At 33.0% G+C, this 144,179-nt stretch overlaps 1 protein-coding gene across 2 annotated transcripts; it reads right to left on the bottom strand.

The window, feature by feature from the left end:
- Window positions 1-36,432: 36,432 nt before the first annotated feature.
- Window positions 36,433-143,595, bottom strand: LOC125050854 (neural cell adhesion molecule 2). Of its 2 annotated transcripts, none has more exons than XM_047650916.1 (18): window positions 143,564-143,595; window positions 124,629-124,799; window positions 52,320-52,452; window positions 51,829-52,037; window positions 51,101-51,211; window positions 48,400-48,603; window positions 47,377-47,528; window positions 46,182-46,323; window positions 44,951-45,081; window positions 44,080-44,239; window positions 43,086-43,242; window positions 42,645-42,784; window positions 42,145-42,281; window positions 41,804-41,969; window positions 40,775-40,925; window positions 39,744-39,910; window positions 38,851-38,999; window positions 36,433-38,119 (listed from the first exon to the last, which is right to left on the bottom strand). In XM_047650916.1, exons 2-18 carry the CDS (start codon window positions 124,732-124,734, stop codon window positions 37,973-37,975), a joined length of 2,562 nt encoding a protein of 853 aa, XP_047506872.1. In that variant the 5' UTR covers window positions 124,735-124,799; window positions 143,564-143,595; the 3' UTR covers window positions 36,433-37,972. The 2 variants fall into 2 exon arrangements, with proteins under 2 accessions (XP_047506872.1, XP_047506881.1); XM_047650925.1 differs by having other exon boundaries at window positions 36,433-38,116.
- Window positions 143,596-144,179: the final 584 nt, after the last annotated feature.

Raw genomic sequence — 144,179 nt, 5'->3', positions numbered from 1 at the left:
ACGCCTACTTCTTAACAAATATTTAATACTCACTCAAATACCACGACGGAAAGCAGTAAGATGTAAGATAATCTCCTATATCACACGTAAATCTACAAAAAACTAATTCCAACTCGTTTATGCCTGTCTTTTCGCAGAATAATGTATGCAGGTTTAATGGTTGCAGCTCCTTACAAACGTTGTGTAAAAAAAAAACATGGCGATTAAAAAGAGTGGCGGAGAGTTTATTGCCAGTTCTTCTCTTCCGTTCTACGCCCTTGATTTGAGAACTGGCAGTAAATGTAAAATTAGAAGCATTTATATATATTTCTTTACAGACAAGTCATAAGTGTACAAAGTATTACCAATATGATTAAATGATTTTTGAATTGAATTGAATTGAATGCACGTATTTATTTAAAAAAAAATTTACAAATAGCAAGCAGAAGTACAGATTTCTTTTATTATATAGAATAATATGAATTTCAAAATCACAAAAAAGGTGCATTGTGAGACGTTTTAAAAAGTTGTGCATACATACATCGATATTTTTACCGGACACTATTTTTCATATATTATAGAGAACTCCGTACCTGTACATAAATGTATCAACCCCAAGGATCTTCTAATCTACATAACTTTTAGATTATAATATAACTTTGGGTGTAAGTGATCCGGTTCACGTACACTGATCGATCAGAGCTTAGCAACTTGTAAGCAGTCTTAGGGAGTGGGACAGATGGCGCCACAGGGACAATTAGGGACATCTCCAAATTAGATTAATTACCCTAATACGTCTTTGTTGTGTATTCACTAATATCGACATTCCGTTTTGTTGGCAAAATTTCTTAATCAAATTTATGAATAAGTTGTTCAGACGTGATGATTACACATTTATTTAAAAAGTGTGCAACGAAAGGTGAAACGGTGTTAGCTTAGTAATCGAAAACTAAAATAAGAAATTTTGCTTCATTGATATTTTTTTGTAATATTGGGCAATTCACACCAATTGACCTAGTCCCATGCTAAGCTGGTGAAGCTTGTGTTATGGGTACTAGGCAACGGATATACATACATATTATAGATAGATAGACATATAAATACATATTTAAACACCCAAGACCTAAGCACAACACCAAATGCTCATCACTTCGATGTTCGTCTCAGCCGGGGATCGAACCCGGGACCCATGGATTCGCAGTCAGGGGTACTAACCACTAGACCAATAAGTAACCACTGGACTTTATTAGTAGAATTATGTCAGTAAATCATTTTTTCATCACAAAGATAAGAATAATTTAGTCTTATAATTGCCAATCGAATTTTAATTTTGTAAATTAAAAGGAAATTACGGATCGTTTGTAAAATTCCGGCATTTGACTGTAATGGGGAATGGGAACAAGAATGGAACCCTTCGGTTTCCCAATTAACGAATAATAACGAATGTTCTTGCCTGATTCGAAAAGAAACGATTAGGCCCAAAGTTATAAGATTGTGATAGGAGACATTCTTATCAATCAAACAAAGTTAATACAATGTTAATTTTTTAGATACCGAATTGATTATAATAAATTATATAATTTATAAATAAAAGGAGATAAAAAAAAAAATTTAAATAATGCGTAGGGATTTTAATAGTAACTTTACGGGCACTAAACCGCATATAAAAGATATAATATGTAAGTATGAATCGCTGCTGAATCTAATGTGTTGCTAAGCGCAAATCTCGAGTGAAGCTGAACCGATTTCGTTAATTCTTTTTTAATATATTCCTTGACAATTTTTAAAAACTGCCTGAAAACGTTCAAAACTATCATAATAACAACACTATCATAATACGTAGGTATCATAATAAGAAATCAGAAATTGTAATTTTCATTCATTTTCATTACCATTGATTTTTTTGTGACTATTAAAATAATTTTAAGTGTTTTATAATTTTTATTTTCTGATAATGTAATTGTTGACTTAGCAGAATAAGTATTAAAAAAATTTATAAAAACTTCAAAATCGACTGTTAGGCGGTATGAAGATCGCCGAGTCAGCTTGTTTTTTTATATAAAATGAATCTTAATATGTTTAACCACTTGAATTTATATGTAGTTTTTAATTTACATGCAAATTTATTGACCAAAGTATGAATAGAAAGTAAAATCTATTAAAGATTACTATTTTCGGTATGCTGGCTTTGAGCGTTCTGCATCCATCATACTACAGTATCACTGTATATTTCGATGGCTAGTCTATAGAAATAAGAATATATCTTAAAGAAAAAACTTTTTGACCGGATTGAAGTTATGTATTATTATAAATTTACAACTATTTAACAATCACCGTGACCACGCACGCTGTAAAGCACGCGAAACGTCGGAAAAATTTAAAATTATGTTAAATAGTTGTAAATTTATAATAATACGTAACTTCAATCCGGTCAAAAAGTTTTTTCTTTAAATGTGTAAAGGTTATGTCAATCAAAGAAAATATATCTAAAATATATATCAATATTTTTAATAAACGATGTAATATTTTAAATACACTTGGACCACAACCAATCGGCTACTAAAATAAAATTAACAAATTAGCTGATTAGGCCTTACGAATAGCCAATTAGAGGATTGAAATTATAAAATTTCGCTTATCTTTGTCCCTGTCCCTTGCCATCTGGCGTTTTGTTCTCCTATCATAATTAATTTATAATTTCGTTTATTACTTTTGTACTCATAAAATGGTTTTTTAATGGGATATTAAAATACATAGGTATACATGTATTTTTTATGTTAAAATAAAAATAATAAATAGATTTAGAAAATTAATTAATTCAATTATTTACAAGTACGTATTAAAAATGAAAATGCAGATTATTTCATTATTATCAGAATTTAGAAATACAATATATATATTTTCGGTATTCAATACAATAATATCTACAAATTATTGACAACTATTTAATTTAAACTATTTAAAATTACGAATAGAAGGTTTTTATCGAGTAAAAGGTATTCGTTTTAATTTATAATTGCTAACATTTTTACCTAATAGTAGTACGTTCCGCATCGTCTTGTGAAAACAATACTCCACACAAACAATAAATCAGTCAGCATTAGAAATAGCAGTGTCTCGTGATGGCATAAACCCCGCATCACACGGCTTACCTAATTACCAAGCATACTAAGCACTCGATTTATGGTACCGACTCCTTGCGGTGTAAGACGAATGATTCCACTTCAAATATTATTACTAATTACACTAAAATTTTGTCAATTGTCAATTATTAATTCTGTCGTATTGAACTATAAATATATTAGCCAATGGTCTCGGTAGATTGGTCAATCTCACTGTGCGATGGACTACAGATACCGGCAAACATCTTGAACAAATGTTCTTGTCTGCGCAGAAGCGATTTTTAGGTATCACTGGGCGGCGAGCGGTGGTGCGCGGCTACGGGAGAGTGACGTGTCGATCGCGTGATTGGTAAATCATACATGTTGTTGGTTCCATGTAGATGGGAAGGGGCCAGTGTGTCTGAACAGGTTGCATCCCATACCAGCACCAAGCCCATTTTCCATGGAATCAAACTTATACCGTCCGGTCTCTTGCTATCGTCTCTTGCAATTCTAAGTCGGCTCAAGTAGACTTGGCACGTTGGTGGTTGCAAGGGTACGGCGTATGATATCGTTGAGTGCGTCATGTCTCGAGAAGCGGCCAGCACTTTTTTGGCATGAAAGTCCGTGATGTCCTAGCTTGTCGACATCATTGCCACAGGGACATTTCTGAGGAGCGCAGACGGGAACCCCAAGCCGCAGACAGGTTGCGATTCGGAGCGTGTCAGGCTCAAGAAATGTTCCTGTATTTGACGAAGGGTAAGCGTGAATGAAGCCAGTAGCCGGCCTCATGCGAACCCACGACCAAACGCCAAGCACGGGCCGAACCTGTACTACAGCTCAAAAGATTGTCATAAGTCAATTTGAATTCTATGTCGTCCCAGCTCCTCTGTGAATTTAGAGAAAATGGAAAATAAGTAAAATGGAACAAGACCTGGTCCATTCTGAAAATATTAGGCTATGTAATCAGGTAGAAGTAATTCGAAACACCGTTACAAATAAAATCGTAAGCAAAAAGCGAAATAACGTTATATTAGAGGGAATATGGTCCCCAGGTGATCGTTGAACGAATGACCGAAAGAATGAAGGGAATGAATGGGCCGGCCCGCTTAATGGCGCACGTCAAGACTTCTTTGTGAAGTAAAACAAATACGAATGTTTCGCTCGTGCGTATTAATCACTGAACGCATTTACCTTCTATTTTGGTGAATGAAAGTGACTTGCTTATTTTTTTTTATATAATCCTGAAATGCTATTTGACCGCCTTCTTAACGAGATGGACTCACGGTAAAACTGGTATTGTGTTGGGTTGGTAAGCACGGAAAGCCTTTATTTAGAATATATTAGAAATTGTCCATCTTACTTAGAAATCTATTTGCTTGCCCCGTTAGTGCCTACGAGATTTTAAAAGGACGCGCTATTATAATTAAAAAAATATCATAGTTAGCATTTTATGCCTGTGTCCCATATAATTTTAAATCTCAATATTGTAAAACCAAATGCATATAACGCGATCGTATATTTTTTTAATACTTTGAGAAGTATTCATTATAATACATTAGAATTATACCTATATATCATGTTGTATTTTATATTTTTTGTCGATTTTCAATATTTATCATTGTATAGTATACATAATATACTTATTTAAAGTATATTATGAAATAATCGGAAGTTATAGCAAGGACAACGCACCGGAAGCCACCCGGACAAACATCCGGCTTGCGCCTCCGGAAACCGGACGCAGTTACCCGCCCGGAAAAACTACAACCATAGTCTATACAAATTATTTTCATTACACTTTATTGTTAAATCTTATGATAATTTATAAGATAATAATGTATAAAATAATCTCCGATACCGCAAAAAAATTATTTGTTGCTGGATTGTTTTTTGTACCCTAATGCGTGAGTAGATTACAAATTTTTGCACTACTTCAAAATATATATGAAATATACAAAAAGTAAAACAATGTGTCTTTATCTCTATTTGACTTATTTTCCAATGTAAAAATGGTAAAATGACACCACTTATGTTTTGTACTTAAGTTATTCGAGTAAAAACTGAGTCCGTATTACTTACAAAAAGATGAAATATTTTGCAATCTTTTCTTACACGCTTTATATTAGCTTCACCTGTAATGTATGTAGGTATGTATGTATGTAACCGACTCCTTCGGACTCGATTTTGACCCACATTAATTCAAACTTTGCGCACCTGTCAAACATCGATGACGATGCTATAATCCGAAAAAAAAATGAAAAAAATTTAACTAAAAAATAAAAAATTAATAATAGTTTAAAAAAATATTGGTTGTTTGTAAAGTAGGTTTACGATCGAGATGTTTACGTGATAACGTCTTATTGGTGATATAAGTTTTTGGGAAGTAAGGAATTAATGAAGATAACAAATCTCCATTCGTTTGTATGCCGCTAGAGTGAGAGAGACGGAAGATCGGTCCACTCACTCGAACGCTATGCCAGCCTCCGCTCGTGAGGATTCCGCGTGACAAGTTTCACGGAATGACTGGCAGCGCTCGAGATGAGACGGGAGATCGGTCCGCCTCTCTCTCGTTATACCTGCGATCGCGCTCGTGAGGTTTTGGTGTGACACAAGTTTCTGAACATGTCACCCGACTAAAACGATTTTAAAGACGTTATCACGTCAAAAACTAAAAAACACGCTTTTAAAGCACATCAAACTAAAAAGTGAAAAATAATTACTAATTTAGGCTGAAAATGGTGATGAACAAAAAATACTGGTATTATTGTAAAAAAGCGTGGGTTGCTCGATAGACGAAAAATATGGCACGGAGCGCCCCACGCATGGGGCATGCATCATTCAGTAAACTGAATTTTGTATAACATGCTAGAATATGTCCCAGACCTTATAAATTAACAACATTAAAAAGTAAAATAAGTTTAAAACCGTTAATCCTTGCGGCTTCCTCTAATCTTTTTTCTCATATAAGTGAATTTTTTTTCTGGTTAAAAAAGTTAAAAAATCCTTGAGAGTTTTTAAATAGAAGTCGGTTTTGTATAAGAAATCTAATGATGACACTTCACTTCTATTTAAAGTGAATAGGAATAACGTATTATTGGACGATGTAAACAATTCTATCTAATGTAAATAACTTATTGCTTAATGAGAATAAAACAAAATGTATTAGATTTACAACTACTAGCGTAAAGCGAGATATTGGTAACCTGAAAATTAAGGACAGTGAACTAAACTTTGTTGACAAAACTGTTTTTCTAGGCATAACAATAGATAGTAAACTCCAATGGGGCCCACACATAGAGACTCTTTCGAATAGGCTGAGCTCTGCAGCATATGCAGTAAAGAAAATCCGACAGTTTACTGATGAGGACACGGCTAAAATTGTGTATCATAGCTACTTTCATAGCGTTATGTCGTACGGCATTTTATTGTGGGGTGCTGCTGCTGAGGTTCAATCCATATTTGTGCTGCAGAAGCGGGCTGTTCGGAGTATTTGTTGTGTTTCTCCGAGGGAGTCGGTACGGAATAAGTTTAAGGAATTAAATATTATGACACTATCTGGTCAATATATTCTTGAAGCCTTGTTGTATGTCCAAAAAAATATAAACGATTTTAAAACAAATGGTGACTTTCACCAGTATAATACGCGAAATAGAACTAATTTGAGTGTACGACCAACCAGGCTCCAAAAGATAAACCACTCCTTATATGGAAATTGTATTCGTTTTTACAACAAACTCCCAAGCGCAATTCGAGAATTATCACTAAATAAATTCAAAGTCCTCGTTAAACGAAAATTAATCAACAAAGCTTTTTATAAATTTGAGGACTACTTAAATGATCCTAATCCTTGGGATTGAATTGCTCCAGTTCAAACAATTTGTATGACAATACTTGGCGATTAAAAAGAGTGGCGGAAAGTTTCTTGCCAGTTCTTCTTACCCGCTCTACGCCCTTGACTTGCGAACTGGTAGTAAATGTAAATTTACGATTAATTTAACTTGACTATTCAAAACTGTACTTGGTTACCTACTTGAATAAAGATATTTTGAGTTTGAGTTTGAGTTAATATAACTATAAGCAAAAAATCATTATCACAATATATCTGGATTTGCTATTCACAGGTACTCGTAGTGAGTGGTTGTCCCTTCAGTACTCACTACCAGAAGAAAGAGAGTCCTTCAAGTCGGGTTTCAATTAAGTACTATTTTTTTAATTTTTAATGAGGTTTTCAACGAATTTTATCGCTTTAAAGATTTTAAATTTTATATTTTTAATACTAATTCAGATTTAGTTTGTTTTTCTTAACAACTATATGTAATACATGTATTTTTGCACTTCTTGCCTACCTTATGTAATTTAATACATTTTTTTTTCTTTTCTCACCGTGGTTGCCTGGAAGAGATCGCTCGAAAGCGATAAGGCCGCCAGTTGCTCTCCTTTTTGTATGATTATGTCAATTGTACTATATTTATGTATATGCAACGAAGTGTTAATAAATAAGTAAATAAATAATAAATTTCATGTATATCAAATAAGGTTATACAGAGCGTTGAGAATATTTCAGTAGAACTGTAGAACAGTCTAACTCTGGCAAGGCGAAGCAATTAAGGCATCTTAGTCAATAAACAACCCAGCAACTGATCGAACTTAGCACAAAGTTCTATGTTAGTGACTTATTGTGCCTCTAACAACCGGATATCCGGTTTAATAATGAGTCAATGAAGATTCACTTCTATGTATGAAATTGTGATTCAAATAGAGTAGTGTTGAACATCGTGAACAAACCGGCTTGCCTTAAACTATAAAACTGGACGACGTGTCTCAGGCTGTTCATCTACTTGCCTATTAGAAAAATATATGATCTCGAAACAGATACAAAAAGCTCAGGCCTTTAAAAGATATAGCGCCACTGTTTTTTTTTTATTAAAATAATATGTAGAGCTGTTACCAAAATTAGAATAGTAAATTACATCTCTTGCACCTGTATTTATAATGTGTCAGAAATATTAATTTAAACATTAATATAATCAGCAGTGAATACTGAATATATTTAGAATGACAATATACTTAAATATATTTTTGGTAAAATTAAAAAAAAAATTGCTAGCTCTAATCTGCTCTGGTCTGTAATTTAAAATATAAAATGTCAAATTTTGATAAGTTTCAAATCCATTATTCGAAAAACAAGTTTTTATATTTAGTGCTAATTTCAATTTAAAAGTATATTAAAGATTGAAATCTACATAATATACACACTAAAGTTGGTAAGATAAACCGATGTATCCAACCTAATCAACGCTGGAAATGGCAATCAAAAGCGAATTAGCTGGAGGGAGTTCTTACAATTTGAAATGGAAAAACTTGTGGAACCCGAGAGACCCACTAGGATTAATTAAAACGGACTCATCCTTGTAATTCTTGCTACGTTACTGCTATGTTACATAGCTTACTTTCTGTTAAAGATTTGCCACTGATATTTTATATGGATGTGGGGTACGAAAAAACTACAACTGTGATAGTCATAGTTACGTAAAGATTTTTGATAGTATTTATAATTAAATGAGTATAGTTATTTTGCAATAAAGATAATACATGTTTACAAAAGGGAGCGTTCAAGTATTACGTCACCCAATTTTTGGAGATTCTTGACCCCCCTCCTTCATGTACGTTACGGCACATCGTATCGTTTTTCTGTACCCAATAGTAAAACGTTTCTTGACCACCCAGTGACTCTTTAAATTCCTAAAAGTTACCACTATGTGGTGTAAAGTACTGGAAAGTCGAAAATAATATTAACAATAACGCGTAATTCAATCCCCGCATCGTAACGTTTTACAAAAGGACCCCCCCCCCCAAATTCGTTACGTAATACTTGAACGCTCCCTAATGTACATATCTGCACATTTAAAAAAATCATATATAAAGGCAGTGATGCCGTATCGAGAAAACAGTAAACCACATTGGAGGCACCAAATGAGTGCAACCGCTGTGTGGTTGCCACAAAACCACGATTAATTAGCAACGTTTGAGTTTAAAAACCGCACGCTTCAGCGAATAGAATATATTTTCACAAATATATAAATAGTTATTCAGCTTATCAAATGAATTGATGTATTTACTAATTGAAAATATGCAATCCATGAATAAGTAACTAATTTTAACTATATTTCAAACAAAATTAAAACACACAGATACAACATTTGCAAAAAAAAAATATATTTATATCTATTCAAGTTATATTAAAATAAACATAACTTAAAGAATGTGTTAAAGATTATTTGTATATTACTGTAACGTATAAATTCGTATCTTAAAATTAAGACGGATCGGTTTTCGTTTGAGCAAATGTTAAATGCGCACATGGAAAGAAAGTCCATTGGTGCACAGCCGGGGATCGAACCTACGACCTCAAGTATGAGGTATAAAATATATTATAAGCCCTCTCTGTAGCGTTAAAAAATTACAATTTAATATAAACCCGACTAGCAGGTAACAGCTATTAACTTAGCAAGGCGTCGTTTTGCAATTTCGCACTTTTTTAAGTGGTAATTGCGTTAACTTGCGAAGCCGGAGGCTGTAATTGTGATCAACCCTTGATCTGACAGATATTACGTGTAATTCTGCATGTTTGCGCTTTATTACTTATAGACCCGGTGTTGAATAAATAATTAATAAAATTTAACTGTTTCCAAATATATATAACTTTTGTATTATATACGATTTACAAACCCACGTAGTCCTGGAATGCGAGGCTGTGGCTAAACAACGTGCAGAAATCCTCGGAACAGTGAGGTCCATGAAGCCTGCGAAGTGCCCTGGAGACTTCTGTGCTTTTGGAAGGAGTTAGGCGGGTTTAGTTAGCGAGGACTTTACGCACAATGGACCTAGTGATAGTCTTGGTCCGGAAACTTAGTCCACAAACCGTACCATACATACGATTTACAATATTTTTTCATGATTTAAAAAAAAAATTCCATCTAATTTTTTTGTCAATGTTCAAAACTTAGTTTATACTTCTTTAAAATATGCTTGGCTCAATATTTTTATTAAGAATGTCGTTGAAATAAGTAAGTCATTAGAATCGTTTGATGATACTCTACCGATGATACTGAAGCAGTCAGGTGTAAATAAAAAATAATAAAATATAATTAAAAAAAAGAAAAAATAATAATAAAAACTAAGTATACTAATAATTTATCTATTTGTTTATTTATTTTAGATTTTTTCTACTTCGAATCAATATTCGCAAGAAAAAATCAGAACGTTTTCGTTCCACTGTGTAGTCCTATGAAATGCGTTTAAGTCAGAGAGCACCAGATTATCAGATTGATAAAATGGGGTAAAATTCTAATACAGTTTATGATATCAAATTCGCACCAGAGGTTGACTCCTAGGCTATCATGAGATTACAGCTCAAGGAATATTTATGAGGTGTAATAAACAGCTATCAATATTCAAGTAAATTATTAGGAATTACCATAATAGTACTCTGTTTTAGTCTTTTGGCCTACGATCTATTTTTTTATTTGATAACGAGTTCAAAATGCGATAGTTGGATAAAATATAGTATTTATTAGAATGGCTACGACATACGATAAATTTAACTCGATAAAATTGTAACCATGGTAACAAACACGATACTATCTTTAGCCCACGTTTCATATTGTTGCCGAAACTGTTCACTCTCTATTACACAATACATAGGACGTCCTTGTAACTTTCTCGCTCAACAAAAGAAGTGCTCGTTCGTACAATAAAAAGAAAATGCTTAATGTTAAACAGGCAAGTTGGGGTGCATAAAATAAACGTAGTTGAAACAAACTTCTGAAATAAATCGAAACGAGTGTTTTATATCCGCTTTCTGGATGTACGATAATTTTATGTACTTGTAAATTTAGTTTACATTTTCGCTCATTACTTAGGAAAACAAGTACCGCTCAAGCACCTGACTGCTTCAGTCTCATTGATATAGAAATCAAAAATGTTATAAATATAGATAACATAGGTAATGTAGATCACACTTATATCAAACGATTCTGATAACTTACTTACTTCAACGTCATTACTATTACCAATAGTTGTATTAGCAAGCATATTATTTCTCGGATCGTCATAATTGCTTAAATTGTATAGAACACTTTTGCACAATATCTATTTGATATATTATTTATTTCTTAATTATGATTCTATAACGCAATGGCGAATGGAACATTTTATTAATTATTGTTCCCTAACCTGTATTTATCAAATAAACAAGGCATCAATATTTGTAAGATCCAGTCAAAATTCGTGTTTAACGTTTACAGCTCTATCGGCTCTGGTTACCAATACGTTGATAAAAGTGGAATATACGGACATAGAATATGAAATTAATAGAACTAGGTGTTAAGGGGCATGAAAATGTTTCGTGTATTGAAACTATGATTTTATTATTATGGTAACGTAACCATGAAATACCTGTCTAAAATATTTTATAATAATATCAGGCATTGCCAGTAGTAGTTATTAATTCGACGAAAAGTTAATTAAATAAACTTTAGATGATAGCGTTTTTATTAGCAGTTACAAGATCGCTCAAAATATTTACCCGTATGTAATAAAATATCACTTTTCCTCTTGATTAGTCGAGATTAAATTACTTGATGGTTCTGAACCCCTGATATCCCCGGGGGCTATACCTCTGGCTATTATACAGTGTAAATTCTTTATAACGTCGTTATAACGAAAAACTCTCTATACCGTAAACATGAGGTACATTTGTTTGGTTTAACAGAAAACCCATACATTATACGTATTTCATTCTTTATACGACTCTCTATTACGAAGAAATATTTTCATATTTAGACATGAACAACATACTTAAGTGTAATTGTGTTGCAGAAATTTAGAAAATTTTGGTCTCAGTTTCTAAACGCACCATTGTCACCTATCTATTATATATATATTTATAAATTATCGGGTAGGAGAGGTAGGAAGTATTAGCCGGGGAGGATTTGAGTCTCGGTAAGAAAGAGCAAGGCCGGCTTCACATATTTCTTTTTACTTCTACATATTTATTAAAGTATCAGCAAAAAATTTGAACTGTGAGCGTACACTTTATCATGTTGCTTAATGTAGTGTTCTTCAATCGTGATTTTTTTTTCATCGGTAAACAGGATATTGCCGCCCGTTGCCTTATAACTTTTGTAACATGTTTTTTTTTGTATTTTTGTTATGTGTATGTTTGTGAATAAGGTAATAAAGCATAAATAAATAAATAAATAAATATTTCTGTGCTTTTCACCTGCGTATCGCGACAGAAGGCGTTATGCTCGATCCACTCTCTTTAATTGCAAAGATTGATTTAGGGCATGTCCTGTATATCAACGATAAGCACCGAGCTTCAGGTCTTGTTTTATAATACGCGACAGAGTCCTAGCGGGAATCTTCATTTCTCGCGATAAGATTTTTTGCTTCCTAATATGGTTTAGCCCACCCCATTCCATATTGTAAATTTAATAATGAACACCATAAAATATGTGAAAAGGCGCAAAATCGAAAGAAGTTTTTAAAATTGTACACGTGTTCCAAGTAATTTAAAAATTAAAAAAAAAACAAGTTTTTATGTACAAAAGTATTTATGGCCAGACTAGTTATGTAAGTCACTATTTTATTCTCGGGATTTTATTTTAAGTCCATTGAAATGTTACAATTTGAGGGCCAAACTGAACATTTGTTAGAGGACGCAATTTTATTCATGGGACAAAGTTGCATAGACATAATTGTAGGCACAGCGATTTGCTACAAAATGTGTCCTTACAAATTTTAGGTACGATGGATAGTTTAGGAGATATAGCCAAAAACGTGTTTTTGCACCCCTTTTTCCAAGATGGCGGCCGGGGGACAAGTACGCCAACCCCACAACTTGAGGTTTAGGTTGTATTGACACCCCGCCCTCAACATGTTCCATAAATAAAATTGCGTCCTCTAACAAATGTTCAGCAAATGTAACATTTCAATGGACTATTTGTACATTCGCCGATTCTGAAGTTTATCAGCTATTATACCTACGATAAAGGGTAAGTAGAGACTGACACATCCCTACGTAATTGCAAATAATAATATAATTTATCTATTTTCAAAAGAAAAGTTTCGTTTGAAACGACAAGACCGTCAAGCACACTGCCCATGAAACACTCGATTTATTACAACAGTCGGAAACGGAGCTTCAAGCCAATTATCTTCTAACAAAACTAATTCACCGTGACTAATAATTTAATATAAGATAATAAAGAATTATCGTCACTAAGTACTGATAATATTTTTATAAGCTATTGAAGAAATCTGGTATTTTCCATTAAACTGTATTAATGAGAACTAACAAATCAACAAAGAGATTTATTAAGCACAATCCGGACAAAACAATGATGCGTGTAAAATAAATGGTTGGTCTAAATATTTTAGTGCCAAATTCGGGCGTGCCTCCGAGAAGCAATCGTTCGGAAACTCACTGACAGTTATTGGCTACGACCTCTTTTCAAATCATGCAAATATATTACGATTTAAGTCTTGGGAATAATGATAATTCAGTAGCATCACAGCCCCACAGCAACCTTGGTGTTACTGCATACATTTTATAGTTTGTTTTAAAAACGTCATTACAGTTTTTATTCTAAAGTATGCTAGCTTTCACGTTTTCATATTTCGAACAAGTTTTATCGTGTTTCTTTGGTCAAAAAACTAAAAAGAAAACCACTATATTTTACAAATTAAAATTGCTCCATATTAGATAATTCGTAAATGTTGTATCCGATATATGTTTAACTGCTAACATTTTGTGTATGTTCTTAGTGTGTAAAAATAAATAATATTATACGAGTATAAGATAACACAAAACGTCAGTATGAAGTCGGGCGCAAGCTATGAGTCTCTTTACGAGCGATTTACTTTCTTGCTCCAATATGTCGGAAGAAAAATGTTCTTAAATAATAGTTTTGTAAATGTTTTCTTACTTGGAAGACTAACGTACAATACAAAGAAGTGATGTTGTTACTTCTATATCAGATTTCTGTGCATAATTTGCTATCCCTGACGGCAAAGAACATTTTAAACGAATTTCACTGTAATAAACATAAGAGCCTTCAAGTCTTCTTTGACGCATTAATATTTAGGAACTACTAAACGACCTGAAGGATAAGTGCATTGTCAATAAGTTTATGTATTTAAAGAAAAAACTTTTTAACCGGATTAAAGTTATGTATTATTATAAATTTACAATTATTTAACATAATTTTAAATTTATCCGACGTTTCGCGTGCTTTACAGCGTGCGTGGTCACGGTGACTGAAGACAAAAGGTGTTGGATGTCAAAAAGTATCACAGCTGTAGAGAAAGTTGCATTATCTGTATTTATTTCCCCGGAGTTGTAATCGACTAAAAGGGTTTTGGCAAAAATGGCTCACGGTGTCCTCTATTTTCGCGGATTGTTTTTTTGAGATTTTAATTTAGTTTATTTATTGTTAAATTATTTAAATTACTGAACAAACTTACTGACGACCTCAACTGTTCTTGGTCTTTGCTGCATTTCACCCCAAAACAAATTTTCAAGTTTCGCTGGGAATTCAATTCTTGACCACATTGGGCCTTGTGCGTTGCCTTATATCACTTTTTTACGTGCACAAGCTGCTTATTTATTTTTTGTGTGAATTGTACCTGTTTCGTAATCTTTAGTTGAGTAATAGGCAAGCAGCTTCTGTGCCTGAAGCCACGTCGTCGATTTTTTGAGCCATGGCATGTCGGTTTTCTCACGATGTTTTCCTTCACTGTAAAAATGAGTTAAATTCTCACTGAGCAAAAGTCAAATGGCGGACGCCCTTAGGGTAGAAGAACGTTCAAGCTACAAGGCCAACATTTCTCTAGCCATCATAATGTTGGTTTTTACTAAATAGCTGTCCTGATCACGAAGTGATCAATACAAAAGGTCGACCACAAATAGGTCTCAATCGCTTAATTTAAAAAAAATTATGTGTATGCTCACAACTAAAGCAATTATAGAATCCAGACTGATTAATAGAGAGTCCAGCGGTCACGCAATTCAATTGCGCGGTATAAAACTAATTGGATTAACCTAACGTTAAATCAACGAAATACTTTTTACTACATTATACAAAACAGAGACTTTTTGTACACTTTATCTATTCCTAAAAATAATTTTCAAATTGCGGGAAAATCAAATGTTTAATTCTATTTGGATTTGAGAAAGCTTCATCAAACAATCTATTCTTATCTTCTAATCGCTAAAATGGTTTTAGGGTGTATTTAAAAATCTAGATCACTGCGCATATATTTGTTATGCAGATTTTTTGTTGTGATATGTCAATCTTTCTCTAAAGTTCGTGATTTAGTTTATTTTTACATCGTAGATCAATAACGTGGCTCATTATAACTTGCTGCTGTAAGTTTCACTAGCAGTTACGGAAACTTTACGATACTTCGTCAGTTATATTTATTTATTATTAACGTGGACTACTAACTTTACGGTTAACTGTCTTTTCATTTTTAAATTACTATAACTAGTGTGTGTATAGAAGCTAATAGCAAAACATATTAAAATAAAACCTGCTTTATTACATCACAGACTTGTGTCATATAATTTAAATCCTATAAAAATATTATAAATTTAAATTTGTTATTTTTTTTTTAAACTTAAAATGTTGTCAATACATCAACGTCGAGGAATTTAAAAAAAAATGTCATATTCGATTAAAAACTCCATAATCACATAGATTTTACAATAAAGTTATTCTAATAACAGAGGTGGTATCGCGTGATCGACATTATAACACAGCGCCGAATTAATACTAACAATTACTTCGGTTGCACGCACAAAAAAGCGGACAAATTGCTACTGTGCGTGCTTTTATCGAGTGGGCCCAAGACACGGGTTACTTATAGACATACGCGTATTACATATAATAACACGAAGAATAATAATTTGTGTCTGTTACCAAAATGGTCGGGACTTACGGTTACTAAATCACATTTATGTTTGGTATATTTTTTTTAATTTTCAGCTATAAAATTATCAATAAGAAAATACAACGTCCATTATAGAAGAAATTTAAATAAAACACGACCAGGGCGGGGTCGTTTTAATCGATTTTTGCCTAATGATTACATAACATGTTTAATGTTCGTCAACAGCACATTTCTATGTGTAAACTCGAATAACCAGTCAAATATTACAGGTAACTAATCGTTTATAACGTAGACCATATCGGCTCCAGTGTTCTTGAATTCGATTACATCAATTATACAAGAGCCCTACAAACGCCACATGTTTGATTAGTACTATAAAATTAATGACCTATCTATCGTCAACAATTAACGTATATACAGTTCGTATTAACGTATACTGATCTTAGGTATTTCTAATTCGGGGAGAATAAATTATTTAGGAAGACGACGTTCTACCATATAAACCCTTTTGCAAAAACAGGCAGGACGTAGTCGTAGTTTTTATACATTTTTGGTGAATTCTTTAAAGCCGATGTACAGGGTCAAACAATATGAAGTGATCGGCAAAAAAGGTCTTTCTCCTTTTTTTAATTTTCATAGACAAATTTCATTTATTAGCGGCTAATAGCTACCCACTTTTATACTATTATCAATAGTCTTTATGTTTTTGTTAAGTAGGTATATACATACGTACCAACTATTAATTAACGTACGAACGCTTAAGTTTTCACATACTTTTGGTGTACACAATAGATTGGGATGTTTATTTTTCAAAATAAAAATAAAAAACCTCTTTGTAATTTTACGTCGTAATTAAAAAAATGTAAAACCTCTATATTAATATCGTAATAGTATCTCGAGAAAATATATTTTTGATTACATTTGATTTCAATTAGTTTCTTGTGACCCTTGTCACGAGACAGTTACCTTGAGTCTTGGCAAATACTAAGGAACTCATAATTCCAGCTTTGTACCCGCGAAACGTAAATTGAAATTTAATCTTTCGTTTTTAAATCAAAAAGACCTCTCTTTCATCATACATTTATTTATCACAATAAATGTATATTAAAACGGAAAATTCTTACAAACCAGGTTGTTTAAAGAATTAATGATGCGCACTTGCGGTTGATACAATAAATTGAATATTAATTATAACCAAAAATATTTAATATAATCTTAAATTGTTTTTGTATTTTAAGACTCAGTGTTATTCTATAAGTATATCAATAATAGACCAGTGCCGATAATTTTTGAAACCAAAAAAAATTTCTTTAAATTATAATTAGATGCCTATTTATTACTATTTTAAGATAACTTATATATACCTGAGTGACCTAAAAAAAATTTTTAGCCTTTAGATGGGCTAAAATTTTCGTATTTCATAGAGAAGTAGGGAAGGGGATGACGGGTCTGGGCGTTACTGCATACGATTTTTTGCATTTTCTGAGAAGATTTACTATGGTAATATATATATATATTTTTACCATAGGAAAGTAGAGATTTCAACGCACTGAAAGCACATCAACTTTTTAAAAAAAGCTGAAATTTTGTTGTCAGAATTTTCGATTGAAAATTAGGGTGTTTTTTCGATATTAATTCAAAATAAGGTGAAAAAATAAATATTTTTAATCAAATAAATTACAGTATATTTGGGACATAATAAGGTAAGTTTTAACCAAATTTCGTTTAAAAAAATAAATTTTTGTAAAAGATAGAAATAAAAAACCAAAAAGTTGGTTTTTTGAATTTTTCACCTAAATTTTGAGGTTATGTGAAAAATCTGCAAATACAAAAGTTGTAGATCTTTTTAATGCCTACAACTTTGCCATTTAACTTTCTTCGATAGGACTTTTAGTTTTGCCGGAAATCGAGATAAACCGTTTTTTACCCTTAAAACTCCCCCCCCTACCCCTTCCCGACCTCAGATCGACCGTAATTTATTTTTCCTTTCATTTTGATCATATTCCCCTCCTTTTCTAATGGGTTTCATCCTACTGTAATTTTTTTCACTTTTTATTTATTTTAAAGGCTATCTGCACTGGTCTATAAGATATAGGGGTATATATGGACTCGGCATGAGGCAATTGAAGATGATTAACTAAATAATATATAAAAATAGTCAAATTCAAAACTTCCGTTTATGCAAATTATGTTATTATTTTTTATAGTCTATCAATACTGTAATCCGGTAATTAATATCAATTATCATATTAATTCAAGTAAGCCCACAACGAAAGTCATAATAAATCAGATTTATTTTCACGTGTAACAAGAGTTTTAGATTTGCAGCACAATGACAAATGAATGCAAAATGCATTAGGTTAACAAAGAGTTCTAAAATTGAAATAAAAAAAAGTTTTTATTAGCAATGTTTCTAACTGGCCAGTTCTAAACATTTTCAGTGTTACCCACGTAAGTGCTTAGCGTAAACATATTTTCTTTTATAAACGGAAACCATTCAACAGTTAAACCGGTATCATACCGGGGACGTATGTGATATGATACTTGAAACCGTCTGCTGACCACGGAATTCTACTAAATATTGGCACTGATAATATTACTAAATTACTATACACAGTTTACTGTAGAAGCAAAGATACACCAGAAGTATTAGGTAATAATCGCAAGTGTTTAGAAATATTTTAACAGCTTTATTCGACAGAGGTTATCTATATATATAAAAATGAAACCCGTTTTCCGTTGTCACGACATAACATGAAAACGGCTTGACCGATTTGTCTGATTTTTTTTTGTTGTGTTTGTAATTGCCAGGAGAAGGTTCTTATAAAAGAAAAAAAGAAAAAAGTTGCGCGGAAAATTAGAAAATTTAAGAATACTTAACCACCATACAATTCAAACTTTTTGATGTAACCTTATGGCGTTTGACATAACATTGACAGAATGCGTCCTGCAAATATGGTCAAAGAGGATGTAAGAAAAATGAATATCGTTTAAAATAAATAATATAATAATATGCGAGCCAAAAAAACAAACAAAGAATGTTGTATAACATAAAGCATTAGAATAATAAACACTTCTGCAATATTTTTTAATTAATTATACCAATTTGAAATCAATATTCATAGTTAGGACAGGACAACGTCTGTCGGGTCCGCTAGTTATTTATAAAACTCAATCTGCAATGTACTGCATTTTTAGATTTATAGTTGTTAATTCCTCAACGTAATGACTCTAAAATGAAGCTATAAACGTTGGCAAAGGGTCGCCGAATTAAAACTAAGCACAAAGTCCGGATTAAAATTTTAATTACGTGGGGTTTGTGTCTTTGTCCACGTCGGCGTAGTTATAATCTCACATCCCCTGTAATGTTTTAATATTAGTGATATCTTATTTAAGTTGTTTCAATATAATCTGTTCCAATGTAAGCGAACGAGTATTTTTCAACACTTTTTAATTATACTTATATAATTAAAAAACACATACTGGTTATAGCATTTAAACTTTGGTTAATGAATATAGTAAATATTCAAGGAAAAAGCTTTGTATAATAATTTGGTTTCTATTTCTTTGTTGCAACGATACGAACTTTTTTTGATTTCAGTTCATCTCCTATTAATGCTGATATGTTAAGCAACTTTAATTATATTTTACCTATTTGTATGTAACTATTTATATTCCATATCATAAATATTGTAGAGCATTGTGACAAAATTATGCCATCGTGTGACGGAAGCCGTTTTATTATATTTTTCGGTCTCGTATTTTTATTACCCTGTACGGACAACAAACAAACTGATTTTAATTTAATACTTTCAATTATCACGAAACAGACACAGAAATCTGAGACCCGAACCTTAAAGGTTGTAGTGTCACTGGTTTTTTTATATGTTCGATTAATTTGGAATGTTTTATAAAAGATATTTAAATTTGAATGTTAAATACTATAAATCTTTGCACAATCTGCGTCTTGGTCTCAGATTAAAATTTTTCGTTGATAATGTTATTAAAAGACATGTACGTGATGTGCATTCTTTGCGTGACACGTTGGATTCAAACACAGCCAACGAGGGTTGCAACACAATACACAACAAACCTTTATATCAATATCATATCTTATTAATATACTTTTCTATAATATTTAATTATCTAACGGTATTTATGTTGCTGGCCGTATAGTCATGTTTTGACATTTAAATGTGTTACACTGTGTCCCCACAACAATTGAATTGTATCTTACGTGCATGTTGCCGTGTCCGTAGCGATAGCAAACATAATTTTATTATCTATATTGTATTTGTTATTATTTTATTCTTCGTTGTTGGCACTGGTTATATATAAGCAAGCTGTGCATTAAGTTTTAGTGAGTTAAGTATAAAGTTGAATTAACATGAATCGTTCTCAATATATTTATTACTTTATCATAGCGTAGACGAAATTTGACAGAGAGAGAACTACAGTAGTACAATTAATTTTAGTAAATTCTTTTTTTTCATTATCAATAAGTTGGTAAGAATATAATTTATAAAACAATTTCTATTAAACCTGGCTTACAAAAAAAGTATGTCCATTTAGTAGGTGATTTTATACATTTATCGAGATATTAAGAAAAAAAACATCAAATACATTACTTATTACAATTTACTCAACGTATGCCATTAAGATAAAACTTCTATTATAATATAAACATAGTAATCATAAAATTACAGCAGTATTAGCCTAGTGGCTTGAGCGTGCGACTGTCATGAGGTCGTAGGTTCGAACCCGGCGGTGCTCCTAAGGTTGACGCCTGTGTATTTATGTGCGTATTTAATGTGTATTAATTGAGAACATTTGACCAATTCGTTTCTATACTGGTTTTTGATTAAGTAAAATATTGTGTATGTATAAAGCTATATTAAAAGTCCTTTTCGGTTCGGTTTTTAAACACCTGCCTCGTGCTTTAATAATTTTTATAACGCATAAGAGCCTTATTGAAATAACTAACGAAACTTATTTTAAAGTTTCTAGTCAGTTAATGCCTGCAGTAAAAAAGCTAATCTAGATAATTACTCTTAAAAACAAGTTCCTATTCAAATCCTAAACCAATATTGTAAAAATGAATAAACTTCAGAAATATATCTAAGATAATTACCGAAATAACTCAATAAATATAAAGGAAAGGTTAAAAGTGCGCCCATTAAGTTAACTGCTGGACACGAACATTATTCATGGAACAAAGCTAGGGTACAATACAAGCGATCCAGTTACTCGACTGGTTTATAATAACCATATAGCAACCTTATTCTGAATGTTCAAGAAAGATAATTTTTTTTCATCTGGATATTGGTGGGTAAAAACTTGGTATTCAATTACATTTTTAGAGAATTATTTATCGACAATATTTATATTTTTTAACCTTATTTTGATAAATTTTGAAGTTATACTTCTTAAGCGCGTTATGAAAAATTGATGAGACTGAAATTTTTTCGATGCGCGCGCACCGTGATACAAAATTATCAGTATGAAGTTGCCCACTAACGAATTATTTTTTAACCAGCCGTGCGTCGAGCGTGCGCGAGCGTGATGGGAATAAGACAATCTACAAGTAAAAATAATATGCGTGAAGTTAGCAGCTATGCCAAGAATTTTGAATGACCATAATGACCTTTGTAGTACCTTTTAAACAAATAAAGGAGTTTCCATTATTTTTTCTAAGAAATTTAGCAATGCTTTTTCACAAAGACCTATTGTTACCTAGTTAAAAGGTTATGAAACATACCTAGTTATTAAATTGAATGAATAATATAATAAAATTATTTTATATTTATTTAAATATTATTTTTTAATTTATTTATTCAATTATTATTAATATTAATTAATAATTGAATAATATACTAAATATGAAATATTATTAACGTTAATATTTATTATTAATTTTTTAATATTTAAAAAAAATAAAGAAAGCCAAAGAAGTATAACTTCTTACGCGCGTACATAAGTACACGCACCCTTTATTTCTCTAATATTTAGTTTATTTTCATAGAAACTCCACAAATATAAATAATAAAATATATTCATCTTTAAAAGTGGAAATTGCTCTCAATATATATTTGCATTGGAAAGAAATCTGCCCCAATTAATACACCTTTGGTTAGATTGCACGGGAATGCATTTTATTAACAGTTAATGAGTGCCGGCAGCTCTTTAATACTGCATGAGGGAGACTGTTTAAGGAAAAAAATATCTATTCTCTAATAAACCCAAGTAATTGGGGTTCAGAAAAAATTCAACGTAATGAAAATTCAAGCCTTACTTACTTATTAATAGGAGCAAATCTAATAAGGCGATTAACATAATTATAACGTAGTTTACTATTTTATTCAGTAACTTATGATGACTCATTTTTTAATTTAATTGTGAATAAATAAAAATGTGAATAATTATAATGTTTGAAAAATTAAGATGTAAGTGCCACTAATATAAATATGGTTTTATTAAAAAAATATACTTATTGCTTAAATCGGAATAAGGACTCCCAATGTCCATGTAAGTTATTACTTTAAGAAATCGTTTAAACATTAATAATATAATATAGTGATATAAGTAGTAATATATAGTAGTAAAAATTAATATTAAAGTTAGAAAGTGTATCCAAAGTGTAAAAGTGTTATACAAATATACAGTTTATTGGGTCTCGATGTCTTGGTATCAGCCTAGTCTTGCGGTTTCTTCTCTATCTCTCTATCAACATAGTCTCATCTACTAATAGGTAAATAATTAAAACTGTTTTTTTACAAAATACAGTATACTATTTTCTTATCGGTACTATCACGTATCGCATGAAATATAATTTCATGTATCGATTAGCTTATTCTAATATTGATGCATCACCTGTCCCTTTTTTGAATGTAATAATCTATTAGGCTCAAAGTCTGTCGTTGGGCGAGTGCAACATTGCTTACCCAGTTTTGCGGTTAGACAGAAAGGTGCAACGACCTCGGTGAGAGAGATTTGCTCTAATGCTCGTAGCTCGTTCGTACGTTCAATGGGTATCTAAAATCTTTTTAAAAGCTTATAAAAAAGATTTATAGTTTAAATTCAATTTTATAATTATAACATGAACACTATGCGTCTTGGAACAAAGATAAAAATGATCCTAAGCAATTTAAAGGTATAGTGAAATACTTAGACGTACAAAGACAGTCGGGCGAGTCTGTCAATAGTCGCTAATGCTGCTCAAACAACAGTATACGGGCTCTAACGATGTGTCCAAAAGGTTAACTAGATTAAATTTATACTAGCCAAATTACTAAGAACACTTTCATGGTAAAACTGTGGCTTTGTAATTAGAAAAATAAAGATTTAATAAATCATATTTTTATTTGTTTTGTTGTAGTATCTATTATAATTTATTATAAAACATGTATTAAATACACACACACCTATTTCGAAGTAGCGCATTTTTAGACTCGTAAGCATGTACCAACCCGATTTTGAAGTCAGTCATAAAAAGTATTCATTCATCGAATATCTTAAGAATAATTCTTTATACATTGTCGATTGGGTACATGTCAATGACACACGGAACAATTATCTCAATGGACTTGTGGATAAATTCTTTTGGCTTTTGCTTTAGCTTTGGATCATCAGTCATCTGAGATAGGAGGATTGAAGGAGTGGGCCGAAAATCGAAGGATATATTTTGAAGAGAACCTACTGCAAAACGAGACAAACAGAACATGAACCGATTGAAGAAACTAAAAAAAAATACGACAGATTTCTATAAATAATACGAAGTCAGAATAGATATTATGTAGTAAATGTTGACAGGCCATTTTATATAACCCTGTTTGCTACACAAATAATAAACTACTATTTTTAGTAACATGATACCGCAATTTAAACCAGAATCGTTCTGACCACAAAGACACAGTGAAAGAATTTCAGAGCCATCATTTCTTTTTATTACCTGGACGAGTTTTATTTGGCTCTTAATCCTCTGATTCAACTAATCACGCCAGATATACATATTAATATTAGGGCCATAGAAATAGCGATTGGAAGAAAAATGACTTTAGTCGTGAGTTTGAGTTTAGTTGAACTTCAGTTAAGATTTTCTAAACCGGCAATTAAATTTAAATCTAGTTTCATCAGATGTCAAACCATTTTTTTATATGAAGTAACTAATCTAAGCGTACGAATAACCAAGCTCCAGAAGATAAACCACTCCTTATATGGAAATAGTATTCGTTTTTACAACAAACTCCCAAGCGAAATTAGAGAATTATCACTGAATAAATTCAAAACTCTCATTAATCGTAAATTAATCAATAAAGATTTTTGACAATTATTTAAATAATCCCAATCTTTGGGATTGATTTGCTCCGCTTCAAACAATTTGTATGACTCAAAACTTGGCGATTGAAAAGAGTGGCGAACAGTTTCTTGCCACTTGTTTACCTATATGTATTGTGTATGTATTGTACTTGTTTACCTATATGAATAAAGTTATTTTGAGTTTGAGTTATTTGTCAGCGCTTAAATGGGATTGTATTTTGATATACAAATTAGAATCGGATAAGAGTTTTAAAATACTTTATTCTTTTGCGAGTTGAAGTTAGGTGTTCATCTTAAAGTTAACTTAAATATAACATAACAACATACTCTCACTTACACCTCTTCTAATTATAATATTTTTATAGTGATTTAAACTATTAAGTTATATAAAAGTGAACACGTCATATTGTTTGTTATGTTTAATTTAAACTGACTAAACCTAACATACTCTATACTTCACTTTGTTTTCTCATAAATATAACATCTACTTATTAACTTTTCTAGAGCCTAAGCTTACATAAAAGCTGGGAGTGATAGATATGCCCAACATTGTTCCACAAGTATATAAACTGTCAAAACAAAATTTGACGTCAATGACATCAATGACGCCTAATCTAGTGTTAATATAATTGGTTTCAAGCAAGAACCTGAATTGGAAGTCACAACTTCTGGATACTTGCGGTACGCAATCATTAAATAAGATTTCTATCGAGGTAGAACTATTTGTTTGTACACTGGCTGATTTCACAAGAGCTGCTTCTTATGTTATTAGTTATTAGATCTATGTAAGTATCATACACCTTTTTGTATGGCAATTAAGGTTTACAATAAATTACCAAAAGAATTAAAACATGTTCCGACTAGTCTTTAAAAAGCGAGTTGGTGTATTACTTTTGGAAAAAATCTACTATTCAATAAATGATTATTTGCGTGAGATACTGTACCTAGTTGATATAAATTTAATAACGTATGATATGATATGTACGATACAAATAATATAAGAATTGACTTTGACTAAAAATGTGTGTGGCAGAATATGCGAACTTACGATTCGCATATTGTGCCACACACACATTACACACCACCTTACACATTTTTGTGCCATATTCTTGCAATAAATAAATTATTATTAGTATTTTAATTGTAGAATTATCGGCGTAGGTATTATCATGTAATTCTATCGTATTGGTTGGTACTAACTGTTAGGTATAATAATTATGTAGGATTTAAATAAATAAAAACTTTTTCTTATTAACTCCTTATTGAACCTGAACTTGAACTTTATGGTAAACTATGTTATAATAATCTGTTTGAGTGTTCCATATTTATAGACATTTTATATGTATTATAAATGCTATAGGTACCGAAATAGTTATCAAAATGTGTTTTGAGTAACTTAGATTATTTTATTGTATTTGACATGTGGATGTAATAGCCAACCAATTGTATGGAAAATTGTTAACTATAATTTTCGTGGCCACACCTGTACAGATCAGAGTTTTGTAGGCGTTATGGTAATTTATAGATGTCTTTAAGAAACATTAATGAAGATACTTTTGTTTTATACAATCCGTGTGTGGTAACAATCATACGAAGGTATTGTTTTTATTTATTACTCGTTAAATTTTACGGTTAAACGCTAAAGTTAATTACATCTGAAATAGAGATTAATAAAAAGATTGTTGTTTATATAGTACGACTTTATCGTGCATTTCCATAATACATTTATGAATATATTTTTTATAGAACAGGGGCAAATGGGCAGGATGCTCACCTGATGTATGGCGATATACCCACTTACACTGCCAGAATACTCGCAATTGCGTTGCCGGCCTTTTAAGAATTGGTATGCACTTTTATTGAGGACTCTAAGTAATATTGGTTTGGTAATACCTCGATAGGTAGCTGGTTCCTCATAGAGATACGGCGCAAAAAAAAATGCCTTAAAAAACGTTCAGTTGTGGAACGACGCACGTTGAAACGGGTGGAATAGCGTATTCTGCCTCGACGTCCAATGATGAAACTCAGCTGCAAGTATTAATCCGGACACCTTCCGTGACAAATGCGCTAGAAGGTGCAGCGATTCAGTATCTCTACGCAACGCTAGAGGATCAGCCGGAAAGTGACTGATCGTCGAGGATTCGAATCGCTCTTCGTTGAATACAATCAATTGATTTAAGTCTAGTAATATAAAAGACATACCTGTAGTGCTATTGTTGTAGTGTCTAGAATTCAGACCCATTGATTAATTAAAAATAAAACGTATGTGAGACTACGCTAAGATACAGAAAATACATTAGTTGAAAACTCACTTTACCTACCAACCAAGGACGTCTTCAAAAACGAACAGGAAGGTCGTTGCAAGTCATATTATTATTTTGGACTGTACGTAATATTTATATCTCAAGAAATATGGTAGGATTTCAGATAAACATAGCTAAACTGCTATGGGTAACAACTACTCGATCGAATGTTTGTGAAGGATTTTTTAGGGTCGCAAGAGATTATGCCAAAATACACATAATCAACGTGGGAAGTATGGTATTTTAAGGAATAGTATTTCATTGCTTTTGTTTCACTACCTAGATACCTAGTTAATTTAATATTATTTAATATACTTTGTGCAATTTATATACAATAAAATCTTCAATAGACCTTTGATACAGTCTTCTTTTCTCCGTCGGTTTTTATAAATTTCTTTTTCACACTTTTTATACTTATGAGACCTAGTATATCTTATGAACCTTACTTTATAAACGAGTTTTAATTAAAATAATAAATGTTATAATTTAAACTAATATTTAGACACTTCGATGAAAAAATAGTTCAACAAAAAGTAACTCTGAATATCTGTCATGTTTGACGGCTAAATTTCAATTGAGTACTGTCACGAGGTCATGGTACGTATTTTCATACAAATTGAATGAACAAAATCTGACAATCGCTGTGGTCACGTGGAAACCTAAACTGGCTGGTTTATTCGACATTTAAATAAGCGACGGAGTTTAGGTGTATGTTCTCTCACAATAAGAAGCTCATAGTAGCCATGTTCTGATTTAAAAAATGTGGCTCTAGTAGATTGTTATAAAAAGTGAGATCTTTAACACACTGCTCGATATAATTTAAGCTAAATAGTATTGTAATGACGTTAAAAGGAATCCATAAATGTACGAAAACTAATCCTGTCTTTTGTATTCGCCATCTACCCACACGTCGCCCACCAAGCTCGCTAATGACGATGTCAAGCTCCTATCTATTAAAAGTAAAAGTAAAGTAAAAATCATTTAATCATGTAGGTAACATAATGAACACTTATGACTCGTCAGTAAAGAAATACATATCAATGCTTCTAATTTTACATTTACTGTCAGTTTTTAAATCAAGGGCGTAGAACGGAAGAGAAGAACTGGCAATAAACTCTCCACCACTCTTTTTAATCGCCATTTTTTTGCCTTCATTTGGCCTCTCTTCCAAATTATTTAAACTACTGCATTGTTAATACTAAACAAAATTCAATTGCAAACGAATGGTCGCTGTTTGTTAACAGTAATGTTACAATTTTTTAGGCCCGCCTGTCGTACTCCAGAGACTTCTGTTTATAATTAATGTGTCATGTATAATGTGTAAATGCAATCAAGTGTTAATTAATTAATTGTAAATTCAAAAAAAATTGAACGATTCAATTTCTGTTATAGTAAAATAATTTAAAAAAAATGCTGGTTTCGATATAAAGGTAATTCTTTAGGTTATTGCACTAGAATCGATGTTATTAATGGCTACCCAGACTTAACTCCTAATTTATTGCATTCAGCTGCCCATAAATTACTTGCTCACTTAATTATGTGGCCATTAATTCTGCAATTGTCAATGTAGCTCGCTGCTAGTCGTTGTAGTCTATAATCATAATTTATAACACTCTGGTCAACTTAATAGATTATTTAAAATAATGTTTAAAAAGTAAAAGGTGTTTAAATTATTGCCATAAAGGCGATTATTTCCAAAAAGGTGCCTCATTTGCTGTCTTACACGAACTATGCGTAAAATGAATTGTTAACATAATAAAATAATGACCAAGGTAGGCTACCACCAACCCTACGCATCCTGGATCGAGCCACGTGGAAGTCACCGGTGACGTATTTGGGGTTCACTATTGATCGGAACCTATCCATGTGGTACCACGACTCCAGCGGCGCATACGCGCAACCCACTTTTCACCGGGAACCTACCTCTCCGCACCAAACTCGCGCTACATAAACTCTATGTGCGCCCTCATTTCACGTACGCGGCAGCGAAGTGGTACTGCTACACCAAGGAGCGTAACCGCCAGAGACTGCGTGCTAAATAAAACACAAACTTACACTATACACACAGTTTGTGCAATATAGCACGAGATCTGTGGATGGACTGCATCGACGAGTTCGTCACACGGCTCGCTAAGGGGACGTTTGATTGAGCGGGCACCTCTCAGAACATCGTGCCGTGGCAATTCCGAACAACACCGAACTCGCGACACGGGCTTGACCACGGTTTCAATTGTTGATCGCCTCGCTGGGTCTCTGGGTCAACCAGGGGTTTCACTTGGCGGGTCTGACCGTGAGCGAGCTGCCCGCTACCACCGATTGCGACACCAGGGCTAAGTCGAGAATACTCCTTGGCCCACCACCACAGAATTTGACTCCACCGGACATGACCCTATAACCGAGTCGAGCTTCATTTCTAGGTCCTCACATCAACACACCAGTGACATCGGCTGCGCGGTAAGAGTCGAGCTCTGTGTCTCCACGCGCGCTGCAGCCCTCAGCAAGGGCTAATTGGACCGCCCCCGTCCACCCTATATTAGCAGGGCGGGAAATTTCACACCACTCGAAGCCTGCCCCGAACGGGCCTAAACAATCTCCCTTGCGAGGGAGGGTGTAACAAGATCAACGGATTTATTATATCTTGACTTGTACATACCTTAAATTAAATATTAAAATACAATTATTGGGTTTCGTGGCCTTAACATCTTTTAAGGCGACACCTTAATCCCTTAACTAATTATACTTGAGAAACGGCTACTCATTCTCGTCTTAGGTTATTGATAAACGAAAATTAATGGGCTAGCTGAATTTTTTTTTAATATTAATTTCACTCAATATATGGATTAATGATAATTCTAGATTATAATATAATTTACTTTAAAAATGCCAATTTTACTGATTTGGTAAGAAAGGGACATAGAAAAATGTAAAGGGGATTGTCGTAACTTTACAAAACAATTTTAAAATAATTATATAAATCAACAGTATTCTTAATAGGGATGAAGGTTTGAACCCCACAGTGTTTTGTTTTTAAATGTGCATGGTCATTGTCTGTGGTAGCGTCCATGCATGGGTTTGTACCTCTTTGTAAGTGTAGTGTGTAAGGGGCACTGAACATCTATTATGCTATAATACAAATACAAAGCAATATTTTTACTATTGCTTTGTAAGCAGTAGTTTTAGTTCCTACTAGGTTACACATTGTTCTGTATGTATCTACATAGTGTACCTATTTTAAAAGAGTACCGATAGTTTTTAACCCGGCTTTTTCTCTCGGCCTACACCCTCTGTCTTCTTTGCCTATGAGTAGGGATGTCTACAAATTCAAATTTAATGACGTGGAATAAGTGATACATGTATCTTATGTTTCATAATAAACATATTTTATTTTATTTTTACATAAATTAATTCAAGCTACCAAATACTCTAAGACAAAATAATAACATACCTAAAGTCGTTAAATTTACTTACAATACACAAAAAAACGGTTCATTTTGAAATTCCATGCGATCTCCAACAAAGAAACTGGCAAATAAATGAAAAGAAGTTTCCTTCTTCCGACTTTCTCAAGCACTTATGAAAACTCTGGCCAAATCACATTATCTCTTTTTGTTTACTGAAAGCATCCGCTAAGTACTTGAATGGATGTTATTTAACCAACTGATATTATGTTTCTTACATTTGCTAGTTGTTGCTTAATTTAAGGAGTCGTTTAGTAAGAAGAATATTTTTTTAATGGCTTGCTTGTTTGAAACTATAATATTCAGTCAAGGACATTTATTATTGATGGTCCAATAAAATTTTTAAATAATATAAATCATACAGCTGAGTTTCATCATCGAGGCAGAATACGAAATTCCACCCGTATCACCTCGACGTCCGCCGTTCCACAACTGAGCGTTTTTCAAGGCAGTATTTTCCGCGCACCACCACTTTGTGGAACCAGCTGCCCACTGAAGTATTTCCGAACCAATTCGACTTAGGGTCCTTCAAGAAAAGAGCGTACTAGTTCTTAAAAGGCCGGCAACGCACTCGCGAGCCCTATGGCATTGAGAGTGTCTATGTGTGTATCACTTAACATCAGGTGAGCCTCCTGCCCGTTTGCCCCGTTCTATATAAAAACATAGACAGCGTCTTAGTAGTGTAATATTATTAAGCCTAAAGCCTCGAAAATTATATATATCTAACACAATAATAGCTATTTTTATTATAACCAGTAGTTCCTGAGATAAGGGCGCTTTACGTTCGAAAAATTCTGAGCATAGTAATATTTGTATAAATTTTTATTGAATCGTGGCGCTTAAACGGTATTACAGGACGCCTGCGAATGGTTTGGAGTAGTCTTCAAATAAAAATGGACTTTATCTCGGCTTCAAAGAATTTAAAGTAATATTAGATACGACTTTTAGTTGATCACTTGAGTAACGATTCAGAATTAGATATAATACATCGAACAATTGTTCGTTGACATTTGTTAAACTTTTTATTTACCATTAAAAAAAATGCCATACGTTTGTATACCGCCTGTGCTACAACGAGGTATATTTTCTATTTGATTAACGACGATGTATGTCAAGGACTGAAGGCTTATAAGCTGCCTGTCTATAAAAAAGAGCGATGAAACAGATGCACTGAGAGCAAAAGAGCACCCTTTGTAAGGGTTGTAACGACACAGGATTATTATAAGGTTAAATAAAAACTCACAGTTGCCTTTTATAGTAGACACGCTCGCCATATATTTTTTTATAAAATCGGTTGTCTGTAAATCGGTTTACTGACGATAGTTGAACGTGACAACGTCATAAGAAAATACTGATGGAATGGTTGCATTTTTCACAAGAAATTTTTAATTTTATTTCTTTGATAGATATTTTGTATAGATATAGAGAAGAGGGTAAATGGAAATCACAATGGAATTGATCAAGTTACATTTATTTGTACGCATAAATACAATTATGTCATTTTTTCAACGAACGAACGGCCGATTGTGCCTCTTTGTCACTCGTTCCGCGCTCTCGCTTGCACTTCAAGCCTTAAATGAAACGCCTCGTGCGTGCAGCCGGCTTCATCGAATTATAAGACGCTGTCACGTCAAAAATTTTATGTAGTATACTTGAATGTTATGTGTATATTTGTATATGGGCCAGTGTGATATATAAGCAAACACCGGACCGTGTTGGGAACGACGCCATTGTCACATAATGCAGTGGAAAATGTTAAGAACGCGTAAGTGATAATGCGAAACGTTTACTTATGCGATAGCGTAATATGTATGTGTTTTGCATATCTTACCACTATGTTACCTTGCATAGGACACGTTATTATCACTTACTTGTTGATACATATTCATACAAAATGAAAATTTAAAAAAACAAGGTCATGTAACTTTTCTTTTTAAAAATACACATAAATAACCCCAAAATGCACTAATGTGTAGTGTGTCCATCTCTATATCAATATCACTATACTTGTTTGAATCTATACCTTTTTAAATCATTGATATAGGTTAATAAATCACGGATTTTAAAGCCAGTAACTGCGACGCGGCATCGCCATTTTTAAGAGCTTTCTTGTGTCATTTCAATTAATATTCGAAATACTAATGGAAAGTGATAACATGTCCTTTCTATTGCACTACTTTGCATCATATCCGAATCATTTACTTTACCAACTATCATCATGTAACAAATTCGTTCTTTTAGGAAGTTATTTTAAGATCTAAAGAAGGTTGTTATTCCATTTCTTCTCACGTGCTTTATAGTGTTGTCTCATTATAAACTTTATGATCTTTATAAATATTTTGGTGCCTGATGAGATACAGTATATTTTATTCAATAAAACGACGTTTACGCACTGTACGAATAAAACCGTTTATTGTATAACAAATGCACGGGATTTGTAGTTAGTTAATCTACAAATCCCGTGCAGCGTTGCGTGATATTTAGCAATTAAAATTCTTCAATATGTTAGCTACACATATCTAATATGTAGCAATTGTATTCATTCTATTATAACTGTCACATTGATTCAGCTGAGTTTCGGTATCGTAAAATGTATAGTATTAATATAAATAGAAGATTTGTATCCTTCGTAAAACGAAAAGCTGATGGTGGCCTTAGTTAATTAATTTTACATAAATTAATTGGTAGGTACATTATTCTTGTACACCATATTTATTTGTTGCCGTCCATACAAGTATAATTGAGGGGTCAGGTTTGCACACAAGCTGATTTCGTAGTTTAGTTGTGCAATATTAAATCTTATTAATATTGCACAACCACACAAAGGTAATTAGGAAAATCGGCCCAATTATTTGGCGAAATGCACGGCATTGCATTACACAACCTCACATGAGAGACTTTACATACATAGTATAGACAGTACATTCACCATCACGTGTCTGGCCCAGTGTGTAAACATTGATACTAAAGTTTTATGTAATGTCGTAATTTATAACGATTTATAACTACACTGATTTATTACAGTTGGAAAATTGTATATGACATAATAAAATATTCGCTTAAACGATGTTTTGTCTATATCTTTACGCGCAATTAACGTAAACATGATATATAGTAGGTTTTAATAATTTTTAGGTCGACTTACTTGCGTAAGTTATTAATAAATTACCATTAATTGAGATTATTTAACAGCTACGCTAATCGTTATGCTTATATAATATCGAGCAGTATATAAGACTAACATATATATCGTAACATCGAGCAGCTAGTGATTGAGGCGTGCAACTCTCAATCCTGAGGTCGAGCGATCGAATCACGGCTGTGCACCAATGGATTGCACCGTTCTATGTGGGCATAAACACATTTGGTAAAGGAAAACGACATGTATCAGGCAGAAAAAGTTGATCACTTACATAATACAAAAATATCAAAGATACAGATACAATCTAAAGGTACCAATATACCTATAGGGGTGTAGCCCCACTGGATAATTAACACTTATGTATACAAAAACTGTATAGGAATAATACTTTTAATTTAATTCATCTTATTGTTATCGACAACAATAAGATGAATTAAAGGCAAGTATCACTGAGTAGGTATAAAACTATTCTATCGTCTTATAATAAATTTTACAACAAAAAATAATTGTAATTATTATACGCTCTTTAATCCTGTAAAAAGCCAATTTTGTATATTAAATTTAATTATTACTTTTAACTGCGATTAGTAATGGATAATTTATGGAAACATAAGTCTTTTTTTATTTGATCTATGGTGAACATTCTTACATCATTACGAAACAGCTTAAGTTACTTTTAACTTTTTTTTAATATATTTACGTTGACTACGACTATTTAGGCTAAGTTCACATGTAACGCGCGTTAACGCAGGTCAACGCGCGATATAATTTATAAAGAATACAGATGACAAGCGTTAACGCGCGTTGCGCCTTGTGAGAGCTCGTCAGTCTGTTTCGATAGAGCTTAGAGAATTCTTCCCAAGCACGTCGTTTTAAAATTTTAGTTTTATAGGATTTTGAAGGTATATCCCAAATCGCTGGCCTTTTCCGGACTTCATCAATTAGTAAATCGATTTCGATATCTTGCTATTCACTCATTTTAAACTGAATACGAAAGCAAGTCACAAAAAAAAAAAACGTACAATCGCGATAGAAGCGCGCGCTCAACTGAACAGTCTACGGACGTTACATAGATGTCAAAGCGCGCGACAACGCCGCGTTAACGCTCGCTGACGCGCGTAAACGTGTATGTATCTCATGTAAACAGTTGTATGAAAATACCAGTGTCTAGTCGCGTGATTTGAAAACGCGCGTCAAATTTTTGCCATCTGAACATGGCCTAATAAAGCTTCTTTTTTTTTTAAACAAGCACTCATCAGAAAGGTCAATAAGGATTGGAATAATTATAGGATAGAGAATAAATAAAAGCCACGATCATGAATGCTTGATATTTTATTTCAAAACATTTAAAGAAACGAATTCCATTCAACAATGAAACATACTTTGTATGAACTGACAATTGACAATAGCCTAGTTTGTTAATTTTTACAGTACTTAGCACCGTTAGTACTAATTTAAGACTAGATTTGCCTTATTATTTACATATATACACAATTTACATTTGATCTGATTAGAATCAACAAAAAGTCAGTCATAATTTAGTTTGTGCTTACAATAAATTAATTATAAATTTATGAACTAAGTAATTGTGCAAAATAAATAATTCATAATAATAAATTAATTATTCACAAGTTGAATTCTTAACATTAAAATAATATCCAGATACTATATTTGAGCTATTATTTAACTATGTATTACAACAATATGATAATACAATAATATTACGGCCACTTAAAATATAAATAACACAAAACAGGGCTATAATATATATGACTAGCTGACCGGGCAAACGTCGTTTTGCCATGTATATCATTTATAATAAAAAAATAGGGGTTGATCGTAGAGGGGTGAAAGTTAGGGGTTGTAAGTATTTTTAAGTCTGTATCATAAAAAAATAAAAACAGAAAAAAATATCTAAAAATAAAAAAATATATTTTGGGGTGGACTACCCTTAACATTTAGGGGGATGAAAAATAGATGTTGTCCGATTCTCAGACATACCCATATTGGGTATGTCTGAGAATCGCACACAAAATTTGGTGACAATCGGTCGAGCCGTTTCGGAGGGTACAACCACAAACACCGCGACACGAGAATTTTATATATTAGATATAGTCATTAAAGGTACAGTGCAGTTTAAATTAAAAAATTCCTGATCTTGTTACTCGTGGGATCATATCAACCATCGCACATCTATACGGTACTAACAATGATAAGTGAACCACAAATACTAAACAAACTAACCAAAATAACAAGGAAAATTCACGTGGTACCGAGAAACGATCACGACACCTTGTTAATTTATAAGTGTTAGATTTGAATAACTCCAGTGTTAAATTGATAAACGTCTAATTAATATGCAAATAAAGACATATTATATATATTAAATTGTAAACTATTGGAACGTTAAAAAAATGTTTAAATTTAATTAGAATATTTAAAACGCTCATTCAAAGTATTTGCAGTCTGATCATAATAAATAACGATTCGAGATCCTAGGAGCAAGAACTTTTAGAAGTTCGCAAATTGATCTTACAAAAACGTCGATCTTGAGAAATGTTTTGATCAATCATAAAAATTACGTTAAGTTACTCTGTGAAGTGCCATTAAATTGGGTAAATTTTCAATAAACCACGTTGTATTCTAATATTCGAAATTCTTTAGTTGTTATCGTGGAGTTGTTCTTTAATTATGTGCTTTAAAGAACATTGTTCAAATTATATTGAAACATTAATTTTGCCGAGAAACGGCTAAATTAGTCGCCAATAGACGCTTTATTATTGTCTAAGCATTCAAGCAATTCAATAAATCTACTTTTGAAGATATTTGAATATTTAAAAAAAATATTCATAACGTAAAACTTTTAATTAATTCCAAAGACTTTGCTATAAAATTCATGTACTGTATTATTTTTGACGTTTTTGTACGGAATATTCTCCATCTCAAATATTTTTGGACTCAAATCGTCTCGATTCTAATTCAATTGAGAACACTGGAGATAAGTGAAGTCATTATTGTAAGAAAATTGGCAAATAATCACGTAGTAACGTGCCTTTCGCTACAATTATTCGCTACTACAATTTTAGTGTCATGTATCTTATGTTCCATAACAAACATATCTTCTTTGCAATTATGCTGTCATTCAAATTAATTTGTATAATATTAAGACATGAACTTATAGGTACAATGATACAGTACATACCGTGGGAAAGCTCTCAGTTTAATTTCAACACTATTTATTTATTTTAATAGATCAGTGTTAATCTTGCAGACCAAAACTGAGGTTACGAGTTCCTAGTCCACCTATGCTCCGATGGATATTTATTTCTAAACCCGTAGGTCTGCATAATCGACATGTGTCAAGCACAGTACACATGTCAATATAACAGATACAGACGTCTAGAGAGTAGGTACTGAATTCATGGAATACGTAGTGTATTATTTCGAACAGAAGTAAACAGAAAGTCTATTCCAAATAGAATCTCAGGGCTGCTTTGTATTATGCGGCCAAATATAACAAATATGTTGGTAAATGAATATACGGCGGTGACAGGAAATTGCATTTGGTAGCATAATGAACTCCGAGTGGCCGTAATATTAGATGTGGAATTATTGGTACTGCTCTCGGTTACACGTTATTTTGTAAATCCTTAATGCCAATAAGAATTTAATTATTAAAAGCCAATTGATATGTGTAATAGAGACAATAAAATAAAATAGTAAAACCATATCATAAATCCTTATTTTACTTACCATACTTGTCGATAAAACACGTTGCTATATCCAAAATACTATTCGTATATGCTTATAGTAGATATATCGATAAGAAAGAGAAATGTAACGCCAAAAAACATAGAAGATACTATGTAAGCGGATCTCAGCAAAACGAACGAAACGAATTTCAATGCTATTAGACATATCCGATTTGTTTTTTGTTTGTAATATATATGCGGGTCCTATTTTTCTTTCCTATATAACAATCTACGAACTATAGCACTTACGAACGATATTTTAAATTTAGTAACATGATGACTGGCGATGTCTGTTTACGTCATCGTAAATATAAATTTGTGTTTAAAGATTTCTACATACATATTAAACAATGGATATTATTTAGAACATTAAAGTTTATCAGCATGATATGGAATTACTTGCTGATACAGACTAACAGATAGGTAAAAAAATTATTTACATTATAAAAGGAACACAGTCAGCTTAGTTATATTAATTACAAGATCGGAGGGATTTTGAGCATTGTTATGATTATATTATTTGGATCAAAGTAATTTCTTCTTAATAACAAAAGGGTAATATTACATTATTGAGTGTTTTTAAGAGGAAATTTGCACCTAAATTATATGACATCCAACGAAGAAGTGAATATTTTATTCAAACTCACATTCTTGAAAATACTATGACATACATACATTTATATACACACTAAATAGGTCCGAAAAACGCGAATTTGGCGTCCCGCAATAAAAATCTAAATACTATTTAAATTTTTTATAACAAATAATTTTTAATACAAAAAAATCTATTGTTGTATCCCAAGAATTTAATACATTTAATATTTCTTGGGATCTATTTTTCTATTTCAAATTTTTGGAAATACTTCTATAATAAGATTTTTGGTACAAGTAAAGTTTTCACACAAAAGTACGTTTACCTATTTCTTCTATCTAGATGTCACAACAATGCTCTACCATGCATTTATATACAGCTTTCTTGCACACGATGTGAGGTGGTGACCACTTCTGGTCGCAGGCGATGTGCGGTCAAAGATGATGTGACGCCGCTTCCGGAATTGGGGCTTGTCGTTACGCCCTTATTTGCTCGTCCTAGACTATGGTATGACTGCTGAAAAACACAATACAAGTACCATAAGATTTGTACTAAAACGCACTTAGAATAATAGTTTGTATACAGTCACGTGGAGTCGAAGTGTAAGGTACCTTATTTTGAAAGTCTTATCAACATTTGACACGCCTTTGATCGCAAAGACGCGTGTGTTTATTTCACTTTATAGTTAGCTTGTGTTCGACAACGGATACGTTTTATATTTACGCGCAAATATAATCTTGGAACTTCGAGTTAAAACTATTAAATAATTCAAGTACGCCCAATTACCGTGCTACCGGTACTTTTTTTTAATGATTGGACTATTCACACCAATTGACCTAGTCCCATTCTAAGCTTGTGAAGCTTGTGTTATGGGTACTAGGCAACGGATATACATACATATTATACATCGATAGACCTAACACATAACACCAAATACTCATCACATCGATGTTCGTCTCAGCCGGGGATCGAACCCGGGACCCATGGATTCGCAGTCAGGGGTACTAACCACTAGACCAATGAGCCGTCCGTACACCGAGAAAACTTGGCATTAAAATTTTTGGCAGTATGGGTAAATTTTAAACTGTAACCTTTTCATAATACTGGATTAAAATCATAAAAAAATTACTCTTTAAAATTTTGTCATCTGTTGAAATGTTTGCATATAAAACAAGTTCAATTCCTTGTTAAATTCGGAGTTAATATAGGAGAGCATACCGTCAAATGAAATCGTTATAAATACTAACACTAGTCAAAGGAATCCTGTAGTCCTTCTTCCGAAAGTCATAGTAGCCCGCGCCATCAGGCTCCGATCTCAAGTCATCGTTCTTGCTCAGTTTGTTGTTGGACTGGGGGCGCTGTAAGCTCATATATCCATTCGAGACTGGACGACGCTCTGTACCACAAAAATATATATTAAACTAGCTGCTCCAAAGGGAATATTTACACCGGCGCGGGCGTCACTGTTATAAGACTACACTTATTAAAATGTGATTTACATGGAAAGATGGCTATTTGTAACTGTAGTTGAACAGCGAGCGTGATACTCGACAACAGCTGTCCTGTATTATTAAAGAGCTATTCTGCGTTGCAGCGTCTGCTACGGTGCCTGGTTTTATCTAGTTTGTATTAAAAAATAAGCAATGTTTAATTTGCTCTTTATCCTATGATAAAAAAAAAATGTGTGCGTGTACTAGGTGTACACACGTAAGAAGTGAAACTTCTTTATGACCTTATTTTTCGAAAAATGATCAACTTTATACAACTTAACGAAATTGGTTAAAAAAAGTTTAACAAAAGGCTTTTATTATCATAGACATGAATACAAATACAATTATTTCATTTTACCTTATTACTACTAAGATAATTACAGAATTTCATTAATTGTAATATAATTATTACTATCATTGTTATTGTTATTTTGCTACAAAATTTCTCCCATACGTCGATAAAGAACTTTCATTCTAACGCCGATAAAGAAGTTTGACTTCAAAAAGCAACATGGCGCGTATCGCAAAAATGTGACGCGTAACGAAAAAATGTTACACTAAATTTTTTTCCAACCCCGATAAAGAAGTTTCACTTCAATAATAATAAACATAACATATATCATTATGTTAGAACAGCGAATAAGTCTCACCGTATAGGTTTGGTATAATGTCTGGATCGGCGTCGTCGCCGAGGTCTTCTCTTAGTAGCGCTCCACTTGCTCCACCAACTCCTGATCCTACATTGCTTCCTTCATTGCAAGCCTCTTGCTTTACGGGAGTAGGACATTGTCCCGCCCGATCATTATAGATAGCCTCACTAAAAAAAAAACATAAGTTTTTTTTTAAGCCCATGGCGCAGGCCTTTCGACCATACCGCCTAGTCTTTCAAAGAATTTTTCCTTAAATTATAAATTAAGTTCATTTATGTCTTTCGTAAAACGGTAAAGTAATTAATTAGTAAATTTCAATTTCTTTTCAAATCAATGTCTTAAGTTATGTCAAATCGATATCAAGTGGTGTCAGATGTATTATCACTTGTATTGTGAGTGGGCGAATCCGTGCAAATATCATAGTACATATAAAGACCTGAATTATAACCTTAAATTTTATCAAATTACGACTAACATAAGTTTAAACTTCAATAAGTAAACGTAGATTAGGGGCCTCATAGCCTAGCGGTCTTATTAAGTGACAGCTAGGTGAGGGGTACTGGGTTCGATTCCCGGTTCGAGGGCAAGTTTTAATTTAAATTTGTTCTCGGCCTTTGGGAGGGTTGTGCGGTACCGGGCGAGTTCTTAAAAACCGTACATGGAGGACACGGTCGAATTTCTAAATACAAACCACGAATTATAAAAAATACTATACTTGACGCTGGCTAATGCACAAATCGTGCCATTTAAAATAAAAAAAACGTAGACCTATACTTGTCTATGGGAGGTAGATAAGATCTAGAAATCGCGCACATGCGCACAGATTATGGAAAAATATAACTAAATAATTAACATATACTATCTTTACCTCATTAGTTTCTATATGCAAACGCATTGCTTGTTTAAGATTTGGCGATTTAAAATTCGAACGCGGTGTTGGTACACAGCTTATTAGGACTTATTTTAGTGAAACCACCAGTCGTTTCGTTTTTGTTTCTGTAAATTAAAACTCCCTTAAAAGTAGTACTTACTTTAAAGGCGCATGTTTTGCTGGCATGTGTCTATGTCTGGCGTGCCGACGGTATAGTATAGCTAACACGCCACACAACGCTGTCACAAGCAGCGCAGACATTGCTGCTATTGATGCCAACACCGGCGATATTCCCAAAGAGTTGCTTTCACCTATCAAAAAGTCATCTATTAAATCGAAGTTTACTCCATTATAAAGTATTTTAACAACCCTAATCTTGGTTACAAAGTAACAGTGATAGCGGAGTGAGTGAGAGTCTTACACAGAGTCAAGGCTGTTCTTGGGTCTTTAAGGTTCTTTTTCATACTTTTGTATCTTTTTAGTTATAATTTGTTCTTTTAATAAGCATCTAGGTATCAGCCTGTGCCTGAGACTAGCCGGAGATTTTTGTGCCCAATAATGTATATTGAGAATGTATATTTATTTTTTATTTCTTTTATAATACTCGTATAATTTCTACAAGTAACGAGAAATATATCATAAATTTAAATAGTTGGTTTAACAAGGGGTTTAAAGGTAAAATATTCAAATGAGATGTTTCGCACACCTTTCCAAAACCACCAACCTTTTATTATCTTTATCGCCATTCAGAACGAATAAAAACCTCTGAAAATTAAGTCATTCCTTATTCCGTAGTGGCGTGACTTCAGTGTTCAGATTACAAGTGAGTTCACGGCTTTATTATTATTGGGTAGTAAAGAAATGGTCGCAGAATTAGAAAAACCTTCTCACACAGAAATAAACTCATACTCAACTCAATAAAGTTCAAATTGCTTTTGACGCTCAGCGTGAATAATTTTAAGGTTGTTTCGTAATTATAGTTTTATTGAGGAAAATTGCTTGAAGATGTTTATTTGTGCCAATTGACGTGGAAAATTGCAAGAGTAAAAATAATATGGGGTTTACCCCCTTGACATACAAACTTCATTATAAACAAGAAATTTGTAACGTTGCAATTAATTAACAATGCTGTTTGCATTAATTGTAGAGATCAATTTTATAATAAATAGGAAAAGATCATAAAACTTACCTGTATACTTAGCTTGTCCCTTCAGAATAACATGTTCTATGGTAGTGACATCACTCCTGCCCTTAGCGTTGACCGCGTACAAGTCGATTCTATAACTCACTCCTGGAGGAAGACTGCGGATTTCGAAGATCGGTGGAGTTTTATTTGTAGATACATTATAGCGGACCTGTAACAACATTAAAATAAAATAAGAAACAATATCAAACATGTAGGCTTCACATTAAAAGTAGTACAAAAGAGTAATATATTGCAAAAAATAACAATGAAAATTCTCCAAATAATACTTCTTTACCGTATCAAATTGAAACCTATATATAATTTATATAACACTTTATACGTACAGTTAGCGATGGCAGCTCAAGCAACTCCATAAGGAATGTCTGTGGCAGACCACCATCGAAATTCTCGACGCACTCCACAAACAATGAATCCAAACTCTGATTCGCTACTGTGCAGTTCTGTACTTGAAACGGCCGACCTAGACAAAATAGTTGAATTTAATATGTATCTTTTACATATTGTATCAGCTTTGCACCAATGGTTTTCCTTGAAACGCGCAAAGAACACTTGTTCATGTCAGAAAAACCGACATATCTCAGGCAGAAATCGATATATGATACATATCTACAGCTGATCTCTTACTTGTCTATACAAAAAAAAATAATAATAATTGAACTGCAATCTAAGGCCAAGAATATGCAGTTAATCATAATCACGATCATATGTATTTATGTCACTGCGATTCAATTTAGTCAATTCTATTATGTTGTTGATACCTTTACTTTACAAAATGAGTATCACAGTATGACTATAAGAATTAAATTTAATTCTAAGAATTTACCTGCAGCCACTAATTGAAAAACGCAGGGCACCTTTTGTTGGCCTACAGAATTTTCGCCGTAGCAAGCCAATGTCCCATACTCCATGTCAGTACTGGGCGTATAATTTAATGTAGACGTGTGTCCTACAACGCTGGATAACCTGAACAAGTAAAAAATAGCAAATAAATTTTAAAATGTCATTGGTGTTGTTGAACAAATGAAATCGATTTGTAATAAATTGCTGTTACTATATATGGTAAACAAATGAACTATTAACAAGATAGGTAGTATAGGAAAAAATATTATTAAGAACACCTCATTAAGTCCTATACATATTCCTGGACCATTATGGAGAAATATAAATTTATTTAGTGTTTGTTTCTTAAAACTTTCTTCTTTTCGAACTGTCTTGTAATAGAACATAAAGTTTTTGCAAGTGTCTATGTAAGTTAGTACAATACCGTGGAGGTAATTCAGTCTGTTCGCCAGAGTTGTTGAAAGTCCAATGAAAGGATACCACTGCCGGATTGGCGTCAACACTACAGTGTAACATGACGGTCTCATGCTTTAGCGCGCCAAAAAGCTCGCTATCACGACGTTCCGCGCACACTGGTGCATCTGAAAATATCATTGGCTTAGAAGAGATCGTCACACACTAATAAGATTTTCACACACATCATATGCTTAACTTTATTATAAAATGAAGAAGTGTCATTTTAATGTCAAATACATATGTAGGGACAACTATGAAGTGCTTAAAGTACGATTTCGATTAATTTTACGCGTCTTAAAATGAATCTTAATATCTCATTTGCATCTAAGGTATTATAAAGAGCCTCAAAGTAATCTGCAGACAAAGTTACAAAAATGGTAAGATATTCTCGAAAAACGATTCCGAGTTTTATACAATCTGGGAACCCACATCTAATCTCTTGGTTTGGAAAGTTTTTAATCTAGTAAAATGTGGTGAAGTAAAAGTGGGACGAGTGCCGGGGCATGGGATAGCAAAAACACCTGACGTAATCCAATTAGATCGGATCGGGTTAGACAATGAAAACAAACATTCAATTGTGATCCGCATGACCTAATCCGTGCGCTTCGGAAAAGTTTCCATTCATTAGCTTTTCATGCTTCTAGCGAAAATTGGATATTTTCGCAATCGATTCACATAATCATACTGCAGAATATTGTTCAATAATTAACATACGGTCAATATTACGTATTACTTTTGTTGTGTTATTACTTTTGTATCGCTAAAATATGTTTGACTATTGAATGAAGCTAATAATATATATTCAAACTTGTGTTATTTCAGCTGAAGTCTAATCTAAATAAAATTTACAACTAAAAATCACTTAAACAACTCATATCAGACACGATGTTATAAGTAGAACACACAACACAATGTATCAAACTATAAGAGAATAACTTCTGATAAAGTATGATGATACTCACATCGCACCAATAAAGATACAGGATTGCTTGTTCCCTTGCCTTCGCTATTAGCTGCCACGCAAGTGTAGTCTCCAGCCGCGCTCCGCGTTACGCTCTGCAGTACTAGGCTTTGGGAGCTCAGAATTATACCCGCAGAGTCATTGTGGAATATTTCGTTATGCTAGAGAATACAAAACTAATTAGAAGTTTACAGTATAATTCCGGCAAATAAGTTGGCCTTTCGCGAACACATGCGCGCTGAATTATTAAAAAAAAGGGTGCGTGTACTTATGTACGCGCGTAAGAAGTTATACTTTTTTGGCATTATTAAAAATAGTTTTTGATTGCATGCAAATTATTAATTACAATTAAATAATCAAAGACTGGAAAAAGAGTCATTATAGTCAATAAAGTTCAGTTTACATTTGAAAAATTAAATAAATAAATATTTATTATTATTCTCTTACATTAAGTGTAACATAAATTCTATTATTATTCGAATGTTGTTTTTTAAATTATGTCCAATGCCGTAGCATCTTCCGTGAGCAACTTCATTCTGTTAATTTTGTGTCACGGTGCGCACGCATCGTAAAATTTCTCTCTCATCAATTTTTCATAACGCGCCTAAAGAAGTATAACTTCAAAAATACTTTCCCACGCCACGTAAAATTTGGCCAATTTAATAAATAAATATAGCAGTTTTTGATAAAGGTTATTTTGTAATATTTCATAACCTATTTTACATGTTCATAGAGAAAGATTACATTCAATCAATTTCTCAATACTAATTTTTATTTTCAATTGATATGAGAAGTTAATAAAGTACTTGTAATATATTTTAGTGAATAAACTCTTTGATACTAATATATACGTTTTTTTAATTGATACTTACACCGTGATACCAAACTAGTCTATGTGACTTTGGGTTTGCTTTGACAGTGCATTCGAAGTATACATCGGCACCTTCTTTTATTTCGTCTGGATTCAAATTTGATCCCATCTTCAAATCTACAATCGGTACATCTAGACAAAAAAGAACATTGTTAACAATACAATGAAAAAAATGATACTATCTGATGACTTTAATTATTCTAAAATTAGTTTAAAAAAAAATGTAATGAAAGATTTCGATAGAAGATAGATATAATTTTTCATTTATTAAAATATATTAAAACTCAGTTCTACATAAATATGAATGATATATAAGAAATACTATGAATGCGATCTTTCAGTTAGTGTTTAGCCACTGAAAGATTATATAAGATTGAATAAAGATGCAATCTATTTGTTAACCTAATTTCCCATTACATTTTTGGGAAGGATTAGCTTCGTTAATAGTCGTCCTTATAAAGCTTCACATAGTTAATAGTAAATTGATATTCAAATTTTCATGTCATAATTATATTTGCATGCGATGGAAAATCTACTTAAATTAATAATATTTGGCTGTTCTACTACGAGTATTACTGAATTTAATTACTTCGGATATATATTCCTCTTAATTAACATTGTTTTACGTAAATGTTAAGATTTTTAACCGGAAGTACGGCAGTATAACATTTATAAATAAAAGTATGTATGTATAAAGCCATTGAAGGGTGTCACAAATTCAGAGTTTGCAACCTAATACTTGTTACATGAGGCGCTTCATATAAAACCTGTTGGTTCGGGTCTTAACGAAACAATTGATTCAGCGAAAAAATTGTTTCTATTTGGTAGCCAATTAGTGTGTTATATAAATAATTAAAAGAACACAATAAAGGGAAATAAGTGGTTCTTTGAAAATCGTTACTTAACCAAGTTAAACCGTTTACACCATCAAATATGTAACTAAAAAAATATATGTACAACTGAGGCCAATTAATTATCTTTCACTTAAATTTTACATAACTTACGGAGACTCTATTGATAAAGACGACAGAACGACGAGAATATACATTAATAACTCATATATTATTGTATTGATTGTTTGCCAGTATTTTTTTGATAGAGTTGTATTAAGCAAAAAGTTTAGCTATTATTTATTTTTATAGCAAATATTCTTCATAATGAAACGGATATATTTTTCACCTTAACTTTTATACATTCATTTGTTTTTTATAGAAAAATTGTCAAATACTTACAGTGCACGTTAAGCCTCCATTTGTCTTCTATAGCTGAGTCCGGGATGTGTTTGTTCTCCGCGCGGCAAGTCAAGTACTTCCCATCGTCTTCCACACTCGGTACTAAACTGAGCACGCTTAGTGTTTCATTGTTCTCAGAGAACTAGAATAATAAAAAGTTTACCTTAAGATTTTCATACAAAAACCACATTCTTTAAATTGCGTTTAATTTTTCTAGAATATAACGGCGTGCAGCCGAAGAAGACCTTAGCGATCAGTGTCTCAGCTGAGGCCACTAGGCCAACACTACTCTATCACTTATACAAGATGGGGACTTAGTTAACATCATGGTACGTATACAGCTAAGAAAATGGTATTGTATAAGATTTAATATATATCTTTCAAGTAGTACAATGGTCAGAATAAAAATGTTCGCGTATTCAGTTCACGATATCAAAATTACAATGATTTTCTTCTTCTTATGAAACATTAATTAAGAGGCCTAGCTTCATTTTACTCTCAACAATGATACAGTTTGAAATAAAGAAAAATCTTAAGTCTTCAAGGAATAACCCATTATGCACTAGAACAGTTCCTTAACGCCAAAGTAATTCATTTAGAACCTGATCTCTTGGGGTAAGAAGGTTCTTAATGAAAGGGAAATTTAATTTCAGAGTTTTTGTTAAAATTCCTACAGACGATATTAAATGCTGGCTAAATACAGTTTCAAATCAGTAAAAACCAATTGTTTTGAACACCTTATCTAAATTTGATATCAAATAGTATAATAATAAATTCTTCCTGGATTTTGTTGGTGATATTCAGTAATGCACGATTATAAAATTAAAGCATGATTTTTTTACTGAGAGCCTGTTTCACAATGTCTGGATAAAGTACCAAATAGCTATGCAACACATAAATTATTTGGAAGATAAATTGTGCTATTTGACATTCATCGGACTCATAACTTATGATGGACTTTATATGACGAATAGCGCTATCTGACAGTCGTGAAACGCAACAATAGTGTTTATCCTACCAATAAGTAATAAATAGCTAATTTGGAACTTATGTAGAACTTATCCATACATCGTGAAACAGACCCTTATTGTGATAAAATTATGTCCGTCGCATAATATAGAACAAAAAATGTCAAATACGAGGATAAGGAAAGGATCTATTAATTAAAAGACAATGGACATAGACAAAGGCTCACATTTTTCGCCATCCTCTTGAGTTGTCTATTGTTCTTCCACCAGGAGACTGACGCGTCGGGCCGCGAGCCAGTCGTCTTGCACTCTATTTCGTATCTTTTGTCGGCGGACACTTGTTTTTCTTTGTTTAATATGTTCACTGTTATTGGTTTCACTGCGGATTACAATTGATAATTAAATGTTTGATAGACTAAACATTATATTCATTATTTTAGTTCTATCGAGTTTAGTTTATAAATCAACCTTTTGGCCTCTAAAGGCATATACGAGTACATATGTCGCTGCGGAAGTAAAACTGGCAAATAACATTTTTTTTTATATAATAGCAAACGAGCCTGTGGGACGCCCAAAAAGGGCAGTCATCACAGCCCATAGACACCCATTTTTAGTGGGTGCGTTGCCGGCCTTTGAGGTAGGAGTACCTACACTCGAATTTTGAACATTTTGAGGTCGTATCTCTCAGGGAAGACCCCCACCGGTAGTCGATTCCACAGTTCGCTAGTTCGCAACAGAAAATGCCTTGTGAAACGGATTGTGGAAGATTTCCAGCATCCATGTTGGTGAAATTTAGAATTCATATGGCTCGTACGGTGTTGAAACGAGGCAGGAGAGATCAACCCAAGCAATTCTTTAGAAACATGTTTGTGTATAAATATACTTTAACAGTCAACAGTGAGGATGCGATTACATGGGTATTACAATGAAGTGCGTGTGGTAATACGGTAAAAACATTGTTTGTAGTATATTAAATTGTTGTTGAATATTGTGTATTTACTTTAACCAGCCAGAATAAATAATACACATAAATTCGAATTAACAATCTTGCCCAACATTTATCTCTGTTAAATTATAGGCGGTACTTATCTTATGACCCTATTTCATTTGTATATTTGTTTATTGTAAGGCAATTGATGTGTTTGACTACAACGGCGCTGTAATGGTAGTTAAAGTATCGCTACTTTAAGTGAGAACAAAGTGTGGTCGGTTATATAATCGGTAAAATTAAGTCGCAGTCGGGTACTTACAATTAATGTCTAATATTAAAACTTTGGTCTCCGGTGGTGCCAAATTTGTATTAGAAGCCTGGCACACTAGCCTCGCATTCAGATGTTGTCTTCCTACATTGGGGAATGTCAGGGTGTTGACTGTGATACCGTCGGCTCGCTGCTCGAATGAGTCATCGATCACCACGTTCTCAAGGTACCATGTAACTCGCGGTCTTGGTCGACCTGGTGAAAAGTACAAACTTATATACGGGTGCCTACTAATTTATCTAATATTATTTATGTAGGTGAATTAGTCCTCGTGAACCTTAATTTGTGAACGTTATGTTGTTAGTAAACCGTCGAAAAACGATTCTAAATTTGTCTTAAATATATTTTTAATTTCGTTTTCCGAAATTGCCCAGTTTTACCTGCACATATTTCGCAAAATTAAGAGAGCTCAATAATGCGATCATTTTTCGTTGTGTGGAAACTACAGAAGCTACACAACCTATTAATCTATGAATAACATTAACGAAACAATACGCAGTAATAAAAAAGTAGTCTGGGGGACCAGGATTTTAAAACGAAATTAATTTCTGTTGTTTTTATTAATGAACCATGAAAAAAACTGGGCGGATGAAAGCCTCATTTCAAAATGCACCAATTAAGCTGTATCACGCCTCCACAATGTATAATTAAGCCGCCCATTCACAGGTTTTAATGTTATTAAATATAACAATAACATAATAGCTTTATGGTTTATATTTCAAACAATAGACAACACTATAATGATGCCCAAAACCGGACTTGCCTATATTCGAGGTATATAATTATTTAGCTATTATGATGACACATTTAGCTTTGATTATACATGGTATTACTTTATTGTCACCTTATGTGTAAATTGAAACATAAAACGTCCATTTGTATATAATTTTTTTAAATTGTTACTTATTTAGATACTTAAACATTTAAAGATGTAGCGTTTATGGTTCTCATCTGAAAAATGGCAAATTAATAATATTTGAACTTACTAAATACGTTTTGATCTATTATTAAAATTATTAAAGCTTTATAAATGAATCCATACAACAATTGGATAGTTTACACTTTTTAAGTTGCTATATACTCCTGGACCGGACGTTGAATTTGGAGAAATATATTATAGAATTTTCTTGCGAGCCGTTGTGCTGCTTCTTTTTTTCAGATGGTGATTTGGGTTGTGATCGTTTCCTTTTATAGTCTATTGATAGCTTCTTCTTTACTATCTTATAAATGCGATTTCTCCACTTTTCTCTTCTTGTTCCTTCTTATGCTTTAGATATATAACAGTTATTAAACGTGGAGTTAATGGAAGTATCATGTTTATCTTTGATTATTTTTGTAAAATAGTAACTATGATAACAGGAGGCCAAATTCACATTTTCGACTTCAAACACATTTTTTTTAAATTGTATAATTGTCTGTATTATCTGGTCAAGGTGGTATTGTGGGAACCTTGCTTCAATACAGATAACGATCTGACAAAGATTGAAAAGGTGACTTATGGTGTTAGAAACCGCCTTTATCGTGAAGACCATAATCGGCATATTACAAAATATTAATATTCATTGCTTTGTTAATTTTAACAAATAATGACTAAAGTTATCAAAAAGCAACAGGTTATCATATTAACTTATAAAATTCGTTGGTATAGGTTTCCTTCGCGATCATATATGTATTTTCCCTCTAGGAATAACCCAATAAAGGGTGTGGTTATTAATTAATTAATTATTATGGAGGTGTCATGTTAGGTATAAGATTATAAATACATGTTCCTAATAATCAGTAGACTGAGTTGTGTTATTTATTAACGCACGTATAACAGGTAGGTAACAGTATAGTAGTAGGTTTTGTTTATCGTCTTCAATATGTGAATATTGATAAGGACTTAACATTCAATAGCTCTTTATAGCATAGCGTTTATAGATATGCATGTGGTCCACATCAAGAGTAATTGTAAGCGTATAAAATTATGGCATAATTTTATAAAAGTACTTAAATATCGAATAAAAGATCCCAATCCAAAAATTGAAATTCGAAATTCAATTTTGATTACAAATAGTACACTATTAACAAGCTTTATCAATCAAGTGTGCTCAAATATTAACGCGTCGCAATACAAAACGAAAATAATTGTCAGGTGCAATTCCCGGGCAATCAATAATACTTAATTGTCCCCTTTGTGCCTAGTTATTACATTGTCACTGAGTATTGAACTTGATATTGTGTATTTTGTTACCGAAATCTGGAGCCAGTACTGTATTTTTCATCGAATATAGGTTAAGCTTTAATTAAATGGCGTGGCTGATCTCTTTTAAGTCGTGTTTTGATCTCCTTTAAGTTTGTTGTTGAAAAGATAGCCGTACATGCAATAAACTTAGAAATAAAAGTAACTAAAGAAATATGAATTAAAAGTAATTATACGAAATGAATTTAAAAGTAATTTTGTTTAACATATTCACTTAGCTTCGATTTGAATGAATTGATAGAAGTAATATTTTTTATATCTGAGGGTAGTTTATTATACAGCTGTGCGTCTTCGTAGGTAAACATTTTTTTGCCGTAGTTCGTACGTACTTATATGACTGTGACTGACCGTATATGACTTCCAAAAAGAAAATAATCATAAGGTTCATTTTGTTTTTACAATTGAAGTAGAGGACTGTCGTGTTCATGTACTAAATAAGTAAAACTTTACCTCCTTCAACTTCGCAGATCAATAAAACATTTGATCCTTCGTTATAGGGCTCCACGAGTTTAGTCCGATCTCTTCTCTTTGCGTCGTATATCGCTGGACGGCTCGGAGGTACTATAATTATAATATTTGACATTAAATTGTAAATATTTTTTTAGTAGTCCAAAGTATAATTTTCTTTTTGAAGTTATACTTCTTTAGGCGAGTTCTGAAAAATTGATGAGAGTGAAATGTTACGATGCGCACTGTGACACAAAATTAACAGAATGAAGTTGCCCACGGAAGATGCTACGGCATTGGGCATAATTTAAAAACAACATTCGAATAATAATGGAATTTATGTTACACTTAATGTAAGAGGATAAAATAAATATTTATTTATTTAATTTCTCAAATGTAAACTGAACTTTATTGACTATAATGACTCCCTTTCCAGTCTTTGATAATTTAATTGTAATTAATTATTTGCATGCAATCAAAAACTATTTTTAATAATGCCAAAGAAGTATAACTTTTTACGCGCGTACATAAGTACACGCACCCTTTTTTTTTGTTAGCTTCGCTTCCTTCAGCATCTCCAATGCTACGTAAGCGAAATTTTATTGTATCGTATATTTTGTATAATATACTATATGAGTAGATATATGAAAACAGTTCATGTTAGGAAAAGAGTAATAGCTAAATGTTTAAAAAATTACAAGTACAAACAAAATAATAATACAGATACTTACTTATAACAGTGAAATTAACTTTAAGGTTTCTAGTGGGAGAGTTTTTAAAATCTACTCGGCATCTATACACTCCAGCATCCATCGCAATCACATTGTCAACCATGAGAACAGCTGGTGTTGCACCCCCGCGGAAATAGGCTCGATTTCCGAACACCAGTGGGGAAGACCAGAGCTTTGGTTGGTTATAGGACCGTCCTCGGATGTCAAAACTATAAATATAAAGGTATGAGCTTGGCGAAAGTACTACACAATTTTTGTTTTGTTGTAACACATACTGAATACTATTGTGTGGAACAAACTATACACGATTTCTTTAATAAAATATTCTATGGTTATAACCAAAATGCTGTGTACAGATCTAATTGGACTTCAGGTTTACAAATAATGTTTAGTGTGTAATAACTGTATGTATTTAACCAATCTGATGTCTGTTTCTGTACCTTAAATGTAAAAAATAAATAAAATAAAAATAAAATATGTTTTTCTCTCACCTATACAATGGTTCTCCATCCGACTCCTTGAACCATAGTACCATAACAACCGCGTCGTCCGAGTGTAGAGGCTGTATATCACAAGGAAGTGAAGCCTTTTTACCCAGCACTCCCTGGACGTCTAAAGTTGGCACTGAAACACATTTAACATTGTCAGAATCTAATATATAGAAAGCATACAAAGAATAAAACTTTTTTGTTTACATTTAATAAATGTCTATAAAATTTTAAGCTTTATTAAGACGTTATATTGAATAACCAGTTATAATTTATGACTCCTAAATTTACATGATTTTAATTATATAAAACGAATATCGGAAGAAACCAAACAATGTCGTATATCAATTTCACACATCGTAAAAAATCATAAACCTAAAAGTTTGGTATTCGTTTTAATACTTATGACAACTAGTATGAGTTGGGAATTTGTTTTACTGTTATTATTAACAAAACAATATCTTTCAATTATTAGGATCTTATACCAATTGGAAACTTCAGATGAAATTAGTTAAAAATAATCGTCATAAAAAATATCATAATTTAAATAATACAGTAAAGTAATTGCAGTGAGGGTAACAAACTTAAAGCAGTACTCGGGCCTACTATGCGGTCTTATTGCAAACCGAATGAGAACCTACATCTGAACAGCATCGCTTATTCATACCATGGGGTCGAATAAACAGGCCAGTTTAGTTTTCCACATGACCACAGCGGTATTCATTCAGTCTAGTTCATACCATGACCTCGAGACCGAACTTACATTGGACCGTTTAGCCGTCAAAATAAGCGATGGAAAAGTTACTTTTGTTAATTTTTTTGTATCCAAATAATAGTTCAGAGCATATAAAATTATACTCGTTCATAAAGTAAAATTAATGAGATATGCTTTGTCTGTTATGTCTGGATTGAATGGATTTGTTTCGTAACGCAGTCAAACAAAGTAAAAAGTATACCAGAAATTACCTTATACTACTAAAATGTCAGAGGACAATGAAAAATTTGGGTATATCAAGCTATGAGTTGTTTGCTATTACGGATACCGGTTGCAATGAATCTATAAACGACGCTGATATCGTACCCATGGGATATAACATTATGCGCAGTGACCGTACCAATGGTGGAAAGCAGGGCAGCGCGCTTCTCGTCAATGCTACGACGTGTACATATACCGTGTGTATCAATTTACTCTTGTCTATTTGAATTAGTTTGTGCAAACGTATGCCTTAAAAATAATATCTTATTTTTGTGTCGTGTTGTTTATGTCTTTAGTGCTAACGAAGTTGCTTAGTTCTTCAAAAGTGTTAACAGTACTGAGCCGCCACAACTTGATGTAAAAGCTTTGGTGTGCCTTAAAACTAAGCGTTCGGCCGGCGCTAATGGCCTACCATTATTTTTAGAGACTGTGAAAGACTACTGACAGCGCCTCTTCACATATTCCTTACATATTATTCTTCATAATATATTTAAGCACTTGTATATATTTAGCACATTCTTTTTAAAAAAAAAAATTAGTTATGCAATCTTTTTGTTAGGTGGATTGTGTTTTTTAAATAAGTAAATAAAATATATACTAAAAACATAATAGCTTATTCTAATTGATGAAATAGTTTTTAGATTAAATTTATTATTGCGATTAATCCTTGCGATTCCAATCCCTGGCGACTTCCGGTGTCGGAACGTGACTACCCCTATCGCCTGGTAAAATAAACTGACAGGAGTTACTTCGCCAGCGCGAACAGTCGACCCCTTCATAGTGGGAGTGCCATACTTTTGCCTTCAAGCTTCAGCCAAATGGGCAGGCTCAACCGAGGCAGTACCAATGTCTCTCAGAAAACCGATGTGAAATGATGCAATAGGTTCGCCTTATTGTATTCGCGAGGTGAGTGAGATTCCTGGAGCCCATCCCCTTATCCTCAAGAAATATCAAAGTGCGCGCGCTCGCAGTGGAGAATGTCCCTAGGGACAAACGGAGCATATTAACAAAGCCACCTCCTTTCACACTCGCCGTGGACTTCACTGTTCGGGAATGTTAGGGAATATTAAGGGGCTCAATTCCAAAATCTACGAACCATTTAGACCATTTAGAGACTGCGAAGACGCCCTTGCTCTTCCTTCTTCTTCTCTTTTACCGAGACTAAGACATCCTCCACGGCTGATATAATAAAATAAAAATAGTAAATAAAAAACACAAAGTATAAACAAATATCAATTACTTAAATAAATTTTTAAAGGATATAAACGCATACAAATACGATACGAATATTATTTGTATTACACAAATGGGTACTTTTATTGTTGGATTTTTTAATTACCTCGCTGGTAAAGCTAGTAAAGTTTGCTTTGAAATAACTTTGAACCGGTGATACAAAGTAAACGTTTCTGAAATTCAATTCTATTATATATTTTTGTTCGTATAAAAATATATTTATACTAACATTAACCTTTAGAATTTTATAGTCTGCTGTACCTAACAATAGGGCACTTTATACAAAATTTAGGATCCAAGGCAATACCTTTGAAAAATCGGAGGTCGCAAAAAAGTTGAGACATCTTAGATTCCAAACCTACGATTTGCGTTTTTTTTTAAGTATTACGGCAAAGAAATGATGCTAAATTACGCCACACTTAGACTTGAAAATTTACTATTCATATTTATATTTCGTGTATGAAAGAAAGAGCGGTTAGAGTTAATTATATTTAGAAAATCATAAGGCAGGCTATAAGTTTGTGGTGAGCGCTTTTGTAACCGGAGGCGAAAGGATTTCTGGCCGCAGCGAAAATCATAATTAAAGATGTGTTCTACATCTCCAGTAGGTTTTTAAGACACAACTACGTGTACGTAAGTACTGCATTTGCTCCTGGTAAGGGAAAACATCGTAATGAAACATGTATGTCTTAGGGGCGTTAAGTATTACGTATCCCCCCCCCCCCTCTTGTCAGCAAAAGTAAGCAAAGCTCTTAAAAATAATAGTACATAAACGTGAAAAAAATATTGAAAATATATTTGATTTTCAAGCATAGACAATGTGTGGGTAATATGTTTAAAAAAGTAAATAATTACTGTTGACGTAATCACCACCAAATAAGAAAATCAAAGAACCTCCCCCCTGCCCCTATAATGCTTACGTAATAGTGAAGTTAACGGCTACTTAAACCCAAAAATCCTGGATGCTCAAAACGCTGAAAGAGCTTATAAACGAGAAAGGATTTCAGATAATGCAAACTGATTGCATAACATATTATTTATTAATAAAAACAAAAGAAATGCGGTGATGAGATGAAGTATATTCGTTTAAAGTTAGAAGTATATAAAACACAATTTATGAAAGCCTAAGAGCATTTCTCGCTAGTTCTGAAAAGCTCAAGTTTAAATCCATGTCAAGCTTACTGCAGCCGTCTGACAAATATAGCACTGTAACAGGGATTCGAGTAATACGACAATGAAACGACATCTCTTAGTCTGATATAGACTACGCCTTATTTATCAAGATAATAATGTACAATCAATACAAGGCTATAACTGGAGTGAGTCTCAATATGCGAATTCAAAGCTTTAGTAAATTAATATAAGCGAGAAAGGATTTAATGAACAAAGTTTTGTGTAAGACATCTTGAAGACGATAATGCTATTAGAAAGTTGGTACGCATTTTCATGGCCTTCATTATTTCTAATATGGTATTTTTTACCGTATGCACAAACATTAATTGCGCATATAGAAACAAAAAATCATTAATGTATATTTGGTATTGGAATATACGCACTACGCTTAACACTACACCGGATTTCGTATGTAATAACGATTAGATTATGTTATAGATAGCTGTTAGTTCACGCAAAATTTTGACTTACGTCAAAATAAACGTCGAAGGAAAGTTATAATGTGTTTTTATATCAAACGAAAATTTGAAGGCAAATATCCTAATTTCACGGCAACTAGCTTTATGGTTACGATTATATTATCGTCGCAGTAAAACCTAGTTCACAAGAAACACAGGAGTGTCTTGAGTAACAGCTGGTATTAGCAATCAAACGCGAGACGAGCTCATAACTTTCTTCATACTAAATAAGTCACGGATGTATCTTAAGGTGATGCAGCGAATATTTACTTCAAATATACTTAAATTATATACTTAAGCTCAAATTGTAAGTAAAGAAAAATTAATGCTTTATAATCCATTACAAATAGTTTTAAATTTGAGTATAGTTGTATTGAAATGAAAGCGTCAGAACACTTCTCAATAACCCTCACAAAAAAATAATATTTAATTTTACTGACGTAATTTTAAAAAAAACGGATTTCTTTCCAATTACAATACTGAGATTACTGACATTATATACCATTTTAATAATATAATTTTAGTATTGATAATATTGAATCAAATTATTATTGAGAAAACTTAAACGAAGACATCTTATTTATAGTGTACCTCTACCTCAAACTAGTTTTTATTCACGTGAATGGAGCCCGGACACGCCAATAGGGTGTGCACTTAATGTCTGACATAATGTTTGTTGATAGTAAAACGGTAGTTCGGGATATAACGACGTTCAGACGCGCACGAACGCTTGTTAGCTTGTTTGTTTTGGGTAATAGGAAACTTTGATAGATAAACATGTTTTCCGTTACGGGACAGATGCATTTTCAAACTCTTTTGAAAATACATGTATCTTAAATGGCGGTGCAATTGCTGCTGTTATAAAACGAATTTTTACAAAATGGTGTTCTGTAATTCATATATCCTTCATCAATGGACCAAACCTAATGATTGAGGTTCGATTTGGATATGACCAGGTCAGGATTAAAAATTGCACGGCAACTAGGCACTAGGTGAACATTCTCACGACCTGCTCATTTGACAAATATTTTTTGTTCGTAAATATACATACTCCAGTGTTATCTTCTATCCATCTACCGTTTCTTTTAGGAAGTTAAAGTATGTAAGTCTTCATTAGAGAATTTAATTAGTGTAGTAGTTAAATACCAAATATCATTAATGTAAACTTTATGCAATTTTTCTTACTAGATAGTTGTGACGTTCACGAATTAATGTAATAAAATGTATACTAATATAATAAAGGTGAAGAATTCGTTTGGTTCAGCGCGCTAATCTTAGGAACTACGGGTTTAAATTGAAAATTTCTTTCTGCGTCAGTTAGTCAAAGGAAGGGTCAAGATATATCGAGCTACAACTAAATTAAAGCGGGTAAAAGACAGGTAGTAAAATCTACGCGTATAGGTAGTCTAATCTTTGAAGTAAGGTTGTGATCCATCTTGTAAATACCTATTTTTTTAAATACTCCTACGTAATATAGAAATCGTACAGCACGTGTCAATCATACAATGATTTTCATATTCAAAACTACGCGTACATCAACAAGTAATACATTTCTGATCGTAGTCTTATAGCTCTCAAAATTCAGATATGAGTGTTTATTCATTGTGTTTGTCCAGCAATTTTGGTCAAACAGAAAATTCAAGAGTTACTTGACCACTATCAATCAGGTCAACAAACAATTCATAGTCTTGACATACATTTCTTCAAATGTTTAAATTGTTCGTGCCTATGTCATATTTCCGTTCTTTCGTTCTCGAAGAGTAAAAATAATACGTAAAACTTTTGAACTTTTGTATATCGGGTTCAGAATACTACCCTCGGTATATATGAATTCAGTTTAATTTTTTTATAAGTTGTTTTATGTTATAAGTGGAGTGGAGTGGGAGAATATTGGCGACTGTCGGACATTGATAGAAATTACACTATCTATATTAAAATGTGTTTATTAACATCATAGGTGCTAGCACCACTTGCAAACCTGGCTGTTATTGCAACTATATATTTTGAAACCTAAGACAGTTTTTGATAAGGTATCGACGTGATGCAAACATTTAAAATTTGTTAATATAAATTATGAAAAACACGTTAAGTAAACGATTTCTTATTTTTTTTTAATGAGACGGTACTGGTTCTTTTATAGCTTTAATAAATTATCAACTGCTTCTCTAATAAAACCGACTGACAGACTAAAAATATTCCAACGATTGAGTAATGTCCCTTATAAAAAGACATCTGCTACGTAATTATTTACGTCACAAAAAATTATTAATGAATCGCGGTGAGAATTTGACAGTCACATCTTAATACAAATCAGTCTATAATGATTTTACGACTCACAAATGAATCATGCCATTTTTTGCTATTCTAATTGGTAAGTTATAAGTGAGTAATATAGTGAGTAATGCGTATTTTTAGACATGTCGTTGTCCAAAAAAATTCCAGAAAGTTGTGTCAAACCTTGAAGCCCAATCACTGGACAGATCACATTAAGACATATAAAACCTTAAAGTTAGTTCTAACAGCTTTATATTATGTGCTGAGCCTTGTCAAAGTTTGGGCGGAGTAGAGGAAGAGCGACATTGAACAAGAATTCATATTACTTTATTCGATGCTTACAAACTTGGGAATTTAAAATGACATTGCCAGAAATGTACCAACAATAATTTAGTTTAGAAACAGGTACATGTAAGTTTCCAAATCGCTATTTTTTTTTAATCCCGTTCAATCTAATCTCAGGGGTCTCTAGGCATTCTTTCGGCGCAGACCGACAAATCAGTCAAATCGCTAACCTGCAGTTCTTCGGTCTCCGACATCGTTGATCTAAAAGTAAAATTTCAGCGTTCACGCCGTAAGGTCGTGTTATCTCGTCTCACAAAAGCAGACAAGAAAATACAATGTTAATCGAACCCGGTTATTTTAGTGCAGTACATCGCCCTTCACAAAATCGCTAAGCCACAGGGCCCTAAATCATATATAATATTTGTGATATATGTTTTTTAATCCTTAAGATTTTGATGTTACAATATTGACTCGATAGAAGAATAACATATATTTGAATATAATATAAGCAAAGTTCTCATTTGCGTGACCGCATGTATCCGCCGTTCTGTTATGTCGCGCTGCGGTACACCGCTGCGAGCACGGGCTTTATTGTTGAAAACGATAGATAAACTGTACATTTATGACAAGTCAGATTGTTAATAAATACTGAAACGTAGGCGTTTTTCGCTATTGATTTAAAGTAAAATGTTGATCATAAGTTCACAAAGCTCTATCCAAAAATGATATCACAGAATTATCATATAAAACAGCTTTCGATATTTAGCCAATAGCGTATAAAATGTAATGACAACCTCCTTGGCGGTAGTATCATACCTTACAGCTCGGTCTTAGCTACAATATCTTGCAAAACATGAATTGTTTCGGGTCAGTTAGGTAGCTGGAGCACTGAAAGTGAACGGACGTAAAAATATGTGCCAGGCCACGACGGACTTCAAACAGACAACATAATGTCACTTTCTATAATCAATCACAATAATTGACATGATATTAAAGGGTTTACGAGTCTCAGAATAAAACTATGTTGACAGTCCCTCGCGTTACCTTTAGTGGACCTAAGCTTGTCGGTACCAATTTAAATCTGTCCCTAAATACTTTGGTTAATTAACACAATTTGTTATCAAAGTTTCTTCCTTATTTTACCTCAACCGTAGGATCTATTTTAAGGATTTGGGTCGACAGATTTTCAAAACCTTTTTTAAGCAGATTTTAGATATGTATTTTTATCGAATATTATTTTATAATTTTTTTTATAAAATAGGGGGCAAACCGGCTGGAGGCTCATCTGATGTTAAGTGATACGGCCGCCCATGAACACTCTCATTGCCAGAGGGCTCACGAGTGCGTTGCCGGCCTTTTAGGAATTGCAAGCGTCGATATAGGTCGACGGGTGTCGCCGACGAGTGCAGTGGTTTGGAAATACTTCAGTGGGCAGCTGGTTCCACATAGCGGTGGAGCGCGGCAAAAACTGTAGGAGATGTAAAAGTCTATCGTCCGTACAGTACCGTTTTCATCCGGTGGGGTATAAAGAAGTCGGCGCATAATATAAGTTAGTTGATAGTAGCGTTGGCCTGTTGGCTTCAGCGTGCGACTCTCATACCTGAGGTCGTAAGTTCGATCCCCAGCTATGCACACATGGAATTTCTTTCTATGTGCGCATTTAACATTTGCTTGAACATCGAAGGTGAAGTGAAGGAAAACATCGTGAGGAAACCGACATGTCTTAGACCCAAAAAGTCAACGGCGTGTGTCAGGCGTTGGAGGCTGATCTACTTGCCTATTAGCTTTAAAAATGATCATGAAACAGATGCAGAAATCTGAGACCAAGACCTAAAGAGGTTGTAGCGCCACTGATTTATTTATATATAATATATAAAGTACTAGTTAGTAGGTACCTCCGCTTATCCGCTTAAATTTCAGCTGCAAACTCAGTCAGCTTACAATGGTAGCTAATTACGTAATTTGATTAAATTGTATTATGTATACAAAAGTATATTTTTAAATTTGGGGACTGGTTATCACTGAGCCTAGAATTGAACAGAGAATTAGCCTTAGGAATTAGAATTACCCATAAATTATCTTTAGGTATTTTTTTTCTGACAGATTTTAATGAAACAGATCCGCTGTTTGTGTTTCATCTCTCAACTAATTTTAATCTATTTAAAGAAAAGTAAAGTAAAGTAAAGTAAAAAATCATTTAATCATATAGGTAACATAATGTACACTTATGACTCGTCAGTAAAGAAATACATATTAATGCTTCTAATTTTACATTTACTGCCAGTTCTCAAATCAAGAGCGTAGAACGGGAGAGAAGAACTGGCAATAAACTCTCCGCCACTCTTTTTAATCGCCATTTTTTTTTACAAAATGTTTGTAAGGAGCTGCAACCATTACACCATGTCCCATGTGACAGTTAAGTAATTAATAATAATAACATAAATTAAAAACAAAGATTATTTGTCAAAAGGAATTCTCAATAAGCTGTTGTCTAATAAATATTAATTGTTAATATTTACACGTGTAAAGTTCATTTCATATATAATCGTATTTCAATTGAATAATTAATATGTGTTACGGTCCGGGGACAAGCAAGTATACATAGAATTCATAATAAAGGTATCATTAATTTCATAGAGATTTGTATAATATAAGCAAGACATTAAGTTTTAATGACGTAACTCGGCTTTAGTAGTATTATAATGGCAACTACAAGATCCGTATCGGATTAATTGCAGCCACTATCTGCATGGCATATGTTAATCGCCTTATGAATGGAAAGTGGTTAATCGAATGGGGTTTAGAAAAACCAATTGTATGCAGTCCCATCACTCTCTAATGGAACTATGGTAAGAATTATTTTAATGATCATTTTTCATAGGTGATTTTGTATGTAACATACGTAATTTGGGTCGAACTAAAATTTACAGAGGAGCGCTAGGTTTGACCCTCTTATTTGTAATCCGATACGTGTTTGATATCTCCAGGAGTACGATTCGACTCTAGATCTCACTCTTTGATTGGTTCTCACAATGATTTTACTTTTATTAAATTTGCACATAAATCTATATATATATAATATATATATAGGAAAAATGGTCTTCGTTTAGGGCTCATTCACGCCTAAACCACTGATCGTATCGACATGAAACTTCCAACGTTCCTTCATTTTTTTATTGCTGTTTTACTTTTATGAAAATGTATACATATGGACTTCACCGCGGAAACATCTGTTAAAAACTCGATTTTCGAAAATTTTCAATTTTATTAGCGGGTGGTTAATACGAAGAATAATAAAAATATGAAAAAATAATAATAATGAAACATAAAATTTTATTAGTTTCCTATTTAAATTCGCCCAACGAAGCGGGCGGGAAACGGTTAGTAGATATATAATTGATATTTGCAGTCAGGGTAAGTACGTTCTACTTCGTCTTTGAGAATCGCATTTAGCATAAAAAAAATTTTTTTCCGAGTTGCCCTGCCATTCTAAAGATATTAACTATAGAATCGCCATTAATAAGTTTCAACACACTTAATTTTATGAGTATCAACCCAATTTACGATATTCTCAGTAGCACTAATACTAATTGTATTATATACATAGCTTTTAATTAATAAAACGTGTAATCATCTCATCGGGCTCATGTGAATCGTGAATAATCAGAAATGGACGCGTTGCCTCCAACCGCCTAAGTACATAATGAACTTAACGCACCACAAACAATATTATACCTTATGCCGTACGCCTAAAAGCCAAAGTTAACTGATAATGACTTGATAATCTGGGTAAAGACATCAATTTTTGATTTTACGGATATAGTATTCTATACTCGGTCTTGATGATAGGCTATGTAAATATAATGGGTTTCAGCCTTCTAATTTTACCTTATAAAGGCTTGGGAAACTTGAATTCTTCATGGAAAATAACTTGATAATATACTTAAGAAATGCAATAACGGCTGGTAATAGTTATAAATGATGCTACTGTCTAATTATTTAGGACTACAAACATTTATTCATAAGTTACTGTTCCTTAAATATAGTACTGGTTACAATAGCTGTGGTGTAACTCTTATGTGCAAAGGTTATATTATTTACATCATTATACTTCGGAGCAGTGTAAATTGAAACGGTTTCAAAGTTGAAACTTGAAGACAAAGGTGTCTCTTAAACTCTTTTAATAAATTTTAACAGCGGTCGCTTAACGCAGCGACAATTAATAACAATTTCAGGATTAAGGATCAAAGGCTTAGGCTCTTCAACTCAATCCGTAGATAAGAAGCAAACTAAAAATGTCATTGCAGTTTGTATAATTGCTATAACATCTACTTTACTATTCAATTTAAGTTATATAAGCTCTCAACCTCAAGGTCGTTAGTTAAAATCTCAGTTTGCACCAATGGATATTTCTTTCTATACGAACAATTGATACTGCCACGTAAGGTAAAGAAATCTTTGTGGAAACCGGCATGATCCCAAAATAAAGCCAGATTCTGATTGTCTTCAAGCTAATCCACTTATCTTAAATGTTATCAGACAGAGGAAAAATTAAAATCCTAATAAAGTGGTAGTTTTACTTAGCGTTATAATTTGTAACGAGCCCCCACCCACCACCGTGTTCACCGCCTTACGCACGTAGGTGTACAACAGTCGTTGGTCAACTAGATCGATAGCTTCAAGTGAAAAAGTCACTGTGATTAATTTGGTCCTAAGTTAACAGAGCGTGGGATGGCAGCTTAATTCATGGCTCATATTAATTTCTTTATAATCTTAATTGAACATTAATACCAATTTCTGATGGGTATGATAAATGTACTTTTGTTTTAAGAAGTCAACTTATACTATTACATTCATGATTTAGAGGCCAACTATTAAATGATCCGAATCCTGAGCTCTGTAAACTGATTACCCTGCCTAAACAAATATTAATAGTCCGGTATTTTTAATAAGCATTTAACATATTATGGTATTTATTTGTTGCCACGTGCTGCGCCATGATTGCTACCGCCTCCTTTAATTTATTATAATGGGTACAATCCAGGGTAAACGGCGTTATAGTAGAAGGAATAAATCATGGCTTCGCAACGTTAGAGAGCGGGTATTGCAACTGCGGAAGAGTTGCTGCATCTGGCACAGGACAAGACACGCTTCAAGAGACTGACGGTCAACCTCCAGTAATGGAGAGGCACTAAAAGAATAAGGTATATATTTACGCAGGTTATTAAAATTCAAATTAAAACAAATCTGTTATATCACACACGGTCTTACTAGAAAATAAAGTAATAAAATTCTTGTTATTTCTCAACATACGAGGTCCAGTCGGTCCTCTTTTGTTGCCAGAAGCATTATCCCGCGCAGTTGCTGACTCAGCGTGTCGCTTAAGAAATGTCTCTATAATAATGTCAAACCCAAGTTTCGCGATAATGGTATCGTGTAACCGTAGCTTCTGATTTAGAAGGCAGAAGCTTTACACATATATTATAACAGACAATTTTAGGAGAGCAATATTATATTACAATATTATCGAAAAGATAAGACCTCGGCTAGTTTGTCTGTACATACTTTTCTTATTACTTTTTGTATTGTATTGAATTGTTGTATTGTATTGAAAGTGTATAAAATAGTTAAATTTATTTTAGTGTCAGCCAAAAAGGGAGGCAACATAGAACTATAATAGCCCCTGAGAATAATCTTACAAACTATTGTTCAAATTACCAGCTGCAGCGATCCATAACAATGAAATCATTCCTAATGCATAACTTTTTTTATAATTCAAGCAACCGGGAATCGAAATCGATGTCAGAGGCTTTCCATTTTTACGAAACCGCAACGACGCATTCAACCATACCACAATTAATAAAAAAACTATTTATATTATATCGATATTTAGATTCTAACAAATTAAAAAGAAAAAAAATTAAAAGAAAAAAAATAAAAATATTTCATATGTTGGTAGCCCTACGTTGCGACTAGGGAATGCAATCCCGATCCCGCGGGATTCTGATCTCGCGAGATCTCGTGTCATTTTTCGGGATCAATCCCGAAGCATAATATGACGAGATCCCGTTCGAGATTGACGGGATTGGGAGATACTGATTAATTTAGTGCAGAACATACGTTGCGTTTCATTATTCGAAAGCTAGAAGACCTAGAAACTACTCTCTCAGAAAAGTTGGTCTCTTCGATAAAAAATCTGAAAAATCCGAATAATTTTCAAGATGATTTGGAGCAATGGAAAGGCAATGAGACTTTCCAATTGAATAATCCAACACTGCCAAGCAAATATCTAAATCGAAGAAATCAAAAAATATAATCACACTATTATAGAGATTAATACTGGATACTAATTACTATTATAGAGAGTAGTAGTAGTAGGAACAAGTACAAATTAATATATAGTATTAAACGAAGATCACTTGCCACTTTCTATGATTGCAGAGAATTTAATATGTATAAATTTTACTGTTACACAAACTAATACATTACTTTAAGAGGAATTAGAAGATACTCTCCGAAACGCTAGCTTAGACAAATTAGAGTAATACAAAAATAAATGGATTTTTTTGAATGTAGAGGAACAAGGGGGCAATTTTTGCAGTTTACATAATATAATTGCTTATTCACGCTGTTGCCAACCAGTGTTGAGTTGGAGTAAACCTTCTCAGCAGCTGGGTACATCGCAACGAACATTAGATGCCGGTTATCAGATAGCACTCTTGATACACTTTTTTTTAATAAGTATCTTTCAAAATGTACCTACTACTTTTTAATCTCCTTAAATAATATAAATTCTTTTATTTTGATATGTTAAGTTCGTAAAACTGTTAATTATTGTTATTAGTACTAAAGGCCTTTGTTTTCTTTCAAATAATATTGTGTTTTAATTAACCTCATTATCACAAACAAGCAGTTTTCATCATATTCAGTCATGTGAAATTCACATTTTTTAAAACATGACGAGATCCCGAAAATCTCGGGATCCCGCTGGATTGATATTTCTAATCCCGCGGGATCTCGAATTTACGATCTCGAGTCGGGATTGCATTCCCTAGTTGCGACCACCCGTGGAGTTTACGACATGGATCTTATTTTGTTGTCACAACAAATAACTTTTATACTTAGGTTGACAAGTTAGGTGCTGAATGCCATAAGGTGTTTCTTTTTAATGTCAATTGAATTGAGGCAGTTATTCAAATAATTGACAAATGGGGGAAAAATATAAAATATTAGTCAAATCTAATAGGAAATGGTATAATAGTAACTGTTTTTATTATCCTGGTAATAATATTGGTATTACTGGTAATTACGTTTATCGTATCGTAAGCGTAAATATACGCTATAAATGGTATAATAGTAATTGTTTTATTATCCTGGTAATTATATTGGTATTACTGGTAATTACATTTTAAACCGTACCGTAAGCTTATAATATATGCTAAACTTAGTGTAATTTGTTATTTCCCTAAAAATGTCCACAAAACCTCTCCACTGTGGTATAAGTCACCCAAAATTATAATCAAAATAAACACAGGATTTATGTGGCAATGAGACATTTTATATTCAATTTCAATGTATTCATTGCTTTTAGTAACGAAACGTAATAAACAGTCAGTCATAATAACCTAAATGGGTTATTCAGGCATGAAAAGCTTTCCCTGAAATCTTCAAATTTCAGTAAAATTTACGTTACATCCTGTCCCTTAGAAATACTGCAATGTCTATTCATTACTGACGCAATGCTAAATATGCTTTAGAACTAAATTGAATACATAACTTCTCTTTACGCGTCACAGGTGGGCGGCAGAACCCAAATACCATTTGAAATACTGTCCATTGTGCTATAGCAATCTGGCCTTTATTGTTCCATCTCAGTACAGAGTTATAATTTGATAGGTACAGTCGACTCTCGATAATTTGAAACTCAAGGGACCAGAGATAAATTTCAAATTATCAAGAGTTCAAAATAACAAGTGTTTGAATAACCACGAGGGGCAGGGGCGACTGAAGGAAATAAGAATTTGATCATAATTTGTTACTTATTATTTCTATATTCTTATTATGTATGAACAATTATTATAACAATTAACATTTATGTAAACAATTGACAAGTCTGTGCATGTATGTAAACAAACGACAGGTATGTGCATGATAAACGCTTCAAATTATAGAGAGTAGGGAAGACCGGATTTCAAATTATCGCATGTTGGCGAGCAAGATAATACTTTTTCAACTTCAAATTACCGAAGGGACCAATTATCATTGATTTTATTCAAAATATCGAGTATTTTTCAAGGGACCGAATCAAATCAAATTATCGAGAGATTCAAATTAACGAGTGTCAAATTATCGAGAGTCGACTGTACCATAAAATGACATAAAGCAATGCAAAAAAGCGGTTTGCTCATTAATTTCGGCTGAAAGCAAAATTCGCCCATACGGAATAATATATGCTAAAGTTCTTGATATGAAACTTGATAACCTATTTATCATAAAGGTCACATGGATTTGTACCTTTCGAAACAATTTGCATTTAAACAAGTCTATTATTGTTAACAAGATGCCTATCTTGTTCATTGAAGAAGTTGTATGTGTAAAATGTCATGTTTATGCGCTTGTTATCCGACAGAATTCAATGTATCCTAACATTTTAAGATCGTTGAGATATCTTACTATAGGAAAAAGTATCAGTAAACATGCCGAGCGGAAACCGTATCATGTTTGAGAATCAAAGGGGAAAGATTCATTCAAAAACTGAATGTCGTGAAAACTGCTTCGAAACGAAGTCGATTTAAAAATGTTGTTGCATTCGAGTTGACATACGTTTTACCTACTTAACGAGATGTCTAGACGATATACTATTATATATGGAAATGAACTAGCAATTTCGACCTACAATTTGTTCGAATCCCGGCTAATGAATTTCTCATTTTAATTTACAGCTCTTTCTTATTTTAATTACCAGCTCTTACCTAAATAAATATCTTAAGGAGCCCGAGATATATACGAAACAAAAATCAACAACTGTTACAAAAGGCTATCTATATGTCCATAAGAGAAAAAAACGCAGCAAGGATGCAATTAGAGGCCAAAAATAATATGCACATCCGCTAATGAATTATTATTATTTTTAAATATCGCTTGCCCCGGAGAATAAAGTCGTAAAAGCAAAATCTATTTTTTTTAGGAACTATAAAAGAAGGTAATTAATATGATACAAAGTTATTTAAATATTGTTATTATGTGTTGAGTGTACAATGTACATAGTTAAAAATAACTAAATTTTTATTACAGTAATTCATCTAATTAGACTGAAGAGCAAAAGCGATTACGATAGTTACACTGTTTAAACATAATTACGGACGACACAGTAACCACACATTACGACGGCCAACATTTGACAAATGATTAGAACGTAATAACCTATTAAACCGCTTTAAATTATTTAAACTTTTAGGATTTTTTAGTAGAATTACAGTCTAAACTAAAACTATCTTTGCGGTTGTCGCGAGCTATTTCAAGGGAAGTAAAATTTGTTAAATGAGTATTACTAACATTGTACACAAAATTATTTCCGTAGAATTAAGACATCTTCGGGTTTTTTCGTACTAAAATGTTTTGCAAAATAATGAAAAAAAAAACAGTACATCAACCAAGGAAGTCAAAAATGAGAAAACGTTAAAAAAGTCGTAATACATCGCTTTACGACTTAGGTCCCCGGGGCAAGCGATATGGAAATTCCTTTTTTTACTAAAACCCTGACTTTCACAGCTCTCTGCAATATTATTATAGAAAAAAAAACAAAGGATCCATCTCATTGAAACAAATGTGTATAATTATATGAATACATATACAATACATTAAATTGTTGCACTGTCATACATTATACAGTGGTTTTCATATATTTTCATCCAAGCAAATGTACGTCGCTATTTGTAGGATAATAAGAAGGACTTTGGGGTTTTTAAAAAACGTTTTACCGACAAAGTTGTTTGAATAAAATTATCACGATTAGACACCTATATTTATTTATTTTTATCAATCTAAAAGCTATAAAATAGATAGACTGATGCAACATCGATGTATTTATAGATATCACTTATCACATACAAGAAATAACAATGTGTCTAAACCTCAAGAAGAAAATGATCTCAAATAAGCATATATTCTTGAAACTGTGCTATTAATATCAAAGGTAACACAAAAGGTACACAAAAACAAATTATGTTAAAAAATAAGCCATATTAAATATCTTTTATATTGGAGAGATAAAATATTATTATCGCGCGGAATGTCATTGGATATTATGAAAATTTTAATATGAAATTTCTGCTTATACGTTAGCGTTATAGTGGTCGTAATACAGTTTATGTCCGTATTGATTTAAGTTTTAATGGAATCACTGAATATAATACTGTTACGTTCACAAATCATTTGGTATAATCAGTGCAGTTGGTATAATCTAATCATAACTTACATTAGAAATACAAAGTCAAACAGTTTGCGAGCCCGGGTCGACGTTTTGGAGGTCACTTTAATAAATAATAAGGGGTCACATTTAATAGTACAAAGTAGCTTTTATTGCCAATAAGGGCCTGTTTCTATTTCTTAAATTTTAGTCGTGATTGTTACGGGTCGTCCATTTTTAGACAGAGCACGGATTTGACTACCGTTGTTTCTTCTCGGATTTAGTTAATACTAAAATAAGACTTAAAAAATACTAAAACGCTAAATTAAAACGACTCTAAATATCACCATTAGTCTAAAGAGAAGATCTTTAGTAGTGATCGTAATGAACTACAAAATGGTATGATAATCCCTTTATGGATAGTCTAGACGGAAATCTTCCCGTCGTATTGTTTTAACGAATGACGATATTACGTAAATACACAAATTATGTGACTTTAATGTACAACCTTTATAAATCATAGAGCTCTGATCCATTTGTTTTTTTACGTCGTTGATTACTGATAGTAGGAAGCATACAGTAGTGCTATCATTTGTGGGCAACTAGATCCATATAATAGTTGCTTAACAACTTTACGTCTCAAGAATAAACAACTACTGTCTATAATTATAGTAAAAATCTTCAGTATTTTTATAGGATTTTCTGGTATATTCCGAAATGGGCAGTGTTTGAGATATTTTTAACTGACTTCGACCACCCAAGGAAGGAGCCTTACAATTCAAGCGTACCTTAATAACTCCATACGTGTAGCTTAGTATTCCGGGAATAGCGTTGAAACTTGAACAACTATGACAGTTAAGGTATCAGTGGACCGAGGTGGCGAAACCAAGCTAATAAGCATCTGTGTCTGGTAGAGTAATAATATGCTCAAGAGGTACTACCATGGACTTTAATACTTGCCAAGTATCGGCAAGGAAAAACACCGAATTACTGTTTATACTGAATAAACTCTGGTTTTGATTGGACTTTTTATACAATATCCATTATTTATTACGAAGAAACTTTTAACGATGGAACGGAGACTTCTAATTAAAATTACGTTCTACTAACTAGCAGGCTATATTAATAAAAATCGTAAATAACGAATAAGGTTACTGAATAGTAACAGCAACACCTCGGTACCAAAAGATTTTGCTGTTTAGGTACATTATCATTTACTCATACGATGAGAGAAAAGATTGCGAAGATGTCTAAATCCAAACATTTACAGTATGTTTCAGGCACTAAAGGCTGCTTAATTAACCATTTATTGAAGTTTTAAGCTCTGTATCGTTATTTCGTATAATATTTAACGAATGGTTTATAAAGTTTTATAAAACCAAAAATAAAATAGGTACTAGAAATACTTTTTAATGAGTAGTCACTTATCTCTAAGCTCTTTGGTAAACCTTGGTAGACAACATAATACCCACCAAACACTGCTTATGTCGGATCGGACACAGTAATACATATAACATTTACATATTAATTGTTGTAAGGCGATTATTTGTGTCCATTACGAAGCTAACAAGCTGTTTAATTGTGCTCGTTTAGGGAAACGGGAGTAATATGTAAAGGTTTCGTAATTAAATATTAATTTTATAAATGATTTAAGTAAAAGTACATCAATAAAAAGTATCAATTAAGACCTTGCAGTATGTTTAATAGTCATATTTTTGATTTAAACAAAACTAATGATTGTCAATATAAAGTCGATATTATAATATTATTTACATAACTCACCACATAAATTACGATCTTTTGTTGTCAGTGATTAAATACCTGTACATATTTAGGTTCTGATCCTTTATTTTGATTGTTTGATAGATTCCACTTACCAAATATCGAGATTTTTTAAAACGTACATCCGTGAAAAGATCGTTTAGATATTGTAAAAAATTTTTTGGTACAGGTGGTGCTTTCTGAAATATTTCATCGTTCCTTCATTCACATTGATTAGATTAGAATTGCCAGGTCTTCCACACGGCACGCTTATTAAGAAAAAAAAATCATATCATCATCATATTGGACTACGCCATTGTTATTTTTTTATTATAATAAATAAAATATTATATAAATTTTATAGTCACAGCAGTTTACCATGTTATATATTTTTTGTCAAAACCAAAAAAAATGTAAAAATAATTAAGGCTACGAATGATTAACTAAAAGAAAATTGAAAAACAAATTAAGATTCGCGCTTAATTTAATAAGAAAATTGAGTTGCTTACAAATGTGACTAGAGTATTTATCGAACTATGCAACAGTGAAATCAAATATGATGAGAAATTTAAAACATTTTAATAATAAAGTTGCGAACAAAGTAAGTTATTGGTAATTTCTGGTAACATTTACTAAGATTTTTAGGGTTTCAGATACGTAATAAAGTTAGGCTAGGCTCAAAATGATAATTTTAATTTTATCATTACATTAGTGATGGATATTTTAGTATTATATTATTTTTCTTTCATCAGTGTCATCTACAATCATACCGATTATTATTCTTGTAAAGATGGTTACCGCAAAATGGCCGAATCCAGAAAACGATACTCTGATATACATAGCAAATCCGGTGGAATCAGACATGCCCGGTCACTGGATGCCACTCAGCGTTATGAAGGTTATACTAGCAGGAACAAAAAAACCTGTTAAGAAACTTATACATAAACCACCTTCAACAACGCATAAACCAACTACTGTTAAGGCGACAACAGAAATAACAATGCCACCGGAGACACCAGTTTTACCTTTACCAACTGTCCCTACAACAGAACCGACCACGACACCAGCACCTGCACCGGCACCAGAACCACCACCAATAACCACAACGACAGAAAAACCAACTACTGAGCCCTTAAAACCAACAACACCCCCACCTCCTCCTCCTCCTCCTCCTCCGACAACTCCTCCTCCTCCTCCTCCTCCTCCAACAACTCCACCTCCTCCTCCTCCGACAACAACACCACCTCCTCCTCCGACAACTCCACCTCCTACGACAACTACACCTCCTACGACAACTACAACTCCTACGACAACTACAACTCCACCACCTCCAACAACAACAATGAAAAAAGGACCACAACGTAAACCAAAGGCAGCTACGGATGGTCACGAGAATAGACCTAATTAAGCGTTACTAAATATTTAAAAACACCTTAATTTTTTAGGTATTATATTAAGTAGATAAAAGACACATAAAATGTACTGTTGAATATGTATAATAAAAGACATCTAATACTAAAATTATTAATTTACGTCAAGCAAGATTCAAATTTTTTAAATATTATTATGAAAATGAAATTCAGGCGACGTAAAAGTATTTGATTAAAGTATAAAGTTAAGCCTTCCATTGTGACATTTCCTGTTTTACGACAGAAGTTCCGGGGACGTCCGCAGGTGTCAGCAGTGCTGAATTAGCGTCCCGGCGGGGACGGTTTATGAAGAATAACGATTCTGTGGCAAATAAAAAGTTTAGAGTCTGATGCTCTTTCAACTTTGTGCAATCTATATGAATGACGTCGTTACGTGTTGAGATTCATCGCTTTTGTTTCTTATTTTGAATGTCTAAATTACTGTTTTATGTAGCAGTTTAAAAGTAGAACGATCTCTTAATCTTTTCGTGCCTGTTATCATTTTGTAGATTTATATATTATGCTAATTATACAAACATAATCTTAAACCGCATAAGGTCGCAGATGAGATCCAGTCTATTTAGCGAAAAGTATGACTCACGTATGTTATAATCCAACATGTTTTTGACTTATGGGGAGTCACTATTATTTGGACTAATAAATTATCAGACTTATAAAATTATCTGGGGTAACTTTTGAGAAACGTATTAAGTTATATTATTTTTTTATTTTACGTATTGCTTTATATTTCGGAAAAACCAGACAGAACGAAAAATCTGAATTTAAGGAATACTGCCGCAAAAATTGAATTCAAATGGGAAAAACTGAACAATACTGCTCGGTTCACTGGTCACTATCAAAAATAGCTTCGATTTTGCCTTTGCACAAACTGGTAAAAGAAAAAAGGTTTAACGTGGTCGTTGGTATTCGGAGTGGACAAGTGTGATTTGTCTGTTCGAAATAAAATCAGTGTTTTGATTACCAACTATATTCAGAATACATTTATTAATTACTTGCCATATGACGAGTTTGCTTGCTAACATAAATAATACGATTTCTGGTTTTAGGCAATCCTATAATTCAGAAATGTATTCATCATGCATGGTTCTAAGAGCAAGTAAAACGCCGTATAAGCTATTTATTTATAACATTGAGACTGATTTTAAACAACAAACAATCCTTCATAATATAAGGTATATTGTGAAAACGTGGTCCGTCCTATCTTTATAGTACATCCTAAATAATCCATGTAGGACGTATATATATAGAGATAGGACTATAGGAGATTGGACGCCAGAATTAAATGTGAGGTAAATGATAAATATATGTATGTGTAAATGATAGTACGATGAATACTCAATGTATTCATCGTACTATCATTACATAGGATAGTACGATGTACTATCGATACTAGTACGATAGTACATAAACATAGGAGTTGGTTGCATGGAGTTCTTTTTTATAATTCACATAAACTGATTTCTCACTCAAGTAGGGTGCAGGCGATCATCACTTAAATTTACTTATCATCGCATTGGTGATAGAACCCACTTATCACAAAACCATAAACCGTGCCTAAATTATATTTAGGGTTGGGGTTGATATCAATGCGTTGGAATTTGATGATACTGATTATGCAGGAGTCTCGGGGACCCTTGATTGGAACACCTCCAAGTGATTTTAGCTTTAGGATAAGCGTCAAAGTATTTTAAAAATTTTTTTTTAACTTTTGTCAATTGTATTGAAATTATAAACAATCCGCCATTATCTAACTACTTTTCTATTGGTTATAAGAGATGTGACATTCTCGATTTCTATTGGTTATAAGTGATGTGTCATTGTCGTTTTCTATTGGTTATAAGTAATGTGACATTTTCGGTAAATTAATTGGATCGATTATTTTCTCATTTGTTATTTTTAAAGTTGAACCTAATCGAATCGATTATATCCTCATTTGTTAATTTTATAGTTGAACCTAATTTAAGCATTACTTGTCAAATGTACATACAATACATTAACTTCATGTTTTAATTAATGTATGGTTCCGAAAATTATTAAATTATTCAAATACTACCCAAAACCGAATCTGAGCACCCCACTATCCACGTGGTCTTGTCTGCCTTACCCCTAGAGTGTATATAAATAATCGGAGGCGCGGAGGAAGAGCAGCCCCCACCCGCTGTAACAAAGCACAGGCATTATGAAAGCTGTAGCGGTTGAGGCTGGTCGCCAGAGGCGACCAACAAGCCGAGGTTGCGGAGGCTTGAATAAAATGCCTGTGCTTTGGAACGCAAGGGTGGAGGGGCTGCATTTCCCGTAGCGCCGGAGCTGTCCACAAAAAAAAAAATATTTAGATTGGTTAGGTTAGAGTTAGTATATGAATATTTGGTCGCCGAAGGCGACCAGGACGCCGAGAAGCCGAGGCTTGAATAAACAATTGCTATTTAGATCGGAGCTGTCCACAAAAACAAATATTATTTAGATTGGTTAGGTTAGAGTTAGTATATGAATATTTGGTCGCCGAGAAGCCGAGGCTTGAATAAACAATTACTATTTAGATCGGAGCTGTCCACAAAAACAAATATTATTTAGATTGGTTAGGTTAGAGTTAGTATATGAATATTTGGTCGCCTTCGGCGACCAGGACGCCGAGAAGCCGAGGCTTGAATAAACAATTACTATTTAGATCGGAGCTGTCCACAAAAACAAATATTATTTAGATTGGTTAGGTTAGAGTTAGTATATGAATATTTGGTCGCCGAGAAGCCGAGGCTTGAATAAACAATTATTACTATTTAGATCGGAGCTGTCCACAAAAACAAATATTATTTAGATTGGTTAGGTTAGAGTTAGTATATGAATATTTGGTCGCCGAGAAGCCGAGGCTTGAATAAACAATTATTACTATTTAGATCGGAGCTGTCCACAAAAACAAATATTATTTAGATTGGTTAGGTTAGAGTTAGTATATGAATATTTGGTCGCCTTCGGCGACCAGGACGCCGAGAAGCCGAGGCTTGAATAAACAATTACTATTTAGATCGGAGCTGTCCACAAAAACAAATATTATTTAGATTGATTAGGTTAGAGTTAGTATACGAATATTTGGTCGCCTTCGGCGACCAGGACGCCGAGAAGCCGAGGCTTGAATAAACAATTACTATTTAGATCGGAGCTGTCCACAAAAACAAATATTATTTAGATTGGTTAGGTTAGAGTTAGTATATGAATATTTGGTCGCCGAAGGCGACCAGGACGCCGAGAAGCCGAGGCTTGAATAAACAATTACTATTTAGATCGGAGCTGTCCACAAAAACAAATATTATTTAGATTGGTTAGGTTAGAGTTAGTATATGAATATTTGGTCGCCGAGAAGCCGAGGCTTGAATAAACAATTATTACTATTTAGATCGGAGCTGTCCACAAAAACAAATATTATTTAGATTGGTTAGGTTAGAGTTAGTATATGAATATTTGGTCGCCGAAGGCGACCAGGACGCCGAGAAGCCGAGGCTTGAATAAACAATTACTATTTAGATCGGAGCTGTCCACAAAAACAAATATTATTTAGATTGGTTAGGTTAGAGTTAGTATATGAATATTTGGTCGCCTTCGGCGACCAGGACGCCGAGAAGCCGAGGCTTGAATAAACAATTACTATTTAGATCGGAGCTGTCCACAAAAACAAATATTATTTAGATTGGTTAGGTTAGAGTTAGTATATGAATATTTGGTCGCCGAAGGCGACCAGGACGCCGAGAAGCCGAGGCTTGAATAAACAATTACTATTTAGATCGGAGCTGTCCACAAAAACAAATATTATTTAGATTGGTTAGGTTAGAGTTAGTATATGAATATTTGGTCGCCGAGAAGCCGAGGCTTGAATAAACAATTATTACTATTTAGATCGGAGCTGTCCACAAAAACAAATATTATTTAGATTGGTTAGGTTAGAGTTAGTATATGAATATTTGGTCGCCGAAGGCGACCAGGACGCCGAGAAGCCGAGGCTTGAATAAACAATTACTATTTAGATCGGAGCTGTCCACAAAAACAAATATTATTTAGATTGGTTAGGTTAGAGTTAGTATATGAATATTTGGTCGCCGAAGGCGACCAGGACGCCGAGAAGCCGAGGCTTGAATAAACAATTACTATTTAGATCGGAGCTGTCCACAAAAACAAATATTATTTAGATTGGTTAGGTTAGAGTTAGTATATGAATATTTGGTCGCCGAAGGCGACCAGGACGCCGAGAAGCCGAGGCTTGAATAAACAATTACTATTTAGATCGGAGCTGTCCACAAAAACAAATATTATTTAGATTGGTTAGGTTAGAGTTAGTATATGAATATTTGGTCGCCGAGAAGCCGAGGCTTGAATAAACAATTATTACTATTTAGATCGGAGCTGTCCACAAAAACAAATATTATTTAGATTGGTTAGGTTAGAGTTAGTATATGAATATTTGGTCGCCTTCGGCGACCAGGACGCCGAGAAGCCGAGGCTTGAATAAACAATTACTATTTAGATCGGAGCTGTCCACAAAAACAAATATTATTTAGATTGGTTAGGTTAGAGTTAGTATATGAATATTTGGTCGCCTTCGGCGACCAGGACGCCGAGAAGCCGAGGCTTGAATAAACAATTACTATTTAGATCGGAGCTGTCCACAAAAACAAATATTATTTAGATTGGTTAGGTTAGAGTTAGTATATGAATATTTGGTCGCCGAAGGCGACCAGGACGCCGAGAAGCCGAGGCTTGAATAAACAATTACTATTTAGATCGGAGCTGTCCACAAAAACAAATATTATTTAGATTGGTTAGGTTAGAGTTAGTATATGAATATTTGGTCGCCGAGAAGCCGAGGCTTGAATAAACAATTATTACTATTTAGATCGGAGCTGTCCACAAAAACAAATATTATTTAGATTGGTTAGGTTAGAGTTAGTATATGAATATCTGGTCGCCTTCGGCGACCAGGACGCCGAGAAGCCGAGGCTTGAATAAACAATTACTATTTAGATCGGAGCTGTCCACAAAAACAAATATTATTTAGATTGGTTAGGTTAGAGTTAGTATATGAATATTTGGTCGCCGAAGGCGACCAGGACGCCGAGAAGCCGAGGCTTGAATAAACAATTACTATTTAGATCGGAGCTGTCCACAAAAACAAATATGATTTAGATTGGTTAGGTTAGAGTTAGTATATGAATATTTGGTCGCCGAAGGCGACCAGGACGCCGAGAAGCCGAGGCTTGAATAAACAATTACTATTTAGATCGGAGCTGTCCACAAAAACAAATATTATTTAGATTGGTTAGGTTAGAGTTAGTATATGAATATTTGGTCGCCGAAGGCGACCAGGACGCCTAGAAGCCGAGGCTTGAATAAACAATTACTATTTAGATTGGAGCTGTCCACAAAAACAAATATTATTTAGATTGGTTAAGTTATGTAAATATTAATATACTAACCGTATATTAATATTTTTTTTAAATAACTGTTCAACTGAAACTCGAAATCGAATACAAAATCGGATTTAAAATCGGATTCAAAATCGAATACTAAAATCGATTTTCACTTTCACAGAATAGATTATTTTTCACATCTCTATTCATTTAATAAAGTATAAACGCAATCGGCCATTTCGAATGTGGATTTTGCCAGAACAGTGTGTGTTCACAGTGATCAAGTGCAAATTATAAGTTAAAAAGCCGTTACTTTTTAGGTTTTTTTATTTTTGCGTGAATGTGCGTTATTTTATTAGCATTTTTTTAAAACTTGGCTTTACATACATACTAGACACTGATTTCTTGCGATCATTTTCAGATTAGTACTGTAAAAAAAAAAAAATTTTTATTTTTATTTTTTTGGTTTCCTAAGCGCAAAATTTGTGGGGGGTGATTACTACACCCCCTCCCCCCCTCCCCCTCCCCCCGCACCCCAAATTTAGGTACTTCTCTTTCACATCGTTACCTATATTTATATTACTCTTTACTTACACTATAAATTCAATATAAATATTATATAAGATAATACAAATATGATGATATAAGCTATGTGCTTAAAAAATACAATGGTTGTTCGGTGAAATCGACAGAGAAATTAGCCACTCCTTTATGAGAGTCTATATCACCAGAAACTTAATTCAATTTTATAAAAGTATTGCAGAATCATCATCATCTAAACTATTAAATAATTTATGTAGATTCATAAGTTACGATTAATAATCGAAACGATACGACGGCGAAAATTTCCTGGACTCATGAAAGGTATCCGGTCCGGTCCCATTTTATGATTGTTATTTAGGGATTACCATCCCAGCAGTATTCAGTAATCCCGATAGTTTTACATCTCGATAGTCAAGTTTGATCTACAGTCAGACTTTATGCGTGGGTAAATAAAAGACTTCGAGCCCTGTTATATAACGCTTAGAAATTTCGTATGGAGAACATTTCGCCACAACTTGTGAAAATAACTCCATAACCAAAAAACTATAATCTTTATTACATATATTGGGTCATTGTGCCAATTAAATATGGTATTAAAATGAAAATACACATTATTTTAAATAGTACTTTGGTTATATTATAAAAATGGATGGTTTAATTTCATTTATTTAAATAATTCAATGACTTATAGTTCATCCAACGAACAAAACGTTCCATGAATTTAAGCATATCACTTCTGATTCTAAGAAAATCATTAAACAATTATTTGAACTATAAAAAATCCTCTTTACTGAGAAAATTTAAAGAAGGCTGGTGTAAAAATAAACTAAATTGTAAGTAATGCAGGATGTTTAGAGCTCAGGACTAATGTAAGCGAAATGTATAAACACAAAAACAAGTGTTACTTATGGAGATCTAAAATGTTTAAACTAACCGATGACGGACAGTGAACAGCTGGTATCTTCCACTTACAAGTTAATAGCTTATTGGAAAATGAAGAAGTTCAATGCTCTTACATGCAGGCAGATCTAAATAAAATCATCGCTAACTATATGATTTAGGGGCCTCATAGCCTAGCGGTCTTATTAAGTGGCAGCCAGATGAGGGTTCGATTCCCGGTTCGAGGGCAAGTTTTAATTTAATTTAAATTAGTTCTCGGCCTTTTGGAGGGTTGTGCGGTACCGGGCGAGTGCCTAAACCGTACATGGAGAGCATGGTCAAAATTCTAAGGCAAAAAGCACGAATTATAAAAATCTTATACTTGACGCTGGCTAATGCACAAACCGTGCCAGAGCCATAAAAAAAACTATATGATTTTTGTATTAATAAAGCCTTCGTACTGATTTTAACCCTTTTGACGGAGTTACGCGTGGCTGATACGGCAGTATGCCTTATTATAAGTATTAAAAAATAAATTTTAATACCTTCATTTTTAGTACATAAAAATATTGTATGTATTGCAATAAAATTAACATTTAGTTTAGATGAATGTTTTCACCGCACTATCGCAAGTTATAATTAATACGAAAAAAGCCTTTCCAATTATGAATTTTGACATATCAGGCTATAAACAAAAATTTATTATAACATTCATGCCTGTAAACTGTTTCCTTAATTGCCTTGTTTTAAAATGGAACATATCAAAGGATTGCATGTGTAGCACACATAAACAGATTCTTGTCTCACAGTCATAAGATCACCTCGCGCGCAGCTGTTGGAAACTAAAAAAATGGTTTGATCCCTTAACATCGTCCGACAAGATACATACGAGAATTTAAAAGTAAACATTTAACCGTAATTTATTTTACAAACAAATTAAAAGTTGGTTTTTTTTTGTTGAATTATTGTGAAACATAACTAAACTTCTTCCTTTAAAACTTTTTTTTTTATGGCTCTGGCACGATTTGTGCATTAACCAGCGTCAAGTATAGGATTTTTTATAATTTAGAAATTCGACCGTGTCCTCCATGTACGGTTTAGACTTTAGGCACTCGCCCGGTACCGCACAACCCTCCCAAAGGCCGAGAACAAATTTAAATTAAATTAAAACTTGCTCTCGAACCGGGAATCGAACCCGGTACCCCTCACCTAGCTGCCACTTAATAAGACCGCTAGGCTATGAGGCCCCTCTTTAAAACGTTTTTAGCGGTAAAGTTCAGCTTTTAAGATCTTTTTCCATTAATATTATAACACTATTCCTTGGCAATGAGCTTTATATACAATTAAATCTATATAAAGTCATCGTCAAATGAAAGCTAATTTAAAGTACTATTACTGTACGATATCGTATCGAACTCCCTATCTCCGTTGATAGGATGTTCGATAAATGGGTTCACTGTATCAATATCGATTTAGCTTTTTTTTTGTAGTTTAGATAGTTTTAGAACTAATGGATTTGTAAGATTAATTGTTTATGATCTCGTTTTTTCTTTATTTTTATTATGCATATTAATAAATAGGAATGATAATAATATGCATATTTATTGGGGTTAGTTGTATTTATAACCACTTAGAGCCTTTACAAACTGTTCGTAAATAATATTTTAATTTCGAATTCTTATTTACTTTAAACCTTTGTTACAATTAAATTAATTAATTAAAAATTGAAAACAAAATGAAATTAATTTAAAATCTCCTGCTTTAAAGTTCTATAATGAAAATGTTTTCACTCATATTGCTTTATAATTTTGTCATGATTATTTATATTATAAGGGATATAGCTATTTAAAAAATTACTGTGCAATAGTATATGCCAAGCTGAGCAGTGTTTGCCTAGTGGTGTAAACGGGTCGTGCATTCGACTAACGGGTGTGTACCAATGGATTTTTCTTTCTGTGTGCAAAGTAACACTTGGTCTTACAGTAAATGTATAGGACGCTAATCACACTACTACATATAAAGAAAAATGGTACGTAACAGATGAATCTGCGGCCAAGAGTTGTCATATTGCAATTACGATTTTCTTTAGAAATTTCTAGAATATTCCAGCCTTTATAAGCTTTAACAACAAACAAAATATAATAAACAGGCATAAAAACATGTTTAATGTTTAATACTTGTATGTTTGAAAAATAATTATGAGCAATGTAATATTTCATAGTTCAATGCTGGAAATTATTTTTAATGGACGCACTCAGCGGGAGGGTTATATTCAACATAGAACTTTTGATATTCCGGTTTTTATCTTAAAAAATAAACCGAATTATCGTAGTATAAAAGTAGTATCCCGTCATGTGTACGTTTGGATCTATTCAGCTCCTCATCGGAATTTAATGCACAGAGTAATTCAAGAGGTTTAGTTACTATATAAATTATATATTAAATACATAACGTAAAGTCACTTCTGCTTGAAAGCTTTAAAATGCTTTCCAATAAAGCCGCGCGAGCTATAAATTGTAAGTTTAATCTGAACCCGTGCCTTGACACTACTACAGGTAGGTTATTAATGAATGAAAATGTAATTGTCTCAAGTGAGACAAATATATATGTATTCAATGTGATTTTAGAACCTGTGTAATGTTCGTGTTCAAGCTCCACGGCCCAGCTCCGTAGTTACCTTAGGGTTCGGAATAAACAATTATTATACCGACACGGTATAATAATTGTTAAAGCATTTCGCCGTATTCTCAATACAACTACTTACAAATCAAAAATATTAAGGAGTTCAGTTTGTGAATTTGTAGTATCTGGTGATGTGTTTTTGAATATTCACTAAAGTACAACAAAACGTTGTATGTCTAGGCAAACGGCCAGGAGACACATCTGATGTTATATTGTAATACCGTCGCCTGCACGTTGCCAGAAGACTGGCAAGTGCGTTGCCGGCCTTATAAGAATTGGTACATCTTTTCTTGAAGGTCCCAAAATTTAATTGGTTCGAAATTGAGTGGGCAGCTGGTTCCACATAGTGGTGGTGCGCGGCAAAAACTGCCTTAAGAAACGCTCGGTTTCGGAAAGAGAGACGTCGAGGATTCTGCCCTAACATCTGATGATGAACCTCAGAATTAATCCGATCAACTCCTCGAAACACTCTTCATCGTAAATGCGGTAGAATTAATGGTTGGCGTTCCTTACTTCCTTGTAAATCAAATCTTAGCGATTATATGCGAGAGTGGCGGAGAGTTTCTTCTCGTCCACTCTATACCCTTGATTTGGGAACTTATTTAATACTAGTAAGAATATACACAGACCTGCCTTTTTTCTAAATATCGACGTTCAATATGAAAAAAATTAAATATAATTAAATTTTGATTTGATTTACGCCGACAATGACAACCAACAACGCCGCGATAAACTACTAATATTATTAAGTAAACACATTTTGTCTTCGGTAGAAGAGAATATCAAATCTATTTCTGTCAACTAAATTCTTGTACAATAGTACTCTCGCTTACAAATCTTAAAACAGTAAGAAGCCAACAAACAAGTTTCAAAATAAAATGAGCTACAAATTGAATCACTTGGAACAAAGTTTTATCACTTTTTTCTTTTTAATTCTTCAACAGCTATCGACTTTTTTGTTTTTAAGTTAGTCGTTTTCTTTAATTTACTGAAAGATTTGTTTTTGAGTGAATCCTCAACTGAAGTCTTCTTTTCTGTTATGTATTTCTGTTAAAATTATATTATATCAAATAAAGTGACATGGATATGACTCTATAAATTAAAACCACAATTGATTTCTGTAAAGCAATGGCCACAACAAGGTAAGTAAATCTAATATATAAAATTCTCGTGTCACAATGTTCGTTTACATACTCCTCCGATACGGCTCGACCGATTCTTATGAAATTTTTTATGCATATTCAGTAAGCCTGAGAATCGGCTACTATCTATCTTTCAAACCCCTAAGTAATAAGGGGTGTACACTGTCCATGCCAAAAATTATTTTTTAATTTTTTAGACAACTTCTTTGTTTTTATTTTTTTATGATACAGCATGCAGAAATACATACAACCCTTAATTCATCTACCCTCTACGATCAACCTCTATTTTTGATTTGTTAAGAACTTATAACTTGAACTGAGGTTTATATAGAGAAACATCACAGAAAAGCCTAAAAAGTTTTCATTCCGGAAAACCGAACAGTCTCTGGGGTAGCATAGCAAAATGTTCCATTTTGGTATGTACTAAAAAGGTAGGCTAGCCATTAAGGAGAAACGAAGTTCGCGAGGGCAGCTAGTAATGTCATAAATTCCTTATATCCGTGCGATTTATATGAGTAAGCTTCAGCACAATTCGCATTAAATAATTTGACAGTAATTACTGAGTCTCTTCAATCAATTTGAACTTCCGCAAATATAGTAGACCACTATAATCCAGTTCAAACTTATAAAGCCACTAAGATTGTTTTAAAAACAACGTTTTTAAGCAAGTACATAGGAAGGTGAACAAACGAAGGTATTTTGATTTTACTGAGCCTACGTTATTTATTCATTTATTTATACTTTATTACCTTATTCAAAAACATAAACATAACAAAAATAATAAAGCAGGTTACAAAAGTTATAAGGCAACGGGCGGACTTATCGCTAACAAGCGATTTCTTCCAGGCAACGTGAATAATTTATATTGCAAAGAAGTCGTAGTTTCAAAACAGTTGCTATTTGTAATATCCCTTACAGGTAATTCACAGCGTTCAAAAGAATTCCGTGAACTCTCAATATCCATATTATACTGTATTTGAAAAATATTTTGATTGCGACCATGTTATTCTTAAAAAATAATATGACAATTATAATATCAATTGGGGAGAGATCTATTGACTTTATCATGCATTTAATTTATTCTAAGTCTAATTTATTGATAGTTTATGCCTATCACAGGCACCGATCTCTACCGATCTACCGAAATAAATTCTATTTTTTTAAAAGGGCGCAGTCGACCTTCCGGGACGCCCATAAAGGACAGTCATTGCAGCCTATAGACGCATTTTAGTGAGTGCGTTGCCGGCCTTTTAGGGAGGTGTATGTTCTTAAGCTATTGGATTGTATCTCGCCGGTCGGACCTGTTGGTCCACCTGGAGTCGATTCCACAGTTCCCTAGTTCGCAAAGGAACTAGCAACTATCCCATTTATAATGATGTTAGTATCGATTTAGATTAGATAGTTTAAATAAATTAACTGGTAAACACGATCTGTGCAAAAGATATTACATTAAATTTGCACAACAGTTGGGAATATTTTACTTGGAAGTTTTGATAATAGGCTATTTCAGTTTTCGTCGGCCGTTTCAGGTTTACCTTAATATCTTTTATGAAAACTAGCGATAATGTTTCTTCCCACTTATTTATGTTGTACATAAACAATAAAATAATTAATTAAATTTTCAGTGGAATATATTAAATCAACTTTCTTATAGCAAACATATTTATTATTTTTATTATTACTATGTAGGTTAAGACAATTGTAAATACTGTTTATTTGATTGATAAATAAATAAATAAATAAATCCTTTATTTGCTAAGATAGTGGTACAAAATAAAAAAACGAACAACAAGAAAAATCCGCACAATCAGCCATATTTAAATAGGCATGCAAATGTCAAAATAAGAAGTCAAGTCATTTATAAGTAATTGTTAAACTTATGTTCTAAATATTCGGTCACGCTATAAAAGCACCTTGACTTCAAAAACCTAATCACCTTCCCCTTGAAAACATTACATGGCAGCGATCTATAATTTTTAGGAAGGTGATTAAATATTCTCACAGCCATGGCGTCACAATTTTTGGAGTATAGCGCGGTGCAACGTGCAGGCACCCGCAGCCGTGTTAGATCCCTCGGTATAACAAGCAATTTTCTTTGTAAGTTTTAAATAATTGTGGATGCTTAAGTAAGTTTTAAATAATTGCTCACATGTTTTGGTTTTATTTAAATAAATTATCTATGGAAAATATTTATATATACTATATTAAATAAGTTCCCAAACATCCATCGCTACATAGCATAGTCGCTCTAGCCGTATAGCTTAGTACCTAATTAATAAAGCATGATAGGGAAAGTTTTGTACGAATTTAATTACAATAATTATATTATTTATCACTGTTATATATGAAATTATCTCACTATCGACATAAAGAAAACAACAATTGTCAGTGATATAAAACACAATAATACGGCCACAAAAATTTGTTCCAAAAGATAATTTGATAAATGATTCCTAAATTTATAATACTGTTTTATAGTCACACGTATAAAATATTTATAACAATTTGTAAACACTCTCAAATTAAGCGGTCTAGTTCGCAACTGTTCTCAATTATAACTTAATTGCGTTAACTGTTGGGATTAACAGCTGACTTTGTTGTTAGCGAGCTACACTTATAAAATCATTGGATCGAATACAGTGAAACAGATTTGAAATTTAATAAACTTTTCTTAAATTAACGTAGAACATCAAAAACTATATAAATATTCTACAAAAAATCCGCTACTAAATTCAGTATTAAAATTCTTAGGCCCTTCTAATAGATGTTTATTGGAAATACTATCCCACAGTTCATCCTTCTTAGGTAATTCATTCAGGATCTCCGCTATTAAGTTTTAGAATAGGCTGCCCCACTCCATACGATTGGCTACCTCTCAGTCATCTTTTAAAATTCTTCTGTATAAACATTTCTTAACCTTATCCTATCCTGATAAGTCGTGACTTGTGTAATTCTAGTGTTTTCTTTTCGTGCGTTGCATCACTATTCGCTCTTCATAAATCTGTAAGATTAGCTTTTATGTTTTTAGTTTGTTATTAATATATTATTTTTATTACTTTAGATTAAGGTCCTATTTTTTTGTATAACATTCTTTTTTTTAGTTTTTCTCTTTAACTAGGGTTGCCCGGAAGAGATCGCTTATTAGCGATAAGGCCGCCCGTTGCATCCCTTATAATTATTATGTATTGTGTTATTTGTGTTTTTTTTTTATTTTTATTGCAACGAAGTGTAAATAAATAAAATTATTGACTATTTGTACTTGAAAAACAATTACCCATATATTTGAAAATAACCTAGAAAACGCCATGGAAAAATAATTTTTCATCTCGCTGACTTACATGACGGATCGTAGTGAGCGTTATGCGGGCTTCTTTTGTTATTATGCGTTCATTTGAGACGTGCTTGTGTAGAGAAATTGCAGAGCAATATGTATAGGAATTATTTTAGAGAAACAAACACTTAATAATGTTTTTTTTTTTAACGCGTTATCAATTAAGGGAAAAAGGCAAGATGTTTTTAACCATAATCTACAACTACGGGCACAAAAGCTGTACAAAGCGTGGCGAATATACAAACCCTTATGATCACAAGTGATAACATTTAAATACAAATTAATGCTAGCTACAGTCCTTTGTTTATTCGAAAATAGAAGTTGCTTTTATTTGAATACTTCCAAATTTTATTCTTGCTGTACGTTATCCAAGTTAATACATAATCATTAACAAGTGAACACTGTGAAGTAGGAGGTAATATTAGTTTTTCAGATTTTAATTCCATTGCACTTGCTCTTTCAATCGATAAATCATTTATAAATTACACATATGACCAATAAAATCACGAAACATAAATCTTTTAGATTCAAACGTGGCATTAAAACAAGATTGATAACAGTGTGAGAAATAGATTCATATGTACAATGAATGAACTCCGAAACTCTCAATTCATCTCGTCAGCTGGCGTCAAATTTATTGCTGCCTCATATATTACATTGTCGGTTAATGCTAGATGAAACTAGCGAGCAACGAACGCAACCACGCGATGGATAGCAACTATGTAAATATATCAATATCGCGGTGGTTGTTACATTTGACGAACAAGCTAATAGCCTTAATCAAACAAAGAACTTGCCACCGAAATAAACATAAAATGAAGTACTCGTACTCATTTATATTTTACCAATCTACAAAAATTTGAATAAACAACAATATATTATGGGTTGAAACTGTACAAAATAATTCACAACAACACACACAAAAAATTAACGCATATAAAACAACAAAAGTCTCTATAAGTAGATAAATCTGGGTTAGCCTATCAATTTTTTGAGGCAGATAGGGTTTCCAGCCATTTCCAATAGTACAGTGATATTATAAACACCTTACAAATTGTTTACATAAATCAATATAGAACACCCCTACAGTATAGCATCTGTTTTATGGACGCTTCATATAAACATTGTGTGTTTGTTCAGTATGCAGCTCTGTTTATTGTACTTTTTACACTGCGTTTTAAAACCAAGCTATTGTTCAAATAACATAGAGTTTGAATTATTCTAGATTATTCTATTTTTATATAAGCCAAGGCATTACACATTTCATAGTTTTATAAAAGATGAATTGAAAATTAACAAGTCCAAAAAAACCAATCAAAGTTTATCGAAATATAGTTAAAACGCCCTGCAACTTCGCATTAATTATAAATCGTGGTTACAACAAAACTTTTCAAATTGGTTTGTTACAATATCACAGGCTGTTCTCTTACTTTGAAGTCTGCGGTATGTCAACGAGCTGTTGCACATAGTTTTATAGATTTTAATTAGAGCTAATGAGAAAATATGAACGCTGCGTTGGGGTGTCGGTAAACATAAATAATGTATGGTATGTAAATTTAAATATATTATAATAGATATTCGTAAGGTTTTAGAATGATATTTGAGAATGAGACAGCGCGAACTTCAAACGTGTGTCAAAATCAAACAGGTTACATGCAGGAATCACACTTAGCACGTAGCTTAATTTAGATCCTACTGGAACGGTGAGTTTTCATGGTCGGTAAAACTTATCAAAAAGTGAGACTACTTTCCCTAAGTGGATACTTGTAATGCCTAAATTATAAATGATTATTTTGAAACAAAAACCATAACTTTTTAAATAACAAAAAAAAACCAACACATACACAAACACCATGAATTTTTGGTTGTTTTTTATTTCTAATTATGTATGTTAAAAAAGTCGTCAACCGTGAAATCCTCTACAAGTGTTGTATTGCCACTAAAGATTTAGTGGCGTATAAGAGAATCTGTGGCAATTTATAACATGTCCAGCGCAAAGCAAGCACCGTCTTTATTCAGGCCGACATGAAATATATGGCAGTAGTTACTTACCGACGGGAATTTAAGACTTCAGGTGTATTCATGGGCTGAAGATTAATTTTATTTGCCGTTCAGTTTACTCAAAGTGACGTATTGCTATGTACTCGGGAACACGATAACCAGAAGGTATGGGAAATACGGAAAAATCTGTACCAATTAAATATACCGAGGCCGCGTCGTAGAATGTTTTCCATTAACAGATAGATTCCATAACTAAATTTTTCGTGCCGAACGAAAGTTTGTCATAAAATAGTCGCAATTATTACTTACTTAATTATTTGTACACAAGGAATATTATTTTTTTTATTTATTTACACTTTGTTGCATTATAATATAAAAATTTAACATAATTACATGTAAAGGAAAGGCAGCTGGCGGCCTTATCGCTTACGAGCGATCTCTTCCAGGCAACCGAGAAAAGAAAAAAAAATGTAAATGCGTTTTTAATTTGAAAAACAATAAAACTAAAACTATACTTATTTTGGAACCGAAACCAATATACAGAAATAGTTATAGCTTGAAGAGTTATTTCACATAAAAAACGGCCGAAGAGAACGGTAATTGAAATGCACAGTGGGCCTGTTTGATCAAAAGTTTTAATGTTCCGTTGACGTTTTATTCCATGAAAAAAGATTTTTGTTTTATTTCGCCGTTCATACGTTTAATTTTTTGGTTACATTTATTATTGATTGCATGATGTACTGATTGCAGCTCCATACAAGCACCTTGTAAGACAATAAAAACTTGGCGATTGCCAATAAATGTAAATGCGCGTGTGATGCCCTATTATATATCATGATGAAGATCTATTTCAATAACTAATCTACAAGCTAATATGTTTACAAAGAGATATTACTGACAATTGTTATGTCAAGAACTATATTACTGTGGAGTAATGTTCTATGCATAGAGCACGGAAGATCGTTATGATTATTGAATGCTGTCCCAACAGCGCCCCACCCGAGATTCCCATATCCCTAAAGTGTTTATTTAAACGCCATAAGGCGGTAAAGTGGTCATTATCTTCATCATAAACCCTTTGACAATAAAACCCGGGAAATACCGTCTATTTGGGAGGACAGCTCCCAAATGTTAAATAAATCAAACGGATCGTAAATGGTAATCACACATGCGATCTGACTTCTCACCTAGTCCGAAATCTCACGATGTCTTTTTCATCGTTCGCCTGTTTTATAGTGCGAGTGGTTCAAGTGTAAGTTTAAAGCGTTTCAAATTCAAACTTCAAAAATTCATGATTCAAAATCAATTATTCATATAGGTAACAAAATGTACACTTATTAACGTCAAAAAATAAATAAATATGATTAGAAGCATTTCTAATTTTACATTTACCAGTTCTCAAATCAAGGGCGTAGAACGGAAGAGAAGAACTGACAATAAACTCTCAGCCACTCTTTGATTTTATATATGTTTATATGAATCGAATGCGTCTTCAACAAAAGTAATAAATAGTATCAATAATTAGAGATAACATAATGAATGCCAGTATGCTAATTAAAATGGCGCTACCAGACTTTTGCTGTACATATTTAATTGTTTAATAGCATTTACTTGTCACGTAAAAAACCTTTGAAGAGAGGCAAAGCAATGCTGGTTGGAGACGCCAATTAAAAGCCATAATGAAATGACTTGCGTTTTATGTTCGCTGTCCTATTGTAACGTGTTTGTGTATAATTAATTTGTATTGTTCAACAATTGTATATTAAATAAATTAATAACACTAATTTATGATAATTAAAATAAAATGCCATTAAATAATTATGTTAGTAACGAAGCGTATATATTTATATTTCAGAAACAAAATGAGTTGAATTATTAAACCTTATTACTTGAACCACAGAGAGGTTAACCGTTAGGGGAGAGTCATAAAGATAATGCAGGAGCTGATCTTATAACGGTTCTCTAGAGTCTAGCCTCTTTGAGTGTTAATAAAACCTACTATAAATCATCCTTGCATAACGTATAGAGAGGATGATTTAGCTTTACTTTTTATTAAAAACCTTTTACTTAGTAAATAAACAACCATTTGTCTTATATGGGGACCTTACTTAAAACAAAAACATTAGAAATTATTACTCTGGTCTTTAAATAAATGATACTGATTCACTCTGCTGAGTGGGATCCCAATGTGGAGCTAGCCCTCTATGCCGAAGACACCGACCTCTATACCACTCACAAAGACAGAGGTGTCATCGTGGACAGACTCCAGACCGAAACCACAACAGACGAGAAAAGCGTCGCAGTCCTCTTTTCCAGAGACAACCCCGGTGCTCTCGCTCATTCTCGGGAAAAATTCCGCCTCAAAAACGAGGTAACCCTATACGGGCAAGCCTTCCATTGGCAAAAGTCCGTCAAATATCTAGGAGTCACGCTCGATAGCGGCTTGTCTTTCCGTAAGCATATAGCCGCCGTTCGCAAGAAGGCCTCTTTTGTCCTCTCTCGCCTCCATTTCCTAAAAGGTGGTTAAAAGGTGACATTGTACAAGGCCTGCATCTGACCGTGCATGACATACGCTAGCGTAGTCTTTGCGCATTGTGCCCCCTCCCATATTCACCGGCTACAGGTGCTTAAAATAAAAAAAAATATGTTTATTATATAAAATACAGAGGGTGTAGGCCGAGAGAAAAAGCCGGCGTAAAAAACTCTCGGTATCTTTTAAAACAGCAAATTATCATACAAAAAGACTATGTCAAACAACACTTATTTAAAAACAAATATCGCAAATTAATTAGAAGTAGCCGGTCTAGCACTAGTCCCAGGCCCTTTGCGGCCCTTGCGGAGGCTAAGGCCCATAAAGGGATGTTTATGATCTTGTGCCTTTCATGATGATGACAATGATGTTCCATGTCCCGCTGGTTATGACTACAAAACAACGAAGTGTAATTTGGTGTTAAGTAAAAAAAAAACAACCAATTACACAGCTTAACCAAACCGTAATTTTTAAACACGTCCAAGGGAGACGGCGGCGGGATAAATTGGGTTCTGATGTGTTTATACTGAGCTACGACCGGAGTTTGGGTCACTGATAAATCTTTGTTTTATTTACTGTTCATGAGGTACGTGGCGTGAATTTTTTATGTTATATAACAATATTTTTATGGAGTTTGTGGTATAAAATGTTTTAATACTCATTAACGCCAATATTATAAACGACAATATATTTTTTCTAAAATATTTAAGACACCGAAATGTAAATATATTTGAATTATGAATAATCTCTGCAAAGAACTGTGCTACAGGGTTAGGTGACGATATGCTATATATTATCTTAAAAAGCTCCGTATCCGTATGTATGTATGTATCCTGAAAAAGGAACAATAAAAATTCGTATATTGCGTACTCTGCGGTAACTATTGACAATAGAACAATTTATATAGACCAGTGCAGATAGCATTTAAAAATAATAAAAAGTGAAAAAAATTACAGTAGGATGAACAATTTATCTAGAAAATACATTTCTAGGTTTAAATAAATGTGCCACAAACAACTGATATAATAGGTGTTACCTGTACTAATATATATATTTTAAGATACCTAGCAACCAGAAGTGTTCGATAATTAAAACTTTGTCATTGTAATTAATAATGCAAGGAATAAATAGATGTTGATAGATAGTAAAATTATATATTGTACGCACCAAGAAATTACAGAAAATAAACACAAACATTTCAAAATGGCGACGGTAGTACCAATTTCAGATGCCGGCCAAGAAAAGTCTGTAGAATAATTAATAGAAGACATCAATGAATAACTACAAAAAATATGATATTATGCCTAATTATGCCATTACATAGGCATTTGAAAAAATAAAATCCAGCCCTGCGAAGCCGGGACTAAATGGTAGTAATTAATTTAAGGATGTTGTGATAATGTTTATTTTATTATAAATAAATAAGCTTTTCTTATGTATGCCATGAGTACCTACTACTTTACTTTATTTAGCTCAAATGCGTGATGTGAGTAAATAAATATGTCATAAAACTGAATACGAGTACTTACACTTACACTATACTTGTATTACAATTGATTAAATAAAAATAAATTAACTAATGCGTCTCATGCGACAACGACGCAAGAACGATCAATGAAATGTATGTTTTATTGAATATATTTTAAAGCCTCAGCTAGCATCGGGATACTGGGCGACTGATATATCGAATGACGTTCAGTTTCACGGTCATTTGGAAGGAAAGGCTAAGTTCGTAGACTTCACCCCGGGCCACCGCTTGCAACTCTATAAAGCGCAAATTTGGCCCCAGATGACCTGGGCGGGAGCTGCCCAGTACCAGCTCCTTCCACTTGACCGTATTCAACGAAGAATACGGTCGGGTACGGAATCCAGTACGGATATATATATATATATATTTATCCAATATTTATATATAATATATATATTATTACAGATAAACTGTAGTACATAAATGTATCGATCATAAATTTTCAGAGAGTTATAAATTGAATGAATAGTTAAATTTCTATAAAAAATTAATAATTATCAGTAATTATGAACGGTGTTATATAAAACATATACTTACTCTAAAGTAATGTTAACATCATAAATACACGATTAAGTAGAAATGGGAGGTATAACCCCCTTTCCTCGTACATTAAGAAAATAAGTCCCATTATTTGAATTCTCTAAGACCTTAAGATTCTATTGTGCGGACTACGCACAGTGCTTTGTGTATCTGTAAATAGCGTAGGGTTGTCACCGTAATAAATTAACTTGACGCAAACCAAGAAAAACTTCTTTCGTCGAAAATGAAAACATCCACAAGCGTAGTTCAATGAGACGTATAATTTTTTTCAATATGCGCAAATAACTTAGGTAAAAAACCTTCATTCTTTCTCATTCGTCAAGTTAAATCAATAAAAAAAAAACATATTATAGAACATTAGTTGAGAGCCCTATACATGTATAAGTGGCTCGCTTATCAAGTTGGATTATGTGGAGATAACAGACCGGCGCAGACCATTAAAGCGAATTTTGAGCCGTCCTGAATTCGTTAAGCTGCTCTATTGTTTATGTTACGTGCGTTAATGGGGTTTATTCATTCTTAATTAGGTAGTGACTTAAGTGAACTGACTTAAGGTTACACTGACTAACCAAAATTGTTTTCCTATATTTCTTGCTTTATAAGCAAAACGTTCAAAACGAAACGAAAATAAAATTATTTAACATGAAAACAAAAACTAAATTAATTTGCGCCAAAAACTTTGTTGTTGTTTTAAAATCAAAAGGACGTTAGACGAAGGTAGAGTATCGTTGCGTATTGTTCATGACAACAAGTAAAAGCATTTTCGCATTCAACATTATGTGAGAAAGAGTTGCGAGCGGCGCATTTATTAAAAGTTATCCAAACAAGTAGTTCTACAAGTTTCTACAAAGTCCCACTCTTCATATGACACTATATGAAAATAGAGTTCGCTAAGCGAATTTTTGTAACAGATGTACAAAGTTTGAGTTTGTATAACTTTGTTAATACAGAATATGATCACGCCTTCATATTTAAAAGCTACGCTTCAAGTAAAGGTTAAACTAATAAGAAAGAGTACAGAAGAATTCGTTAAACTTAATTAAAATAATAACTCAATAAATTCTCATGAAACAGTTTTAACAGAGCAATGAATAAATAAATTTAATTTTCTTGTATTTCTGAGCTTTCAGATGTCATCAAAAACACTTCTTGTTCTTAGTTATTTTATACCTAATGATTTCGTAATACTTGAAATATTCGGATTTGTACTAACTTAATTAATCAGAAAATGTATGTCCTAGGAATGGGAGCGAAGAGTTCAAAAAAAAAAAAAAACATGGCGATTAAAAAGAGTGGCGGAGAGTTTCTCGCCAGTTCTTCTCTTCCGTTCTACGCCCTTGATTTGAGAACTGGCAGTAAATGTAAAATTAGAAGCATTAATATGTATTTCTTTAATGACGCATCACAAGTGTACATTGTGTTACCTACGTGAATAAATGATTTTTGAATTTTGAATCCTAAAATTTCTCGTCGAAGCTCTACATTAACGGTATATGAAGGGCCTATTTAGGTTTTGACATTGTTGACTCATTAATTGAGTGGTAAGTACGATTTACTTCACAAATAATAAGGTTTGGAAGTAGTGGAGTTGGAACATCCCATTGCTTGGGACCACGTAACCCAAGCAACAGTTATACCTACGTATCCTGCCGTGGTGGTGATCATTCATTCGTTTCGAATTTCGATAATGTAATTCGAATAGATATAGTATTATGGAATCGCCCGTAGAGTCACGTTTCTAAATTTCAGTTGCATTACTTTTGATTTGAGATTAAATTAAATGTCATAAACTTACATAAACTGCCTCATTCATTGAGAAAGTTTTCAAAAGATTTTAAAGTAATTTAACTTAGAAATTAAAATCTTTTTTAATAGTTGTATTTGAAGAATGTTTAGAAGATTTGTATTCTATGGGTGATGAATTAAATTCGTGAGTGGTTAGTGGAAATCCTGGGTACAATAAGTGTTATATATAGTAGTTGTAGTTAGTATATATTGAATATTCTAACAATTCAGTGTCGCTACTAATCTATTTTTAAAGACAAGTAGGTGATCAGCTTTCAGTGATTGATACATGCGTTGGTTTAAGACATGACGTCACGATGATAGGCCCTTAACACGGAGCAAATGTTAATGACGGATAAAGATAGAATAATCTCGTAAATGGTAAACGTGAAACAAAAGCACGACCTCGCGGTTGAGAGACATTTAAACCACTAGGCCAATACTGCTTAATATCTAATATTGTTTTAATATTATATACCAATAGCCTATAGCCTTATATTGTTATGCTGTGAAAAAATATACTAAAATGGTCTTCTTGTATATAAAATCAATAATATATAGTCATAAAATCAAATCTACTTGCAATAAAATATTATTTCCAGACATTTGTCGGCATGAAAGTTTTTCACTAAAGAAAAATATAGGGAGGGAAGTCCATTCCTTACCTTCGCGTATTCAATCATAGTAATAACCGTTTAACTTCACAACTGTGATATTTACCTTTGAATTGCAAAAATATTTAATTTAATAATATTTTAGCAAATAACGATCGGCTAACGTATTTTGTCAATTGGCAGAACTGCGTGTGTTTGTCAGTGGTTAGTCGACTGCAATTACAAGAACAAATGATTATAGCCAATTGAAGTTATCATTCAAATTGCAAATATTCTGATGATTTGATTCCAAATGTGAAAAGCAATTACGTAATAAATTATTACCATTCTCTAATGGTCCGTTCCATCTTCTTATGTCACAGTAACAGTAACATAGAATACTAGTAAATATAGGCAGTATAATTAACTCTTATATTTTAATGTTCGGATCTCATCTTGAAGCATTTTGACTTACTGATTGAACAGTGCATACATTTTGGTTTGTACAACAATGTATACGTACCTATATATGTGGGTGACTTATTATTTTTATACATTACAGTGTGAAAGTAATTCAATTAACTTTCTCTGTGTTTGGACTTGGTATAAAATGTAAAGTTTAAACAAAGAAATTAATTGTGGATTGTCGGAATTGTGAATTCATTCTTTGAAATATCGTTTAGTTCTAAACACCATCAACGCTAAGCTCAAATTATATTAGGTATATTTGTATAAATAATTATAGCATATTATCAATATCGTAATTAAAACAATAACTTTCAATTAATTTAAAAGTTACCGATATTTTTGAATCAAATAGTTTATACCTCCATGTTTGACAATTTAATTCAAATCCTTTCAGCTAGAAACTAAATTGATCCTCTAAAACTATATAAACCAAAGGATGAAACTATCGCGTGTTTCGTTTGATTAATAATGATCAAACAGAAAGGCGGATCGTATCCTGGATCTGTAATTGGACTGCAAATACTCTTGACCAATCACCATCGATTAAAACACGCCATCTTTTGTCTTTCATCACCGTTGATTATAAAATATGAAACAGTGAAACCGCCGTTATCTCATTGAAACAGCAAAATACAAGTAATATTCGACACCAACAAACGGCAGGCTTTGAAGATGATTGATGACGCGACATCAGAATATTGTTTGGCTTAAGTTATACGCGATTGAAACAAAAATATACGCTCTCAGTTAATAATTGTTTTTAAGCTTACTGTATTTAGCACAATTTAAATAAAACAGAAAAAAGAAAATAGATACAAGATTTGTTGTAGTAACTACTGAGACACAATATAAAAATAAATAAATCAGTGGCGCTACAACCTCTTTTAGGTCTCAGATTTCTGAATACGTTTCATGATCATTTTTAAATCTAATAGACAAGCAGGTTATCAGCCTCCAGTGCCTGACACACGCCGTCGACTTTTTTGGGTCTAAGACATGTCGGTTTCCTCACGATGTTTTCCTTCACAGTTCGAGCAAATGTTAAATGCGCATATAGAAAGAAATTCCATTGGTGCACAGCCGGGGATTGAACCTACATGAGCATGAGAGTCGCACGCTAAAGCCACTAGGCCAACACTGCTCCAATATAATGAAATATAATGAAAAAGGTGGTCTAAAGTTGGATTTCAAGGGCTTCTTAATATTACGGAAAGATAGTTTAAATCTGTAGAGCTCGTATAAGGTGAATATAATCTCGGAGCCTGTAAATTAAGCCAATCTACAAAGTGTGTCACGCGATGTAAACACCGAAATTTGTGTTGAATATTGAATTTTGTTCGCGTTATGTAAAGTTGTGATGTCTATGTAATAACTTGTCCCCAAGTTTCTCACACATTCAGTCTGTGATATCTGAGTTGTTTTAGAAACATCCTTAATGTTCTTTGTTTAGAAGCATAACTACAATCGTTTCTGATATTTCAGTAGGGCAATTAAATAGAATAATAAAGGTATACGTCATCTCTTAACAATACATGTGACTAGACTACTACAATATCTATATAGTCCAGTCATTTAAGCTTAAATTAGGTAAGAAGCTCACCGGTGCCTCCGGTCGAAAACGCGCCTTTGACCTGAAGTGATCCTGTGACCGCGCGCTCTCCGCCCTCTATCTCGAAAACGGTTCACAGTATAAAAAAAATTTAAACAAAATTTGTAGAGAATCTTGTATTCTACAATATTTATCATGAATACAAATAGCAAAAAATCCATAGGAAATGAGATATTTACAAAAAAAAAGCGCAATAAACCGATTTGTGACCTTTGACCTTGAAATTTAATAGTTGCGTACACCCTACCATATGTAGGTTTTGAGACAACTTTTAGGGTGTCAATATACAAGTATTTACAGACTTACAGCTGGGTATCTCGACTTCCGAGGTGAACTTACTATAATGACTGGACTAATAGTCGTTACCAGAGTTCGGTTTACTACAAATAAGAAGAAAATATTCCTACAATTTGACAACAGAGACAAAAGCTGAAAAAATACAAAATGAATAATTTACGAGTTGCAAATAGCTACACGCAGTGATAAATTAAACGGAAAAGGGTAAAAAAATTCGCTATTCGGGTAGTGGGTGTGGTCATAAATTACTGGACGTTTAATATAGAGCCGGACTGAGGGGAATTTAGCTACTTTATGGTCTTATAAGCTGACTTAATGTTTGGACTTTTTGAATTTTAATCCGATGAATTGTTATTACTTTGTTGATATTTGACTGGTAACCAGTTACAAAAATAACGTGCGGTAAGCGTCAATTGAATGTGTTGTTAAGATAATATAATTGTAAAATGACTCAAGAAAGATATGGATAAAACTTTCGCTTAATGAATTCTGTATAAGGTTATTAATAATAATAATAATAATAGGATTTTTACATATAAACAATGTGAAAACTGTGATTTTATGGAAAAATTCAGATTTTACTGTACAGGGTAGACACATAAATATACAAAAAAGTTCGGATAGTTATAATTACGAATTCGGCTTATTTCGACGACACCAGACGACATCTAACAGCTAAAATATAACAGAAAATTAAATGTACACCGGCTAATAAAGAATAAAATTTGCTACATACATAATGTTCAAAAAGTTTTAAAAAAATTGAGTCCAAAATAAACCTTAAAAATTCAATATTTTATATAATATGACCGGTATTTTATTGAACATTTTACGTGAAAATATCGTTCAGTAACGTGGCACGTTTTATATTGTGAAAAATATGTAGTCCATTTCTGTTCGTTGCTGCGATTCTCCCAGAGGCCACCTGTCTTATGTCGCCGTCAATAAATATATCAGTTAGACACATTTTTATAAACACAGTTTCAAAGAAAGTTTTTATTACGTGTGAATTGTTTTATATAACAAAGCAGTTAAACTAGATATTCAAAATTGATGCCTAAAATGACCTCACCCAAGTCCGGGTTCGTCGGACATATAATAAAACTATGTCATTAATTTTTTACACGTTTGCAAAAAGTAGTAAAAGCTACTTTTTGTTAATAGGTTTTTTATCGGATGAGTATGTCAGTTAGGAGCGAACGAAGGCCCTTAGGAGTTGTGTGTATTTAGTCGTCATCCATCATAATACGCTGAGTTGGTTATTTTGCCCGCGTCACCCGACGACTCTCGATTGATGTGTTATTAACGAAAAAACCTAGTGAATCTAAATTAATATCAAATATATTATGTATCAATCGCTTATACTGGGAATAAATAAGGCGCAACAGCGTTTCCCTGTGAATACAAAAGAAACAACATTTAAAGCCTATATTCTAGGTTTTATAAAGTAAAATAATATAATGAAAAAATTAAAATATCTTACATATATTATGTCAAGTGACATAAATTAAACATCGTCGATCAGACGGCAAAGACAACATTACAAAAGAGTTTATAAAAAATACAATATAAACAAGAGTTTGTATAGGAAAATATATTATGTTTTCCTTACAAATATATAATGAAATATCAAAGATCTTACAAGGTAATACACAGAAGCGGAAAATTATATTATCTTATATAGAACAGATTAGATCATAATATTTTAAATTAAATATTCAATAAAGAATCTTAGAATGAAACTCCGCATACCATCAGTAATTACTTCGGTAAATATGATTTTAATTAAGTTCTTCCACTTAAGTTTAAACGGTCTAATATCTTGACTGTATAGAATCGCAAATCCGGTATTAGACGGTATTATACTTGTAAATCTGTATTTAATTATAATTCAATTAAATACGTCCTGTCGCTTAATGAATTTTGTTCAGTATAAACCAATTTTGGTTTCAGATTTGTATTCAAATATTCGCCTCCAAAATCCTCTCGATGTTCAGCGTTCTTAATATTTCTAATTTAAAAAAGGTTAACTTAAAAAACACTCACTACTAATTAAAAGTTACATTTAAAGAAAAAACTTTTTAACCGGATTAAAGTTGTATGTATTATTATAAATTTACAACTATTTAACATAATTTTAAATTTATCCGACGTTTCGCGTGCTTTACAGCGTGCGTCACCGTGACGCATAATCCGGTGTAAAGGTTATGTCAATCAAAGACAATACTAAAAGTTATATTTTTATTTGTTATGATAAATTAAGGTATATTTCTTATATATACTTTTTGTATACTATCTGTAAGTATTTTACATAAAACTTTAGACTTTTGTTTTAGGGATATAAGTATCATTACATTCTATTGAGTTTAATATATATTTTTATATTTGCTACATTTTAATAGTAGGATTAACCAAAGGGCCATCGTGAATGACATTGTATACTACAATAACGTCAATGTAACTAACTTTTCTATAGATCAATAATCGCTTGAATACAGTGATAATAGGGGAATTCAGCGCATTGCGCTTTTGTAATCAAGTATGCATGAATGATGTTTGCAGAGCGTAAAGCTAATCAAATAGTATTATCGGCAGAAAACAAAAGATTATTTCAATTGTTTCTTTCTTTTATTTATACTCTGGTATTGCGGCATAAATGTTCTAGTAGCCTTTTTATTGAATCGGTTTCTTGTTTATCCCCTTTAAACAAAAAAGTTCAATCGACCCTTTCCAACCGAATTAGGACCCCAGGCTCAGTTCTTTGCCAATTTTAATGAGTTCGAGGATTACTGGACACATCGGATTACAGCGTGGATAGCTATTTTAATTCCTATCCTATACAAAGTTTCATTTACAAATCGGGCAAGCTCGGTCATAATTATTGGAACCAGCTAGGATACCCCGAACTATAAGTAGGGGTAGAGTTTTGTAACATTAAATTTTAGAGAAACTGCACTCAGCTTTGTAATGAAAATTACTTTGGCGAGGGGACTGAAATATATTTTCAATTATGAATTGTAATGGTTTTTTTTGTGTTGGAATTTAATTCTGACTATATGAATGGGACTATCTTTCACCATTGGTGTGTTAGTCAATGAGAAACTCGGTAGGTATCCACGACTACTGTACTCCAGACGTCGAGTTAAATAGATAAGTTACAATAAAAAAGGGTGCGTGTACTTATGTACGCGCGTAAGCAGTTGTACTTCTTTAGCATTATTAAAAATAGTTTTTGATTGCATGCAAATAATTAATTACAATTAAATAATCAATGACTGGAAAAGGAGTCATTATAGTCAATAAAGTTCCGTTTACATTTGAAAAATTAAATAAATAAATATTTATTATTATTCTCTTACATTAAATGTAACATAAATTCTATTCTCTAATATTATTCGAATGTTATTTTTAAATTATGTCCAATGCCGTAGCATCTTCCGTGGGCAACTTCATTCTGTTAATTTTGTGTCACGGTGCGCGCGCATCGTAAAATTTCACTGTCATACATTTTTCATAGCGCGCCTAAAGAATATATATAACTTCAAAAAAGCTTTTTCTGACCTTAAAGTAACCCATTTACATTTCAAATAAATATAGGAATAGGAATAACAGCGGTGACTTTTAAATGGCAAACTACACAGATAGCTCAAGGTCTTTTTCAATCTATTGTTTTGTGTATGCCACAATAGACTTGCCGTTATTGTAGGTACATAACGAAAAATGCATAATATAATATTTATTTGGATGTTAAAAACCTATGCAACTTAACTTGTATAGTTTGAGAACTACTCCAAAGGTAGCTACTGGAAAAGAATTACGAATAATGTGTTAAATGTTACAGTTTTTCGTTAGTTATTAAACTGAATATATTTATAGTATAGATTAAAGCTGTATGGTGTATGGTGACAATGAAACATCAAGTTAATAAATTACCGAGATATAAATGACACAAAAATTGCGTCATAATCATTATTATATTACGTTTATTATTTTAGAGAAAAATAGGCATGAATACTAAAAATATAACAGCAATAAAGGTTGCAAACTCCCAGAGCGTTAACGTTTGTGAAATACCTAACTTTAATAGAAAGTGCTGAAAGGGCAAGTATCTGGCCCAGTGAGCAGTATCCGCCGTATTTCAATTAAGCCACCCGACAGATAAATAATTACAATACGCAGGGTTTACGCAATAATTCAAACTCCTTTCTAGAGTATTCTGGTTTAAGAGATGTCTTAGTGCAAATGCATTTAATAAAAGAACCGTTAAAATTAAAGCATCGATTGACTATCTCTTGTCTTTTAAGCTCATGATTATCGTACTGGTTCTATTCCTGGTTGCCTAAGTTTTAAGCTACCTGTTCAATTCAGTATTTATAACTGTTATTAATAATTCATTGCTCGCAGGTAGACATAAGACAATAGAAAAGTAATAATGACAGCTCAGGTCACATGACAGTTGTCTGGTGGATAAACACTAAATAAACGTAGCAAAAAAGTTTTACCAAGTTTATTTATTTCAAAAGCTATTTTATTGTACGGGTACGATTAAAGGGGTAAATAAACTATGTCGCATGGATATTAAGTATATTATGCATAACACATAATCTTAAAATTCTTTCTTCTATAACTTACTTGGACTGAAAATTAACAATTTATGAATGAAGTATTACAGAAACAAGGTTGATGGATGATAACTGGTATTAATTATCAAGCAAAACTGAATTACTTAAAGTACTTTGCAAAATTCAAGAATAGGAAATCAGGCGCCTAAAAGGTACACAAAATAATACGTACTCACATATTTTTAATGCGATAAATTTCGTTTCCTACACCATACCTACACTAAACTATTGAAATGAATATAAATAGTTATTTGTATACAAATTAACGATAATTTATCAGTAAAGCGGTTCCAAGTTGAAGTTTAATGCCCGCCTTCCACTGCGAGCGAAACGGACCCATTACGGACTCCGCTATTCTCGTAACAATGATTTCATAAATGTGTTTCCACCCAAGCGGAGCGAGTTGAAAGAGTCACATATGAGGTTAGCGAGTTGACCGAGTTTAACACGGAAATGAAAATGTATGAAAATCATCGTTACGAATATAGCGAAGTCCGTAATGGGTCCGTTCCGCTCGCAGTGGAAGGCGGGCATTAGTGAAGTGGCACTTCAAAGAAAGTTAAGTTTACACGTTTGTCCTTATTTAATACCTTATATTTTAAGATTGACTGATCAATGCGCTATTATCACCAAAACAAAACGAGAACGTATTAAAATCTGTAAGAATATCAAATAATTCGTTTGACAAAAAACTTCGCAGCAGCTTAGCGTAATAAATAAAATACGTGAATATTTGTTAGTAGTAGGTATGTTAAATTATTTCTAATAACTGTACATCAAAGGTTTGTCTCCTAAGCTATCAAAAAACAATAAAACGCCTTGTCGGTTTTGATCCTTTACGGTCGTCTTCCGCCAGAGTTGTTTTTGCTTGATCAATCTAATTCCGCATAACATTATAATTGGTGTCTTCTGTCAGCTCGATGTCGGATTTTATTGTCATTATTTGTTGAATACCGCATCATCGATCTGTGATTAGTGGTTCTCTGATACTTTGGGATTTAACTACGACCTCTATTTAAACTTTTTGTTAACGTTACAATTGTGTTTCTATATTAGTATTAGTTTCATAGATATTTTTAAGACTAGTAGATAATATCTGCCTATCATATATTGTTGCTTTAGCTAGGCTTTTAATCACTGAGTGAGTAAGTATTAGTTCCGCAGATAGATAAAAGAAGCATTAAAAGCCAGGCCAGAACTAAAACTATACTTGCACCTTAAAATCATATAACTATTCATTGCAAAACTCAGTAAAACTTCTTATAAATATAAAAGATTGTTAAAGTCATTAAATTTCACCGCACTGTTTAAAATTCCCATCAGTAGATGGTCGCCAATTGAAGCTATAAACTCGAAACATGGTTCCCATTAGGCGCCGAATTCGACGTGATTTACATAATTTAATCCTCCTAAAAGACCCTATTCAAATTGACAGATGTATTTATACTTACTTGTTCAATTATAACGATATGCTCCCAGAATCTGAATATTGATGAACCGGAAGTGTGCAAATTATTCGAGAGTTGAAATCTACTTATTTATTTACGTTTTATTGACGCAATTCAAATAATGTATTTTTTTTTTTTTTTTTTTTTTTTTTTTTTTTTAATAGGGGGGCAAACGAGCTTGCGGGACGACCAAAAAGGGTAGTCCACGCAGCCCATAGACACCCATTTTAGTGGGTGCGTTGCCGGCCTTTGAGGGAGGAGTAGGCTCGTTTTTTAAAAATTTGGAGGTCGTATCTCTGAGGGAAGACCCCCCCCGGGAGCCGATTCCACAGTTCGCTAGTTCGCAAAAGAAAATGCCTAGTGAAGCGGACCGTGGAAGACCTCCAACCATCAAGATGATGCTGGTGAAATTTAGAGGTCGTTCGGCTCGTACGGTGTTGAAAAGAGGCAGGAGGGATCAACCCAAACAATTCTTCAGAACACTCTCCGTAATAAATTTTGTAAAAAACGCAAAGAGACGCAATGTCCCTGCGTAGCGATAGAGAATCAAGCCGATCAGTAAGACATTGGAGATTGACAATTCGACAAGCCCTTCGCTGAATTTGGTCAAAAGGAAGAAGCTGGTATTTGGGAGCACCGGCCCAGAGATGCGAGCAGTATTCCATATGAGGTCGTACTTGAGCTTTGTAGAGCTGCATACGTTGCACCTCAGTGAAATACTGCTTAGCCCTACCCAAAACACCCAGCTTTTTGGAAGCCAGTTTGGCTTTTTCTTCCAGATGACTGCGAAATTGGACTTCTTTCGAAATGCCAACCCCAAGGATACTGAGGCTGTGTGACGAACTAAGGAGAGCGCCTTCAAATTGGGGAGATACGACAAAAGGATCTTTCTTGGCAGAAAACGAACAAACCTGAGTCTTTGTAGGATTAAACTTAACAAGGTTGTTACTACCCCACACAGAAACCTTCTCCAGAATCGACTCAATTTCGAGAACAAGTATGTTGCGACTCTCATCGACTTCAGATCGAGACATGTTCGGATGGCCGGAATATAATGTGTCGATGGTGCTGTCGTCTGCATAGCAATGGATGTTGTCGATATTCAACAGGTCATTGATATGCAGAACGAACAGGGTCGGCGAAAGGACACAACCTTGCGGAACGCCTGCATTGATGGGTCTAGGATTGGAACACGCTCCGTCAACTAGGACTTTAATGCTACGTCCTACAAGAAAATTTGCCAGCCATCGGCATAAGCCATCGGGCAAACCGTATGACGGTAGTTTCGAAAGAAGCGCCCTATGCCAAACCCTATCAAAGGCCTTAGCTATATCCAAGCTAGCGGCCAATGCCTCTCCCTTACTTTCCACAACTTCGGCCCATCTATGAGTTAGATAGGCAAGAAGATCACCAGCCGAGCGGCCACGGCGAAAGCCATACTGACGATCACTAATTAGCTGGTGCTCCTCCAGATATCGCAAGAGCTGCCTATTGATGATAGACTCCATTACCTTTGAAAATAAAGAAGTGATTGCGATAGGTCTGTAGCTGGATGGTTCAGAGCGGTCACCTTTTTTGGGAATGGGATGAACGTGCGCAGTCTTCCATGAGCTTGGAACTACGCCCGAGGAGTACGAGAGTCGAAAGAGCCGTGTAAGCACCGGAGTCAGCTCAGAAGCACAGGTCTTAAGAACGATCGAGGGAAGGCCGTCAGGACCACTTGACTTGTGGGTATCAAGGGAGATTAAGGCCCTCCGCACACCAATCTGTTCGAATCGAACTTCAGGCATAGAAAACCCGCAATGCGGAATAGTGGGCGGTAAGGTCCCTGAGTCATTGAGCGTGGAGTTAGAAGCAAAGAGAGAGCAAAGGAGCTCTGCTTTCTCTTTCGCCGAGTGAGCCATCGAGTCATCCTCCTTTCGCAAGGATGGTAAAGAGGGCTGACAAAAGTTTCCCTGAGTTGCCTTCGCCAATGACCAAAAGGCTCGAGTTCCAGAGGGCAATTTCGCGAGCTTTTCACCAATTCTGCCAATATGTTCCGATTTTGCTTTAAAAATTTCTCGTTTAAGGGTTCGGGTAGCTGCGTTAAATTTCTTTTTATGGAGAGCTACATCGGGATCCTTTATGGCCATTGCGTGAGCCCAGATTTTATAGTACTCTAGCTTAAGACGGGAAGCCTCTTTGCAAGAGTGGCCAAACCATGGCCGAGATTTACCACGAATGGGGACCATAGAGTAAGGGATATAGAGTTCCATTGCTTGTAGCACCACATCGGCGACAGATTCAGCGCTGGCGTCAGGATCACTACCCTTGAAGCAGACTTGCAACCATGGGTATGCTGCAAAGAAATGACGCATGTCATCCCAATTGGCCGATTTGTAATGCCAGACACGACGGCATTCCGAAAAATGCGGGCGGGTTCGACGCCTAATTGGCACAACGGTTCGCACCAAGCAGTGGTCGGAGGACCCAAGTGGGGCATCCACAGTAACCTCATAGAAGTCTGGGTGAGAAGTCAGCATAAGATCTAATAACGAAGGCTGATGGTCAGCTCGGTCTGGTATTCGCGTAGGCGTTGTGACCAGTTGAGTTAAAGCATATGCAAGAGCGAAATCATGGAAGCCTCTTCCCGAATAGTCGGTCGTACGAGAATTTAACCACTCAGAATGATGGGCATTGAAATCACCCAGTATAACGACTTCAGCAGGCGATAGAGACAGAAGGGAATCGAGTGCAGTTTGGACATGTTCTATAAGTCGATCGACCTCGGTGTTGCCGCTGTGTGACCTGTAAAGGCAGCAGTATATGCGGGGATGGTCAGCACATTCTACGCGTACCCACAAGGTAGAAAGATCGGATTCTTCCAAATGTAAGAGGCGACGGAAATTTATATCCTCACGAATGTAAACGCATACACCGGCTTGTGGCCTAAAATTATGCTCAAGACAATAGCCTGGATAGTGCAAATGTTCAACAGACGAGGGAACTATCTTGGTCTCCGTTAGAAACAATAAGGCCGGCTTAGCCGTCTCGAGGTGAAAGTGGACGGGATTTAAATTAGATTGAAGCCCCCTAATGTTAGTAAAGTCTGTGTTAAATTGTGTTACCGTGAGTTTATTTCTAGATTTCCCTCTGCAGTTGAGCGGTATTTTGTCCCCCCCAGAATACGCGGGACAGCCTGAGTGAGTACACCCAGGGACGGATTCTCCTGTACTAGAAGTGCAGGTACCCTCCTGGGGTAAAAAAGTTCTATTTAATAACGCTGCCATGATGATTCGGAGAGGAAGGAAATGAGCTTCCGGGAATCCCACAATATAAAACGAAACACGACACACGTCCTGCGTGGGCCACTTCACGCTTTTTTTTCAATGGGAGAGTGGTATTACCCCGGTCGTGTCGGCTCATTCGGCTGCTTACGCAGCATGACACTCCCACTACTTGGACTAACTGACTGCACTGGTGGAAATAGTTATTGTTCAAATATCCCACCAGCGGGCGATGGGGTCGTCACTGCCCTACGCCTTAAAAATCCCTTAGTCGCCTTTTACGACACCCACGGGTAGAGATGGGGAGGTGCTATTCTATAAGCCGGCACAACACGGCCAAAGATGTATCGCTATGATTAATAGCACTTAGCTGTATTAATAACAGTGTCTAAAAGCATTCTATTTATAAAAATGTATATACATTCACGTGTCTGTTTATAAAATCATTGCAGGAACAAGTTCCTAAGTTAATTCTAATTAGATTGTTAAATCTTTGCAGTGAATTGTTATTAAATATTTAGAGTCTCTACTAATATTATAAAGCAGAATAAATTGGTTGAACGTGCTCTCGAAACTCGGGGACTACTGGTCGGAATTGAAAAATATTCTTGTGTTCATAGTTCATGCGGCTATATGGCAAGACTGAATTAAAGCAAATGAAACTGCAGGAAATCGGTGGGTTATTGCCTTACGTTCACCATATAGATAATTATTACTTCGACTATGTATTTGAGTGATACCCACGAGAATATAACTGCGTGCTTCTATTTCACCATGCCTCCTGCTGATAGAGGACAAATCTTTGTTTTTAATTTATTTTATTCTTATTAATTACTTAAGATACGACGAGGACAAACGTTGTGTAAAACATAAACTTGGCGATTAAAAGAGTGACGGAGAGTTTATTGCCAGTTCTTCTCTTCCGTTCTACGCTCTTGATTTGAGTACTGGCAGTAAATGTAAAATTAGAAGCATTTCATTTTTTTTTACTTTCATAAGTGTACATTGTGTTACCTATATGAAAAAATGATTTTGAATTGAATTGAATTAAACATATGTTACCAAACCACTAACAAAACTGTAGGTCTAATCACTAACAAAGCATAAAGCACTTCGCTGTTCCATTCATTTAAATCCAAATCTAATAAATCATAATACAATCTACTAATTTAGGTCACTTACAAAAGGAGTGCCACTTGAGTTGGGATAATAAAGCATCTTTAGAAATCGCAACAAGCAATAAAGGGGTTGCGATAATCAATTCAACAACTGTAATTGTTATCGTTTTCAAGTCTATAAATCTTTGGGTTACAATCAAAACAATGCTCTGCAATTTACGGCATGTGCCGACCCTTGTTTGGACGAGCTTTAGTAATGTGACCTTGAAATATCCGATAACTTTAGTACTATAATAATCAGATAGTTCACTATAATTTCTAAAAAAAATATTAAATTTCTAGCGAATTGCTTGGCGTGACGCGGGGCTTGCATACTGCATGAAAGTTTCTTAACTATTTAATATTTTTCGACTGTTTTGAATTACATTTCCTCAATTATTTAGCCTTAATCGTTGATACATCTTTTTACCATAACAAAGCATACACACATCTACCTGCATCCATTTCGATGCTACTTCCTTTACAACTTTCTCTCTTCTTTAAGTATTATTTGTCAATATTTTATCACTATTCAAACCTGCAAAATCAGGATAGTTTAAAGTTAAGAAAAATGAAAAGATATTTGAGTCAATATATTCTTTCGACATGCACTTTCACAACAGTATTTATATTTCTCCTGCCTAAGGAAACACGGAGGAGAGTGTTTGATAGCAAAAAGGCCGTATTCCCGTGGCTGAATTTAAATAAATTGCACGATTTACTGTACTTTCAACGCAACTAAGTATTAAATAATGCAAAGAAAACCCTTTCACTTTGTAAGTACTGCAATATAAATGCTAGAAAATATTTAAGGATGTCGAATAGTTTATCGATATCGTATTCGGAGCCATCATACCAGAAACCTAGTTGACAGTAGAATTAATCCTCACAGAATTCGGTAACAAGAACGTAATTCGTCGCACCGAGCTGCAGCCGAGCGTAATCTCACTAAATTGACACTCAACAAGAACGCACCAAGCATAAGGAAATGCAATCTGACTGAGGATTACCTCGAGATTGCCGATAACAACTCCATAAATGTGCTTTATATAGATATTCAAAATGGTAATTTTAGTTAAAAATTACTATATATCATAAGTCCTCCCGAGAGTAAGGGTGATGCTTTAATTCGCAGCACAATTTTCTTTCATTTGTAATTTTTCAACCAAAATTTGCAGATCAGATTTCATCGTCCAGAAGCCTCCAATATAAGAGTTCACTATAAGGTAATATATTAAATTATCGTATGTAAGATTTTATTTACGATTATTATTACGGTTCTAAAACTAAAAGTATATGATTTGATTTTAAAAAGCACATACTTTGATTTTAATTGACTCAAAATTACGTCTTGATACTTACATATTTGTTCATGTATGAGACATTTAACTATTCGTTCTAGCAGTCACCCTCGGTGTTGCTTTATTGTCGACTTGTTCAGACACGAGGGGCTCTGATAAGACCGTTTACGTCTTCACGCCGACTCTGCTAGGGTCTAAAGGTGAGGGGAAAAGTTGTACGAGCTTTATTCACCTAATGACCATGTCTAGGTATTGCGTATAAGGCAATACTAGCACTTAAAATATCATAGAAAATAGAAATAAATTTTAAAATATTAAAATGTGATATAAAAAGGTTCGTAGAGGCTATAAGCAGTTCAATAAGCAACAATGCATTTTGATGAAGTGTATATAATAAGAAGACAGTCTTGTTTTAATGTCAAGTCAAATTTGTCAAAGTGGTTTTGGTATTTCTATAATCTACAAATATCTGCACTTTATAAAACTGTTGTCGAGATTTAGTATGCGTGAGCGACATTGTTGCTGAGGGTATAAGGCAGTGTTTCCCAACGTGGAGCACACGCCCCAATTCAAGGGGCAATTCCCCAAAGGGGGCAACTTGATTGTTAAGTGTGAGGCTTATTTGAGTAAGACATTTGGAAAATTTAATCCACTGTTTCGGAATAAACGGAATATGCAAATCAAATAATGAATGTTATACAATACATAGATTGTAGTTCCGTAAACATGGAGCCTATCCGTTAAACCAGCGAATTTAGATTTTATGCAATCAAGTTTGAGGTCTTATTATGTAGGTATGAAAACTGTAGTATATTGACTAAATAAAGTGTTGCTTGGTTGTCTCATGCGCCTACGTCACTTGTCAGACTGTCAGTCGTAAACCGACACCCGAACGGAGTGGTTGTGTGTAGGACGTCAGTACAGGTGTTGTGGTGTTGGTGAGCCGTAAACACTTCAAGAAGCTCGACATTACAAAAACAATAATAATGTACAAAACGAAAATCAAAGATAAAATAAATACAATTAGCACATTTTATACATTATAGTCGAATCCTTCGTTTTTGTGAACTACGAACTACTACTAACTAATCTCAATTTAAAGTATTACTTATTGGAGTATTTAATTTCCTACTCAAGAACTATATCAACTAGCCCTTACACTATTAAGTATATAAATATTTACGATGAAAGAATTGCTCGCCTAAAGAGAAAATTGATAAAAAATATGTTAAAATATGCCTGACTCTTATAAAATATAAGTTAGCTTTATGCATACTGTTCTTAATATTTATATTTCTCTAGCTTATAAATAGTTAATTTAGTGGCCCCCAGTATACCCGATATTCGCCGTTGCATTTCATATAAGCCGGTGGCGTATAGACTGAGTGGTTTTGCGGTGTACAGCGCTCGTATTATGCAACATATATGTACGAACACAGATAGTCATAAACAAAACAATCCTGAAGTTTTACACAAGCTTGAGTTCAGAATATTAAAAAAGTGGAAAATAAATATAGTTTAAAAAAACTATAAAACACGCTTTTAAAGCATATCAAACTAAAAAGTGAAAAATAATTCCTAATTTAGGCTGAAAATGGTAATGAACAAAAAATACCGGTTTTATTGTGAAAAAGCGTGGGTTGCTCGATAGAAGAAAAATATGGCACAGAGCGCCCCACGCTTTTTCACAATAAAACCAGTATTTTTTGTTCATTATTTTATAGTTTTTTTAAACTATATTTATTTTCCACTTTTTAGTCCTAGCAGCAATACGTGTTGTCTCAATTTAATCGTATTGCTTTGTGGACTTAAAAAAAATTTCATTGTTTTTTCGAGATAATTAACCTATGAAAGTTTGAATTAAATCTGTCCGTTTAAAGTGGGTCAAAATCGAGTCCGAAGGAGTCGGTCTCATACATACATACAGGTGAAGCTAATATAAAGCGTGTAAAAAAAACCAGGCAAATTTGATTGAAAAAATCACAAATATATATTTTTTAGATAATTCTCCATAATTGCCTGTAAGAGTCAATAAGCAATTTTAATTTATAATTATTTATTTTAAAAATTCCATATAACTAAATTAGTTAAGTGAATTTCTCTGGTAAGAATAAAAACTGGTTTTTTTTAAGACTACGCGTACAGTACCTACGAGAGGTTTAAATTTTAATCTGGTTCGGAATGTTGGAAAGCTTTATTAACGGGACGAAACAGATATTCGAATAATTAAAAAATTCCAGCTACATATTGTGTACATTAAGAAAGTTTTGCCCTAAAGGGTTGAGGCTTCGCTCAAAACTTTTCTAATTTATTCATACCAACCGTCTTTCTTTCACAAAACAGGCGAATGAATGTTATGGAAATCAACCTTTAACTTTTGCTCGAAAAGCATGCACAAAAGCTTTTATATGGATACTGAAACCATCTGTAATAAAGTATAAGTAAGTGACTTCTGAATACTTATGGGTAAAAACTTTATCAACAACTGACGGCTCATTGGTCTAGTGGTTAGTACCGCTGACTGCGAATCCATGGGTCCAGGGTTCGATCCCCGGCTGAGACGAACATCGATGTGATGAGCATTTGGTGTTGTGCTTAGGTCTTGGGTGTTTAAATATGTATTTATATGTCTATCTATCTATAATATGTATGTATATCCGTTGCCTAGTACCCATAACACAAGCTTCACCAACTTAGCATGGGACTAGGTCAATTGGTGTGAATTGTCCAATTAAAAAAAAACTAAAAAACTAAAACAGAAGCTTAAAATAAATTTATTTAAATGTCTGACACATAAAGAATGGATTTAAATCATAACATTTTTAAACTGTGAGCACGAATGTACTGTCCCTCAACTTTACGATAGTTTCGTTAAGTGTTCGTTATATGTCAATACGATAACGCCACTTTTTGGCAGCTCGAAGCGTTCGATGATCCGAAAAATTTATATAGTTTACTCAGTGTTTACCAATTCCACTCGATCGATGTATGTTCATTGTTCATGCTTCCATTTAGTTGTAGATACGGGAATTGCTGCTCAATTTTACCATACAAATTTTATCTTGTTCCTCTAATTTGTTAACTTCTTGCGTATGTTCGTGCTAATTATATAATAATATTGTATAATGTAATAATAATAACAAAAATTTTTTATGAAACCACGGTAAAAGTGAAACTTTTTTCACATTATAGGCATTTAACTAAATTTTTTTGTAATAATATTCCATTAAGGGTATTTTATACTTGGAAAATTGGAATGATAATGGGAAATAATAAAAGTAGACTAAGTCTCCAACTAATATTTTTATTGAACTCTGTGTCTTAGAGATTACGACATACATAATACTTAACAATTATTTAGATTATATATATATATTAATAACAATTATTTAGATTATATACACATATTAAATAATAGTCTATACACTACACGGTCAGCTGCTGCGAACTATAGGCGCCGCCATATTGGCCTAGGCTGCTATGACGAGCGCCTTTCACTTTATCCCTACTCCGCGGCCGACCGTCACGCGACATGCAACACACATACGAAAAAGTTTTGACGATGTAATAAAAGTTTTACTTTAAAATATTGTATTTCCAGCGTTATTACGTTAATTCTGTTTTATAGGGAAACGATACCATACAATGATTTGACTTAAAGTTGCTTCGTATAATGTACTGTAAAAAACGCTTTACCGCAAGATCTAATTACGGAGCTAATTACAGGGTCTCGTAATATCTTTCGTCTATTTATCTTCCGTTTTCTTCAAGGTTTTTTAAACTGCGATGAAGGGAGCAATTAAGACACTTATTCACAGTGTAATTCTATCTCTATTCTTTTTAAATCCTATTTTCTATATCGCTAGAAACACCTTTGAAATGTATTTAACGAATATAAACACAATGTATGTAATGTTATATGAATACATTATTATTAATAGAACTTAACGTTTAGCGAGAAAGTCATTATATTAAGTAAATGATATAAATTACCGTTTATATTTAAGACATGTTAATGCAATATAAAGAAAACTTATAATTTGTTACTAATGAAGCGAATTATAGTGTTATATGCGCATTTTAATACTAGCACTGACATATTTTTATTAAATACTTATCCTTATGCAACACCCACTATACTAAGACTACATAACCTGAAAATGCTTCAATCGTCAATTAAAACTAAGACACTACTCACTTAATTTAACTTACATTAAATGACCCGTAAAACAACGGATATCGGAAAATCATTCTTGAACGAGTGACGAACTAATGACTTTTGTGACAGTGTCACATAACAAAACTGAGATTCCAGCCTATGGAATGTCCACCAGGATTGATTACTTGAAATTATAATGACCTACGCAAGGAAATATTCGTCAGGCATCTTTAATAGATGCGATTTAACTAAAGCAAAGATTACGTCGTCGTATATTTTTACTCAAAGACTTGCAAAGTTAATTTGCCGACGGCGTCCAGGACAATTTGCGAAGCATAGTGCGTTATAATGGCGAATTCCTTTCGTGCTTGGCTGGTGTCGAAAAGTGTATTTGGTCGTAGTGATAGACATCATTGTAATACCCTTGTGAAAAGTGTTTAAAGAAAATATATGTCGGAATACCTAAGTTCTTATCATTTAAAACTTTAACTAAAACACATGATCTCAGATCGTATATAATAGGTTTATTTGTAACATCAAGCATTACCACAGTATGTAAAAAAGTTATTACACAAAAATGTACTTATATTTTGTTTTGTATGAAGATGTCGCTCATCTCTTATACATTAACCCACAGGGCATGGCACAAAGCGAACCGAGAACTTGTGTAATTTATTCATAGTCGAATAATGACACTCGATTACTTTAACGTTAACCCTTTTTCACTGAAACGAGCCTTTTGAAGTCTTTTTTCTAACGAGGGCTCTGCTCCACATAACACTTTCATTAAAATGAAATTGTGAACTTAATTAATTAATTAGAGGAATAGAAACAAAGCTATGTTTTGATGAGTAAAATGTTTAATACATATTTATAAATACGCTGTATCTGTTTTTTTGAAGTTATACTTCTTTAGGCGCGTTATGAAAAATTGATGAGAGTGAAATTTTACGATGCGCGCGCACCGTGCCACAAAATTAACAGAATGAAGTTGCCCACGGAAGATGCTACGGAATTAGACATAATTTAAAAACAACATTCGAATAATAATAGAATTTATGTTACACTTAATGTAACAGAATAATAATAAATATTTATTTATTTAATTTTTCAAATGTAAACTGAACGTTATTGACTATAATGACTCCTTTTCCAGTCTTTGATTATTTAATTGTAATTAATTATTTGCAAGCAATCAAAAACTATTTTTAATAATGCCAAAGAAGTATAACGTCTTACGCGCGTACATAAGTACACGCACCCTTTTTTTAATAAAATACACGAATCCTGTGATGAATTTATACTTGCGCTGACCTGTTAAACTAGCTAAAGGAGCCACAGCTGAGTTTTTCGTTTTATTTTGAAACGACAATTATTTATATTAATGAACCGTCTCTCGTCAGCTCTGCTTGTTTAGATCTTCATTAATTCTCAACGCAAAAACTCGACATCTCTGGACTTGGTCGAAACAAAAAAGAACGACTTCTCTGACTATTATTTGTTTGAATGAGAAAAGGCATCATGTTTTAAGTAGTTTGCTATTGCTCTGTTTATGTTTCTTCTACGTTATTACAGGATTGTACTAAGCCCATTTTCTCGAAATGATTTTTTTATTTATTAGATACAATTAATATACAGTTACGATTTATGAAACTGGATGAAAGTTGAACTACTATAACTTAACAAAGTTATATAAATTTCTGGCGATTTCTACAAAATGTATTTCTTCGACTTTAGTTGAAAGTACTTGTTTAAAACAAGATTAACAAACTCGTCAAACATTTACATCGTAAAAGATCTTTTAAAATGTGATTTATGATAATGTAAGCAGTTTGCTGGATAAAGACAAATTATTAAAATAACATCAAGACTTCTCCGTGATATAACAAGCTGCTAAACGAGGTCGTTTTAACTGATTAAAATGTAGTTTCACTAACTTAACCTACTTTTATATCGCAACAAAGATATGTTTATGAGGACACGATTTTGTAGTCGTTAGCGCGCATGGACATTAATTAATGAGTTATTTTATTAAATGTAACATCCACATACATCCGCACTTATAATTATCCAGGCTATCCTTTATGCCCGGGATACACGAGGCTAGTTTTTCAAGCTAGTACTGTCCTGGCTTGCTGACCTGGCTTGGGACATGTTCTGTTTACATGAGGCTAGGATTATTTTAAGGTAGTACTATTGCAGTGACTGAGGTGACCACACGTCCAAAATGAGCTGCATTCGACGATAGACGAGCATAAGAGTATTTTGCGAATGACGCCTGATTTGACGCCTCTTACATTTTTAATTTTTACGACTTTGGAAGTCATGTCAATACCCACTGTCTTTAATTCGCCACAATTTTTTTGGAGTGCCACAGACATTCATGGTCACGGTACAGTTGCACAAACTTAAAATTATTATCCATACTTAGTTGGGCATCTTAAAATCTCAAAAACACGTCGCGGTGAAAAAAATAAACAAAACGCGTGGATCCTGCTTACTAGCCAACTGAAAACTAGCTTCGCCGGCCGTAAGCCGGTAGTATACAAGCTAGGATAGTAAAATCAGTGGTGGGGGGGCGCTACTATCCTAAAAAATAGAACTTTATCCTATTAAAAACTATCCTGGCTTGTAAACTAGCTTACTAGCTCAGAAATGAAGCTAGTTTTGTCTAAAAGCCAGAAGTACTAGCTTGCTATTCTAGCTTGAAAAACTAGCCTCGTGTAACTCGGGCATTAGCCTCGTAGCAAACTATATGAAAATCTAAACCAAGCTTAAAAAACATAAATTGTCGTTCATGGTAACGATCAGACAGCATTCTACAGGACACTGCAAAATAAAATGTTATCTTCGTTTTATTGAGATAAATTTAAAATGATTTCTATATACGAAATAGCAAACTACTTAACACCATCCTTCGCCACTACTTTACCATTCAATGTTTTTATTGAACCAATGAATATTCAAAAGCAAACGCTTCGCTTAAAACCAGTTTTAAAACCATGTCTTGTTTCCAAATATGTATCGACCTTGTGAAGGACTTACATCACATTTATAATTAATGAGAGAAATAACACTTTGACACCATTTTAACGCTATTTAACTTTGAACTCTTTTGACTAATCCATTCGCTCATGATTCTTTGAAATAGTACTTTATTTATTTCTTCAAGTCAGTCAGAAAAGTCAACAGAATTGTGTATCAAAGTAAAAGAAAACCTACACCAATTTGTTTTTTCAATTCGTTTTTTATAAGGCAAACGGGACAACCATAAAAGGTTGTCACCGCAGCCCATTCACACTTATTTTTGTGGGTGCGTAGGTTGCCTTTGAGGAGCAAATAAAGCAGACTGTAAGACTAGAAAAGATCTATCAATCCAGCCATGGTGGCGGAGGAACTACCAACATGTTGAACTATTCCTTGTTCTTATAAGCTATCCTTATGTACGACCATTTTAGTATGCGATCTAAGACGTATATTTGAAATTCCTTAAGCTGTTTAACCTATAATTTAGTAAAGTACGTACGAAGCATCATATGTATCAATTTTTAATTACGCCATCGATATTCCTTCACGGTTTTAATACGTTATCCAATTATTGTTAAATAATTTCATTTTAAAACAAAGTTCATTTTACTTAAGGTTAAATGACCGTTGATGAACTAAATTAATTGATGCTTCAACATAAAACGGATTGTAAGCTAAAACAAAATGTAACACGAAATTTGCCACAAAGATAGTTGTGTACCTGATACATGTACCTTTAATGGCCTTACAGAAAAAAAATTAACACAATCCAATGCACAAACAATATTTATTATTTCTATTGAGAAGTGAATTAAATATATCAAATTATAATTTTTTTTTGTCCTTTTGAGTGGCATCAATATACGTATATACGTATATATGTAATGGGTTGAAGATTATAGGGCTTTACATTATGTAAACCTCATTGGTTTTTGGCACCGAGAGCCTTCTGTTATATAAATAAGCACTTTATATATATAATCCTCTTAAAAATTTAAGGCCAATCAATACAAATAAAAGATACTATTATTTAATACTATTTAGCTACATCTTGTTAAAATCGGTTGTTGTTAGAGAGGAAATACAATTTTTTTTATTTATATTATATTATCATATTGATTGACGGTTAATTTGAGGCAAGCATTAGGTAGTGAAATATGTATTATACTTAAACTCAATTAATTAATAATAATTAGTATGCCCTTCAACCAAATCTGCTTACAATTATACTATTTTAATATGGAGCAGGTTAAGCCTTACGTTGAATAGGAAAGTGAGTGAGTGATTTAGGTCAAGAGTTTGGTTTATTAATGGTGGAAACTAAGTTTTTATATAATCATCAATATTTTTAGAATATATTGCTTATAAATAAAAAAAGAGAGGTAAGCATATAAAAGCGTTATTACTTCGTGGTAAAAATTAAAGATTATAGGCATTAAAACGCGAAAAAATTTACGACTGGATGATAGATGATCAATACGTCTATAATCGTTAAATGAACAGTTTCTACTGCAACGGAATAACTTAATAACATTCCTAAAGTATTTGCGATTGTGCCCCGTTCGTGCATCAATAGGTATATTTTTTGTACGTAGTACGGAAATACATCATAAGGAAACATGAATTTCTAACGACAGTGTGTCATGTGCAGAAAGCCTTCTTGCTTTAAACTATAAGAAAATATATATATACCACTATAATAACTATAAACTTTAAGAAAATAAAGCAGTTTTTTAAATAATCTATATTCAGGCTAATAATAAAAGTATAATTTTTTTTTTATATCAACAAATCTGAAAATCATCACGTGAGATCCATATCTAAACGCTACACAATCACTTATCTATTAGATACGAAAACATCTGTATGGAGGAAACTTCGTGGGCCGGTGTCATTAAATTTTAAGATTTTATTACTATCCGAAAGATACAAATCTGTATTTTATCTGTAGTGTTCGGATTATATTGTTCTTATTATTGCTTTGAAATAAATACTTTTCTATTTAGAGGCAACAACGAAATTCTTTAGAACAAAATAGTGAATACCGAACAATTACAAATAAATATATTTGTGTAGGTACTGGTGCATTATACAGAACTTACTACTACTATTTAGACACTTGTAGTATTTATACTATAATAATAATAGTAATTTAAATTAGAGTAGCTAAAGAACTGTGGAATCGGCTCCAGACCTTCCCTGGAAGATACGACAACCAATTAATTAAAAAGAGAGTTTACTCCTCCCTGAAAGGCCGACACACTCACTAATATGCGTCCATGGCCAGCTGTGCCTTTATGGCTGTCCAATAGACTCGTTTTTCCCTCTTTCTAATTTAAAAAAAAAACTGAAAAGGTGTACTGATAAGTTCTGCGTGTCTTCCAACCGGACTTTTATATAAATTACCATAGACGGTAAATGTTTTCATTTATGTAATATACCAAATATGTTGTAATATTGCATAGTTTAGAATCCCCAAACCAGCTTTGTCACAGTCCTAAAAATATCCGGTACAATATGACAACGAAACAGTTATTCTCATACATATTCAGGTATAATATATTAAATGCTTGGAATGATATAGGGCCTCCTTATACGCAATGTAAATTTGCTTACGGGTAAGGGATGCAGGATATCAAAGGGTAAAAATTATGGCAGCCCGTTTAGACTACGGCCTACACAATTTCAACCAATTGTGCCAAATTGTTTTGTCTAACAAAACATTTTTAACCAATTTTATAAACACGCAGCAAACGTGTAAAAAAATTTAAAAAATCAGTGGCGCTAGAACCTCTTTAGGTCTGGGCCTCATATTTCTGAAAATATTTATCATAATTTTTCAATCTAAGAGGCAAGTAGGTGATCAGCATCCTGTGCCTGACACACGCCGTAGACTTTTTTGTATAAGACATGTCGGTTTCCTCATAATGTTTTCCTTCACCGTTCGAGCGAATGTTAAATGCGCACATAGAAAGAATGTCCATTGGTGCACAGTCGGAGATCGAACCTACGACCTCATAGAGTCGCACGCTGAAGCCACTAAGCCGACACTGCTAAAAATATAAAACCGTATATATTATATTTAATTAAAATAACAACTTCCAACTAATTTATCAATATATTATATATAAAATCTAGCACATTACTAGCAGATGTCTCTATCAAATAATTTACTGATAACTAGAGAAGTTAGAAAGTTCAGTTAAATATACGACTTTTACTTTCCAATGTAAAATATGTGGACATACCATGCCATATACCATATATGATTATAACATGCGAATTCAGAACTGCAGCCTGGAAGCCTCAATAATAATCATCATGCGCAAATATTGAATTTAATGTAATAATGTCACGTAAATTATCACTACGTTATAATATTTTATTATTATAGAATACTAGCTGACCCGGCAAACATTTATTTTGCGATGTATATTCCTAGGAAACATTTTTTTAGTTCCATAAAAATAACTATCTACAATAATAAAAATAGAGGTTGATTTTAGAGGGGTGAAAATTAGGGGTGGTATGTATTTTTGTATGTTGTATCATAAAAAAATAAAAATCTAAAAAATAAAAATAATTAAACACTTAACATTTAGGGGTTTGAAATATAGATAGTAGCCGATTCTCAGACTTACTGAATATGCATACAATATTTCATAACAATCGGTCGAGCTGTTTCGGAGAAGTATGGGAACGAACATTGTGACACGAGAATTTTATATACGTACTAGCTGACCGGGCAAACGTCGTTTTGCCATGTATATCATTTATAATAAAAAATAGGGGTTGATCGTAGAGGGGTGAAAGTTAGGGGTTGTATGTATTTTTTAATGCTGTATCATAAAAAATAAATATTTAGGGGTGGACAACCCTTAACATTTAGGGGGATGAAAAGATGTTGTCCGATTCTCAGACATACTCAATATGCACACAAAATTTCATGAGAATCGGTCGAGCCGTTTCGGGGGAGTTTAACCACAAACACCGCGACACGAGAATTTTATATATTAGATATATATAGATTTTACCATAAATCTAGTAGTTCACAAATACATCTTAGTAACGACCTACGTAACACAGGTTGGAAACATCAACAATTTATTCAAAAGGTAGGCCCAAAGTGTAAATATCACAAAATATCCAATAGATTACAAAGGTGCTGGGTATAATTTTCGCTGCATTCCTAAACAGACCCCTTAGACGTCCCGACCGAAATATTTAGGTCAAAATACAACCCTTACTCAAAAATTTCACCACATTCCTCATTCAATAAAATAAGATAGTGTCATTAACTTGGAGGACCCTCGCAATTAAGACACGCATTAATTATTGCATACTTCGTTTTTACTAAGAAAATAATTTCATTAAAATTGTTATAAGACTTCTTAAGTGTTATTATTTAGTCCTGCATAAGGAGCTAAATTGCGGTATGTTCCTCATTACTATTGAAGTAATATAAGTAATGTAAGTATAACAATAATATATTTTCCCAGGTAAGTAACAGTAACACTGATAATAGTAATTCTTTCGCTAGCTTCTTTAAAGTTACGTAAGCCATGACGATTTCCGAATTTTTTCGGTAAGCTTTCGGTAAGAGCCTAAATAAATATAATATTTTCTCATTAAAAACCTTATAACAAAGAAAGTCGAGCAATATTCCTCGTTCGCCGTAATTCCCCTCAGCACGATATCTTGTGGTGAGTCCGTTAATGGAACTAATTTCAAGCTTCACGCCTTTTTCTTGAGGTTTCTAAGTGATTGCTTCAACGTCACTTCTCATCAAGAAATATACATTGATTCACAGTAAACATCCGCTATTAAGTCGTAAAGGATTAATTGTTTTTTACCTTGGCCGTATAGAATATTTGTTGGGATTAGATGTATCTCTTAAACGTTTAAAGAAAAAACTTTTAAACCGGATTAAAGTTATTTATTATTAGAAAATTACAATTATTTAACATAATTTTAAATTGATAATAATACATAACCTTAATCCGGTTAAAAAGTTTTTTCTTTAAATGTGTAAAGGTTATGTTAATAAAAGACAATACTATCTCTTAAACGTTCTATTGCACACAAGTATAAATTCAAATTCAAAAATCATTTAATCATAATATAGGTAACACATTGTACACTTATGATCGTCAAAAAAAAAAGAAATGTATATGAAATGCGTCTAACTTTACATTTAGTGCCAGTTCTCAAATAAAGGGCGTAGAACGGAAGAGAAGAACTGGCAATAAACTCTCCGCCACTCTTTTTAATCGCCACGTTTTTTTACACAATGTTTGTAAGGAGCTGCAACCATTACACCATGTCCCACATGACATCTTAAGTAATTAATAGTAATAACATAAATTAACAACAAAGACTTATCCCCTATCAGCAGGAGGCATGGTGAAATAGGAACACACACTTACATTCTCGTAGGAACAACACGCAAACACATAGTCGAAATAACTAATATCACCGCATACACGAATTCAAGTACGACCAGTCACCACAATTAGCACCCGTTCACGAGTATGACGCATGGCCAGCCATCGGCCGCCTCGCCATACTTTAGGGAGAGAGACAACCCGACGCATGGACGCCGCCACAAGCACTAGCATAACTTGCAGTTTCTGCTATTTCATTTTAATTTTTCTATAGTATACTGCTCCCGTTTGCAGTTGTTAAGGCCTGTGAGGTTGTAATGAAATGTATGGTAATGTTCATTAGAAAAAAAGTATCGTCATATCTGAGACGAAAAATCGAAGTGTGCATAGCAGGCAGGTCGAAGGACGATTAACTAGTGGCTTATAACGAAATGTGTCTTTGTAATTGCAAATGTAGTATGTATTATGAAGAAAATTTTAAACCGAGATATAACAATATTTTATACGAATAAAACTTCATTCTCAGACTTATTAAGTACTCTCGCCCACATAATGCGTGACAATAAGCCTCTTATAGACGTATTATCGAAACATAAATATAAATCTTATAGATGATTTGTTTATATATTACAATGGGTTTTAAATGTAGTTAAATGTTACACAGACAGATTATTTACATAAAGAAACTTTACTTATTGTTTAAAAGCTTATCTACTTAAGTACAATTCATTTGTCACATTGAGGAGTATATTAATATTTACATTTTAACGAAGTAATTTTCGACGTCAATTTGTAAACAACCGAACGTGTCAAATTAGCAATCACATATTCTTAAGAATATGTTTCATAAAAATCTTTGGAATTTAATTAAATAAATATTAAACAAACGATTGTGAAGTGGTATACAATTATTGAGAGTACTTTTTTTTAATAAATATACGAGTATATATGTATACATATATACATACTGACTGGCCACAACTGAAGACAAGTTGAAGACTGGAGGAAAATGGCGCAGAATGGGGATCGATAAAATATACTTGCTTCGTTTACAAGTATGAAATCCCACATTTAGAGTAGTATAGCCAGAAACGTTATTAATAAATATACATGTGGAAAACATACGAATATTATTGAAGTGATTGGAACTAATCTCCTGTTGGACTTATCCAGCCTTCCTTGTAATCTTACAATGTCGTATCTATCGAAAACAATATCTTATATATTTAATCTTAATAGCCACTTCTTAGCAATTCTTCGGTTAACACTTAACACCATCCCTCGGTTTTTTTTTTAAAAACAATTCACACCAATTGACCTAGTCCCATGCTAAGCTGGTGAAGCTTGTGTTATGGGTACTAGGCAACGGATATACATACATATTATAGATAGATAGACATATAAATACATATTTAAACACCCAAGACCTAAGCACAACACCAAATGCTCATCACATCGATGTTCGTCTCAGCCGGGGATCGAACCCGGGACCCATGGATTCGCAGTCAGGGGTACTAACTACTAGGCCAATGAGTCGTCAAATAAGTCATATTAAGATGTTGATATTGAAACAGGAATTTGGGTATTAAAGTGATGTATAACTAAGCAACAGAGGCAGTCGTTAAGTTATAATTAACATGTACGGAATCGTAACGATCCGTTGCAGGCCGTTATGGTAACGTAAACAGGTTAGGTAACGACATCACGTCGCGTGATTAGCAAACATAAAGCGCTGTATTTACTGCGATGTATAAACTCAACCGCAATTTTGGAAATATGACTTATATTCCAAATTACAATTATACATATGACTTAGAATATGAATTTATAAATCGTTTGTTTATTTAGCGTTTAAGGGTAAAAATGATAATCTATGGTGAAGACTATATTTAACTATTTCACATGAACCGCGAAGGTTAAAGAACGTCACGTGAATAACTCTTCACAAGAAGCAGTGGCAAAGGGTAAATAGTATCCTAAATTAATAAAGACAATTATTTTATTAACTACGTAAAGGCTTGTTGCAAATTGGTTCAAATAATATACAGTTTTTCAAATAACAAAACAAAAACAAGAACTAAAAAAATTTAAAAAGCATTAGACCCCTTAAAATCCCTTCATTTGAATGAACTCATAAATATCAGAATCTCGTTACAATTCAGGAATTAATGTTACAAAAACTCGAATGCTTTATTGGCCCAAACATAGTATAAAAATGTATAAGAATGCGATTTTCATTATGAGTTTGTTTGTAACCAATACATTTGAGAAGATCGGACACCGTGAGCCATTCCTGCCAAAACCCCCCATCTTTTAGTCGATACCAACTCCGGGGAAATAAATACAGATAATACAACTTTTTCTACAGCTGTGATACTTTTTGACATTCAACACCTTTTGTCTTCAGTCACCGTGACCACGCACGCTGAAAAGCACGCGAAACGTCGGTTAAATTTAAAATTATGTAACATAATTGTAAATACATAACTTCAATCCGGTTAAAAATTGTTTTATACAATAGACGTATTCTATAATAGACTAACAGTTATGATAAAGAACAAATTTTCTGCGGTTTTCCTAATTATATTGTAATAGAGCTAAGTATTTTCAAATAAGTTCAAGACCTCACCTGGTTTGTCTAGATCGCTGAGGAACTCCTCAGTGTCGCTGTAAGCTGTAGTGAGCCCCAGCATGAGGGCTGTAAGCCAGATCCACGTGGGCCCAAGGCGCTTCATAGCCCCCTATTTACGAGCACATCACTACACTACTCAGTGCACTAGCACTTCACTTATTAATGTACCTGAAATAAAATAAAATAAATTAATTCTCCACATCAAGTTTCTTAGGAGGAAAATAACGTTAGTAGCAGAATACACTTTAACACACACTAGAACAAAAGTTAATTTGATTAAATTTCAAAATTTGGTCCTTACTTTGTAACTTTTAATAGCGATACAGACTGTGATCCCGATCCCAATGAGATTTTGGTCCGGGCGATCCCAAGGTTTTTGGAATTTGTTTACAAAATGTCGGGATGGCTATCACTGTCACTATTGGAGGTTACAAAGTACGGGCGCAGGTCAGTCTTAATGATGTAAACAAACAAAATTTAGACTTTTAGTTCAATATCGGAATTCTTGGAAGATACGTAAGAATTATATTTATTGTTTTAAAATATTAAAGATAACTTTAAATCTCATGAACTAAGAACTGTAATGAAACGAAGCCAATTGTAAATATAAGGAAAGTGACAGCTTTCATTTGTTTTTTCTTAATTGAGTACAGCTATTATTTTGCTTGTAAACTATTTCAGGCAACCTTTTTAAATAACATCTAAAATATGATACGGAAATGCTATTCAACGTCAAACAATGCTCCATTGTTTCGGTTTGAAGCGTTGAACATCTTGTTTCTATACAGAAATTCGATATTTCAACAAAAATACACCTACCTCTTTTGCTTTTTTCAAGTATTTTTCTTCGGTATTTTAATTTACTCTTCCGAAGAAAAGATTTTGGTCATATTTATTCAAAATTGTACATTTTGTCAACTCCTAGTAATGTTATTGTTATGAATTTTATATCTACGAATTTACTTAAAGACTAACACTATAAGTAGAACTAAGACAATTTCTTCAAAAATGTATTTTCCTTTTAATGTAATTAACCTAATGCCAGCTTATTATATACAGCAACTAGGCAATTTATATTAGTCTAATTTAGCGCTCGTAAACTGCGGTCGTGTTGAACATCCGTCTTAACGTATGTCCCCAATGCACTTAACAACGTCTTCGAATCAGGAAATCGTTATCGATATAAGTTGCCATAGCTACATATTATATTTTTTATTTATTTACACTTTATAATATAAATATAATATAAAAATTTAACATCAATTACATGTAAAGCTTTCGAGCGATCTATCCAGGCAACCACTATTATATTAAAGTAGTAGCACATATGACCGGAACACCTTAAAAAAAAGAAGAAGATACTCCTTTATGGCGCTTGGGATTCTCTGGACAGCTAAGAAAACAAACGTGTCTATACTTTGACATTTATACGTAAAAACTCGTCTTTCCAAACTTTGTTACCAATGGATCCTGAGTTCTTATGGTTATGTAATACGTAGAGGTCTAGGGAAGGCTTATTGTGACTTGCAAATTGGAGGGCAGAGGCCGATAAAGTTAAGGCTTTTACAGGTCTTACTATCATAACTCAGGCGCTGATGCTACAGAAGAAGACCATTCTATTATTTTAGAAAATACACCAACCTCTTGAATTTTAGTTAAGTTATACTTTCAGGAAATGTCTTATTAATGGAAATCCATCTGCGTAGTCTATGATAATAAATTTAATTCTCTTCTACGAATTCTCACCAGCTATTTCTATCTCAAAATTAATCAACTGTTAAGTAATTACACTGGTAACTCAGAATCTATTACGACTGAACACCATTTCCCTCAAGGGAAACCTTTTTTCACCACTAAAAAAATAAATGTAACCCCTAAGATTCTTGTGACAGATGGACAGCGTGACGAGGGTCCAAACTCGCCCCGCACGTGACTTACCTATAGAGTAGCTTGATTGAAGCCCAAGGTATGATATACCCACGGTAAAATAATCTAAGTAATTACATTTTCACTCCAACACTTCTTACCCCATTCGTGGTGATTATTTAATCTAATAAAAAATATTTTACCGTCTTCATTACTTGCGGGTAGTATTCGAAAAAAACTTTTTGGAGAAGATGCCTGGTGATCTTTGCCTTATGTCAAAAGATACAGCTTTGTATGTCAAATCTTGTCCATTTATTTAATATTAATAAATGGTAGGTTCTAAATTGGTATTTAGCCAATATCAATAAACCCAAAAAAAATATTTTGATTCCATTTCAAAGTCGATGACTACACACAGTTGTACATTCACAACAAAAGACGAAGCCGCATTTCTTACCACTCGAACAATCACAAACAAACAAATGACACCGTTTCGTCATTTGTTTTTTTTCCATTGCTTGCGATACTAGGTTTGTGTCGCATATCTGACCCGTCGGGAGTCAGAGTTTTATAACTATCGCAGAGGTATGAAATAGTTTGCACTTATTACGCGCATAGAACATTACTGAAGTTAAATTATTATAGGATCTCCTGCGTAGAGAGAGTATCCACTCTCAAAAAAGATTAGGCGCGCTAGATGAATTAGTCTCACACATTTATTTATTTGTTACAGTATTTGTCCAAACTCCTCTTTGCAAGAATGACCAAATCATGGCCGATATTTACCACGAATGGGCCCCACAGAGTATGGGATATAAAGTTCCATTGCTTGTAGCACCACATCGGCGATCGTCACAGCCCTGGCGTCAGGATTACTGCCCTTGAGGCAGACTTGTGACCATGGGTATGCTGCAAAAAAATGACGCAAAAAGGGAATCGATCGCAGTTTGGACATGTTCTGTAGGTCGGTCGACTTCGGTGTTGCCGCTGTGTGACCTGTAAAGTCTGCAGTAGATGCGCGGATGGTTAGCACATTCTACGTGAACCCACAAGGTAGAAAGATCGGATTCTTCCAAATGTAAGAGGCGACGGAAATTTATATCCTCACGGATGTAAACGCATATACCGGCTTGGGGTTTAAAATTATGCTCAAAAAAATAGCCTGGATTCAAAAGACGTGGGAAGTATCTTGGTCTCCGTTAGAAACAATAAGGCCGGCTTAACCGTCTCGAGGTGAAAATAGACGGTATTTATGTAAGAGTAAGCTTCCCCTAATGTTAGTAAATTCTGGGCAAAAATTGTGTTGGCATGAGCTTATTTCCTGTTATGCCTCTGCAGTTGAGCGGTGTTTTGTCCCTCTCAGAATACGCGGGACAGCCTGAGTGAGCACACCCACGGACAAATTCTGCAGCACCAGAAGTGCAAGTACCCTCCTGGGGTAAAAAAAATCTGTTTAATAACGTTGCCATGATTCGGATAGGAGAGGAACACACTTAACGAAACGCGACACACGTCCTGCGAGGGCCACTTCACGCTCGTTTTCAGTGGGAAAGTGGTATATGCCCGATCGTGTCGATTACACTTCCAATAGTTGGAATAACTGAAAAATGATTGACTGATGATAAAGTATTCACTAACTAGCCATAAAAAAACGTTCAGAATAATAAGATTAACAATATTTAATTACCTTCAGTAATACAAACATGTTAAACCCCCTCAAAATAATGTTATACGAAATAACAAGAACTGTTGTATAAATTAGATTTCCTCTAAGGAATTCCTTTACCCCGGCAAAAACCTTATTCGTATTCAAAAGATGAGACTTAACTCCCGCGGCGAGGGCGTCACACCAAGAATTAAAGCATGTTAAATATATATGATTTCAAAGTTAATCTTAAACTGTTGTTAATTTCAATTTTTTGGCGATGTCAGCAGAGGTCTAGACTCTATCTTTTTGAGTATAAATGTAGATCAAGACTTTATCACTACTAACATTGTAATAAGATAAATAAACATTTTGTAATATGGCCTATAAATGAGTTTTTCAATAATTTTTATCATCTCTTTTGATTGCTAATTTTAATTAACACTTAAAATGAAAAGTGTTAATTACTTAAGTTAATGTTCTAATATAATTGATGTATATGTGTGTTAAATTTGTGATGTCATATTTTCTTGTATTATTTAGGCAAACATATTGTTTTAGAATGTATAAATAAATAAATAATAAATGATCTAGGGTATATATGATAAAGTGATATAAAAGAAAAGTAATACGGTTTGGATAAATAAAACCATAAAAGGTAACTACCACAAACCATGGAAACCCAGTTAGTAGATGCGTGGCTTGATTTTGAAACCGGTGGTATCCTCTTAGGAAGAGCTCCACTGGGAGATGATTCTACAATTCGCCATAGCAAATACCTAGTAAAGCAAACTGTGTGCCATTATGTGCGGATGAAATCTGGAATTATTCCGGCTGCGGCAGTGGATTAATCAACACTATCCATAGTGTAAAAACTGCATAATGACGCAGTGTTCCTGCGTAGACAAAGAGAATCAAGCCGATCAGTAATAAATTGAAGATTGACAATCTAACAAGCCCTTCTCTTGGCCAAAAGGTACAAACTGATATTTAGGACCAGTGCCGGTCCCAAAATGAGAGTAGTATTCCATATGAAGTCGAGTTGCATAGGTTGTGCTTCAGTAAAATTTTAATTATAAGAGATTTTCCTTATTATCATTAAAGTACAAGCAAGATGGTTAAAATCGAAACCCGAATTACTCGGGGTCTCGGACTAGTGTGCACTAAATGTATTCGAATTTTAGCCTAATCACACAAGCTTGCGCGTTACCGCTAAGACTAATTTCTTCATCGTAACCCCACTATTCGCATTCCCCTAAAAGCTATAGCTAGCATCGGAACACTCGGCATCGACAACACACAATTTGAGTTAATAATTTATAATCACCTCGTAAAACATTTAAAAAAGTATTCAAATACAAGATACATAAATTACCTGTTTATCATAACCGGTATTTTATGAATAAACACGATAAGTTTATTAAGTTTGGTCTATTTCCGGCCTCATAACAAATATTCTTCATTTCGATTCCAATAAATCAATATGGCTTACTTAACAGTGACTAAATAAATTAAATTACACTTATTAAATTAATCAATAAAGCTTTTTATAAATTTGACCAATACTTAAATGATCCTAATCCTTGGGATTGATTTGCTCCAGTTCAAAAAAATTGTATGCCTCAATACTTGGCGATTAAAAATAGTGGCGGAAAGTTTCTTGCCAGTTCTTCTTACCCGCTTTACGCCCTTGACTTGCGAACTGGTAGTAAATGTAAATTTACAATTAATTTAACTTATTTTTGACGTTCATAAGTGTACTTGTTTACCTATATGAATAAAGATTTTGATTGAGTTTGATTTGGACTAATTAAATTTATATTTACTTAAATTTACTTAATTAAATCAAATAATTGCTAATTACGTACCTATGTTATGGCTATTACGGTGAAGGTAATAAATCACACCTCACTGATATGCCTTAATAAATAAATAGATCAAAAAACTACATGAATCTCAAGACTCATAAGTGTTTTTACGCTAATGGTTTATTATTTTATACTTAACGATTTCATGCGTCAGTATTTAAAGCTAGTAAAAATTAATTTGTTACTTCAAAAATCAGTCAATCATTAAGTAAGAATGTATCATTGGAGTTTGGTACTGAACTACTAAACGACATATTATGACATTTAGGGTCTGTTTCACAATGTACGGATAAGTTCTACATGAGTTCCAAATTAGCTATTTATTACTTATTGGTAGGATAAACACTATTGTTGTGTTACACGACAGTCAGATAGCGCTATTGGTCACATAAAGTCCATCATAAGCTATGCGTCCGATGAATGTCAAATAGCACAATTTACAAATAATTTATGTGTTGCATAGCTATTTGGTATTTATCCATACATTGTGAAACAGATCCTTAAAATAGCACTTAATGAAAGCTTTAGAAATACTACGAATCACTGTGTGAAACTCATTGCTCCAGTTAAGCTGACAGATTTGACAAAGCACAGTTAACTTTACAACAGCTTATCTGATCGCAAGTCGTTTACAATTGTGTTTTAAGTCTACGAATATGCGATAGCCTTATTGTTTTGTTGCGCATTAAACTTAGAAAAGAGCTAATCCAAGTACTTACGACTGGACAAGATTTAGTTAACATGAATTAAAATGTTTCTTCACTCATTCTTTTTAATACTAGCGGACCCGAGAGACGTTGTACACAGTAAAAAAAATATCAAATTGTAAATCTTTACGATTCTCGCATCCAGTTGAACAAAAATATTCATCAAAGCCGGTTTAGGACTTTAATTGCAAATTAAAGATATACTCATATGTATCTACTCCCATATGAAGTCATGACTTCGCTGGAGAATCACAATTTGACAGAACGAGTAGAATATCTACTGAGCCATATAGGCTCGAATTTTAGCGAGACAAATGAACATCAATTAATTTATATATATGTATATAGAAGATATTTTTTTATTCGCAACACAAAATATGCTAAATATTGCATTTAAGCATACAAGCTCAGTCCTGGTAAATCCAACACTAATCAATGTCCAAACGGTATATATTTTTTTTAAATATCGCTAAAATAACCACTCGATAAATCAAATAACTGTCTCCCAAATCAAATTAATTATTGAATAAATTAAGTGGTAATTATTTGATACAGTGTCAACTGAAATATTTCTTCGATTTTGTTAGCTTATCCTTATGCCGAGAATAAAATAAGAAATATATATAATATAACATATATGTAGCTGCTATGCCATGGTGTTAATTAACGTTCAAGTAATTTGGGCCAAAAAATACAGAGAATCAATTAAAATGTTTCCTGTTCACGATCCCTTTTCAGGACGCCGATGTATGATTTTACGGGTTTTTGTTTTATTAGAAAAGACATAATTTATTAATAGAAGCAAAGCAAGGAGAGGAACCTTTAGCGATCCTGACAAAAACTATTATTATAAATAAATATTACTCATTACGTAATATTTACAAAATGTAAGTATAATATGTAAGGTAATACAAGAGAAACATTAATTGTAAACTTCGGGTACTTTAAAGTCGGTTTAAAGGTATTCATTGTAGCTAAAAACCGCCTTATATACAAAAGTAAAACTAATAATAATTAATAGTATATATAATTAAAGAAGTTTTTGCTAGAGATTTGTATTAATAAAAACAAAACGCTCTGTCAGGTGAGATTAATTTGTTTGTATCTTTGAAATAGTTTTAAGATTTTTATAATCGTTTTTAATAACTAGAAGTTTGTAAAATATGTATTTCTTACGCTCTGCGGGCTTTTATAATATTTACTTACGTAGCCATATAAGGTAAATGAAAATGTTATCTTGTGACATGCCATTTAGGACAATTTGTGGTTATATCTAGGCTGATTTATGTAAAAGATAATAGATTTTTTTTTAAATAGCTATCTTTTATTAAAGCAGTATTTCTATTGCGTGACACTTTTACATATTTTTAAATCGTTTACTCTTTTTCATCTTAAAATAGGAAGATTTCGAAGTACATATATGGGATTCGGCCTACATACGCTATCTATATAAACCAAATAGCTGACCCTTTAAATAGATGACGCAATCTCACGTCACGAAATAATCTTTACAAAAGGGAAAAGATTTTAAAAGGCAATATTTTACCTCACCAATCCCTTCCCTTCCTGCAATGTTTTCATGTTACTTATAACTCAGGCCCTTTCAATTAACCATTACTTTCATCTTACAAAATATGTCTCATTATTTTGTGTAAATGTTTATATTATAGCTTTAAATATTTATATTAGACTTAATATTATTTTAAAACAAATTTAATTTTTGTATACAAACTATTCTTACAAAATTATATATTTGAGTTGTGTAAACCTTTAACCGCGTGTTTTAAGTTATATAATTCTCGAAAGCTCAATATGTTTCACGGCTACACTCGATGGATATGAAATATAACATCCTTACATAAAATACCATGAACGTAATAAATAAAAGGCAACAAAACTTGGAAAGCCATAATATATTTCACCAATAAAATGTTCTCGTACTACGATTACGCAATACATTTCATCCGACATACCACTGTTTGATTTATTTGATCCGAAAACATTTAGTACTGTAAGGTAAATGTAATTTTAGCTTCTGACAACTTCTCGATTGAGATTAAAAAACTTTCCCCACGAGGCCTGTGGCATAAGAAAAAAATATTAATGAAAATTTTCGGGACATCCGAACGATGACCGAAGTTGGGTTCATCAAAGTATCTTCTGGTTCGGATAGGCAATTAAGAAATTCAATTTTGTTACTTCCTCCGAGATGAGATTACAATGCGACATCGAGTTTGTGACTTGTTAACGAGATTTCATGAAATTAATGCAAAAATTTATTCGCTTACTCTAGTCTTGGCGATCACTTTCTGTCCCCAATTGTAATGACAGAAAAATTAAGAACATCGTTTGTTTAGCTGCCGATTGTTTTAGATTTGATACTTTTTACTTTTCTATTCACTTTTTATGTACTGACCGATGTTGTCAATTTTAATATGAAAGCGAAATAACTTTTTCTCCACGAGTTTTGAAAGCAATAGTCAATACTCGGATAACTAAAGTTCTGACACAGTTTCTAACACTTCATTGAGGAATTCGTTATTGTAATGAATGTTTGATTTAAAACATATTATTATACATATTATATTATAGCCAGTAAATAAGACTCAGAGCCACGGTATTTAACGAGTTTATAATAGCTAGAACCAAATTTAGTTCATCCTAATCAAATCCAAAATCTGATGATATCAAAGTAACTTAGGAAGATGCCACAAAACTTGATTCTCTAACTACTCCTCCTCTTACATCGTAACTTAATTTCTAAGGATGAAGTTAACAAAGAAAAATAAAGAAAGCGATATCAGTCTGGGCTTGATAAAGTCAAATAACGAAGAACCTCCAACTTTAAGAATTAATGATCACAAAGTTTGCGAATCTACAGAAATATAAGTAAATATTACCAAAACGCTGAGCCCTCAAGAAAAAAGGTCTAAGACAAGTGGACCGTGGTAAAACCGTTTATTAGGCTCTCGAATAAAGCTCTATAGACAAAGCTATAGTCCAACTTATAGTGAAGTATTAGTCAATAATATTATCTTTTTAACTTCCACATGATACCGATTAATTAACTATTAAGGTATAGGATATATAATGTCTGATTAGTTTATTTTTAAAATTATACATATTTAGAAACGATTATCAATCACGTACATCGTGCATTTGTAGTACCTACTTTGAATTGTGTCAATATTGGTTTAGATGTTTATTTTTTCGTTTCGGATTGAATTATATGTATTTGGTTACAGTACTGCGTGTTACGCTTTTTATTACCTTACAATGGTTGCTCGAAAAGATGGTTCGAATGAGAAAAGACCGCCCGTGGGAATCATTTAAGATTTCCTGTTATATTAGTTTTGTAATGCACCGAAGTATTATAATTATAAATAAATACTGAAAAGATGCTTTCCTAAGCAGTTCCACAGTCCATCCCTATTTTGTGACTAAAAAAGGAGGCCTTGTTTAACATATTTTATGCCTTAAGTAATCGTTAACCTTTAATGTCTTAACATGAAATGTTTAAAGACAGATTTTATTAAACTAGTCTGGCAATGAATACTGTTACATAAAAACTTTAATTTTTTTCAACTTTTAATTATTTTGAACTTGGAACACGTATATTATTTTAAAAAACTTCTTTCGATTCTGCGCCATTTTACATATTTTTTCGTTTTCATTATTAAAATTACGATATGGAATGAGGTGTTAAAGAAAATAGGATTTACTTTTTTCAGCCGAAATTAAAAAAAATAGACATTGCTATAACATAAAACTTCGGTTATATTTACATGCACATCCAACTTATAGTTGAAGGAAAAATAAACTACACACAATAACCACCCAATTTCAAATAGTTTCAAGAATGTTTCTATATAATTTAAACAATATAAATCCTAAATGACAAAAATTTCATTTGTGAAATAATATTTTTGTGGTAAATTTTTTTGGCATATGTAAGTAACAAACCTAATCTATATATATATCTTCTATATATATAAAAAGAAAATGGTGTTCGTTTGAGGCTCTTTCACGCTTAAACCACTGATCGTATCGACATGAAACTACCACCATTCGATGCGAAATTTTGGTTTGGTTGGTGGTTATGGCTATTTATTTTTTTTTAATTCCAACGTTCCTTCATTTTTTTATTTCTGTTTTACTTTTATGAAAATTTTTCCCGCTAATAAAAACAAAAGAGGCTTCCTAGAACCGCAAAACGTCAACATCTGTTAAAAACTCGATTTTCGAAATATTTCAATTTTCTTAGCGGGAAGTTAAAAAGAAGAATAATAAAAATATGAAAAAAAAATAAAATAATGAAACATAAAATTTATTTTAATTCGTCCAGCAAAGCGGGCGCGAAACGGCTAGTAAATAGCATATAATTAAACGAAAGAAAATTAAGTTCATCAATTTTAATTTAAAATAGTTTCTACGTTGGACGAAAAATTATGTGTAACGGAAGAACTAATTAACGGCTTTCGATACAAATCTAGGTATAGGAGCATTTTGTGTAGAATTTCGTTTCCAACTATTTTATTTAATCACAAGAGCTGGCAACGTCTTCATCCGCGTGGATATTGCAATCCTGAGGGAAATAAACGAGATGAAAAGCTGAATCTGTGCTCAACCTACCTTGGCATAGCTGTAATGCTAAAGTATTTTTGAAACATCCTTGAACAATAAAAAACGTGTATTTTCAAATACTAGATACAATCGTTATATTATTCTAACATACGTATTCTTAGCATTTGGTATATATGATAAACATTTCCTATTGATACTGAAAAAAAATTAAAAAAAAGCAGATTTCAAAAAAAGCGCAATTAGTTAGAGGCGTCAATGCGCTAAGGGAGCGTTCAAGTATTACGTAACGAATTTTGGAGGGGGGGGGGTCCTTTTCTAAAACGTTACGATGCGGGGCGGGGATTGAATTACGCGTTATTGTTAATATTATTCGACTTTCCAGTAATTTACACCTCATAATGGTAACTTTTAGGTATAAAGAGTCACTAGGTGGTCACGAAACGTTTTACTATACTTGGTTATAGTGCTGTACTTGGTTACAGAAAAACGTTACGGTGCGTTACACGGGGGGGGTGAATAATATCCAAAAGTTGCGTGACGTAATACTTGAACGCTCCCTAAAAGGAAGTTTAAAACGAAAATAGGCTTTTATAGAATAAAGATATCTACTTATTTGTGGCAAACTTTAGTGGGTGCCTTTGTTAGTCAGTCTCGCCTCGTATAATATTTTGTATGGTAGCGATTTTGCAGTCGCTTAAAAGAAATACCAACGACAAAATGAGCGACGATACAATCGAATTTCAGCTCCTTGAAACGTAAGCATTCAGCAACAAGTTGATTTATTTGAAAACGTGATTGAGTTGAGTGGATTCGTGAAATCGTAAAATTTTAGGGTAAATTTAAAGAGCGGTTGATGCCAAAGAGGTATTTCTAATAGCAAGTTATTGAATAGTACTTATTCACGCTATTTATGAGATTTTAGTGATTGATTTCAAATAGTCATTGAAGTTGTTGCACGGATTAAATAAAATGTAAATTGTATGATTGAATTTTGGCTTATATAGTTGAGGATATCTAATATATAAAATTCTCGTGTCACAGTTTTCGTTGCCATACTCCTCCGAAACGGCTTGACCGATTTTGATGAAATTTTTTAATAATACATAAATATAATTAATATAAATAATAATACATACAACCTCTAATTTTCACCACACTACGATCAACCCCTATTTTTTATTATAAATGATATACATACATGGCAAAACAACGTTTGCCGGATCAGCTAGTAATATATAATAATACACTACCCTACCCAGTTATCTTAATACACTACCCGTCGTCCAAGATTATAAGTATAAAAGTTTCTCTAAGAAAAACTGGTTCAAAGCTCAAACTATATTACTGTCTATGGTTTACGCGATTAGTAGATGTTTAAGTATTTTGACGTTAACTAATGAAAACTCTTACGCTGAACACGTTTGCTGTAAATCCTTCTAAACAACTACTTTTTTTTTTAATTTATAAATCCGCGGTTATATTAAATATTTTATTGATGTTCATAAGTGTTACATTGTGTGACTTTTGGCTTTTTGACTTTTTATAAAGAAATTTTATTTAATAAACGATCACAATGTAAAATACAAGATCAATATTAGTAACGTTAGTAAACAAAACATAATTTAAGTGTCAAAGTTCCAATCATTAAATTCATTTCGTGTTTTAGAAATTTAGATAAAAAGACAATTTGTATAGATATTTGAGACATAAATATCTACTATTCAATTGTAAGCAGTTGCTGTTCCATCTTTTAGTCAAACCCGCGAATATATTGACGTTTTTAGAATTGATGCACCCTTGCCTTGAAGGACCCTAAATGGGTGCGGAAAAAATACGGTATAAGATTCAGAGCGACCCGATATGTCAAGGCAGCGACAAATGATCAAACAAGGTTACAAAATAGTAAAAGTACATTTGCGTACAATAGGGGGCAATTATAGTGGTATACTCGATATCTAGATATAATGGTTATATAGTTCCTTAATTTAACATAAATGGTATAATAAACGGAAAATATTTCCATATTGTATTAATATTTACAATAATATCCGATACTCTATTTAATGCTTCCGCAAATCTGCTTGTAGAGAATGGAGTGTTTAGTCTTATAAAACGCACATAAAAGGCAGCAAAAGAGCATTTATTAATACTGCCGGTAGATTTGTGCCAGATTTGTTAATATGGCACAGTTCGTTCAACATCGCTTCAGTAGAATTTAGACAACCATGACTGTTAAATTTAGATAATAAAGATTTTTATATAAAAATCTATATAATGTCATGAATAACCTGGTTAAATATCAAATAATAGTGAGAGTTTATCTAACAACTAACGAATTAGTACGGGAGGTAGCAACGTTTGAAAAGAAAGAATTACGCTTCTTAAAATGCTTTTAAAATCCAGTATTATTACCTGGACAGATAGGATGCGCACTAATGAACGCAACCGCTACCGCCAGCCAGATTGCCCAGACTCTAACCGAAAGTGCAAGAAGGAAGACATATCACAAAATCAGCTGACCTGTAATTCTTTCTCGAAAACGTTGCTACCTCCCGTACTAAATTGATCAAATGCAATAGTGTTACGATCAATAGATGAAATCATAAAATCATTACATTATTTTCCATTTGAGGCATATAGTTATCTTTTGTGATACTTGATGGAACCAAGTCAGATAGATACAGTTGAACTGTGAGTCTTGTACACTTCTTTGATAGAGGTCACATAATAATAACCATAATAAATGCAATAACCACTTTCTTAACGTCATAATATGTTGTCTAATCTAAACGACTGAAAAAATTGGATTTGAAATTCCACGTTACCTTAAGTGCAGCCGTAAATCGAAACCTCCAACTAAGTGTTCGTAGTTATTGTTGTTAAAAAACAGACGAGGAAAAATACGGGTTAAAATCAGTCATAAATATCGAGTCTGATGATGCTGCTGCTGATTTATTTAATTAACAATTTGATTAATTAAATGCTCATGTTTATAAATTTCATAATATAGTAATTTTATATATTTTTATGTCTCATGTAAAATTTACATACGATACAAAAAGGCTTGTTTTTCAGAAAACACTTTGTGATAAGGTACAGAAAGGTTCAGTAGAATTACTTTAACATGTTAGTATCCTGAGGGATTCGGGTTTTACGATACCGATTCGGGGTTTTTATAGAACATTTTGATAAAATGAAAACTAGGATAACTAATATTTCTGAGTGGTATCCGCAAATTAGTGGAAAAATGCTTCGCGTTTGTAGTCAAAGCTACTGTAATTATTTCCACCTCTGATGGGATTTTCCAACCAAAATATTACTAATAGTTTAAAGATACCTAATTATTTGACGTTTGTCGTATAGGTAACTAAGTATAAATTCTAAGTATATGCTACATTTATGTGCAAAGAACTGCATCTGTATTACATGCATGGAGCGTTTATGTACAACATAGATTAATACTATTATATATATATATAGAATTTACCAAATAAAACCGATTTTTTTTTTTCAATATAAGCAGGTGTCACCAAGAATACTGATTTAAATAATATATATATGTTATAATTTAAATAAATGATCAAATCAGCAGCTTTTTAAACTAATTCAATATTATATCATAAAAATCTTGTAGTAATAACTTATATCGCACGACTAATACAGATTAATGCAAAAAAAAACAAATTTTAGTACAAACTCAGTATCAATCGAGATTCGAGAGCAAAGCGAAGTTGTCCTCTCCAAGTTTTCCAATTTAAACTTTAATTGTTATGTTTTAATCGGGAAAGAATTCGAAATGAAGTTTTATTTTTGTACTTTTTCATTTACAGTTGCTAATTTGAAACAATATTTCACACTGAATAATTATGCTACTTAATCGCTTTAAAAATTAAGTTATTTCTGGTGCTTTGACGTAGAAAAGTTGTATTTGTGTTACATGACAATTTAAATGAAAACAAAACATTTTTGATTCTAAAATAATTATACGTTGATACGTATTATAACGAGGAAAATATATATATTATATGTGCTGTCGTTGCAAAAATAAATAAAATATTAACAACACACATATTTTTATGACCAAGTATATTATAGCGATGTTTGCAGTATCTAACACCATTATACATAGATAAATATTTTTTCAAGCGACAGAAACTTATTAGACGGAACTAGTATTTTTATCTGAAATGTACGCGGACATAGTTTTACTTTTTAGTAAGACAAAAAATAGCTAAAACGACAAAACTTACTACCGTTTCGGGTTTAAAAAGAAATAATATTCTTAATTTCATTACATAATACAATCTGGCTTTTTCGCTTTACACAGCTTTTTGGCTCCAGTTCAATTAAAGCTTAAATATATTCCAGCGTATAGGAACTCCTCTACAATAGCGTTGCTAAAAGCATTTAGTACGAAAACACTTCATGAATAGTGCCGGTGGAGCTTAAGACAAAGCTTCCTAGTTTTGGCTAGTTTTACTAAATTTTATTTCTTACACTAAAAACAAATAAAATGTATAAAATTAAATTCTGTTTTCAGCCTAAATACCAAGTAAAGATACAATTTTAATGTTGCCTAATTTAATCACGATTAGTTCTCATATTGTTAAAATAAATAAATTTATTAAATTAATAATAATAAGCAATGTTTTAGTGGGAATATAAACTAAACATAGTTTTTGTAATAAAAACCAATAATAATTTTGTTAGATATATATGATGCGCAGTAAGATGGTATAAATGGTAGTTAACACTTCAATATACTCGTATACAAATCGACGCAAAAAGCTGTTTTCGATAACAATTTGACAATTTTCCTTCAAATACAAAGTGTGTCTGTATAAGCGTAGTTTTGTGAAGTTGAGTGGATACTTCCCAACAGATATGGTCAGCAAGCATTTATACTAGATAAAAAAGTTATATTTAATTATTAAAGTCTTATTACAAAATAATTACATATGAAACAACTTTACGCAGCCATTAAAATTCGTATGAAATGATCGCGAAATGAAAATATTTAAGTCTTCAAATACAATTAATGAAAAGTTAAAAACTCGTATTGGAAACGCGATTCGAGATAATAAAATTAACATGTAGATATTAATTTCTCCATGAAACTCCCAAATCGCTTGTTGAGCTTTGCAGTAATTTCAAATGTAAATTGGCAATTTGGTGCGCGACGATTTCCAGACCGACCGATGTTGTGGATAATTTTATTCTGTTCGCTATTTAAGAGATTGAATATCAATCCTGTTTTGTGTATGGCGATAGTACTATATTTTTATAACAGCCGTTGTCGCAAACGGTTCCAGGATTCAATTATTAAATGGCACCTTATGAACATGTTTACCTAATATATTTAAAACATATATATGTTAACGTAAAATTGTAAAAACCGTTAGATTGTAATCTATCGGTTATCGGTATTCGGTAGATTGTACTACACTAACTTAGTTATCATTCAAACTTCTTTGGTCAATTACAGATTAATTTTACTTCCCAACAATTTCATATAACTACCGAATAATAATACGTTAAATTGCAAGCAGTATGTTGAGTTGACAATCTTTCGACAGTTTACAATCTCGCGAGATAGATTACAATCTAACGGTTTTTACAATTTTACGGTGACATATATTCCGTACAGAATAGATACAGTACATACTAGAACATACTATGAATAGTATAATACTATACTATGTTATAGCCTCCATTTAACACGTTAAAGTGTAGTACTAGTACCACATACACTTCTCTATATTCGAATGTATATTGTCCAATTAAGAAGCAAACATGAAAGCTTATCGTATTATTTGAATATAATAAAATAAATTTAATCTGTTTAATCTTTTTAGATAAAAGTAAATCACCAGAAATAACATTTACTTAGCAAGAAAAATCCTTTAATCGTTCGTTTAATTTTACATTTGAAACAGCGATGTTTGTTTGTTTAGGTTTTAATGTTTGCATTTTTGACAGTCTGTTATTAAATATGCTTTATAAATTATTACTTTTTAGTAACAGCTTTGTAAAGGTTATTTATTATATCTATAACAATAATAATCTGTGGAAACCAATCTTAGCACCAGATTGCATCCGTTACTTCCATATTTTTTTATTTTATAGTCAAATACGTGATCAGCTTTTTGTATCATACACATGTCATAGATTTCTGGGTCTGAGACATGCCGGTTTCGTCATTATGTAACTATGCCTTCATTGTAAGAGCAAACGTTATTAGCGCACATAGAAATAAAATTCCATTATTGCACGGCCGTAATACTAATGTACGACCTCAGGGATGAGGGTCGCACGCTTAAGCCACTAGGCCAACACTGTGTAATATGTAATACGTATACTCATGTGTATTCAGGTTTTGTTTTTACATCCTTGAGATTTTCGGATATTCTTAAAAATAATTTACTATTACTAGGATTAAAAAACAAATTCCACTAATTAAGTACTTATCTGTCATTTCACCGTTATGGCTTATAATTCAAACAAAAACTAGTATGGAAACATTTACTAATGAAGTCCACAAATGTAGTTTGGCAAACAAGTAATTTAGAGTTTTTGTGGTGTTCCACAAGGGAACCCTTTGGACTCTAATTGTTACATCCGCATAATGTACGAGGAAACTCAACTTACTGATACTTAGGAGCTAGTGATATCCGAAGTGTGCTGATGATGCCTAATAATCAAAAAATAAGTCTACAGAGAATGCTTTTTCACGTTTTACTACTAAACAGTAATGAATAACAATATATTTAAATTGCTTATTTGGACTTGCACTCTTAATAAAATATAATGTAAAAAGTGTTAATGAATTTACTTACAAGTGGAACGTAGTTCTTTTTTATCGGATAGGGGGCAAACGCGCCTACTGGACTGCCAAAAAGGGCAGTCATTGCAGCATTTTAGTGGGTGCTGTTGCCGGCCTTTGAAGGAGGAGTATACACTTTCTTTAAACAATTGGAGGTCGTATCTCTCATGGAAGAGTCGATTCCACAGTTCACTAGTTCGTAAAAGAAAGTGTCTTGTGAAGCGGATCATGGAAGACATCCATCAAGGTGATGCTGATGAAATTTTGAATTAATACGGCAACAACGGTGTTGAAATGAGGAGATTCTAATAAAGTTATAAGTATTTTAGCCGCTGTACCCTACCACTGCTAATATTTAATCTAAAACCTTTTCATTCTTCCATATTGGTTCATTAACATGACGCAAATTTTAGATTTTACATGAGACATTTCAGTTGATAACCTGAAAACAATCCATTTGTTTACAAGACCCTTTATGGGATAAATTTGGTGCCAATCCTAATCAAATGACACTTCAATCATCCAGATCGGTCTACGGACGGACGAGTTGCTTGTACTGGCACAAAAATTACACATTGAATTGATACTCTAATCCTTTAGTTTTAAATTCGGCGTAAAATTTCATATTTATTACCATTACTATATACCTTATATTTACCATTATAAATTAGGAGACAATATAGTTTAAATATTTTTGATGATTTTTACCATATTTGATTTATTCAAATTTGATATGAAAATGTGCCATCTACAATAATAACGGACACTTACATTGCAATATGAAAGCGGACACATTTGTGCTTCAGTTTTGACTATTGTTTTCTAGTTTTTGTATTGTAACGAAACCCAGGAGGACATTTTAATAAGATACGTTTATTACGAGTATAGCTTCATGTATGACTTTTATATTAACTACTAGAATACTATTTTACAGAATTTATTATTTAAATCATTAATTACAACATCATATCATATTAAAATGAATCGGCACTAATTGCACCGACGAAGCATCGATATTTTGCTATAATTAAATTTAAAATATTTTATCCATTCAAATAATTAAAAAAATATTCCGTTTATCCTTTAAACAACTTAATAATCTTCCGATTCTCCGATACAGTTTCACATAAAGCCATGTCATAAAGAGGTCAACAATGGACCCACAAGTCTAGCGAATACGGGGGTCGATATTATTGTAATAAAACATATTTACGACTAAACTCTCATTTAAAACCTATATTTTATCTCACAACGAAAAAAGAATCCGCCTACTTGGTATTTTATGTTTTACGTAAATTACAAATGTTATGAGTAAGGTATAAAAATATTTCAAACATGCATGAACGCAATGTTAGAACTTAGAAGCTATTTGCGACATTATTATTTTTAAATCAGCAAGGATTTTTGTGATTTTAATTTAACTATATTTTAATACTTACAGTTTTACATGTTGAACTAAACATCCGTCAACCTGAAATATAACAAAATTTTATTAACACAGCACACTGTTATATAAACAACGCAATGAAGGTAATGTGTGTAGTACTCGTATAAACCACAGACAATGTCTAATTTACACAAGCCTTAAATTAAATCACTAATTATTCTTCCTTTGGGTAATAAATCCCAAAAAAATATTTATTCGGTTGATGAAAACGATAATATAAAATAGTTAGCTGCTGCAAAAAATCGTTTTTTCTTTGAAAATCCTAAATATGTGATATATGGCACGCGCCTCTGTTGACGTCGAGATTATAATACGTTTTGTTCAATAGAGATTAAGCTTTGTTAGATTTTGCTCTTCCTTTAATCAAATTTACATATTTATATTGCAGTCGCATTTATTGTGTATAAGTACAGGTTATTACATAGTAGTGAGTATCGAACTAAGGATTATGAAAATGAATCATTGAAATTCCAAAATAATATGATATAAGACGGGCTAGCTCGAAAAAAACATTATTTTGTAAAGACGGTAAATTTTAGTGTATTTATCATTACGAAATTCGTTAAATTTCTGCTTACTAATTTCAGCGAGACAATACTTGTGTCGAT

The sequence above is a fragment of the Pieris napi genome, chromosome 1 (genome assembly GCF_905475465.1).
Source record: "Pieris napi chromosome 1, ilPieNapi1.2, whole genome shotgun sequence".
NCBI lineage: Eukaryota > Metazoa > Arthropoda > Insecta > Lepidoptera > Pieridae > Pieris > Pieris napi.
The sequence above is the reverse complement of the archived record's forward strand: the minus strand, read 5'-3'. Positions and strand labels throughout refer to the sequence as shown.

Bases quoted from the DNA above. Each gene is read 5' to 3' on its own strand.
- LOC125050854 (XM_047650916.1), bottom strand. From the start codon at position 124,734: ATGAAGCGCCTTGGGCCCACGTGGATCTGGCTTACAGCCCTCATGCTG. The intron at 52,038-52,319 runs GTGAGAGAAAAA...TTATATTTATAG, and splicing joins GATGGAGAACCATTGTATAG to TTTTGACATCCGAGGACGGT. The intron at 39,000-39,743 runs GTGAGACTTATT...TTTGTGGTACAG, and splicing joins CATTATACCAAACCTATACG to AGCGTCGTCCAGTCTCGAAT.